This window comes from Acanthopagrus latus, chromosome 5 (genome assembly GCF_904848185.1).
Source record: "Acanthopagrus latus isolate v.2019 chromosome 5, fAcaLat1.1, whole genome shotgun sequence".
In the NCBI taxonomy this organism is placed as follows: domain Eukaryota; kingdom Metazoa; phylum Chordata; class Actinopteri; order Spariformes; family Sparidae; genus Acanthopagrus; species Acanthopagrus latus.
In genome coordinates this window covers 616723-760901 of record NC_051043.1, presented here as the reverse complement: position 1 = coordinate 760901, position 144179 = coordinate 616723, and the positions used below count along the sequence as shown (strand labels likewise).

General features: G+C 41.1%; 2 protein-coding genes and 1 long non-coding RNA gene across 8 annotated transcripts; 1 reads left to right on the top strand and 2 right to left on the bottom strand.

The window, feature by feature from the left end:
• Positions 1-12228: 12228 nt before the first annotated feature.
• Positions 12229-20491, bottom strand: LOC119019412. 5 transcript variants are annotated; one of them, XM_037097970.1, is made up of 7 exons: positions 20259-20491; positions 18866-18931; positions 18702-18750; positions 14881-15900; positions 14131-14286; positions 13584-13676; positions 12229-13195 (listed from the first exon to the last, which is right to left on the bottom strand). In XM_037097970.1, the coding sequence occupies exons 4-7, from the start codon at positions 15880-15882 to the stop codon at positions 12875-12877; spliced, it is 1572 nt and encodes a 523-aa protein (XP_036953865.1). In that variant the 5' UTR covers positions 15883-15900; positions 18702-18750; positions 18866-18931; positions 20259-20491; the 3' UTR covers positions 12229-12874. The 5 variants fall into 5 exon arrangements, with proteins under 5 accessions (XP_036953865.1, XP_036953861.1, XP_036953864.1 ...); XM_037097966.1 differs by lacking the exon at positions 20259-20491 and adding an exon at positions 19690-19962; XM_037097969.1 differs by lacking the exon at positions 18702-18750.
• A 6911-nt stretch (positions 20492-27402) lies between these two features.
• On the bottom strand, positions 27403-34414 carry LOC119019432. 2 transcript variants are annotated; one of them, XR_005075048.1, is made up of 4 exons: positions 34380-34414; positions 33411-33558; positions 29965-30113; positions 27403-29704 (listed from the first exon to the last, which is right to left on the bottom strand). It is a non-coding gene; the product is annotated as an uncharacterized LOC119019432 (long non-coding RNA). The 2 variants fall into 2 exon arrangements; XR_005075047.1 differs by having other exon boundaries at positions 27403-30113.
• Positions 34415-34468: 54 nt separating this feature from the next.
• On the top strand, positions 34469-138918 carry arid3c (AT rich interactive domain 3C (BRIGHT-like)). The gene is made up of 9 exons (XM_037097956.1): positions 34469-34545; positions 37528-37771; positions 38104-38736; positions 72908-72980; positions 92648-92831; positions 94599-94843; positions 134969-135259; positions 137007-137096; positions 138528-138918. The coding sequence occupies exons 2-9, from the start codon at positions 37646-37648 to the stop codon at positions 138698-138700; spliced, it is 1815 nt and encodes a 604-aa protein (XP_036953851.1). The 5' UTR covers positions 34469-34545; positions 37528-37645; the 3' UTR covers positions 138701-138918.
• Positions 138919-144179: the final 5261 nt, after the last annotated feature.

Genomic DNA, 144179 nt, shown 5'->3' with positions numbered 1-144179 from the left:
GTTTTCCCCTCCCCTCAGGTCAAGAGTCTGGGTGTCATCCTTGACAACACTCTATCCTTCAAATCCCACATCAATAACACCACTCGTTCTGCCTACTACCACCTACAAAATATTAACACTCCCTTACCCCCAGCACTGCCCAAAGTCTTGTCACCTCCCGTTTAGATTACTGCAACTCTCTTCTTCTCGGTCTCCCTAACAAGTCCCTCCATAAGCCCCAACTGGTTCAAAACTCTGCTGCACGAATAATCACCAAAACCCCTTCTTCCCACCACATTACCCCTATCCTACAGCAGCTTCACTGACTCCCGATCAAACAAAGAATTCAATTCAAAATCCTTCTGTACACTTTCAAAGCTATTCACAACCTCACCCCTCCTTATTTGTCTGATCTCCTTTGCATCTCCAATCCAGCATGCTCCCTCAGATCCTCCTCTTCCCTCTGCCTCACTATCCCCCCTGTACACCTCCGCACCATGGGGAGCCGAGCTTTCAGTCACTCTGCTCCCCAGCTCCGGAACTCCTTACCACCTGACATCTGTAATACCAACTCCCTCCACGTTTTCAAAACCAGACTCAAAACCCACCTGTTTAAAATTGTCTATTCACTCCACCCCTAACTGTTACACCGCCCTACCTCTATTGTTGTTCCACACTGTATGTTCCCTGATGTTTTGAAACGTTGTTTATTCTATGTTTTTCTTTCTTTGTATTTTGATGTTTGAATGTTGTTTTATTGAATGTTTTAAATTGATTTTTCTTATCATTGTTTATTCTGATGTTCCTCTGTAAAGTGTCCCTTAGTGTCCTGAAAGTCGCTTCGTAAATAAAATGTATTATTATTATTATTATTATTATTATTATTATTATTATTATTATTATTATTATTAGCTTAATAACTGCAACCACATTTACCATAACAGTTAGTAATGGTTGAAGGATTTTGGAGTTCTCGACAGCGTAGAGGTTGGCAACATTCACTCTTGTACAATATTAAATAGACAGCAAGAAGGTTCAAGATCTTTTATTTAAAACAAAGATGGAAACACACAATCCAACTAACACGTACTATATACGTGTGTGTGTGTGTGTGTGTGTGTGTGTGTGTGTGTGTGTGTGTGTGTGTGTGTGTGTGTGTGTGTGTGCCTGGTGGAACAAAGAAACAATGATATCACATGTGGATGTGATATGCTCTAGCCTCAAGGACTGTGTGTGTGTGTGTGTGTTTGTGATGTGATGCGAGGTTATAGAAGATGGTTAGTTGTATGCAGAAACCCTGAGTCTGAGGGACTAATGTCGAATTTGCCATCTAGGAAAGCAAACTACCAATAATTTGACTTGAGATCACAATAACACCAAATAGTGGAGAAACACATAAATTGAACACATCAACCAGAGTTTAAAGTCCTGTGCTTAGCCGTGCTGTGCTATGCTATCTAAGCCCAGTTCAGCATTACCAGTCTTTGAAGAGAAGGTGCTGGTGGTTGCAGGAGAAGGTTGGGACTCCAAAGTTGAACAAAACTGTTCTTGCTGTGCAAGGTTTGATGAAAGTCGGCAGAAGAGGAAACTGGTCGCTTTGCAAGGATAGCAGCTCAGTGCTAACCTGCTTGGTGTTCCTCAGATCCTCAGATTGGCAGGACCTTGTGTCGCTGCAGTGAGAAGAAGTTCTTTGGGCCTGCTGCCAATGCAGCTTGCAGCTCTCCACAGCTTGTTGGGCCCAGAAGAAGAGATCTTTTTTTTTTTTTTAATATTTATTGCAGGGCTTCTTACCTTCACAAAAATAATCAATCATTTCATTTTCTTTGCAATATTGTACCTTGCATTTCCCCGCTTTTTCTCCCTTGCTCTTATTTTCCCAAGTATATATTCACAAAGTAAATTCCAAACCATATAATAGACATATATACAGGGCCGACTGGTATTTCCCAAGTGAGGATCTCAACGAAAGGGAATTGACAATAATGAAAAAATAAAGAAAGAAAGAAAAAATAAATAAAGGAAGAAAAAAGAAAGAAAGAAAAAAAATAAAGAAAAAAAATGATAGTCATAAGTACAAGACAAAAATAATAATAGAGTAGAATAACCTAAATTAAACTAATGGGGAAATAAGGGGTGATGCATGTATGCATGTTCATGTATCTGCGAGTGTGTGTGCATGTGAGTGTTAGCGTTGGGGTGGGGACCATTTAATTAATTTCTTTAATTTGATTAAATATTACCACCGTTTTTATCAGCCTTTCTTTACAGTATAACATATTCCAAATATGTAATTATTCCCTATTTATAAAAGTTAGTTTTTCCATCTCTAAACTTTGTTCTGTTGTTAGTACCCATGTTCTTGATTTTAGTGTATTTGGTTGCTTTGGTCACCTGCTTCAAGGCAGTTACTCTCAGTATATTAAAAAAAATAAATGTCCTTTGCTCTTATCTTTCCTTTTAAATGAATACCTAACCAATGTTGTACCTGCAAAGGCTCTTTAAGCTCAAAAATGTACTTTAGTGTTTCCTTAACTCCTTCTCAGTATGTTTTTAATATGGGGCATGTAAAAAGCATATGTATATAATTCGCTTCCTGTTCTCCGCATCTTCGCCAACATCTGTTATCTAATCCAAGGAAGCATTACTTGAGTTTCTCAGGTGTGCTAAAGTATCTCATACACACTTTCCATGAAAGCTCCCTCCAGTATTTTGATTGTGTGATACTAAAATTTTCACCTAGTGTTCTTCTCCACTCTGTTAAGTTGATTTTTAGATCTTTTTCCCATTTCTCTTTTATATTACTCTCTACCTCATTATACTTCTGCAGGATCTTATACATTTTTGATAGATTTCCTTTGTTTTTACTTCTATTTTGTGTCATATATTTAATCAGTTCATGCTCTGATGTCCCCTCTTCTAAAAATCTACTCATGTAGCTTCTGACCTGCAGGTACTTAAAAGAAATGTTTCGATTCTAATTCATATTTGCTTGATATAATATCATACGAGTTAATTGTGTGATTTGTAATTAATTGTGAATATTTTGTCAGTCCTTTTTTAGCCCAACTTTCCAGACTTTTTTATCTGTTCTATTAGGAATAAAGTCTGGGTCCTCTGCCATCTCTAACTAATACACATTTGTTATCCATTTTTAAATTTTTACAGACGTGTTTCCAGTTGGCCAGTGTATTATCAATGCAGTAATTCTGCCCTGTATAGTTTCTCCATTGCGTTCTTCCGATGAAGGGCAATGTCCCAATAGATATTCCTACCATTTCTTTTTCTATATTAATCCATTTCGTTTCTGTTTCCCTTTCTGTCCATTTCATTATTGTAAGGAGTTGTGTAGCCAGAGAATAACCCTGTAAATTTGGAAGCCCTAACCCACCTTCCTCTTTTGGTTTACATAAAGTTTTGAATGTAATTCTCTGCTTTTTGTTGTTCGAGATACAATTTGATATAATTCTGTTACAATTTTTAAAGTAATTCTCTGGTACTACAATAGGCAATGTTTGGAACAGAAATAAAAATTGTGGAAGAATCATCATTTTAATAATTTCTACTACTAAGGAAACTGTGTGGGATTAATCCCCACCTACTCAAATCTTGCCCCATCTTAGTAATCAACGCACAGTGATTGTTCTCATACAGTTCCTCTAAGTGTTCACTAATATTTATCCCTAGGTAGTTTACCTTCTTATTCTCCCATTTAAAGCTATAATACTCTTTCAATGCCTGGCTGGGTTGTCTCCCTATTATTAAGGATTCACATTTACTCATATTTAGTGTGTACCCTGAGATTTTACCATATTCAGCAATTGTTTTCATTAATTCATGTATTGATTCCTCTGGGGATGTCAGGAATACAATAATATCATCGGCATAAAGTGCCAGTTTGTGAGTTTCTTTTCCAATCTGTAGTCCTTTTATTTCAATGTTCTGTCTCACAGTGGCTGCTAATATTTCAATATACATGGCAAAGATAAGGGGAGAGAGAGGGTCTCCCTGCCTAGTACCTCTCTGTATTCGAATTCTTCTTGACAGGGTGCCATTAGTTTTAATTCTTGAGGTTGGGTTACTATATATCACTTGTATCCATAAACAAAATTTGTTATCTACCCCAAAACTGTCTAGCATCTCAAACATAAAGGGCCAACTCATTAAATCAAAGGCCTTTTGAGCATCTAATGTTAATAATACCGCATCAATATTTTTATTCTGAGCATAGTTAATTAGATTTATTGTTCTCCTAATATTATCTGCCAAATACCTTCCGGGAATGAATCCACATTGATCTGCATCAATAATGTCAGTAATTATGGTCTTTAATCTGTTTGCTAATATTGCTGATATTCTTTTATAATCTGTGTTTAGCAATGATATAGGCATATATGATGAGCATTTTGTAGTGTCCTTTCCCTCTTTCGGAATTAATGTCAGAATTGAAGATTGCCATGTTTGAGCCCATTTTCCTGTTTGTAGAGCATAATTATATGCTTTCTTAGGTGATGGAGCTATTTGCATTTTTAATTTTTTATAAAATTCATTTGTGAATCCATTGTCACCTGGTGATTTTCCTCTTTTCATTTTTTTCCTGGGGTATCTTTGGTAACTGAAACTCCTTTAAAAACATTTTAATCTGAGTATTATCAATTTTACATTCATCTTTGTACAGGGTCTCATAATATTTGGCAAATTCCTCTGCTATTTCTTCTTTATCTGTAATCATTTCATCTTGTTCTGCTTTTAATTTTGTAATATAAGCTTTCTTTATTTGACTTTTAAGTTTATATGCCAGGAATTTCATCGAGTTTGGTCCTCCATCATAAGTTAGTTAGTTTTTTGTGAATCTTATTAATCTATCAATCTCTAGTACAGGCAATTTGTCTAATTCAGTCCGTTTTTCTTTTAATTTCTTCCAGTCCTCATCACTTTTTGTCTCCCTGTGTCTGTCGTTTAATCTCTAGATTGATGTTCTTTTTGTATTTTTTAGTTTAACTGTAATTGAAATTGCGGCAATTGTACAATTCTGAACCAATGATACATCTTTTTTAAACATAAAAAAACAATCTACCTATCTCTGTGCATGTTTTCCTGAGAATACTTGCCTTTTTCTCTGCTCTGTGTGTGTTAGCATTAGACGCATCTAATTTTGGGTTTAATACTAGATTAAAATCCCCCCTATCATAACAGTCCCCTTACATTTTGTAGTCATTAACTCTATCAATTCTAGCATGAAATATGGTCCTATGTCTGGTGGGTAATAAACATTAAGAAATGATATTTCCATGCTGTCTATTTTCCCAACTGATAAAACAAATCTCCCTTCTTTGTCTTTAATACAACTTTCTTTCTCAAAACCTATTTTGGACTTAATTATTGTCGCCACTCCTCTACTGGCGGAAGTATATGTGCTATAGTATACCTGGCTATTGAATTCTTTCTTTAACTTTTCATGCTCCTGTCTCCTCAAGTGTGTTTCCTGCAGGAATATTACATCTGCTTTATCTCTCTCCATCTGGAGTAATATCTTCTTCCTTTTTACTGCATTGTTCAATCCATTAACATTCAAAAAGCAAAAGAAAAGAAAATCAAAACATAATCTCTAAAAGTGTCAGTTCCGAAAAAGACATTTATTTAAACCATGTGTTCCTTCATGATTGTATTGGCGTACTTCTAGTTGCCCCTAAGTTTACAATTTACTCATGTCTGCAGTGCCAACTGTTCCTACCCCACTGTCTATGCGTTTTTCATCCTGTAGCCTACAATAATCTGTAGTATGTAGCAAGAAACATAGGAAAACAGATAGAGCAAAACAAAACAAAACGCAGAGTTACTTATCCTAGTTCAACACCCCCCCCCCCCATCTCTCTCATCCCTTTTAGCTCTTTACGTTTCTTTGGTAAATGGGATCTTGAACTTAAATTTCAAACTATAATTTCTCTCCATTTGCATCTTTAACAAATTATACTTCATTTCTGTCTTTTCAGTCTTTCACTCCTTGCTTCTATGCGAGGTGTTCAAGTCTATACTTAAATATTTATAGAAAAAAAAAACTGAAAAACGCATTGCCGTTGGAGAGATTGAGAAGAAAAGCAACAAAACATACAAACACTAACCCCCCCCCCTTACACTAGTCTCCCCCCTTCACAACAACAACAACAACAACAAAACAACAACAACAACAACAATAATAATAATAATAATAATAATAATAATAATAATAATAATAGAAGATTAAAAAAGAGGTAATTAGCCATTACTATACGTCTATATGATCCCCCCCCCGCACACTCACATGCACACCCACCCACTCATACGCCTCCCACACATGCTCCAACTCACATACATACACACGCACAGAGAGAGAGAGAGAGAGAGAGAGAGAGAGAGCGAGAGAGAGCGAGAGAGCGAGGGAGAGAGAGAGAGAGAGAGAGAAGGCCTGAACCTTGTGAACAATGAATCCAGCCCTTATTCAGAAAAGGTTCATGGGATAGGCCTTGTCTGCTCAGTCTCCATTCCTTCCTCTATTGTGTAGATACCTCTCTGCTCCAGATCCCTCCTTGCCACTTATGCATTTATGTAGGTTGCTGTAGTGCCATCCGCGTTAAATACCTTAAGTCTTGCAGGGGCCAGAATGTGTGATTTAATCTTGTGCTGTCATAGTTGCAGCTCGAAACTCATTAAACACTGCCCTGAGCGCTTTGATCTCTCCAGTTATTGATTCTTTCAAATCAGCAAACAGATGTTTGATCTCATCGGCGTCTGTCATTGTTTGCGCCTGTGCTATTTGGCTTAAGTCTCGATCTAGCTCAGCGTTGATTCCTCTCAGATCTCTCGCTCTTGTCCTCGTTGGCATCCCACAAATGTTTTCTTCATTTCATGCTTCCTTTTCGTATTACATTAGTTCAAGTATTAGGACATTCTTTGGGGCTTTTGAGGACGCAGTTTTCACACTGCTGCCATTAGTCACACGACCGTAGCCGGCAGGCTCGAGATCTTGAGGGCAGGCAGCCCTGTGGGGGGTAGGTGGAGAGGAGCCCTTGAAGATCCGAAGTTGAAGAAGTAGAGGGCGTCGAGTGAGAAAGGGAGAACGATGTATGCGCTGGGGTTTTGACTACCTGATCAGCGAGGGGTCTGTAACCCTGACCAATAGCAGCTCAAACATGAATCCTGCACCTAGGTGTGAAGAATGGGGAATTCTGGGACACTGAGTTCAGTTCAGAGTCCATTTAGAAATCAACAATGAATGACTTCATCTGTGGATCCCAACAGTTCCCATGAAGTTACCATGCCCCTTGTTGACTGGGCACGGAGCCCTGGTAGGGCTGGCCCGTCTGTTTCTGTGTAGGCCTGCTGAATGGCTTCTACAACCCATCTGGACAGTCTTGACTTTGACAGCAGTTCACCCAAGCGCTCTGTTTTAAAGCATACAAACAGCTGGTCTATCTTGGGCACCAAGTTTGTGCGATTCAAGTAAGACAGCAGTGCTCTGACAGGTCATAGGGCAGAGGCCTGGTGCCCAGTTCCGTCCCCCTCCTGAGTGGGAGGCAGTGGGCGGAGCTCAATGGTTTGGCACAGGTTGGCGTCAGAGAGTACTTTTGGGAGGAAGGCAGGGTTAGGCCGCAGGATAACTCCAGTGTTCCCTGGGAGCAGCTTACAGCACTCCTGGTGGACAGATAAGGTGAGCAGCTCCCCAACTCTCCTTGCTGAGCAGACTGCAAGAACTAGAGCAGTCTTTAGTGATAGCCACTTAAGCTCGACTGCCTCGATTGGTTCAAATGGAGCATGCTGGAGTGCTCCCAGCACTCTTTCTAAGTCCCATGGAGGCACCATTGGTGACTTCATTCGCAACGTTTGTCGCTGGGCACCCTTCAGGAGTTGTGATATGAAGGCACAGCAGCGTCCCTACAGGCTGTGCTCCCTATTCATGAAGCTTTAATCGCAGCTACCATGCCTCTGAAATGGCAGCGGATTTCCCCTGGTCCAGCTGCACTTGCAGGTACTGCAGGACATGCTGTGATGTAGAGACAAGGGGATCCACTTGATGGGATCACACCAAGAGGCGAACTTGCCCCAATGGAAGGCATATGCCACTCAGATCGAAGGAGCCCTCGCCAACACCAGTGTTTGGATGACTGGATCTGGCAAGCCTAGGGCCCTGAGCTCTGCCCTTTCAGGGTCCATGCCCACAGTTTCAGGCCCTGTGGGAAGAGGTGAAACAGGACGCCTTGTTACACCCGCAAACGTAATAACTGCCCACAAACGTAATAAACCACAAACGTAATACAAATCTGCAGCTTTGAATGTAATAATCCCGCAAATGTAATACATTTCCCACAAACGTAATAAAATTTGCCTACTGCAAACGTAATACTGAATTTCCTGCAAATGTAATAACTATTACATTTGCAGGAAATTATTACATATGTGGGAAAGTGAAAATCTGTAAATGTAATAACTTCCCACAAATGTAATATGAGACAAAATAATGATCTTTGTGGTTGTTGTTGTTGTTGTTTGTTCTTTCTTCTTTTAATGAGGGAGAAGGTGTAGATGTCATTTTGAGGATTTTAACAAGATAATTCTTTTTTTTTCTTTTTTTTGTGGAAAAATATTATTCAAAGAGTATCATTTGAATACATTAAAGGAATCTTTAATTATTAAATTATAATTTATTTTAAATGAAAAAAGATAACATAATTGTGATAATTGCAATTGTTTTAATAAAATTATTATTACTATTATTATTATTATATTTTATTATTTCTTTTGATTATTTCTTCCCCATATACACACAAAATCACACATACAATAATATACTGTAACTAAAACGCACATGTACGCCCACAAACAGAGCGGGTTTTAACAGTACAATGCAATCTTTTCTTGATTTAATTCATGAAATTCATTAATTTTTGTTGAATTGATTCTTGGTGCTTTGTAAATATTGTTGTGATATTTACACCAATGAAGCAAATTTGAATCTAATTGAATGGGAAAAATATGAATACTAAAAATCTTCTGCTTATACAGTACAAGTTGCTCACTAAATGTCTTCAACAGGCTGAAATTTTCTTGCCACATATATTCTTGTTCTTTAGATTCTTGCCTATTTTCATCATATCAAGTGTTGTGTATACAAATGAGCAATAAATATAATTCCTGATTTTTTTGAAAATCCTTTATTGCAAAGTGCAAAAAACACAGATTGAGCGAAAACAGGCTCCACTTGCTGCTGAACCAGTGAAAATAAAATAAATAAAGAAAAGTGTCCACGGGTGCAAAATCCGGTTGAGGGCAAAAAGCAAAACAAAACACTCAGTGAAGCCCCTGACATCCACTGAGACTCAAAGGGTACCTATTGTTATTAACAGTATAGACAAACCAAAACAGGTTGGGTAATAGAAGTCTCTATGGCTAGTACAACAATGTAAATAAAAGATGTATGCATATTGTAAACCAAACAAACAGAAATGTTTCTCAAAACTTCTGAAAATTAAAGCCTTGCTGACAATTAATGACTAACAAAAAACTTCCAAAAAAAAATAACAAATAATACCAAATAAGAGGATAACGTATTGGATACTTCCAATACCATTTTACTTCCAAAAGAAGTCTTTTACTTTGTACCGCCCATAAGCGAGATAGGTCAGAGTCATCCAAGCTCTCGTCCACCTGTTATTTTTGGAGAAAAGGTCTCTGATTTGTTGTGCTAACCCACTGCTCCGACCAGCTGCTCTGTATAGTCTCATAACACTGACATCTGTGTCCGCGTTATGAGACTGTCCGATGTTAAGTTGGTCAGACAATGACGGCCTGATATAAATCCAGGGAAGGTGTCTTTCTGTTAATTCCCTAAACAGTGGAGACACTCTATTAAATCTGCCAATCATGGACATGTCCAAATCCAGGGTGCATCTAATAATGACAGAGATGATTTCTCTTGGAAGTGTTGGGGAAGCATCAGGTTCTGCCTCGCTGCTGGTGGGGACTGGAGACTTTAAACTGACGGGACTGGAGAGTTGGACCTGGTGGGGACTGGAGAGTTGGACCTGGTGGGGACTGGAGACTTCGTCCTGGTGGGGACTGGAGAGTTCGATCTGGTGGGGACTGGAGAGTTCGGCATCACTGAGGTCAGCATATGGAGCTCCACCGTGACAGTGCAATCTTTCACTTTCTGCCTGTTGGATTGATTCAATGTAGTGGCTAACCGGTCCATGTAGACTAACATAATGATCCCCCTGTCCTTCTGCGATATGACCTAGAACTACAAGGGGCAAATTCTCATCATAAATGTTAGAAGGTGCTATGAGAGTTGTGGCATCTGGACCAAGAGTTGAAATTACTAGCACCTGAACATTGAACAGTTCAGAGGCTCTTTGCAGTGTGATATGGTCTCCGTATGTGCCTTGCTGACTCATGCTATGTAGGTAAGCATCCCAGTTACCTTCTACATAATTAGCAATATGGATTCCTTGTGTTGTCTGAGGATTTGAATGCAAATCCATGACAATTTCTTGCCTAAGGGCTGTAGCTGACTGAAATATCCCAAAGTTCATCAACTGGTCAGCAAGTGCCGCAAACTGGCAATCACTATCGGGCTGTGGATCCAGTTGTATGGAGAAACTGGATGACCTAAACGACTCTAACCGGTCCTCACGTGTATAAGGGATCAAGTACTTTCTTTGGATTGACTTTTGTCGTCTTCGTTCTTCATCTCTGGTGACACTGCAGATGTCTTTCACCGAGAACCACTTGAGTGTAAAATCTGTTTTCCCTGGAGGTGAGAATTTAACCTTGTACTTTGACAGTCTCAGATTCCTCTTCATAATGACTCCATTCAGAATAGTGTGTTTCTTTGTCAATCTGTGGGTCTTGCACCTAATTCTTACCAAAACCTCATCATTAACATCATAGATGGATGGAGGATTTGCGTTACATGCTCTGCGAACCATTCGCTCGTTACAATTCTTAGTTGCATTTTTTGCTCTTCTTCTCTTCTCTTTTCTCTCTTTTTCAAATAAATTCCTTTGTTTCTTTGAAGGAAGCACTGTGTCTTCATTATTCGTACAGCCCTCTACAATGTGCGGTGATGGTTGGGTGCCTTGATCCATCAGTATGTTATTGCTTTTACGGCCATAATAAACTTCGAATGGTGTCATCCAACCCAAGGGTCGTTTGGGATCTTCATTGAGGACTTGAGCATATTTAGGAAGTTGACTGACCCAGTTCACCCCTTGTCTCTTCATATGTATGAGATCATACAGTAACTTCTTTCGTAATGCCCTGTGCATTCTCTCGACTTTCCCTTGGCTTTGAGGGTGATATGGTGAGCTTTGGATTACCTTGACACGCATGGTTTGCATAAGCCGTTTTACTGCACCTTTGAATTCACATCCCTGGTCATGCTGTAAGACTTTAGGTGGTCCATGTTCCATGTAGATGTCTGCCAAACGCTGGGCGATTACACGACTGCTCTTCCCCTTTAATGGTTTCAGCCACACATACCTACTAAACACATCCTGGACAGTGAGGATATATTTGTAGATTGATCTGCCATGGGTAACTTTCCATCCTGTCATGTCAACTAGGTCAATCTGGTGTCTTGTCTGAACATGTTTGGCTGTTATTGGCTTCAGAGGTGGTTTGTTTGGGAATTTTGCTCTCAGCAACTGGCACTGTCTGGATGAATCGAATGCTTGTTGAACCGTTTTCTCACTCAATCCGGAGTACTTCTCTCTCAGTCTGATGTTTACCTTTCGCGCATTCTGCAACCGGGACATCAAATTCCCCCTTGAGTACCTTAAGTACACTCAAAAAAATAATTTGTTCAATGTATTTAATATAGTTATGTCAACAATTTCCACAAAACTGTCTTGTGTTCAAATTAATTTAATACTCCTATTACAGAGGAAATAATGCACTTATGTGAAACCAACAGGACTGTATTAAGTAATTTCAATATTATAGGGTCAAGTTCACCTTAATTGAAGGTGAAGTGTTCAGCTAACTTAGCAGGTATTCATTACACTGACCTAACTCACTAATGTAAATGTAACTCAGCGGCATTGTGTAACACTAATTGAACAACTCCTTATAGTTCCAACATAACTGACATGAATAATCAGTACTTACATAATTTTCATTGTTATCAAGCTAGTGAATAATGTTGCACTTACTAAACCTAGCTATGTCAACAATTTCCACACAATGTAGTTAAGTAAATTCAAATTTACAACACCTTAGTTCTGTGAAAAATATTTTTTATTACCAATGGAAAACTACAACCATCACAAACAAAGCAAACAAATTTAAAACCACAAACTTTGAATTTGCGTGCTCCTGCATATCAAACAACTTATTTATCAACATGTATAGCTTGTATTTCCCCATTTCTAAAATGTTTTTTAATGCTATAAAATCCTCAATTTTAATTTAAATTTGTATAAAATGCCCAATGAAAATAAAAATCTTTTACAGGACCTACAAAACCAAAACAAACTTTGAAGCTATATTTTTTAAGAAGCAGGCAGAATGAACATGGCAGAACACTCCCCTCACAATTACTGAATACTGTACAATGAAACATTAGATACTGATTTTTTAAAGATGAATCATCTACATGAATATGGTGAACACATGTCAAGTAAAAATACTTCAAAATAATATTTTCCTCTCTGCCACTTCAGCATTGTAGGGGTTAAAAAAAAAAAATCACTGCAGTGTTTTCTAAAATTAACTCTGTTAAACATTTAGTGCATCTGATCCACTCTTCAGTGTTCACAGTTAACAGTTCAACATGCAGATCCAAAAATCAGTTTTCTGCCAGATAGTTTGGGATGGGATCCGTCCTCCAAGTTTCCTCTGTGCTGCTCAGGAGCACGACACTTGTCTAAAATGTTCCTTCAAATAGTTTGTTCTTTAGCACTTGAGCCTTTGTTGAGAGTTTGTTGCCATCTAGTTCCATCACAAGTTTCTGGAGAACCTCGAATGTGTACTTCAGGTTTGTGGGATAGCTCAGATCCAGTGAGTACATGAGGCCAAACAAAACAGCGACCGCATTTGCAATGTTATCAAGGTCATGGAGCACTTCCACACCTTCAATGATTATTCCAACATCTGCCAGGCCATCTGTAGACTCTGCACCTTCCATCTTTATGGCAAAGATTCCCAGGACTGTCTGGTCCATAGCCTCCTGGTTGTCTTCAACATCCTCAAAATAGAACAAATACACCTTAAGTTACAACATATACAAATTTTATTATCTATCCATCCTCCAATTTCCTATTGTTACAGACTAGACAGTAGTTCACAAACTGCTATTAATGTGATTTCAATTAAGGGATTTTTACTATGGAAGCATGCCCCAAATCTTTCTGTCTGTTAGAATGTCAGACAATCTGATGCATTTTTCTTGTTGTCCATAAATGTCATGTTTGGATCCAAGACACTAAGGAACTGCCTGCTAAGAAGTTTTGTGTGTCTACCCCAAGCCTGCATGATATCTTATTCTTTTGTGTGATAGACTTGTCAAAAACTACTAAAATAACAATCACATTTTCAGTTTCTGGACAGTAGAAACCAAAGGCCAAAATACTTACCATGTACTGTCTTAAGAGATTTTCAGGGTCTTCATTGAGGTAAACCATTAGTGCTTTCAGTACACAGGCTCTTCTTGTTTCAACAGCTTCATTCTACAGCAGAGAACAAGGGAAGTGTGAGGGGTTATATTGTGCATTGTGCAGCAATTACCACTACAGATCATCACTGTTCAGCCAAATTGGTCTACTAATACTAAATTGGACTACTAATTTTTACAATGCATTTTTTAAAATTTACAAGCAACTTTAGATACTTTTTTGGCATGGTGGAATGTGCATTTATTTGAGATACATAAATACAATAAACAAAACATGTTTCTCTGATCGACCACAACTGTGCGTGGTGCACATGTTTTGGTTTTGGAGTGAATGGAGCTACATTATAATGTCAGCTATTTGCATCTCAGCACCACACTCTGTGGAACATGCACAGATCTGCAGGTAAGCTTCTAACTGTTTGGAGTAGGAATGCACTGATATACCAGCGGCCGGATTTGTGACCAGCTGGTTCGTCTTCATCATAAAAAATAAATAAAATAAAAAGTACCTTATCCAAGTCTGCCATGATCTTCCTTATTTTCTGCCCAGCTGCTCCTCCTTTTCTTTTGAAGATTGTCATCAGCTGTGTGGAATGATGATCCAGCTGTTGCATGAATTTTGATCTCAGTGGTACAGTGGTGATGCGAGTAAACTCAGCTTCTACCTACAGACATTTAACAAAGTATAAAAATATCAACACAATACAGGTCAAAGAAAACAATAATCAAATTACTGGACCAACAAGATGTTATTGTGACTTCCTAAGTTGAAAATTTTGTCCCATGATCAGGTATTATGTGGATCATACTAAATTAATGCAATATAGGAATACAATAAGGATATTAGTTATTTTTCCCAAAAGTTATAATTTTCACAGGTATGATTCTGTTGCTCAGTTCCAATGACCACCACATGCTTGCAGTACAACACATTTGACACAATGCTTTTCTGGACAATTACATCACATGAACAAAGACAGTTCACCTTACATTGAATAAATTCATAGTTCTAATTTTCACATTTGGGTGAAGATTAGAGCAACAAATAATCTTGAGATTTTTTTACAGACAAAAAAATGCCAAAATTGTCCAATTTCCCTCTTACTCTGAGTGTCTGTGTTGTGAGTAAACAGACATTTGAAGGCATAATTTTTATGATCAAATTGATGAAAATAATCTGTTGTTGCAGCCCTAGTGAAGATTCCTTTCAATGTCATCCCTTCACCCCCTAAAATGTAAAAAACTTAGTTATGACTGACCTCATGCTCAGAGAAAAGAGCTGGCCACCTTCTTTTGAATTCAGCAATGAAAGGCTTTTCTTCAATCACTTCATGCCGCCTGTAAGCAAATGTCTTTTCCATTTTCTCCTTAACCACCTGTTGGTTGTTGCTCTTTCTCACTTCAGACAATAGTGCCAGTCTCTCTTCTTCAAGGCTCTCTTGGGATTGTCCTGTTGGATAATCTGGACAATAGTTCACTTCTGCACTTCTAGCTTTCTTCACTTGATTAGGAGATGTGCGTGGATCACCTTGTTTACGCTTGAAGGAATTCACATTCAGCTCGGAGCATCCGATATTGCGCAGCTTTGTGCGGTAGTTTGCCATTTTATATTTCAAGCTTATTTTCCAGCCATAAAAGCCAGAAACAGAACCTTGCTCCTTTAAACATGGGTGTTTCTTCACGAGTGCTTCAGCTACTGCATCAAATTCAGCATTGCACGGATAAGCTTTATATTTGATTATCTGGGATGCCAAACTTTCAAGAATGTCTGACTTCATTCTTGGACTTGGACTGAAGAGGATGCCATTATTTTGAAAGTCAGTATTAGCACGTTGGAGTTGGAGCTCGACATCATAGACGAACTTAGGCACAGGGAAGACGTCTGGCCATGGCTCACATCTGAGGGACGATGATGATGAGCTTGAAGATGAGAGAATGTCAGTGTCCACAGATGAAATGGAAGCACTCTCATCCAAACTGGGTTCCACTGAAGACAGGCAAGGGCTAGTTAGAGACAAAGCACTTGGGAGGTAAATCACTTTGAGTGTAGCTTTGTTTTGAATGTCTGAGGTGGACTTCAGGTTTATGAACTCATCAAAGTCAATGTCCTTGTATTGCAGTCTGAAGTCTCCTGACACCTCACATTGTCTCTTTATCTCACTTTTTAGTTCCTCAACAGAATCTGGTATTCCTGAAGGCAGGCTTATTTTGGAAGAGTCATTTTCTCCAAGGACGATGCGAAGCACTGCCGATGTAGCCATACTGCTTGAAAGGTTATTCTGTAGAAAAGCAGAAAAAAATTATTAAAACCATATCCAATAGAAGTCTGAGCAGACAGCATTCATTCATCATCAGTATGACTATCATGGGGATTAAAAGCATAGGGATAGTGTAAAGAAAGTATCCCTCAGAATGATGCATAAAAGTCAGACACTTGCTTCTAAATTAGCTTACTGTTTATTATGAATGTTGATTTTATATAAAATTTGCAAAGTCGTCGTCAACATTATTTTATGATAGTGCAGTGTAGTGTCATAGGGTCATTGTAGTGTTCATTCTGGCTCAAATAACCTCCTCCTGAAGTCACAAAAAGCCTTGTTCTACTTCTGACACATTAAGAGGCACTCATGTTCCTGTGTAAAAATAGCTGTCTTTGAAGAGTTTTCTTGTGTATCATTTTAACCTGTATTCCCATAAAAACAGTCAACATCAAATAATAATCAAGAGTAATTACCAGACACGTGTATGTATCTTTTAAGGGTTACCATTCGGCAGGTTCCACACTTGTAGTCAACCAGAGGGTAGTCGTCAATCAGTTCACTTAATTCAGCCAACACAATCTCTGATGCTGACGATGCTTGTATCTCAAAAGCTCTGTAGTGCTCTCTGTACCATGATGCCAATTTTCTGCATATGAAAATCAATGTGTTTTCCAATATGCACATTTGAAGTATCTCCACAAATTCAGGCAATCCACCAACTGATCCATGCACAATAATCATTCCATTTCTATATTGTATGCCATTGCTAGAGACACTCTGTGCTAGAGTAACTGTTGTGAGATCAGGGTATTTTTGACGTAGATGAAGCGCTACATCCTCTTTCATGACATCTACTGGAATTGACGAGACATGTGTCACGTCAAAGGCTGATCTCGCATAACTCCCTGTATACATGTGATGGCCAATCATCAGCTGGTGCTTATTTGCCAAAGACAGTGTGATGTTCTTGAAACACTTTGTGTGTCTGACAACCTGTTTGAAAAAACTGTGTTTGGCCTCAAAACGCATTGTCCAAAACATTACAATGGGGCCAAACAGCTTTATCATTTCTGGGTAATGCTCCAGAAAGTGATGTTTTGGTAAGAGTCTGTGACCTGGAAATACCTCCTGATATCGCTGTCTGTGCTCTGAGATTTTATACTCTAAATATGCCACAGATTCATCACAGTGGACAGGCGCAACCACCAGCTCGACAATATCTTTTAAGTCTAGAATCACTTTCCAGACTGGCTCATCTTCAGGGATCAAATGACCAATCATAAATGGTAACAATCTTAACAAACACCAATTCTCGTGTGCGTTACCACCAATTGTTTTGCGACATGCAAAATTATGTGGCACCAAGTGAGGGCGATTTTTTTTGTCACCCCACCTGTACTGAACGTTTTTAATGTGATTATTAAGGTCAACAAGTGAAAACAACTTCTTGGAAATGAGAAGCCCCAAGCACTGTGCAAGCTCAACAGGGACTATGCCCTCAAAAAGATCATGGACAACATCAGGGGGATACCCTGATGTGACACAGAAGTGGGCAAGTCTCTCTGTGAAAATACAAGCTTTCTTCACACCAAAAAAAGTACCTGCTTTTGCCTGTGCAGTATTAACATGTAACTGTTGAAGTTCTTTGTTTCTGAGGGTAAATGCACCTGATTTTATTTCTTTGACCTGAGTTTCTTCCCGCTGAGCCGTGCAAAATCTACAAAAATATTGGCCAGAGAAACTTTCCACAAACCCAGCTATTCCATGTGCTGCAAGGTTGTCTGCTACTACACTCTGAAGTGTCCCCTTCACGAATGTACCCAGATGTGAGACAAAAACACCCTGTTGCTCTAGGGTAACAAGATCTTGGAGTAGTGGCTCAAAACTTCTGTGATAGCCAAAGATCTTTACATCATCAGATTTACATAGAAGAGCCAGGTATATTGAGGCCAAAGAGGAATGGCTGCCAGGGGGCAAATTTCCCAAAATCCAATAGACGGCACACAGTTTGTGTGTCTTCCGTGATGTACCGAGGGGGTTGCAAACTTCAAAATCATCTATGTATAAACAGATGGAGATTCTTAGTTCCTCTCCTGACAGAAATACATTATTCTTAAAGTGTTGGCCATCTTCAAAGAATCTGTAATGCTGCTGGTCACTCACTCTCTGTTGTCTTCTCTTTTTGATAACCTTGCTAAGCACATCCTTTTGATTAAGTAGCTGCTGTAAAACCTTTAGCAAAGGGACATACTGAAAACTTCTATTAGCTTTTGCATCAAGTATAAACTCAACTGGATCAACAATATTAAAATGATTTCTATAATATTGCTTCTGCTTAAATGCAGTGGCTAACGGCCCTTCCTTTTCTAAAGCTTTTGACAAAGGGTTAGATGAAGAAAGTGTGCACTTTAACTCTTTGATGAGTAATTGGTCAACCTGTAAATTACGGTTACTGAAGAAGTCAGCAAGAATGTTGTTAGCTACAGGCACCAGGGCAGAATTAACTAAATAATGCAACTCATTTAACAGCTCATCAACAGCTGAGGCTGGTACATGGAAACAATTCTCCAACTTTAATAAGACAGATGCCAATTTCTGTTCTATAACTTTTGGTACATCCTCAGGTTGTGGGATCAGTGCATCATCTTCAAGTTCAGCATCGTCAAGTGACTCATTACTATCTGTCAGACATGCACAGGTGACTTCGAAGTGCATTCCAAGTTTTAAATGTGCACGGGCAATTTGAATATGTGCATGGATAAGGGTGTTTGCGGCCAAAGTGGCCATGTTTTAACCTATAATGCTTCAATAACTGATACCTTGTTGTTTCCTCTGCAGCACACTCTTTACACTTCCACATTCATAATACTGGAAATGAAACATAACCAAAAAAAAATTACTATCCCATATACAGTATTAGATTTGAACATCTGTGGCTACTTAAAGAGTTAGTTTGGATGTATTACTTCGTAAATGTACTTACCACTACTGAAGAGCCACAAATAAATGCAGACTGTCCAGTCCTCAAGCTCAGCAATGTATGGAAGACCTGTAAAATATAAGTACAGTCTATTTAATATCAATCAGACTTGTGATAAGCAAACAGTTACAACCTGAACATAATAAGAGCAAGCACATATTTAGTTTTACAGTTGGGATAGCACTGAAACATGAAAGTGACATATCATTCAACACATAACAAACTCCGGATGTGGTAAAGAAAGCATTATTTGTTTTCTATAAAAATGGTTATTCATTAGTAATCTTATTAATATTTTCATGCATTTTCCAGGACTGTCAGGCAAATCATCCACATATAGTTATGTATTATTAATGATACAGAAGAGCCTTTTGTATTCATAAACATATACATGCAGAAATAAATGTTCCTCTAAAATATAACATATTAAATCAGTAATGTTTTCAAAACTGCAATCATCTGACAGTCCCACATGTGCTCCCTGCCTGGCTCATTCAAACAACTTATCATATCCCTGGACACAATGAGAGACAGGCAAAGAGCTAATCATTTAATAACTATGTAGTTCAGTAGAGCCATAACAGCTGTAGTGAGAACACTAGGCTAAAGAAGCAGAATGGTAACCAGCTGACCATTACAATTACGTAGCAGTGGAAAACTAATCATACTAATAGCTGCTATCATTCAGGCTAGGGCTAAACAACTGTCCAAAAGTCACTTTTCTGTCACAACATACAGCAATATCTGACTTATTTTTCAAACTCTGCTTTCCTCAAAGGCACTGCATAGTATATTTTATCACAAAATGGGGCCCATAATGTACTTACACACAAAGCTATATTCCTTTTTCAAATGCTGACTCAGCTCTGAGTGAGCAGCGCAGTCTGTCCTGACGAGCTCCCTCACTCTTGGTCGCCCACTCACTCACTCACTTCGCTAGCATAAAAAAAAAAGTTACTCAACTAGCTTACCATTAGCTGCTGGCCTGCAGCTAAAATACAAGCTAATGACACTGTTTTTAACCAAGCTGTTTCAAAAACTTTAGGTCCCCAACTTGTAAACCACCAACACAATGTTTAAGGTTGCCTTACCCTTGCTACCAGGAGCTCTGCTGCCCACACAATGAATTGTTAACCAAAAAAATGCCATTTAAACTAAACCAATGTAATGTTGCATTTAGTGAGATGATAAACTACAATTCCAGAATTAAATTGTTATTTTAATGTATGTCTGTCATCTGGCATTTTGTTAATTTGCTAGCTTGTTAGCTAGCTAGCTATCTAGCATGAGCTAACGTGTTCATACATGCTAGATTTTGGCAAGACAAGTACAGTGGCACCGGCAATATCACTCTCTAACCATTTACGAATGTTCCAACATCAAAAAATATACTTACTCAGAGTCATTTGATGAAAGCATCAGTCTGTGTCTGTTGTGGATCTTGGTCTTTATTGCTTACAAAGCAACTCAGAAGCACAATATCAGTGTTTGACTGTAGATAAGATTACAGATTATTGCCCTCTTTCAGTATATAATTAATTTGGTCTTAATCTTGTTGCTCTGCATCATTCTGTGTTTCAGAAGAATGAGTAATGTGCTCCATTGAGAAGGCAATACAGACAGTGCTACCACAGTTAGATGATGCAAAACTTGAAACTTTGGTCAGTGAGTTGGTGACCAAAGTAGGTGTTGAAGGCCCAGATGATCTGCAGTTCATTCAAGAAGATGACATCTAACACCTGCTCACACCCATTCAGTGCAGAAAGATTCTTCATTCCTTGAAAAGAGGTGAGGTGATTACAGTTGCTTTAATTAACGTATTAGTTGAGCTGCAACAATTAATAACTAAATTAATCAGCAATCATTCAATCATCATTTTGTAAAGAAAAAAAAAGTTTAAATGATCTGATTTCAGCTCATTAGATGACAGTTTTTCATCACAGATTTATGACTTAATAATGTCAGAGCATATTAAACTGTTTGTTTGTTTTTGTTTGTTTTTTTTTTTTGTCTGTTCATTTGTGACTTTAATGCCAGAGAATGTAAGTCTTTTCCATATAATCATTTACAGATTAATCAAAAGTAACAACTTGCAGAATATGGGGTTATATAGAAAATCTGGAGGACATTATTTTGTGGTATCAATCTGGTCACAACCTATTCTGTGCTTTCACTCATGTGTGTAATGCAGGTCCTGCCAATCCCCAGCAGAGCCCTTCATCGCCTGAGCCACTGCCAGTTGCCTCTTTCAGCACATGCCCCATATCACCCATATCACCCATCAGTCCCATGTCTGCATGTGTGGACAGTTTTGAGGCGCCATGGAACAAAGTGAGGCCGACTCTTAGAAGAGCAGTAGATGCTGGTGAGAGGCCAGCTCCGGATGACTGCAGACACTTGATTAGAGTCATTGTTGATGCAATGAGAGAGCATTCCTTGAACCCTACTCGCAGAGAGTGCGTGGTAGTGGCAAAAGCTATCACTCAAAAATATCCAAATAGCTTTTTAGACAAAAAAGAAGAGGGGTTGTGGGTTTGGATGTGGGTATTTCAGTGTTATAAATCATTTCAAGACCAGAGTAGAATATCAAGGCAACACTCTTTCCCGTCTGAGGAAGCCCAAACACACCCAGAGAGATGATGGTGGTGATGACCAGCGAGCAGTAGCTACATGTGTAAGAGTCGACAGTTACACATGTGTTCGTTGGCAGCCAGAGGACTATCCAGATGGGGAAATGTCAACATCATTAAAGGGAAAGAAGCTTGAGATGTTGGATATATTCAGCCGAGAGGGACTTAAGGGCACTGAGAGAGGAAGGGTAGAAGATCTAATGGCAATCATTTATGCTAAACAGCGGGAATACATCAATGCAAACCCTTCCCCAAGCATTGTGATGTGGGTAGTCACTTTTTCTCCTTGCTGATGTAAGCTCCTTAATTACTTAAATCTTTTACTTTTCAACAATCAATTGTCACATTTTTTGCAGCAGAATAATTTTTCCTGATTAGAGTGATACATTTTATGCCCCCCAAATTGTATTGCAGGTTGGCAAGCCTCCAATGGCATCTTACACTTGGGTTCAAGTAAATGCAGGTTTGCGTCTGGCAGTCCTGTCTTGCTAGGTGTTTGGAGTCTGTTTGTTAATAGTTTGACGCAATGGGTTTCAGGTCAGGTATATTTTTTTGAGGGCACCTTTGTGTTATTGGTGATTGAGTACTTTTTCATTGATATACCTCACCTCACACTATAACACACAATGCAGTTGATTTTTTTTATTTCCAAGGGGTAAAAAAATGCACAAATCATTGGAGCAACAAAAAATATGGCACATTGCCTCTTTATCAACATATTTCAAAACGCTTTTTCTTTCCTAGAGATAATATAATATCTGGTTAATTTCAAGTAACTCTTATCTTTGCTGGCATTCATAGGTGATTACCACTCCCGCTGACGCAGACTTTGTCGCTAGACGTTTCAGACGCCTTTAGTGACATTTTTCCTAAATCACGCCAAAGCCTGGGTCAAGCCACATTCAGAGTGCAGATATATGTGGCGCAAATCATTTATAGAATGTATTGCTATGACATATAATTTTTTTAATGACTCTTTACCAAGGAGAGACAATCCTGACTGCAAACAAATGGATGCTGTCGATTGAGGGGAGGGTCGTAATCCCACCTGCTGCTTGCCTGGCTGACTTCACCACTGCATTGGCAGCTCTCTTCACCTGTTACTATGTATTCAACCTGGAGAATCAGGTGGAAGCCAGCACAAAACTGGAGTTTGTTCAGAGGTATTTATTATCTTGAATAGCTTGATTGAAAGATAGATTAAAGTGTAAAAGCAAATTGACAGCTGAAAAGCTGTTCAAAATCACCTTCTTCCTTTAAAATGTTGTTGGTCTTTAGAATCTAAATAGTGTAGATTGAAGCCTCCTTAAAACGTGAATGCTTTATTAGAGAACAGAAGGGTTGTTGGGCTAAGGGCATGTATACACTATATTCCTTTTTATGTAAAAGCCTTGGGAGAAATTGAGTGAATGCAAGGCGTAGATGGTTGGGGAGTAGGATTTGCCCTGAAAAAACAAACAATTCAATCAACAGATGTTTTTTCTCCTTTAATCTGTGCTTAATTTGCATCTCTTGCATGATAACTTCTGAGGGTCGATTTTAACCATCTTGATACAAATATGATGTGGCCCATTAAGTTCATAAGGCCACGCCTTCGCAGCAATCAAACGACTAGTAGATTACATAACCCAGTTTGGGTGAAGCCGTTTAGCTTGGTTTCTCACTGATCAAATCTACTACCTCCTGGACAAGGGCGCCATAGAGGCTGTAGACCCTCTGTCACACTCCAGGGGGTTGAGAATGTGTGCATCTGGTGTAGGCAGCACATACTGTGCCACCATGCCTACAGCGTCATTTATACTGTGTCATACACTGGATATGCACATGAACATAGCTGATATACAGGTTCCCACCTGTTGCGGTAGCATGCGTGCATGAGCTTTAAATGTTATAGCATTTTTATCTCCGTCTCAGTCTACCTGTTTTGGCATATGCGTTTGTGTGACTAAAACTAATGACTAAAACTGGACAAAAATATCTTTAATTTTTCTTGACCATGACTAGACTAAAACTGGATAGCAAAGACTAAATGTGACTAATAAGCATTTTGGTCAAGAAGAGTAGGACTAAGACTAAAATCAAAACGGCTGTCAAAATTAACATTGCATAGCAGATTTCTGCAAACGGTTACCAAAGGAGAGTGGTTTATGTCCAGTTGTGATTTGTTAACCAGTTATTTGTTAATATGTTCATATTGTCCCACCCCCTTACTCCTGTACTCTTTTCATAGGTTTTTAGTCAGGAACAATCCTGCCTCCACCAAGTGCAGTACCAAGGGGCAGATGAGCTGGAAGACTGGGAGAGTGGTGAAGCAGAAGACTTCATACATGAACCTGCATATAATCTCATTCATCAGGGACTTGACTGAGTTCAGTTGGCTAACTGACTAGATGCAGGTGAGGTTCTGATAATAGCTTTTGCATTGAAAGTTCACGATGGTTTATTTAAAGATCCACCCATCCTCATCCACTTATCTGTAATTGGTTTGTGGGGGTTACCAGCTTCAGCGGGAGGCCCCAAACTTCTCTTTTCTTGGCCACATTGACCAACTCTGACTGGGGGATCCTGAGGCGTTCCCAGGCCATTGTGGAAATGTAATCCCTTCACCTAGTCCAGGGTCTTCTCCGGTGCCTGCTTGTTGTCCTGTACATCCCTCCCTCTTCAAACCCAACATCTGCCTGCAGCACCATACACACCAGCATCTCTTCAAACTAAACACCCCAGTGCCCTCATCATCATGTCGGGAGACTTCAACCACGTCACCATGGATACAGTTCTGCCGACATTCAAACAATACGTCAGCTGTCCTACCAGAGAGGAGAGGACCCTGGACCTTATGTATGCTAACATTAAGGACGCATAAACCTCCTCTTCTCTGCCCCCTCTGGCAGGTCAGATCACAACCTGGTTCACCTCAAACCCTGCTATGTGCCTCTGGTGAAGAGGAAGCCTATGACCACAAGAACTGTGAGGAGGTGGTCAGAGGAGGCTCATGAGGCACTGCAGGGCTCCTTTGAAATAACTGACTGGCCTGCACTCTGTGAGCCCCATGGGGAGGACATTGATGGGCTCACAGAGTGTATCACGGATTATGTAAACTTCTGTGTGGACTGCAATGTCCCTGCTTGGACTGTAATCTGTTACGCTAATAATAAACCTTGGATCACTAAGGACATAAAGGTCATCCTGAATGAGAAGAAGTGGGCGTTCAGAGTGCAGGGGTTACTCAAACTTAAGATCAGGGAGGCTAAAGACAATTACAAGAGAAAGCTGGAGAATAAACTCAAGCGACTCAAGATGAGGGATGTGTGGAGTGGCATGAGAACCATCACTGGGTTCCAAAAGACTGGTAATATGGGGTTGGATGGCCGTATGGACTGGGCCAATGAACTGAACCTCTTTTTTAATAGGTTTGATACTGCGGCCCTTCTCCCAAAAGACTCTGCTGCTGGCTACCCAACAACAACTGCCACTTTACCTCTCCCTACTCCTCCTTACAGACCCCTTGTCTGCCCCCCTCCACCTCAATTCACACCCACCTATTCCACCCCTCCCCCCTGCTCTGCATCATGTCCTCCACAACCTGAGGACCTCACCTCTCCCCCAACTGTCACCTCTACAGTGTTCTGCACACCTGAGCTGGTGAGAAGTCAGCTGATCAGACTTCACTCCAGCAAAGCTGCAGGTCCCGAAGGTGTTCTTCCGAGGGTGCTTAAAGTCTGTGACCCCCAGCTGTGTGGAGTACTTAGTCAAGTATTCAACCTGAACCTGCACCTCCAGTGTGCTGTGGAAGACATCCTGCCTCGTTCCTGTGCGAAAGACTCCGTGTCCTAGTGGCCCTCAGGACTACAGGCTGGTGGCTGTGACATTTCACATCATGAAGACTGTGGAGAGGCTCGTCCTGGAGCAGCTAAGGCCTATGGTCAGGCCCTTCACTGATCCACTACAGTTCACCTACCAGCCCCGCCTGGGAGTTTAGGACGGCATCATCTACCTGCTGAACAGAGTCTACACTCATCTGGACAAGTCGGTGAGCACTGTGAGAGTCATGTTCTTTGATTTCTCTAGTGCTTTCAACACCATACGTCCAGCTCTACTGGGTCAGAAGATGGCTGCCATGCAGATTGATGCCCCCATCGTGTCCTGGATTGTTGATTACCTGATGGGCAGACCACAGTACGTACGCCTATGTTGTACCCTTAAATGGAGGAAATAGTGGTGAGAGAGGAGTGAGGAGATCCACACGCAGCTCTTGCATTCACTCATCTGTATTTGTCATTTCAAGCAACACAAATTATACTCAATTATGTTTAACCAATTTTGCTTTCATCACCCTCTGAATCAGGACCACAAATACTTTTACAAACATGTATTTTTAACTTCTCTTAATATATTTAAATCATGTTCTTACTAGTACTTACTTAGTTATCACATGAGCAATGACTTATGAAATATGTTCTTAACAGTCTTGTCTCTTCAACAACAAGGTAAACATCTTATCTTACTGCACAGACATTAACACAACAGTAGCTAGCTTAAATGACGAGGCTGAGAACAATTCAGTTTGGCCACGCAGTCTCCTGGAGATAGCAAATGCACCGTCAGAGCTAGCAAGAAACTCTTCCCAACAATAAACCATCAGAAAACATAGTTAACTCATTAAACTTCACAATAACGTGGCGAAAATTGTTCCTAATATATTTTGTTTATCATGCTTCGTGTACAGAAATTACTTTAAACTGGGGAAATAGTGGTGAGAGAGGAGTGAGGAGATCCACACGCAGCTCTTGCATTCACTCATCTGAGGAAGCAGAGCGTGGTTCCCTCCATAGACATATAAAGAGTAGACGCCGCATCGAACGCTGCTGCCTGTTGGCGCTGATGAGAATTGGGGCGGCCATCTTGGGGCGGTCACCCGTTCCACTCAGTGTAATCTGTTCAGCAGGCGCGATTAGGTTCCAGCGCATTTAATCAATCGTAACTCTGATATAGAAACTGATTTTCACACGTTTTTTTTTTTGCTGTAAACGTCATACATTATAGCTATGACACAGGACACATGGGCCGGCGTATTTTATTCATTATAAATGGATTAACAGTAATAGAATATTCTGATGTATGATATATGTTATGTATGATAGGTATTTTGCAAACACTATAAACACAACAGAAATCATATAGTCTCTCTCTCTCTCTCTCTCTCTCTCTCTCTCTCTCTCTCTATATATATATATATATATATATATATATATATATATATATATATATTTACACACACACACACACACACACACACACACATATATTATAGATACGTTTATATATCAGAGAAAATGAAAAATATATAAATCATGTAGAGTATCAATATGTTCATATATATATTATATATACATTTATATATCAGAGAATATGAAAAAAATATAAATCATATATATCTATCCATATATGTAATAGATACATTTATATATCAGAGAAAATGAAAAATATATAAATCATGTAGAGTATCAATATGATTCATATATAATATATTATATATATATACATTTATATATCAGAGAAAATGAAAAATATATAAATCATGTAGAGTATCAATATGATTCATATATATAATATAATATATATATATATAGATATATAGATATATAGATATAGATATAGATAGATAGATAGATAGATAGATAGATAGATAGATAGATAGATAGATAGATTTATATATCAGAGAATATGAAAATATATATAAATCATATATAGAGTATCAATATAACTCATATCAGGTCAATGAGTGAGAAATGAGAGAGAGAGAATCATGAGTGACTAAAACAAAACCTGGATAACAAATGGGGACGGGAAGGAAGTGGAATGCCTCTTTCTTCGTTCTTCTTAGTAGCCTACATTCATTCAACTCGGAGAAGAATGACCGCCCCAAGATGGCCGCCGCATTTCTCCCTGCCCGGCAGCCGTTGCGGCGTCTACTCTTTATATGTCTATGGTTCCCTCTACCGGAGCCCTGAGGTATTACTAGCAGATAACTGCACAATAGATCAACTTTGGTTTAAGTCATTACGAACAGATCACTGCACACTCGATCCACCTGGGTTTGGATTACTCCTTGATCAATTAACTCCTTCTTCCTTCTGTCACATAACAATCCGTTACATACTCCCCCTCAAAAATAGATGTTGTCCCCAACATCCTAACCTTTGACCTTTAGTGCAAATAAAGGTTTTTTTTTTTTTTTTTTTTTTTTTAACGCACACATTATGCACACTCATAGAGCAACTCTACTGACACATTTTGTCTTACATAGTACAATATTACAGACTGGAACTCTTTTCATACATTCAGACACGTGAGTAAATACTCAGCATTGGCTGCTTCAATTCGTAAAGAATCAAGTGGGTCAATGAACTCTGTAACATCTCTTAATGGCACGTCAGGTAAGTAGCTTGCTTTCCATATCTCCTCTATAGCACAAACTTGTGAACCTGTATCCCAAAGCGCCTGGACCTTTTGTTTGCTTACGTAACACCTAATGATGCACCTTTTCCCTACTAGCTCCCTTACTGTAGGTGTTTTTTCTTGGGCACTATTTTCTTGACACTTAGCTTTCTGATATAGCTTTGTTGCCTGTTTTCTAACAGCTGAACATGCATATGGCTTACAATGTATTTTGTGTGAAGGCCAGTGAGCCTCCAGACATTCTTTTGAGCAATGCAGCGTGTTTTTGCAAATTGAACAGCATTTAAGGGTCTCTCTTATTTTCTCTTCTTCACAGCCTGCACAAAATTGGGACTTATTCATATCGCTGGTTGCTACATGCCCATTTGGAGCAACCCCTCTCAGTTTAAAGGGCTCTTCCTTGCAGGTTCTGCTGGTCTCTGCGCTTTACAGCCTGCTCTGAAATGTTCACTGCTTCCGCACCTGAAGCAGTGTTGACATTACTCCTCACCTGCTTGAGTACAAGTGAAACATCTTGGGTGGGGGCGTGGTGCTGACTAATACAGCTGTGGTGCAAACCCTTGTTGGAACTGGGCTGTTCCTCTCATCCGTCTAGGACCAAAAGCTTGCTGGTACTCTTGCACTGCTGCTGATGACTGCTGGTGATAAAATGGCATGGCGTGTGAGCCAGTCTTATAAGGTGAGGGCTGTGGGGTTGAGAACACTGGATAAGGGGCAGACACATTTTCTAGTTCTCAGCTTGGTTGGGGATACTATGGGGGTGCAGGTGTGGACTTTTGGATGGTTTCTCTTATTTGTGCCATTTCAGCTCTCAGGTCTTTCAACAACACCATATCAGAGCACATTTATTTAATCTCGGACAGCAGATCAGGGGCCAGCGTGGCTGGGCTTTGCTGGGTCATGATTTACTTTTCCACTGGAACTTCACCTGAATGGACCATTTGCACATTTGTTACTTGAGATGGAGCAGCAGGTTTCTTTTTGTCCTGTCTCTCCTTTTCATTGGCACAGGCGGTGTTCAGTCTCTCAAGCAGCAGTTCATCTGAAGTACTTATTTGTAGGCGGTAAGGCTGTAGGTCACTACTGATATTGTCACTCTGTAGGCTGGTTAGGACAGTGTGCATGCATAGACTCTGGACTAGTGCTGGATCATATTTCATGTTTGAATCGGCTTCCTGAGAGACTAATAGGATTTTCTGTCTCAAGTCCATCGCTCTAATCAGGAAACTCTGGGGGGTTTCTTTACTGTTCTGTGCTTCAGAGGTGAGTTGTTTGTATAATTCCGTGGCACCTCTCTCCTGGTAATGACATCTAAGGATCCTGCAAAGGGCAGGCAGTGTTATTTTTCCCTTCCCCTCGAGGTAACTCCTTAAGTGCAGGCCTGGTGCGATCGCGCAAATAACCGCATCGCTGATCTCTGACTCTGGGTATTCTTTGCTAAGCCCACTTTCAATTTGTCTGGCCAGACTAGAAAAGGTTAGCCTATCTTTTTGTCCTGGCTCGCCTATTTGCCCTGATATCTTAAAGTCTTTGTGCCACATATTGCAATTTGGGGGGGCTGTGGGTATACTTTTCACAGGGGTGCTGGACTTTGGAAGGGGGTTTGTGTTTGTACTTACAAGTCCATGCGAAGTATTCTCTTTCTCTTGTAGTGACAATCTCAGTGCCTCCACCTCTTTTCACAGGTTGTCTTGTTCATCAGTTTGATCAGTGTTTTCATATTCATCCAGGTAGGTTGCCACTTGAAGTTTGTCTATAATGTTTTGAATATTAAGGAGATCTGACATGCTCTCATCCTCTAACTCAGCCAACTCTTCCTGCTCAAGATGATTTATTACACATGCAATTAATTTGCTGAGTTTTACCAGTCACCTCTTCTTTTCCCAGTCCTGATATCTGAAGCACATTGCATACTTTATCAGAGAATTGCCAAAAGCAGTAAAACAGGGGGTTTAGTTGACTTTATGGCCCTTTCCTGCTCCCTAGTGGTCACTTTTGCTCACTTCAGGATACAAGTTGCCAGGTTGTCTGAAGACCGCCCGCCTCAACGGCTTTTCTGGAATCCTTTCTCTGATGCCTGGGTAATTTAGAGGGATGTTGGATGAGAGCTCAGGGATGGTCCTCCAAACAAGCATCTGAGCAGTGCCTCCAAATGTTGTACCCTTAAACGGGGGAAATAGTGGTGAGAGAGGAGTGAGGAGATCCACACGCAGCTCTTACATTCACTTATCTGTATTTGTCATTTCAAGCAACACAAATTATACTCAATTATGTTCAACCAATTTCGCTTTCATCACCTTCAGAATCAGGACCACAAATACTTTTACAAACATGTATTTTCAACTTCTCTTAATATATTTAAATCATGTTCTTACTAACTTATCACATGAGCAATGACTTATGAAATATTTTCTTAACAGTCTTGTCTCTTCAACAAAAAGGTTAACATCTTATCTTACTGCACAGACATTAGCGAGCTTAAATGACGAGGCTGAGAACAATTCAGTTTGGCCACGCAGTCTCCTGGAGCTAGCAAATGCACCGTCAGAGCTAGCAAGAAACTCTTCCCAACAATAAATCAGCAGAAAACATAGTTAACTCATTAAACTTAACAATAACTTTCATCTGAGGAAGCAGAGCGCGGTTCCCTCTACGGAGCCCCGAGGCATTACTAGCAGATAACTGCACAATAGATCAACTTTGGTTTAAGTCATTACGAACAGATCACTGCACACTCGATCCACCTTGGTTTGGATTACTTTTTGATCAATTAACTCTTTCTTCCTTCTGTCACATAACAATCCATTACACCTACAGAACTGTGTGTCTGACAGGGTGGTCAGCAACACTGGGGCCCCACAGGGGACTGTCCTCTCTCCCTTCCTCTTCACCCTATTCACCTCTGACTTCAACTATTGCACTCAGTCTTGCCACCTTCATAAGTTTTCTGATGACTCAGCAATAGTTGGCTGCATTGAGAAGGGTGATGAGAATGAACACAGGACTGTTGTGGACAACTTTGTCACTTGGAGTGAACGGAATCATCTGCAGCTCAATGTGACAAAAACAAAGGAGCTTATAGTGGATCTGAGGAGGTTGAAAACAACAGTGACCCCTGTTTCCATCCAGGGTTTCCCTGTGGACACTGTTGAGGAATATAAATATCTGGGGGTGTACTTTAATAATGAGCTGGACTGGACAAGAAATACTGAGGTGGTCTACATAAGGGCCAAAGTCGACTCTTTTTCCTCAGGAGGCTGAGATCTTTTAACAGCTGCCAGACGATGCTGAGGATGTTCTATGAGTCTGTTGTGGCCAGTGCGATCTTCTTCGCTGTCACATGCTGGGGCAGTTGGCTGAAGGTCGCAGATAACAACAGACTGAACAAACTGATCAGAAGGGCTGGTGATGTCGTGGGGGAGGAGCTGGACACTCTACCGACTGTGGCAGAGAGGAGGATGCTGTTCAAGCTTCAGTCCATCTTGGATAATGTCACACACCCTCTTGACGACACACCGGCCCAGCAGATGAGCATATTCAGTGGGAGACTCCTCTCACCCAGATGGACCACTGAGTGCCACAGGAAATCGTTCCTGCCTGTGGTCATTAAACTTCATAACGCCTCCCTAAGAGAGTCAGACACCCCTCTTTCTGTAACCTGACTCAAACATGGACAGTCGTTTCTTTTTTGTACTTCTTGCACATTATTTATTATTTTATTGTGATAGTTATAATATATATATATATATAATTCTTATTATATTTACGTTATATTTATATTTTGCTCTTAATAGATGTTGCTTGTATAATATATGTTATTTGTATATCTGGAGCTTGTAACATGAATAAAAAAATAATTTCCCCCTGTGATTATTAAAGTATTTCTGATTCTGATCATAGCGATACAGTATTTAAATTGTACAGTGAGAAACTGAATTAACAGTGATTAAGTGTTACCTACTGTTAATAGTACTGTATTGCCATATACAATACCTCAAAAAAACAGTGCTTAACTGTTTTTACTTGTACAGTAAATTAACCAGCACTGTAAATAGAGTTGAAATCACAGTATTTAATTGTTTTTTTATTTTACAGTTAAAAATACAATACTGTAAATACAACTGAAATCACACTGTTCAATTGTATTTTATTTTATATTACTGTACCTTTACTGTAAAAAGAATTCACAGTAACTTGCTGGCTAATTGTTGCCAGTAAGTTACTGTAAATTTAAGGTAATTTTGTTACAGTGCATCTGTTCAATCTCTGTGTTCGTTCACTGCTTGGGTGTTATTCTGATCTCAGGGCAGGTTATCGGTAGTTTGCTTTTCAACACGGCTAATTTGACATTAGTTGAATTATGCTTCACTCAGTTCCATGCAAAGACTCAGGGTCTTTGCATGGAACTAACCATCTTCTCTTCTCATGTCACACACACACACACACACACACACACACACACACACACACACTGAGCAAATGCTGTGAGCACTGCCATAATTTCTTTCTTCTCTCCTATCAAAGAAACAAGTGGTGATCCACCAATGTGAACCTTATCTCACCCTTGTCACCCATTTTGCAGGTTCCCTTCGATCAACCATTTTGTCTGTGGTCTGCCTTTGTCGATGCCTTGTGGTGCAGCATCCTAGCCTCCATTTTGCTTTTGTTCTTCCAGACACACATACATACTCACCTATATTTAGTACAAGTAATATGACTTTTGAGCCTTCATGCTGACTATTTAATATGGTACAAGAGTGAATGTTGCCAACATAGTCTGTCAAAGACTCCAAAATCCTACTAGCTGTTATGGTAAATTTTGTTACCTAACCCTTACCCTTGGAAGTTATTAAGTTAATTATCAATCACAGTTGCAAACTGACAGTTTTAGTACTCTTTTTGTGAGACTGATTTGGTGAATTGGGAATCTTTATCTTTTAATAATAATTCATTATTGATAGCCAAATTGCATGCATGAATCACTACAGCTTAATTTGTAATGAGGTGCAAAAACAGTGCATTTCACAGAGAACGATCCAACATGGACATTACTGATTAGACAACACCTGAAGTGGACCTCCACTGAAACCATGTTAGCCATCATTTTTATTCTACTTTTTCTAGGCAGGATGCTTGTTTGAATAAGCTTCTTTCAATTAAATAAAGTGTTTTATACTGTGAAGTGGAATAATGATGCTTAACATGTTTTTAGTTCAGTAAGGGGGCAACTGCTGTACCTCATGAGACAGCCATTGCTGACCTGACTTTTTGACCATTCATTGTTCAAGCCTACCCAGGTATTGACAGAGGCTCCAAAAAAATGTCTTTTGAGCAACATGACAGGACATTTCTTAGAATAAAAATGGTTAGATTGATGATTGAAAAGTTGATGCTCTTATAATGAGAAGCATCATTAGTAGATTAGTAGTTTGTATGAGCTGTGAAGCAACTGACTGCACCTGGCAATTTTCATCAACAGTCCCTGGAGGTTAGTCATTGACAGGATGGAGAGGTCATCTCCTCCATGGCTCAATAACCTTTCATCGGAGTCTCACTAAGAGTATGTCTCAAGAGCTGCCTCTCCTCAAATCATCGATAGTTGCCAACCTTTTGAAGAGACGAGAGACATAGATGGTCTTAGTGGATGAGGATGAAATGGGTTCAGATGAGTAACAAGCTGTTTAAAAAGTTTATTGAGACAATAAGTGCAATAGAATACACAACACTACATAGACTATATGACATTGTTTCATATGTTATTAATTCTTAAAAAAGTCAAATGAACTAATTTCTATATGTATGCCCCAGATAAATAAATCAAACAAAGACACCTTTTCACACTAATTAAAAAAAAAGAAAAGTATTAAACCTTTTGTAGCTCCAGAGGTGGCTGCATGTAATCTGATACATTTCATGATGTCACTCAGAGGGTAAATTGCATTGTAGGCAATGTAGGTTTTGAAAAGCATTCACCATACTAACATTGCACTCTTATACCACTGTTTCTCAAGTTTCCACTCATTACCAACAGTTTAAAAGCGGATGATCAAAATTGAATATGCATTATTCTACCTTTTCTTAACTTAGTGCCTACATTACCCACAATGCCATTTAGCCCCAAATGTTACTCATCACTCACAAGTTTAATACAAGATCTCCGGTTTAAATCAGCCTCTTGAGTAACAATAACACACAGTTAATCAGTCCCTCCAGAAACACGCGATTATGCGATCACATAATTCAATGCATAGTCAAAGTCCGCATATTTATGCTGGGCCGCATTCTTTCAAATACACCACACTTTCGCTGCATAAATTGCCGATTTCTGCGCAAAATATGCGGGGCTTAAATTATTTCATAATCCCCGCATTTTCGTTGCAAAAAGTCACATACATCTTAGCAGAAAGTTAAAAAAAAGTAGCGTTTACTTCACACAAGAGCAGCCATTTTCCCCTGTTGCCTTGGGAACGTTATGAAGAGACGTAATTACGTGACGTGAACATCGTCGAAAAGCTGCAAACCCCGCTATGAAGCCAAGCAAATCAGTCTTTATTTGCCAACAAAAAAAATACTAGTTTCAAAAACCTTACAGTTGTAAGTATATTAGTAGTATGTTCATTTACGTTAATAAGAGATTGCATTGTAAGCACTTATTTTAACAGAAGATGTCTGTTTTGTATAGCTACCTCTGTAAAACAGGTAGCACACATATTTTTATATTCTACTTATTCATTTTAACAGAGGTTGTAGCATATTTATTTTGTAAAGCTACAGAACTTGTTTGACTCATCAATGTTTTTTTAAGTTTGAGCCATGTGTTTAAGGTCTGAAAAAACAAGATGAGAACTTAAATATTCCCAGCACTTCCTGTGATGTAGTATGCTTGCTTATCATAGAAAGCAATACGAAATGACTCTTTACATTGAGGTAGTAGCCTAGTGAGAACAGGGTGTTGGAGGAATCACTTCTTTTTCATCAAACCACATGTTTTGCAAGTTCCCACAATTTTTGCAAGTTCCCACAATTCATCGCATAATATTGCATAAATATCCTGCATATTCCATCGCATTTTTTTAAAGAAAATGTGCCGCATAATCAAGGATTCAACATTAACCAAGGACTGGTTAATACAACAGTTATTCTGAATAACACTGTAATGAAATGGAAGTGTGTGTGTGTGTGTGTGTGTGTGTGTGTGTGTGTGTGTGTGTGTGTGTGTGTGTGTGTGTGTGTGTATGACACCTACCCTCAGTAGGCAATGTCAATGCAGGAGACTTCAGCTGTTCCAGAGAGTTGTTCTGATCAGCCACTAGATAGCATTGTTTTACAGCACACTGTGTCAGACCTCTTAACTGTATACCTATTTATACTCCAGGGCTGCTTGACATTTTCTGAAATGTCTTTTCTTTTTTTTAAAACTGTCATATCTTACACCAACTATGGGCCATTTCCATAGAGGAATATATTGGCTAATTCCTTTAGAAAGAAAAGTAATTATGCATGATCATTTTAAAATGGGATTGTTTCATCAATTATCAGGCATGCCTTGAAAAATGTTTTTTTTTCTTTTCTTTTCTTTTTTTTTTACAGTAGGTTTATGCAGTAATTGAATGTCAAAACAACAGATTTCTTCTTCATCAGCTGATTACCTACAGTCTTATAAGTAGGCTCACCTTTTTTCCTCTTTAGAACTTTGGTTGCTTATGCCAAAACTTGAAATGCCCAAGCAAACTACCTATAACCTGACTACACAGATATCACAATGACATCCACCAATGAACAAACACGCATCAACCAGAGTTAAAGACTCCTGTGCGTTACCATGCTATGCTATGCTGTGTGCTACCGAGACCCAGTCCCAAACACATCTGTATAGGGACTCAATATGCTTGTAGCAAATTGATGACATGAATAGTTAATCCTATAATTAACTAACAAACTGGATAGTCTTATGCTGTATTGAAAACCTATGACCATCTCTGATGCCTCAGTGCAGGATTAGTCTGAGACTTTTTGTAACCTCTAGAATCTGACTGTCCACCAGCGCAAAACCACTCTCTGGTATCCCAGCAGAGAATGGGACTTGAATTTAGCTGCATTAAAACGCCAGACACAACAACACCATAGTGGGCATACTAGCAGCTGCTGTGCTATTTCTCATTACATTTGACTATGAAGACATCACATAAGACCCAAACAAAAGATTTATTGAATACAACTTCTGTGGACACACACACACACACACACACACACACACACACACACACACACACACACACACACACACACACACACACACACACACACACAAGCAAGAACAGAAGCAAAAAACAAGAATCATTCATGATCCATCCATAGAAATACCAATACGAATACAAAAGGTACTGTATATGTGTATATGTGAAATGATCAAGAGTGTACATATAATAATAGCTTTCCTCTAATTTCCTTTCAGTGAGAAGAGGAAGACTACAACATTTTTCTGAGACTGAAAGATGAATGAAAACTGAATGAATGAATGAATGAAACTGAACTGAAAGACAAATATTTGGTCATGTGTACTTGAAGAATAGGGATGTATTGTAACTAAAAGCATAGCTGACAAATGCATAGGTAAACCTAGTAAATGTACAATTATACATATTAGTAGTATTCGTACATTTGTTGTAGTTACTCACAAAGTGGCTGAAATGTGTCTTTTGCAAGTCACAAACCTGTGGTAAATGGTGGCTAATTGCAGGGTTGACAGAAATGATGTTCTCACACTGATATAGTGGTACAAATGGTGTAATAGTTCTTCACTTAAAACATCATTTTGTGAAGTGAACAAATAATTTAGCTTTTAATACCATTATTGTCAAAATATACAAAAATGCAATTTATTTCCTAAATTTAGTTTTACTTTTAGAATGGTATACCTGGTTTGAACTTTACAGAGCTGAGCAGTTGGAGCCTGTATGTTTAGGATGGAGCAGTAACACTGGCTGTAGTAGGCTAATTCTGATGGAGAGCTAGCCAACAAAGGTGTCTGTGTGACCATGCTGTTTTATACAAAGACATCACCCCTACATGAAGTATCTCTGGTGCTTGATGAATTTTTGCATCAAGCACCTTGATTTATAGTAAGCATGTTCAGTCATACATTGGCAATACAGTTTCGACAAATTAATATTTTAACACACACATCACAGGAGTACAGAAATTGCAATCAACATCACTCTATTGTAAAACAATTTAAATGAAATTAATCACATTTATTTTACAAATTAAGAATGAAGTACAAATTAAGTATACTACACATAATTCAATTCGCACATAGAGTGATAAGCAAAATCATCTATAGTTATCAATCCATTATCTTAAATTTAAAAAAAAAAAGCTATGTTTTGTACGACTTGTGCAAATCACAGCAGCAAGGCACACAACAGGATTGCAAATTCCAAAAGCACAGTGACATTAACGAGAAAACACATAAAGTTGATCAAGTCAGTCCAGCGAGCAGACAGTCGTTCAGGACCCCAGTGTTCAGTCGCTGCTGCCCTGTCGCCTGTCTCAGTATTGACGTGTTTTGTGCAGGTGGAACAGGAGGGCTAATCTCCGCCTCCCAGGTCATCTTCACTACAGTTGCCACCTCTCCCCGTGAGCACAAGAAGGCTTCAGGTATTGAGCCAACTATCAAGACCTGCATGTGTGGATGGTGAATGTGGAACTCTCAGGAACAGAAAAGTCAGATCTTGGTCAGAGTATTCCAGATATTTGGTCGCATCCCACGGAGAGAAGCATGGTTGATAACAGAAGCGGCGCGCCTAAGTCTTCTTTGGTAAGTGTTCAGGCTGTAATTTACTGTTTAGGGACATGTTTTTTTTCTTTGTGTGTGTGTGTGTGTGTGTGTGTGTGTGTGTGTGTGTGTGCGCGCGCGCCTGCGCGCGCGTGTAAAAGTAGCCCGGTTGGATAGTTGAACAGTGTAAATGCAGTTTTGTTTTTAGGTTCGCAGGGATGGTTATGAGAAATATTTAACACGTTCTTTATATTCACTTAAAAGTCCGAGACCAGACTGTTTCAGTGTGTGTGTGTGTGTGTGATGAAGCTAATGATCTATATGTTTTATTCTGGGTGACAATCATAAAGCGGCCGTCTCTCGTCCCCTCGCAGCAAGGCTCATCCACCAGGAGCCTTCCGCTCCAAGCCTCGTCCCTCAACGCGTTCCCCAGCACTCAGTCACACCCGCCCGGCAGCGGCGGCATGAAGCTGGAGGTGGTCATGGAGAACCTGCAGCGGCAGCAGGCAGCGCGTCTGGCTCTGGAGGAGAAAGTGAGGCAGGCGGAGACACAGAAAGACCTTCGCTCCATGGTCGAGTCCCATATACACCAGCAAGCTCTGGCTTTCCGCCACTACCAGGAGGCGATGCGAGGTGCCCTGAACGACGAAGTTGCCAACTTGTCCGCCGGAGTGATGCTCCCACACATAGAGGTACTTAGAGCCGACGATGACAGCGACTCTAGACCGGGCGGCGACTGTAAGGAGCGGGGTGAGGAGGAAAATGACATAGACGAACATGAGGTCATAAATGAACAAGAGAAGGGCGAAGACGATGCCGGCTCGATCCACAACCAGCGGCGACAGGCATCGCTCCAGGGAGCCTGCCTGCCTCCGCACAGCGCCCCGATGCATCACATGGCAAGAGTACCAGGGGCCCTCGGACCCACCCGCCGTGCAGAGTCTCCATCGGCGCATCACCAGTCCCACCAGCACCACGAGTGGACCTATGAGGAGCAGTTCAGACAGGTAACACTGCCTCACACTCCCCTTCAGTCAAAGATCTGTCCGCGATTTCTTGTTCATACAGGCTCATCCCGTCGAACGGTGCCATTTGTTAGTTGTCATTCTATTGAAAACGAAACGTAAGTTTAATCTTTTTTCAACACCGTATCTAATAGCTGACTTAAGTATTCAGGACAGGATTGGTCAGCCGAAGTCGAAGATGGGAACTGGGTTACTCAAGACCATGTTTGAGACCTGGTTGCTTTGTTACTCTTAAGAAAGTCTTAACTTTTAAGAAATGATGACATGTTCAGATAATTGATTTCATGATCTCTGGGACTAAAAATCAATTTGTAAACACGCAAGTTGTTGCTTTTTAGGGAGGGAGGGTTGTTTTTTTTGTTTTTCCTTTAAAAGGAGACTGGAGCCTGAGCTTATCAGTATTTTTAGCAAGCCTTTTATTAAACAATTCTATAAACGATGGACCAAACATTCCTGAAAGAAATGTTATTTATCCTTGTGTTCAGTTTAGCAGGCTAACAGAACTGTACACTGGGTGACATGAAGGAACTTGAGCTGCAACAATTAGCTGATTAAGCCTCTATATAGCTAATTGTACAAATATGAATTGATACTATTTTGATCATTTGATTTTTACGTTGTCTTTTCTTATCATTTGTCAAGCAAAAATGTCATTTGCTGGTTCCAGCTTTTACAATGTAAGGACCTGCTACTGCTACTTGTCATTCAATGGCATAGATTTGTTTCCTGTCTCGTTGTCCACCTTTGCAACATTAAACATTGCACGGTTCACAGTGTTAACCTACTTGATATTGCTGTATTGCATTTTGTGAAGAATTCAAAATGAATAAAAATAAGGTTCTGTTTGCATATGCTATTGTTCTGATGTCCTTTGGGTCAGTGAGCACACAACAAATATAGCCTACTTTTGGAATTGTAGCCTAAAGCCTGACCTAAGTTAATCTATCAAAGTTGCTGTGTGAAAAGTTTAAAGTTTGTCATCTTATCATTTCCTGTTCAACTGGGATCATCATAAGTTAAAATGAGAGAAACGTCAATTTATAAGGAAATATATGTTGATAATTACTTAATTTACAAATGCTTTACAGATCTGTTGATTATAAACAACAACTCTGGAGGTGCCAGATAGTGAAGGACTCCTATGACAACCGATTACCTTCTGAAAAAGACAACCCAGTCACCAGAATAAATGTTGGCATTTTATCCTAGTGATTGGGCTGGTAAACAATTGCTAAAATTATTCTTAGCATTATTATTATTGGTAGGTTAAAAACATTTAATTACAGCATTGTTACCAGCTTGTGTATTTCCTCAGTTATAAACCAGTGTTGAGAACACATTTTGCCAGGCGGTTCAAAAGGGTTTGATGTGTGTCTATCCTTGCTACTCTGTAATGACATGGTCTCAGAACTGAGTAATCTATCAATAAATGTTTAACAAGATCATGATAAATGGATTTTGGTAAAACATTTTCCAACCAAAGTAATTGATATTAATGTTTAAGGATAATAACTGATTGCTTTCAAGTGAATCATTACAAAGGGTTCCTCATTTCAAATTTCTTTAGTGTGTATGTGTTTCATTGCACTGAGCATTTACTTAAAGCATTTCTTCTAAACAGCTCCTCTGTTTTGTTAGCAGCTAGTTAATGGCAGTAAGTCACTTGACTGATACAGATGCCTTTATATTTCCAGTTCTCAACAGACAGATCTAAACTCTCTGAGCGACTGTGGATGCACTATGTCATCTTTTATTTATGATGAATCATATACAGTTTTTCTTAAATGTGATGTGTACATTAGTGACTGCATTAGTGCTGCACATTCAAGTGCTTTAATGCATGCAATTTAACTTGGGGCTGAAACCAAGTGCCTTAATATAATAACAGTTAACGTATGGAAGATGGTGAGATGAGCCAGCCAAACCATGCTTGCCATTCAATTTGTCGTTTTGTCTATGTATCTATGAATTATTTACTGCATTTTTAGAACATTTTTGTCATGGTTATATAAATATTGTTTGTTGTCATCAGTGTTTTGCAAGTTACTGAAAATGTATTAGTTACAGTTACTAGTTACTTCTTTTAAAAGTAACTGAATTACTTTACCAATTACTGTTTATCAAAAGTAATTAGTTACTAGGGAAAGTAACTTTTATGTCTGCTTTTTAAATGTAAATATGAACAGTACTGAGCAGTCAAACACAATAAACTATTTGACACATTTTTAGTAATCAACAGGGCAACAGGCCAGTAGTATTCAAGTCCCTTTTAATACTTGAAACATGCCTCATAAGGCAAAGCTAAATAGAGATAAGAGATGAGATTCTCAACAAACGTTAAAATGGGCTAACAAGTCTCATCTCTCACCTCTGACCAGTAGCCACAACATTGCTAGCTCTCAAAGCAGTGATTGCACTTCAAGAGGAGAAGCTTCTCAATCTTTTGGTTTGAGAGCCTATTCCTTTTTGCAGAGAGAATCAGGTTCCCAATGCTAAAGAGTCTTTCCACAGGGGCACTGTTGGGGGATTAAAGGGGAAAACTAAAGCGTGAATTAAGGTGGACCCAAATGCAGATCCGAACCAGAGGTAGGATAAGGGAGAACAAAAAACAAGCTTTACTTAAACTAAAGATGAATTCAAACAAAAACCAAGAGCGACAAACAAAAATCAGTCCAAGGACCAACAACCGGAGTAGCAATAAAACAGCTAAATAAAGTGCAAACAAAAATCAAAGTTCAAATCAAACATAGGAAAAACCAGAAATCAAATTCCAAAACACATACCACTGGAAGACTGGAGACACAAGGAACACAGTAGGAACATCACACCAACAGAAGCAGATTTCAAATTAAGCTAGGAGGGTGGAGATGAGGGCTGATCACTGGGGGCTGTTGGCCTGGGAGCAGACGGAGGACCACTAGGAGGCGTTGGCCTGGGAGCCGACAAAAGTTCACTAGGAGGTGTCAGCCTGGGAGCCGATGGAGGTTCAGTGGGAGGTGTCGGCCTTGGAGCCGACGGAGGACCACTGGAAGTGTCGGCCTGGGAGCTGATGGAGGACCACTAGGAGGTGTCGGCCTGGGAGCTGATGGAGGATCTCTTGAAGGTGTCGGCCTGGGAGCTGATGGAGGATCTCTTGAAGGTGTCCGCCTGAGAGCCGACAGAGTATTGCTGGAAATTGTCTGCCTGGGAGCTGACGGAAAGACGCTGGCAGCTGTCGGCCTGGGAGCCGACAGAGAGCCACTAGGAGGTGTCGGCCTGGAAGCCGGCGGAGGAAGATCAATTCAAGGGATCGGACGTGTCCGGGAGGCCTCCTTCCTGATACTCTCATTATTATGGGAAACTGATTCAGAGCATCCATCCCTGTGGCTCCTGATATGAAATAATCAGCTACTTAATTTTAAACATAGGCATAGGCATCCTCCTCACTCTCATCAAAGCAAAATAATTAATCCTCTTTGCTAGATAGCTGGCACTGTGTTGTTGGGGTTTCCCCTGGGTGCTCAACCTGCTCTGGGACATATTTTCTGCATTCTGCTACTACACTTGCTTTTACCTGATCATTCCTCTCCTGGTCAAGCAGCCAAACGTAACTTGAACTTGGGTAGGGTCGCAGCAGTCAGTCACAACACAATACTCTTTAAGGACCTGATGTTCCCTTTCACTGATGCCGCTGAAGTTGGGAGGTTACCGCATTGTAAAATTAATTCCATCTGGTGGTGCAAGGTACAAGCAGCTTCTTAGCAATTACGTCATTGACAATCTTCTAAGCCACCTTTGACCAACATGCCTTGTTTCACAGACCTGCGCATTTTGTGATAGCATTTCTGTAGAAAGATTTTGTGTCCGGTTTTGACATTAGCCACTTATCCACATCAGTGCATGTGATGAGATTCAATGTCTGTGTTGCGCATCTGTGATGTGGGGGTAAAACCATCTCATTGACATCGACAGCACTATCCAGCACATCCTCAATGTTTATAAAAGTTGCCTCATCCTCCTTGAAATGATCTTCAGTGACTCAGGTGGCTGGTATATTTTAAATGCCTTAATGATAATAATAATAGAGCCATTGTCAGTAACAGTTGCTGTCACTTTGAAAGATAGGCCATAGCATGAGTGGATGTTGTCTATTTTGGCTGCAGTAATGTCATCCATATGTCGGCCCTTGAATCTCTGGCATGCCAGGGCTGATTTCCTACATGGCATGTTCGGATTAATCCAATGTGCAGTTAAACCTAGAAATCTTTTATTGTAAACAGTCCAGATGTCTGCTGTGGTAGAGACATGTTGTAAACCCTCAAATGTTTTTTTTAGCTTGACCTTCATTTTATTCTCTGTCTAAATATCGTGAAAACGTCTTCTTGCACGTTTGCCCGGAGCCTCCATTTGTCACTGGTATTTTGCTTATTAGTTGCCTAAAGGCAACTGACTCGAGAGTTGACAGAGGATGCATGTCATCAACAACATACCTAACAATCAATTTATTCAGCTCTGCCTGGCCTATTGGCTGAACTGCAGTCCATGTAAAATCTAGCTTTGGATGTCTGCATGGAGTGGCGCCTTCAGCATCCGTAAGACTGGGGTCTTTTGCCACTAGCTTTGTTGAAGCGTGTTGCTTCAATAGGTGCTTCATAAGATTTGAATTGCTGCTCTTTGGCATGGATAGGCTCTTTTCACCTGCACATAATTGACAACTCACCACTACATTTTTGTCTTTAATTTCACAGAGCGAAGCATAATGTCCATACTTCTAGAAGAGCAAGCTCATTCTATCTGCACTGTTGGCCATGCTGTGGTTTAATGCTAATTGATTGATTCGATTGGTATAACATTGAACCACCATAAGGTTCTTCAACATTAGATCAGAAGCAGCAAAATTAGGCCTATCTGTCTTCTTGTCTGCAAGCATTCATTTTCCCAAAATGCGAGTAACAAACTAATTTTAATTTCAGTAATAGTAATAGTGATACTTATTTAAAAAAAATATTTCGTCACATGCTCATTACCTCTAAAGCAGTGGAAATACAGTAATGTGTTACTTTGTAGTGTGTTACTTCCAACAGTGTTAGCCATTTAAGTGGATAGCTTTCTTGACATTCACCATCACAGGACATGATGGAAATGGCTTTGTTGAAGTCATTAGATCTTAGGAAAAATGGAGGAGATTCAGCAGTTGGATTAAAAATCTATACATCTACTACTGTCATCATAAAGCATTTAATTAAATTTTTTGCATTCAATTAAATGTTAATACAAGTAAATACAATACAATACAAATAAAATTAAAATACAATTAAACATGTATTTATTTACATACATACATTTCTACCTAAACCTAACCACAAGGGGGAGATCAAAGTTCCATACTCAGCTTTAAGAATAGTGTGATGTTAAAGATACTAGTGCAGTGACAGATGTGTATTCTCTTTCTATTCATTTATTTATTCTAAATACCCAGTTATAACTTAAATCAATATCAGCTCCAGTCAATCTAAAAAGATTTAGACTTGCGTTTTTGATTAAAATCTGTTAAATCTATCAAGACTGGTGTTAAAGGGAATACAGAGAAAGGCCTAAACGTTGGAGAAATGAAGGAGATCAGCCCAGATCAAGGATTAAATGATAAAAAACCAGAGGTACATCTGCTTACAGAGTTGCAGGCAGGGGTCAAAACCAGAAGGCAGCAGTCTAACACTGGCAAATAAATCCTAGAAGGAGCAGGGAAGAATCTAATGTCTGAGAGAACTGGTAAAAAGTCAAACAGGTAGGCAGGCAAAAACAGGTTCTGTAGTACAGGTATAACAAGGATAAACAGAAAAAGAAGAAGACCTGTATGAATGGGCTAAAGAGGGAATAAGATGCAGGTGAGGAGGTTATAGGGCAAAACTAAGGGTGCGGTCAAATAATTACTGCCTAAATCCTTCCCTAACCACTTTTCTTTGACATCACGTGTTCAAGGATAGATGGGTCGAAGGATTCATGCAAGACTGACACTGCTGGGCTAAGGGAATCCAACTGACTTACTCAAGGCTATGTAACTGGAGGATGTTATTGGCACATTCTTACCTTGTAGAACACACATTCATGCTATGTAAACATGACAGACTATAGATAACAGATCATAGACTTATAGAATAGATTATAGAAATACTATTTGATTAAGACTGCTGAGGGGGCTCCCTAAAACAGGGCATTAGAACTGATAAAAAGTGATGATTCATCATAAAGCCTACTGCTACTCTACACTGTGGTTATTGAGTGAAGTGTATGAATATGCTACAGATTGGAATCACTGTTAATAGTGACAGACAGACAAACAGACAGATCCGGTTCATATGCTTTTCTTCTCTATGAAACACCTGTATCCTCATTGTGCTGCATAAAATCAAGCTGAACTGGTTGTGGAGGTCACATTGCTAGCACACACTGGATCTCCAGCTTTATCTTCCTGCATTTTTCATTCCTTAGTTCTGGAGATGTTGACTGTCTTACAATGTATGATCGATAAAAATGTTTGAATTAAAGTTGTAGTCTGTAACTAGTCTATAACTTTTTTGTTATATTGTCATTATGATATGAAATTCGAATAAGATACAGGCCAGTTGTGAAAAAAATCCACTGTCTGTGGGTCCACCCAGTGGCTGTAATTTGGTTTGCAAGAATCCACCATCAAATCAACACAACCAATGAGGGCCGAGCGGAATGTCTGAGAAGTGTCATGCCACATCATGCCTGTGCATAAACTGCTGGTCGCCCCCCTCCCTCGTGCAGTGTGTACTGGGCAGTGCCCCTCCTCCGTACAGATGCAGCACATGCTCTCACCTGGTCAGGTTCAAGCTCAAGTTCAAAGTGTAAACAATGGTGGAGAGGCAGTAACCTCTGTAACCATGGTTACAAGCCTGCTCGTGGTCGTCTGTGGGGAGGGGCTTTAAAGGCAGGGTTGCAGTGCAGCAGAAAGGAAAAAGGAGGGACCTGGGAACTGTGCTCATTCAAATATTCTGGCTAAGTCCCCCTTTTTCTAAAAACTCCAGACTGCAGCTTTAACAGAGCTAGGTAGATAGATATATTCAACAGTAATCTGCCTAATGGTCATATCATTCTTAAGTTTCAACCATGCTGAATTAGATGTGGACTTTATTTGGCTTTAAAGGATAACTTCGGTTGATTTCAACATGCAGCTTTATCGCTCAAGCTACCCTTGACTTGCTAGTACTGAAGACGTGAACACTTTTGGTGCAACCCTTTCAGGGCTCCTTGAACGGAGAGTTAGCACTGACAGCTAACAGCATGGGGTCAGAACTTTACACTGTGTTTTAAGTGTCTTAAAGGTCCCATATCATAAAAAACACATTTTCTCTGGTCTCTACATATAAGCTGGTCCTCCCTGAGCCTGCCAACTCCCAGAATGAGGAAAACAAGCGATTGCTGCATGGTCCCTGCAGCCCACCCACTGGTAACACAGTGCTCCTACAGGCTGTTCAGAATCTGCTCCTTTCGTTATGTAACGAAAGGAGTCATTATCATAGGCTGACCTCCTCTGCGTGGTGATAGGAGATATCTGAGAGGCGGGTGTTCATCCCCGAGGTGAAGTTCGGTGTGTCCAGCAGTGAGACAGCAGTGTTTCACAATGTCGTTGCTCAAAGCTAGACACACAAATAGCTCTGTTGTTGGTTGTAAATATCAACATAAGTGCCCATATTCTGTCCCAGCTACAGCACAACAGAAGTGACAGTGGTTGCGTTTCATATTTGAAGACAACGTGCCGGCTACGGCTCGTGTTAGCTTGTGTGTGTGTGTGTGCTAATCGCTTCACATCGGGCTGCTTCAGTAACGACGGTCAGTACAAAGCTGGCTTTGCCTCGACACTGACACTCGTAAACGGATCAGTCCCAACCATACCGGACCCAAACAACTGCACCCGAGCCACCGAAAAGTGTCGCCGCTGTTTAATAGTATTTATAGTTGCCTATGAGTATGGTGAAGTCAGCTGGAAACTGGCTAACTAGTTAGCTCTGCTTTGGTCAGCTATGCAATGGCATTTGAAGCAAGTTTAATGTTAATGATATTACGATGGAGCTTGGTTGTCACAGTAAAAAGTCTGGAAACGTGCAGACTGGAGACAGTGATGATGCTAACAGTGTCCAAGAGTTTGGAGACTGAGTTGGAGACAAACACAGCTTTCGCTAGCTGTTAGCCATTCGCTTCATGGTGGTAAATGTAACAACACATATGAACAAACTAACATTAAACAGACACACTAACCATTCTGAAACGTCCTGCTGCTGCCACAGAGTCTGCAGAGAGCCTCTCCTTCTGGGTCCGATCTCCGCAAGCCATAGCGATATATATACATACATCCACCGCAAACATTAGCGCATGCTACTGCTAACGCAAGGGGCATCCTCTCCCTGAGAGTGACGTAGCAGGCAGGGCTCTCCAAGTAGGCGTTGACAGACGGAGCTCTATAGACTCTGTTACGAGTCTATTCGCTTTGCACTAAAAGCTAGCTTGTCTCTGCATGATCGTAGCTCGTACAGAGAAGAGAGCAGAGTGTCAGTGATGATCAAAGCAGTGCTATTTCTTGAAAATGGTTTGAGTCTGTGCAATGCCCAATTGTGACACACTGTGCACTATCCTGGGACATATTAGGCATATGATGACATATGATGTCCCACTCCTTACAGCATAGGCTTTTCTCTTCTGTGTCCATTTGGACACAACATCCACAAGAGCACCACCAGGTCACTGATGTCCTTGGCCGTGAAGCCACCACTGCCTGTTCCGCTCTCTGCGCCTCTCTATCCACTCTCTCGTTCTCTAGTGCAAGTAACTCCTCATCTGTATACTCCGGTTCAAACAAATATGGTCTACCGTCGAATTCATAAGGTTCGTCGTCGATTTCTTCCACTTCAACATCAGACAAATTCTCCATCGTGACTATTTCGGAAACAGTTTCAATCGCCACTGACGAGTCCCTTCTCTGTACGAGCTAGGATCATGCGCAGACAAGCTAGCTCTCAGAGCAAAGCAAATAGTATCATAACAGGCTATTGTAAGGCTCATGACAGGCTGTAACATGGGCATGTACGTTATGAACAGAAAAACAAAAATGCTGGAATACATTTCTGTCTCCAAAATTCAAGTTTCCGGCTCTGCCAGTGAGGGAGTAAACGCATGTTTGATGGATCGACTAGTTTGGACTACTGGAGGACAGGGATTTAAACAAACCAGTATGTAGCAGCTTCCACAACCACACCACAAACACACTACAGTGCTGTGTTGTATGGTGTCTGCTAGGGATCGACCGATATGGATTTTTCAGGGCCGATACCGATACCGATTATTGATAACCAAGCGAAACCGATAGCCGATATGTATAACCGATATTTATTTGCAGTAAAAATGAAAATTTTGGTGTCAGAATTTACAGAAACACACCTGGGATTAGAATGAATACAGTATACTGTTTGTTTACACTGAAATGTTTTTTAATTTTTTCACATAACATGAACATGAACACATAATCTTAACTAAAATGCCTATTAAAACAAAAAGTGCAGGGGCCTTCTGGCAAAACTAACTGAAATGAATGAATAAATAAATAAATAAAATAGCTCCCTGAATTTTTAAAAAAATCAACAAAATAAACTGAACTGAACTGAACTGTTCTCAAATTTGGGATTGAGTTAGTACTTCCAATCCAGTAGCACCAGACTGTGGTGCAGAAAGCAGAGCTGCTCAGCATGCTCTCCTGTTAGGCGGCTTCTCTTCTTCTCATAAAGTGCAGAGACTTCACTGAAGACTCGTTCACTTGGCACAGAAGAAGGTGGTGCACAGAGAAATTTTCTTGCTTGCAAGGCAAGAAGCTGAAGACGCCCTTGGTTGTGTTTCCACCACTGGAGAGGATCTCCACGCCTGTCTATGCCAGTTTCTCAAGGCACTAAAATTGTGATGAGTACCACAGGGTGGTAGCCATTAAAACTAGACACAGCAGATTTTATAGGTACAGGGATGATTGTGGCTGACTAAACAGTCTGCTTTGAGAGTGATATGTTCAGAATACTTTACTCATTGTCACTCTGTCAGGTCGGGGTAAATGGGAAAAGTATGGAAAGGGAAGGAAACTATGGAAGGGGAAGGTGGACCCAAATGCAGTAAACACGGGAGGCAAAGATAAGGAGAACAAAAGGCGAGCTTTAATAAGGCCGTTACAAAAAACCAAAAGCAGACAAAAACAGGGCAAAAAGGCAAAGTGACAACTGAATCAGCCAGGTAAAGTAACAACTTAAAGGGCAAGACAAAGTAGCAACAGATAACGGCTAGACAAAGTGCAAATAAAAAAAAATCAAAGTTCAACTCAAACATGGAAAACACAAAACCAAGACATACCAAACTGGAAAGGAGCATGGACTGGAACATGGACTGGAACATGGACTGGAACATGGACTGGAACATGGACTGGAACATGGACAGGAGCATGGAGAAAACAGAAAACAGCAAACAATGACCAGACAAAGAGTTAGGGGAAACACAGAGACTAAATACACAGACACTAATGACATGACGAGGAACAGGTGAGGAGAGAGGAGGAAGGAAGCCAGGTGTGATAATGAGGGGGAGGAGCACAGAGGAACAGACCAGGAGGGAACAAGACAACAGACAGAGGGAGCCAGAGGGAAGAACATAGGAGAAACTTAAAGGATCAAACATATGACACAAGACATGGAAAAACAAAAACACAACACAAGACATGATACAATGACATAAATCAAATACAAGAAACCAAAAAAACAGATACAAGAACAAACAAAAACCGGAGTCATGACACACTCATTGTCATTCTCACATCTGTTGTTGATACTAAAAGAACAGCTTTTTCAGCTGACGTTTTTGAGGAAATCCAGCCCTTTTGGAGGATTCTCATCACTGTCATCAGAACAGGGTCTTTGGATGCTTCTTTGGCTATCTTTGATAGCTGTTCATGTGTGGCAGGGCACAGATGCAAAGACCATATCCACATGAAGGGTAACATCCCCTTCTAGCTCCTTGTTGAGGTGCAGCCCTGGACTGTGTATCCGCTATGAGAAGTTATGTTCCTGGTGCATATATGAGTTAATAATTGTAACACAGCAGTCTAATCATCAAGTGCTCTACTTAAGAAAAAATGTCACAGAGGTTTTTCTTGCTGTTGCAAGTAGTGGTTTGTGGTCTGCTTCTGGGTGGGTATGAAATGCTTCACACCCAAGAGCTAAATCAAGGGACTCCTTTTTGATTATGCGTCCTGGAGAGTGACATATACACATACACAAACACATCTGGAGCCAGATTCTGATCAATTTTTAAAGAAAAGCAGCGACATCAGTGAAATGAGATGTATGCACAGAGCTCAAAGGATACTAAAAGATGACACCCACCTTAGCCACAGTCTGTTGACCCGGCTGCCAACTGGCAAAAGATACAGAAGTGCCTGCTGCCATACCACCAGACAACAGAGCAGCGTAATTTTCCAGGCTGTGAGACTCCTGAACACATCAACATAGATGTAGCAGGACTCAGCCCTTGTTTTGAAAAAAAGAAAATACATTTCTCTTGTTTCTTGTATGCAGTGCTGGTTACCATGCTCTCTCAATTCCCTGCAGAAGAACAACCCCTAAACAATCCTTTGAAGCATCTGTAGAGACCTTTGTTTTGTATTTGAAGCAGTACAACTCTAGAAGGGGTTCGTTTGCTTGATCATGTAGCAGCGCCTCCCATTCTGTTTCTTTTTTTAATGATCAAAGTTTTTTTTTTTAATTGATTTTTTTTTCACAAGAAACACACAACATACACATCATACACACACTACATAGCCATCTAGGCCATAAAAACAGAAATCCAGTAATACAATTACATCACAATGAAAAAAAAAATCATAATATAAAATAATACATCTAAGATTAGATAATATAAAATAAAATACAAAATAAAAGGAGTGTGGCTGGAATTTTGCATGATAATACTTTCATTATGGGGCACCAGTTAAAATTGAATAAAATGTAGGAGGTGGGACCAGACCTGGTAGAATTTACTCCTATCATCATTCAATCTTGCAATAAGATCTTCAAAGGAGGCTGTGTCTGTCATCAGCTTCAGCCAGTCTGTGAAATCAGGCCTTACTTGGCTTTTCCAGGCAGATTTAGCTTTATTTAGCAGGCAGATTATATCAGTAGATTTTTACCCTAATCCTAATCATCATCATCATCATCATAGTCCAGGGTCAAGGCAACTTCATCTTCAACTTCATCCTCTCTCTCTCTCTCTCTCTCTCTCTCCATGACTCTATATTTGTAGATGCCACAAGCTTTGAACTGTCATTTGAACAGTGTATGAAACAGTCCGTCATGGGACACTTTTCACCATAATCTAAATTGTATATATAGCCACACAGCCAAGGAGAAAACAACACTGGAACAGAAAATATCGCCTCCAACACACTGGTCCATCTGAATCATTTGGGGTGACTCGGACGAGTTCAGGAACAAATATGTTCGGTGTGTTCAGCTGCGTTGGAAGCTTTTGAGCCATTGGCTACTCGGTTGGTTGTGTGCTAGCTTTATGACCATTCTGATTGGCAGTGTGCTGGCGAATCAGCGCAGTGTGTGGGAGGGGCAGAATTCTGTGTGTGCTGCTGAACTCTAATGGTGTGTGCTTTGTTTTTCTATGCAATCCATTCCATCATTTCCTGTTTTCGTGTTTTGGATTACTGGCACAAGACTAGTGCCACCAGATCTTGTGCAAGCGCAGACGACCAGTTATTACCGACCACGGCCGCAACCCTGATTATGGCTTGGCAGTGAGCACGTAGTCTAGTTCAGGGGGTGACGAGAGAGTCTGTTGGCCAAGTAATTCAAGGAGGTTGTCGGTCACAGAGTTGCAGCTTTCGAAGTCCGACGTCTTCACCTTTAGTCTAGCATTGCTCTCGGCTAGTGTCGCACACCTGTCCTCCAGTGCCTGAATCCTTTGGTCTTGTTGGTCAGTGCTAGCCTCCAGCTAGTCAATCCGTTGGCTGTGCGCCGTCACCACAGCCTGTGTGCAGTCCAGTTTTGCTTCTAAAGCCGCAACAGAGTTTTGAAGTTGGAGGATATGCTAGCTCTGTGATCCTCCAGTAAGCTAGCAATATTAGCTACACAGGTGTTGTTGGATGTGGTTGAGGTTGAGGTCTCTCCCTCGATGGCCTTTTTAGTGGTCCCCGATTTTAACATCATGCCAGTTCATATTAAGTTAGTGGCGTACACTGTCTTACTGTTGGCTAGTGGAGTTGATGAAAGTGTAGAATAGTAAAGAAGAGTAAAGATGCAGGAACGCAAGATCGCCGTGCCATTCACATGCTCACCTAACCGGAAGTCCAGTTATTTTATAGTTTTATTGTTACACACACCCGTGACACGTGTCTAATGTCTTTTTAAAGTTACAAAAACACCGCCTGTACACCTCAGGCACAAGCACATACACACAAAGGATAGCACTCAGTACTCAACTGAACAAGCCTCCTGAGTCTTACCAGTTAATTTACACTGTAACAAAATGGCATAGCACATCCCTTGGCCACTGCAAAGCAAGTGCAGTATGCTCAAATGTACTAAAATATGAGACTATCGAGAAAGTCAAAGTAACTCACTCTCCACTACTGATTGTAGTCACAAAGTCTACCCAATTGCAGTCAGGACATCAAACAGACAAGATTTCAATGGAGACACATTGCTCGAGGCTGTAATCTAGCCAGTCTCTGCTATTGGAGACATTCTCCACCAGTACTGAACTTGAAGTACTAGGGGGGCTATGGAACTGCCAGTCTGCAGTCAAGAAGGCAGACACTGTTTCAACCTGTGCCTCCTTGCAGACTCTCCAGTTCCTGGCCCTTCCTGAGACCTGGATCAACCCATAAAACACTGCCACTTCAGCTGCCCTCTCATCTGCCTACTCCTTTTCACACTCCATTTACCCGTTTGCTCTGATGCCCATCCAGAAAGCACCTCCCCCAGCCCTCACCTCTGAGGGCCTTACCTGCTTCAGCCCTCTCTCCTCTGAAGATGTTCTCACACTAGTCACGTCTAACCGTGCCAGCACCCGTTCTCTGGACCCGATTCCCTCCCCCCTTCTCCAAAACATTTCATTTCATTTCATTTATTTATTTAAAGGACAATGCACATTGTGACCTTTCAGGTCCCATGGAATGGCCCCTTGTCCAGACACTGCTTTCTGGAAACTGGTGTCCCTCAAGGCTCAGTATTAGGACCGCTTCTGCTTTCACTAAACACTAGATCACTAGGCTCTGCAATCACATCGCATGGATTCTCCTTCCACTGTTATGCTGACGACACCCAACTGTTCGTCTCTTTTTCCCATCCTCCTCCAACACCCATGTTGCGACATGCATCTCAGAATGTTTGGCAGACATCTCTGCTTGGACAGCAGCGTATCACCTCAAACTCAACCTTATAAAAACTGAACTGCTCGTCTTCCTGGGGAAAGACTGCCTTCGCATAGACCTGTCAGTCACTGTCGAGGATGTCACGGTATGGCCTTCGTCAACGATGAGGAGCCTCAGCACTACAACATCACTACTGTGGCCTGATCTTGCAGATTTGCCGTCTACCACATCTGCAGGATCCAGTCTTTCTTGACAAAAGACGCAATGCAACTCCTGGTCCAAGCACTGGTCATCTCCCACCTGGACCATTGCTACCCCTCTTGGCTGGACTCCCAGCATCTGTGACTAAACCATTGCAATGTATCAGAACACTGCAGCGCACCTCATTGACAATCTTCCCAAATTCTCCCATGTGACCCCCCTCCTCTATGACCTCTACTGGCTTCCTGTTGCAGCCCGCATTTGATTCAAGGCGATGGTTCTGGTCTTCAAGAATGTCAACGGAACTGCACCTGTCTACCGCCAAACACTGGTCAGACCACATGCCCCAGTGAAGCACTTAGCGCTTCTACATCAGCTGGCCGGTAGTTACCCCCATCGCCGAGAGAAAACAAAGCCCACTCAATGAAGTTGCAGCTCTTCTCTGTTTTGGCACCTAAGTGGTGGAACGAACTCCCTACCAATGTCAGGACAGTGGAGTCACTCTCCATCTTCCACAAAAGACTCAAGACCTTCACCTCATCCCCACATGGCATGACTCCCTCCCAACCCCCTTTCCAAAAATTTAAAAAATGTGTATGTAACTTCTATGTTCATATCAAAGTACTTGTGCACTCATGCACTTAAAGAATCTTTGACAAATAGCAGTTACGATCCTCAGGTGAGAGCTTGAAAATTGTTTCTGTATTTCTTTTTACTTCATAGATGGTGATATGTTGTGGTTTCTCTCGTGACAAATGTACTCATTGTAAGTCACTTTGGACAAAAGCATCTGCTAAATGCCCTAAAGGTAAATGTAAATGTCAACTCCACACTCATGAACACAGGGACCAAAGAAATACTTGGGAATCAGGAAAAACACAGGGCACCAACAAGAGAACAGAACACCATCTATCTTAACTGATGAGCAGTATTTATATATTAAATATTAGGATAAAAATCTGTCTGATCTGCCTGCTAAATAAAGACTCTTTAGCAAATGTTTTTTCAAACAATTAGCAATTATTGACAGTTCTCACCTGAGCTCATGTTCCACTTTAAGGCCCACGATCACGCCTCATAGTAGGATAATATGGGAGGATCATACCTTTCCTGTATTGTTAAAGTCCTGAGAGTATTTCAGTGTTTGTTATTTGTGTCAGTGTTGTTTCTACATCTCACAGTGCTATAAAAAGTATACAGTTTAGGTGACTGTATGTGGACTGCGGGCCCTCGCAGTCCACATGCATCAAGGCATGCTGCCGTGGGGGCATGCCGCGTACCTAGCCCCATCAGCCAATAATTGTGCAGCATCGCTTAACTGTCCCTGTTTCGGACAGTGCAAGAAGGGGTTAAATGTCATTTCCTGTTTCCAACATGTGGCGCTTTGACCTTTGTTGAGGAAGTTGTTCCATTATAATTTGGTTGCCTTCTCCTTGTGGAAATCAATCATTTCTGTTGCTGTCAGTAGAACTTCCTGCAATCTACATGATGAACAAATAATGAGACTAAATTTTGGGTTTTGGGTATTGGTCTAATAAGATTTTTTGTGCATCTGGTCATGCTCATTTTTATACATCTAGGTGTAGCATGCCAGCAAAGTGTTTTTTGGTTATTTTGCAATAAAAAGCGCCCCCTTTAGGCCGAATCACACAGAATTTTGCACAGAGCCTGAGAGGCTTATGGGGAAGTAGGAAACCAAGTTTCATGTCATTCGGACAGACCGGTGTGGAGATATGCACAGTATTCTTTGGAATATCAAAATTCTTTTTACAAAATTTCATCAGGAGTGTCCACAGATGCTATGTGCAAATATTTGTGCACATTGTTCAGCCCATCAGGAGATGAAAACAGCTGATGTACGACATTTCGTGATTTTGCGAAAAGAAAATATAAACGAAAATGGGCTTGGCCTATATGGCCTATATTAACCGATTCAGCTCAATTCAGGTATAAATATCTTGAGGTGTAAGAGCTCCATCTAGTGGTCATGTCCCCAAATTTTGCATGGAGCCTAAAGGCAATGTGTTTAAGCACCGACCGAAGAGTCATGTCAGCTACATGCTAATGGCATTTATAGCGCCCCCTATAGGTTGGGCTCAACATGCTCTGTCAGGCAGATTCCCAGTTGTGTTTTGAACCTACCCACCAAGTTTTGTGATGATAGGACAAAGGGTGTGGGAGTTATGGCCAATTATTTCTAAGCCCCGCCCATTGCAAAAATGCATGGGTCCCTGGCGACCATTTGGTGTTGATAGAGTCAATCTTTCAAAAGTTATATCAATTTCACTGTTTTTAACGTTATGCAAATTAGCAAAAAATCTGTAATAGCGGCTTTCGTGGTGCAAGAGACTTTATTGGAAAATTTCAAGTTAATAGCACTTATGGCTTGGCGGGGAGAGTCTTTCAAAGATTACACCCTATGTTATAGCGCCCCCATCTGACGGATTGGGATCAAATTTTTGGAGCAGCATTTGGACATCATTTATACTCAACATACCAAGTTTCGTGTCTCTGGGTCCTTCCAGCTCGCCATAAATGGTTAATGACGAATAGGCCACGCCCACTTTCACATATCAACATGGCACTCAAGACCTTAGTCAATACTCACCCCTAGAACACGCATACTAAATTCAGTGAAATTCCATCCAATGGTCTTTGAGATACGCGTGTGTAGCTTTTATAGTGCCCCCTATAGGTTGAGCTCAACATGCTTTGGTAGGCATCGATCATATACCAAATTTGGTGTTGATAGTGTCAATCTTTTAAAAGTTCTATTCATTTTAGTGTTTTTCACATTATGAAAATTAGGAAAAAATCTAGGTTGGCAGAGCTTCATGGTCCAGAGGCTTTTTTGTAGAGCACATCAAGCTGGACTGGTGTGTCAAATTTCAAGTCAATCAGACTTATGGTGTTAGGGGCGTGGCCTTCCCAAAAACGCATTTTCAAGCCTTAATTACAGCACCACCATCTGGCTGACTGGGTTAAGATTTAATAAAAGTTGATGCACATCATTTCCAATCATTGTGCCAAGTTTCAAGTTTCTGGCCCATTCTAGCTCATGGGATCTATTAATCTAATAATAATCACTCCACCACCCTTACTGACCTGTAGGAGTCAGGGCAGAGGAGCACAGGGAGTGAGAGAGGAGAGACCACTACTGGAAAGGTGAGTCTAAATGATTTCACAGGATAGAGTCATTTGTGATGCAGACAGTCTTGGAATTGTATGGAACTCAGCATGAATATGAAATATTAAACATTTCAGTCAAGATGCCCCATATATGTGTGCGAAATTTTGTGCACGCACGCTACGTTCGCTCATATCCTGTGCATCTCTTGGTGGCTAAGATTCCCCTGTCCTTTAAACCTGTGACGCCCCTGCTCTGCTGCTATGACAGTAAGTGAATATTGGCATGTAAATTGGCTTGAGTTAAACTGTACCTTGGCTGGAGAGCAGAAGAGAGCAAGTAGCAGTAGTAGGCAGAGCCAAAAAGATAATCCAAGAGTTTGGTTAGATCGATTCCCATTTATTAACATGTCATCACAGCCTTATATCAGTTTGCACATAGTTTCAAATGTTGTTCATTATGACAGGGCAGAGTCCTTGCATAAATCTGCACATAAATCCGTTTGCTGCTGTTTATCATCTGAGCAGACCTGCCCCTCTCAAACCACATGAATAAATAATCCCAAATGAGTCAATATGTTCAGGCTGCGACTCTTGCCAAACATGTGAGGTTCAGTGAAGATTCTACCAAGTTCAGCCAAGTTACAGCACCTTCCTGTTTTATGGCAAATCACTTATTTTATTAGGAGTTAAAATGTAAATGTATGTAAATCAACATAAATTAGCACTAAATTAAACATGGTCAACTTCCTGTTGGGTTTAGGTCATGGTGCCAATAGGCTTTTTTTTTATAGATGTAGGTGTGATACACATGTGTACTAAATTTAATGTGTCTAGATTAAACTACCCTTAGGGGCAATACATTTAGCCCCTGAAAAACATTTCAAGAGGGTCCACATACATTTCAACAGCTATGTATTTTTGTGTAGTATTAGTGTAATTATTGGCATATTCATTGTGCTCCTAGTCCTGATGTATTCACTGGGGCAATGATCAAATCTAATTGGCTTATAAATGTGCCATTCCAGCCTGATACAGCTGATGCAAATGTTCACTCTCAGTAACGCCCAGAGTCACGTTAAATGGCCCACTTAATCAATACTGGAAGACAGAGGGATGACCTTTGGAATCAGTGGGGCACTGTGGACAATGCCCCAGAGGTAATAACGGGTCATTTAGAAGTGTATTAGCTGTCACCTTTATTAAAGGATCAATGCAGGTCAGCACTCAGAAGAAAATCATAGGGGGGTGGGTGGGGGGATTGGTAAAAGGGAGGGTACTGGAGGTAGGTGATGGTGTATATGTATGTGTTTGTGTTTCGTGTTGGGTGGGTAGTAAATGTGTAGAGTGCTGCACTTCTGATGGTCTATGGTGCTGAGAATATTGAAAGGTAAAGGAACTGCAAGCAGTTTCAAAGATGTTAACAGCACAGTTGCAAAACTGATGACAAGCCAAGTCCAGCTGCCTCATGACAGTGAAGCCTGAAAGTACTGTACTGACTTATGAACACATCTTTACGAAATACATTGTATCTTATGGCAGCTTACTTAACAATGTTTTTTTTGTAATCAGTAATTTTTATTGTTTCAACAAGGAAACGGACAAGACACACACAATAGAAAAAGGATACAATATTGCACAATTAAACAAGAAAGCAAATCTAACTGCAGACACAGACTGGATGAAAGAGAATTAACAATGCAAAATATCAGCAGTTAATACAAATATTAAAATGACAAAAAATATACATTCATATGCATATACACATATGTAACTATACTTTGGCAGATGTGTAGGTAGTTACATGGCATATATCATAATTCAAAATAATTTCCTAAAGATTTGAGCAGGTCTGTTGTTATATAGTCATATTAGGGACCTTGGATAAAGGAGATGTAATTCCCCCACTTAGCAGTGTATTTATCTACCTGATTAGTCAACCTAAAGGAAAGGTGCTCATGTGCGACCACAATACCAAGCTGAGAAAACCATATCCTGACTGGTGGCTGGGAGATCACTTTCCATTCTGTTACAGTAAGTTTTCTCCCCAACATAAGGGATGTCTGGACCCAGTCTGCCTGTGATACAGGTACAGTGGGGCAAATAAGTATTTAGTCAACCACTAATTGTGCAATTTCTCCCACTTGAAAAGATTAGAGAGGCCTGTAATTGTCAACATGGGTAAACCTCAACCATGAGAGACAGAATGTGGAAAAAAAACCCTAGAAAATCACATTGTTTGATTTTTAAAGAATTTATTTGCAAATCATGGTGGAAAATAAGTATTTGGTCAATACCAAAAGTTCATCTCAATACTTTGTTATGTACCCTTTGTTGGCAATAACGGAGGCCAAACGTTTTCTGTAACTCTTCACAAGCTTTTCACACACTGTTGCTGGTATTTTGGCCCATTCCTCCATGCAGATCTCCTCTAGAGCAGTGATGTTTTGGGGCTGTCGTTGGGCAACACGGACTTTCAACTCCCTCCACAGATTTTCTATGGGGTTGAGATCTGGAGACTGGCTAGGCCACTCCAGGACCTTGAAATGCTTCTTACGAAGCCACTCCTTTGTTGCCCTGGCTGTGTGTTTGGGATCATTGTCATGCTGAAAGACCCAGCCACGTCTCATCTTCAATGCCCTTGCTGATGGAAGGAGATTTTCACTCAAAATCTCTCGATACATGGCCCCATTCATTCTTTCCTTTACACAGATCAGTCGTCCTGGTCCCTTTGCAGAAAAACAGCCCCAAAGCATGATGTTTCCACCCCCATGCTTCACAGTGGGTATGGTGTTCTTCGGATGCAATTCAGTATTCTTTCTCCTCCAAACACGAGAACCTGTGTTTCTACCAAAAAGTTCTATTTTGGTTTCATCTGACCATAACACATTCTCCCAGTCCTCTTCTGGATCATCCAAATGCTCTCTAGCGAACCGCAGACGGGCCTGGACGTGTACTGGCTTCAGCAGGGGGACACGTGTGGCAGTGCAGGATTTGAGTCCCTGGCGGCGCATTGTGTTACTGATAGTAGCCTTTGTTACTGTGGTCCCAGCTCTCTGTAGGTCATTCACTAGGTCCCCCCGTGTGGTTCTGGGATTTTTGCTCACCGTTCTTGTTATCATTTTGACGCCACGGGGTGAGATCTTGCATGGAGCCCGAGATCGAGGGAGATTATCAGTGGTCTTATATGTCTTCCATTTTCTAATAATTGCTCCCACAGTTGATTTCTTTACACCAAGCGTTTTACCTATTGTGGATTCAGTCTTCACAGCCTGGTGCAGGTCTACAATTTTGTCTCTGGTGTCCTTCGACAGCTCTTTGGTCTTGGCCATAGTGGAGTTTGGAGTGTGACTGACTGAGGTTGTGGACAGGTGTCTTTTATACCGATAATGAGTTAAAACAGGTGCCATTAATACAGGTAACGAGTGGAGCCTCGTTAGACCTCATTAGAATAAGTTAGACCTCTTTGACAGCCAGAAATCTTGCTTCTTTGTAGCTAATTCTTTAAAAATCAAACAATGTGATTTTCAGTTTTTTTTTCCACATTCTGTCTCTCATGGTTGAGGTTTACCCATGTTGACAATTACAGGCCTCTCTAATCTTTTCAAGTAGGAGAACTTGCACAATTGGTGGTTGACTAAATACTTATTTGCCCCACTGTAAATGTTTCAAAGGGAGAGGGTCACCCAGTACAAACAAATCCGGGCAGAATGGAATTTCTAATTTGAAGATAATTATTATAATCTCATGTATAGCAGTCCAAAATTTTAGCTCTACAGGGCAAGACCACATCATGTGGAAAAGAGTGCCAACACCCACCCTGCACCTCCAGCAGTTGGGCTGTCTCTTAATTTCACCCTAAATAACCTGGAGGGGGGCCAGTATACCTTGTTTATTATTTTAAACTGTACTAGTCTAGTTTTGAGACAATTTTTTATAGTTCTTTAAAATGTTATTCCATTCCTGCTAAGTAAAAGATAGGTTAAGGTCAGTCTCCCAGACTGATTTAAGATTAAGTCCTGGATTATTAAAACATTTAAGCAGCATGGAGTAATATTTAGAAGCCTCATGACCAGTATCAAATATTTTAACTACATTAGAGAGAACATCAGAATTAGGCAGGGCTGATGAAGTGAAGCCAAAAGTTTGAGTTAAGAGGTGTCTAATTTGAAGACCAAATTGCTGCTGGTGGAGACCAAATTATTGCTTCAGTGCCGCAAATGATTTCATTATGCCTTTGTCATATAAATTCCCCTGTACCAAAATACCCCTATCTACCCACTGCATCCAAAGAAATGGTTTCTTCTCTATTTTTAATATTTGGTTAAGCCAGATGCTTGCTGATAAATTTAAAATAAGAAATAAATTTAAATTTAAGATTTAAGCTCAGTTGAAATTATTATCCAAATGGTAGGGTTAGGGTTCGCAAGTATAGGATGGGTCTGCACCATGCAATCAACCAACCTGCTGTCCACACAGCTCCCTCTGTGAAGAGCTGACCTCGACCTTTACATTTACCATGTCTGTTCATGATAATGTTTCACAGTGAGGCCTGCAACATGATGTTGGCCAGGAACAATGAGTGGGTTCTTTTCTGCTGGACTTAGATTTGCCTCACTGATGCATCCGCCCTCCCTAAGCAGACCTTGGTTGTCTAAAAAGGGGTCCAGATTTTTGATTGGACTGCCCTTAGGAATTTCCTGTTGTTTGTTAATGCACTTGATCTCTCCAGCATACACTTCCTCTTGCACTGATCAGATGACAATGTTTTTAACTTCTCAAACTCTTTCACTTTGACTCCAATTTCACAATAGTGCTATCCCTTACAAGAACTGCCTCCATTGGTGGTTTGCCTGAAGGCATGAACAACGTGCAATGAACGAGCAATGGCATGAAGCAGGGAGCTCCAGCGGAAAAACTTTCACACTAGCTGTGGTTTTAAGGGTGGAGACCTTAGGTCTGATGTCAGTGTCTGAGTTGGGTTTGACAAGGTCATAGGTGTTTTGGGTAAAGTTTTGATTGTCTTTGAGCAGGAATTTGGGGCCAGTGAACCAGTTGGTGAGCATGAGCTGATGTGCAGGAACAGATTGTGTTTCAAGCTCTGCTGAGCTCTGGCTAGTGGGCACGTAATGCCACTAATCTGCTTGTTAGGACCTCCTAATCCGAGCCACCCAATTGCCAGCATAGACATAAAAGCATCTGGCCACGTTGTAAATACATCCTAGAACGACTTTACTGTCTGTGTAGAAATGGGTGTTGTTCAGCTAAATGTCCAGCTCTCTTGAGACCAGATCAGCGATTTCAACTGCTAGCACAGCAGAACACAGTTCTAGTCTAGATACTAGATAGTTTTTTCAGGACGTGGTGTCGCTTTGCTTTCCCCATGATGAAGCCAATTTCACAGTTCCTGTCTGCATCAGTTACCTGCAAGTAAGCCACTTCTGCAGGTGGCCTTGGTTGACGCATCACAGAAAATGCATAGTTCTCTGTACAGAGCTTCTGAGGGTGAGATATTAGTTCATGTTGTTTGTGTGTATGATGATCGAGAGGTTGGACAGTGCACTCAGTGACTCCCTCCAAAGAACCCATGACTCCTCCATCCCTTGGGGCAGTGGAGCATCCCAGTTACCTTTATCTGCAGTGAGCTCTCAGAGGATGGATTTGCCGTGGATTGTGATGGGTGCTACGAAGCCTAGTGGGTCAAAGAGACTGTTTATGGTGGACACAACACCACGTCAATTGAAGGGTTTTGTCTCATCAGACACACTGAGGGTGAAGCAGTCTTTCTTGAGGTCCCAAAGGAGACCTAGGCTACGCTACATAGGCAGTGCATCTGCTTCAAGATCTAAGTCTTTGAGATCCTTTACATAATCTTGGGATGGAAAGGCTTTCAGGATCTCTTTCCTGATGGCTACAATCTTGTGCAACCTCAAGTTTGACTTGGCAATGATATCACAACTTCTGCAGAAGAGCAGCAGCACTGGACAGACTGATGTAGGCCAAATATTGCTACTACAGGAGAGGAAATGTTACCAAAAACATGGACTTTCATCCGATACTCTGTGATGTTGTTGCAGATGTTGTCGCGGAACCACAGAAAGCGGAGAAAGTTCCTGTCCTCTTCCCACATGTAGCAACAACAGAACATCTGCTCGATGTCTGCTGTGAAGGCTACCACTTCATTCCTGAACGGCATGAGGACGCCAAGGAGTGAGTTGTGGAGGTCTGGACCCTTTAGTAAGACATCATTAAGTGACAGTTGTACTATGCACTTCTATCGAACATAACTGTGATCTGTTTTGTTTTTTGGGGGGTGATAAGCCCTGAACAGAGGCAAATACCATCTCATCTCATTCTCCTTTAAAGAGGGGCAATCTCAGCATGACAGTTTTGGAAAGTCTTTTCCATGAAGGCTATAAAATGGTCTCTCATCTCTGGTTTTCTGTCAAAGTTGCGGATCAGAGACATGAGCCGATTCATAGCCTGCGGCCTGTTGTTGGGGAGCCTTTGGCGTGGTGATTTGAATGGTAATGGAGCTGTCTAATGATTGTTTGCATCCTTTGTCATTCTTTCTTCCATTATTTTCATAAAGGCACTGTCTTGAATGGAAGGGGAGACCTGATTGTCATTTTTGGTATGTTCAAACACACAACTCGATCTGTCACTTTGTTGTGGTGTGTTGTAGTAGGGGATTTGGATTCCACAGGGTCTCTCTTTTACATTGAACAGATTAGGGCAAGGCTGAAAAAGTATTGGCTGTTGGGGCCACTTATCTGTTTATGGACTTTGTGAACCCTGACCATGTCCCATCCAAGAAGCAAAAGTATGTGGGCTTTTGGGTCGAGTTCAGGGAACTGATGTGATGCTCTTTAAATGAGGATGATGTAGAGCTGCACTAGGTGTTGGTATCTCTTCCCTGTTTGTGGGGCTGTCATTACACTCAATCAGACTGGGCAGGGGGATGTGGACTGTTCCATCTAGAGACTCTACTACATAACCAGTGGCTCTCCTACCCATTGTCTCTTTAAGGCCTGCACATGTTGTCAGTGAGTAGGGAAAGTTATGACCATTTTCACTAACACTTCAAAAAACTCTGAGTGGACAAGAGAACGGTTACTTTGTTCATCATGAATTGCATACAGTCAGATCGCCTTGTCTGGGTAACTTGCTGGGTATACCTTTACAAGGCAGATTATAGAACATGACCTGTCAGCAAGGTTCTCACCACAAACTTGAATACAGACACCCTGCTCCCCCGCAGTGCTCTACATCAGGGTCACTTACTTTGTTCCAGGGAGCTGGGCCTGGGTGGAGAGCTGTGTTGTGATTCTTATTTCTGCATTCAGAACATTGCACTTTGGCCTTACAATGTTTAGCAAAATGTGTTGAAGAGGCACGACATCTAAAACAAATATTGTTCTCTTTCAGAGACGTTCTGCATTCTTCGATGGGCTTCTCACAAAAGGCTCTGCATTTCAGAAGGACATGAGGTTTTTGTGTACTGGGCACAATTTGTTATAGTCATCTGTCTTTTTTGAATTCCCATATAACTCATAGCTGGGGTTTGGAAATACCTCTGTTGTATATGCTGACACTTCTCTCTGTCTGTTCAATTTCCAAGAGGGTTTCAGGGGTCTGGGGGCAGGGTTAAGGTGAGTGGCAAAGTTAAAACTTGGGTAATTTTTAACAGTGGCCTCTTGAGTAACAAAATCTACAAAAACATGAAATGGGGGAAAGAGACCTGGTGATCATGTTCTGACAAATTCCCTGATGTTTCCATCATTGTGGCCTGAAGGCCTGGAGTTGTTGCAGGTGGGATCTCAATGTCTCTTGTTTTTTGTTGTGTCTGATCATGATTTCCATTACAGTTAACTGGAGGTAGATGGGTGGGGGTCAAGCAAGATAAGGAAGCAGCTGAAATGGGGTGCTTATACACAGGCTGTTTCGAATGCGTTTTCGTTTCTGGTGGTGGGCCACAATCTACTGGGTTGGTGTGTGAGGGATGAGAATCACAAGGGGGTTCCACTATGTTGGCTGGAGGCTTGTCAAATGATGGAGGCACTTGCATTTCAATAGTTTCATTTTCTACTAACTTGGTGTGAGCCATAACGTACCTTTCAGACCAGAGTGAACTTTCAAGAGAAGGGAGATCATCTAAAACACATCCATTGCTTCATTCATCTATTTGTGATTGAACAGCAGCCTCTAAGACTTCTACTTCTGCTGCAGCCATAGTTGGCTCTTTCTCACATTGGAGGAGTTCAATGGATGCTTCCACTTGAGCTTCCTCCAATTTTAAACTTACTTCTTTCTCAGCGAAGGTAAAACAAGTCTTTGCTACCACTAATCTTGCTCTTGCCTTGGCTGCTGCTGAACCAGTACAAGAACACAAGGCCCGAGATCTTGTTTTACATGATTTGGCAGACATCATTTTAGCCAGGTTTATTGCTGAAACAAAGGTGATACTAAAAGGAAAATAAACAAAATAATAATCTGCATAATCTATAATCTTGAATTTATGAATGTTACATTTCTTCAGATGCACAAACCATGGAATAAACAATTACACATCTTATCTGTGCACCATATCAACCAAAACTAGCGTGGCTAACAGACATAGCATGCTAGAAGGAGATTTCAGGTGAAACACGTTTCTCATAAGCATGCAACGGATAATTTGCTACTTACAACATCAGCACATGACAGTAAAAAACACATAAACATATCAATATGTACCGACAATGCAACTCAAAACAAGCTGTATGCTCGAGTGACTGATCGTCACTGAAAACTAGCAAAAAGAGCTATTCTGTTACTTTGTTCTCACTTCCTGGATAAAGTTTGATTTAACATTGACAAACCACTAACCACAAAACTAAATCAGTCAGTAGGTGGCAGTGCTGTGCTTTTAATATTCCCATTCATGTAGAACACAATAAAATAAATGAAATTGAAGACATCAAGACATCAAGAAATGTTTATAACTAACACACTAGTGCAGCAGATTAGTAAAAAAAAATGTTCACTTTGGTATACAAGCATGAAATTTGACACTAAGGGCCACTTTTTTGGAAATAGGCGTTTTTCAAGATGGCCACCATTGGTATTCAATGCTCATTATATTGTGGGGGTTGACCAACACCAAGACACTGAGAGAGAGACAGTTCACAAGCAGCGTCCATTAATTAGGAGCCCTTTTTAGATAGAAAAAGCAGCACATTTGTTCCAAGGTAAAGGCAGGAATGTGCTGGCCTGTCTTTCTAAAACGGAGCCGTAATATTCCACTTTTTCCAGAAGGCACCTCTGAACTAGACGTAAACATGTGACGTGACGTGAAGCTCGAAGTTGGGCTGTGAACATTAACAACTAAATTGTCTTCAAAATAAGAGCTTTACATTGCACCCCACTGGAGTTTAGAAATGGGTTCTTAGTGGGGGGCTTTTAATTTGAAAGTAGCGACCATTCCTAGCTTGCCAACACAACAACAACCTAACACAACCAAGCAGCTACAGAGACCGAGTTGACGCTGCATCTCCTGGATCTCTGCAGCTGTCCAGTTGCTCCTCTTAATGCCCACAGATGAAGTGATGGACTGACTGCTGTGATCAGCTGTTTCTTGGTTTTAAAACTCCCCGGCTGTGGATCGCACAACAGCGCAGGTCATTGACACCTCCGCCCCTCTCTCGCAGAGGCATATTTACACTTGGCATATTTACACCTCGTTTTTAAGTAGCAGCCCAATTTGCCGCCCTCTGCCTAAAACCGCGGATCGTGCTACCAAAAGGACGGGCAAATTGGCGGCTTGGTGCTCTGTCTAAAAATGGCTAGGGAAATTAACATAGGTTGCCTAGAAATAGAAAAGCATTCAATTAGGATCAATCAATGCCATCGACAACAGTGGAGACTATTGGAGAGTGATAGTGGAGTGTGTAGCTTACAGCCCGACAGTGTCCCATGTACAGCAAGAATGAGCCTTACAGGGCTGAGGTTCAGTCACAGTTTTTATGGCCCAGGCTGATAAGAACCCAGGTGTCCTCACTTGGTGATCAGACACAGCCGTCATCATTACGAGCTGATTGAGGAGCACTGCAGATAGGTATCGCCCCTCAATCACTCTGCCTAGTGCTAAATATGGTCTGTAGTGGTGAACCTCAATTTACCTCTGTCAGGACGCTGGTCAGGGCGGGCCCATAGTGACACTCCACAATATCAATTATTCAAACAGTGATCCAAGCATAACCAAAACCTACTTGCATTTGATACAAATACTCTCTAAAGGACACGTTAATAGAAAAAGATTTGGCCCATTGTGGACTACTGTGGCAGTGGATTATTGCTTTGAGTGGATTATTGTTAACGCTACTGGGTTAGTTGTAGTCTTCCTTTAGGACATTTACCAGAATATTTATTGTGACAATATAATTTGTACAAATTTGCCTACATTCCTGCGGTTTAGTTATGTTTTTGGTGTATTACTTTGTCAAATTAAAGTCAATTTAAAGTAAACTATACTATATATGACCATTAGTTTGGCCCAGAGAATATAGGTTAAGACGATATCATCAATTAGGCACAGTAGTCCACTTTGTAATACCCTGTGAAATATGCACAAAAATATTCCTTCAATATCACATAGTGCTCATCAGTCAGTTATCCTTGTTTATTACTCTAACAAGTACAATTTGTTGAAAACTGCTTGAAAGTGACAACTTTGAAATTGGGTGCATGCATGAAAGGGACACTGTACTGTATATTGCAAAGTTTAAAATAAAAATATTATGAATTTATGCATTAGTGCATAACATAACTCAATTATATAGTATGAATATTTGCCTAGGATCTATTTCGCTTGATCTTGATCTATTTTATTAGGGCCCGAGTAGGGAACCTTCAAGGACCTTATTGTTTGTCAAACAATTCTTTATTAGGGCCCGAGCACGGAACCTGCAGGGACCCTATTGTTTTTCAAATGATTATTATTAGGACCCGAGCAGGGAACCTGCAAGGACCCTATTGTTTTTCAAAGTATTCTTTCTTTCTTTCTTTCTTTCTTTATTTTCGGACAAAATTATTGCATTTTTCACTGCCTGAACTCACCAAGCTTGGAATATAAGTCACACCTGGCAAAAAATGTTATAATCTATTGTTGTTCTGAATTGCCACCACTAGGTGGCGCTGTTATTAAGGAAGGTGCATTTTGGCTAATAACTCTTATATACTTTGTCGCACATTCAAAAACCTTAAATTCACACATTCAGTGAATTGTGCTGAGTCTCATGGAAGGCCAAGCCCATTTCCGCCTACCGTTTTCTTTTGCTACGTCGCAAAATGTTGACAACCTACTTTTTCAAACTCCTGCCAAGCGATTTAACCGCTTTGCACGAAACTTGGCACACAGCATCTGTTGACCCTCCTAACAAAAATTTGTGAAAAGACTTGTAATAGAAAATTCAGTTTTTAAGTTATTAAATAATAACTTCCTGCAGATTTGGTTCTAAACAGGAAGTGTTGCATATTTCGATAATGGTGTGTTTAGCTGTCATGAAACTTAGGACACTACTTTGACATGAGCCCCTGAGAGGGTCTCTGCAAAATTTTAGGTGACGACCACAAGGTGGTGCCCTTAAATTTAAATATTTTATATCTCCACATTGGTTGGGCAGATTGACACAAAACTTGGTATAATCATTGCCACTCCCCTCTTGAGGATATCTGTCGAAGGACTTACCAATCCGCCACTAGGTGGCGCTCTGATGCCAGTTTAATTAGTTTAATTGTTTTTCAAAAGATTCTTTATTTTTTAGGGCCCGAGCAGAGAACCTGCAAGGACCTTACTGTTTTTCAAAGTATTCTTTCTTTCTTTCTTTATTTTCGGACAAAATTACTGCATTTTTCACTGCCTGAACTCACCAAGCTTGGAATATAAGTCACACCTGGCAAAAAATGTTACTTTTTTAGGGCTCGAGCAGGGAACCTGCAAGGGCCCTATTGTTTTTCAAAGGATTATTTATTTATTTATTAGGGCCCGAGCAGGGAACCTGCGAGGACCCTGTTGTTTTTCAAAGGATTCTTTATTAGGGCCCGAGCAGGGAACCCGAGGAGGGAACCTATTGTTTTTCAAAGGATTCTTTATTTTTGGATTAGGGCCCGAGCATGGAACCTGCGAGGACCCTGTTGTTTTTCAAAGGATTCTTTATTAGGGCCCGAGCAAGGAACCTGAGCAGGGAACCTATTGTTTTTCAAAGGATTCTTTATTTTTGTATTAGGGTCCAAGCAGGGAACCTGCGAAGACCCTATTGTTTTTCAAATGATTCTTTTTTTTTTTTCTTCTGACAAAATGATAGCATTTTTCACTGCCTGGACATACCCCAAAACTCACCAAACTTGGAATATAAGTCACACCTGGCGAAAAATTTTATAATCTATTGTCGTCCTGAATTTCCACCACTAGGTGGCCCTGTTATTATTCCGCCGCCGTTTTTTTTTTTTCGCTACGTTGCAAAATGTCGAAAACCTACTTTTTCGAACTCGTCCCAGGCAATTTAACCGATTTGCACAAAACTTGGCACACAGTATCTATGGACCCTCCTGACAAAAAGTTATTAAAAGAATTTTGATAGGCCAAACAATACTCAAGTAATTAAATAACAACTTCCTGCAGATTTCCTTCCAAACAGGAAGTGTTGGATATCTCCACAATGGTGTGTCCCAATGACATGAAACTTGAGATGATAATTTGACATGAGTTCCTGAGGATGTGTCCAAAAGTTTAGGCGATGACCATAAGGTGGCGCTCTTTAAATTCAAATAGTTTATAGCTCCACATCGGTTGGGCGGATTGACACGAAACTTGATATTATCATTGCCACTGCCCTCTTGAGGATATCTGACAAAGTACCTATCAATCGGCCACTAGGTGGCGCTCTGGTGCCAGTTTAATTTTATATTTGGCCCTGTGCCCACACCTTAACACTTATGGAAATGAAATTCATAGGGGTGATATAGACTAGCCCCTGCAACTTACACACCAAAAATGACCAGCAGGTGGTGCTATTTTCCACGTGAAAGCGTTTTTGGCCTATAACTCACACATATTGTGTCAGACATTGTTAAACCTTATATCTGCATGTTCCCTCAATTCAGCTGAAGTATTTGCTGTAGGCCACGCCCACTTTCATGCTAACTTTTTGTTTGCAAAATTGCGACAAATGCAAAACCTACTTTTTCGAACTCCTCCTAGGCAATTTGACCAATTTGCACTAAATTTTGCGTGAAGCATCTATGGACCCTCCTGACAAAAAGTTATCAAAAGAATTTTGATAGTTCATAAAATGGCCGAAATTTAAAACAACAAATTACTGCATATTGTGTTGAAAGCAGACAATCTTGCACATCTAAACAAAATACTGTCTGATTATCACGTAAATGGTCAGAATTGTGTTCCATGGATGGATGAGGCTTTGTGTAAAATTTGGTGCAAATCGGCCAATAGGTGGCGATCTGGTTGCAGTCTAATTAGTTGGGATGGAAAGTGAATGGGAAAATCTTAAAATCCTCTTCAAAACTCATCGACTTTCAACCTCTTCTTGTGCTCCATACTTTGAGCTACAGATACCATTCCACCTTTTAAAGAGTCAGAAGACCTTAAACTGTTAGACATGTATTCAGTTTTTAAAAATCTTTTACGGTTTCCAAATCATCACAGTTGGAAGAACTGGAGAAAAAATTCTCTTCAGCTTGATTTGGATCCCACATCTTTTACTTCACATAGACGCTATATACATAGAAATGTAGGACATCTTGTTGGCTTTCAGTTGATGGTCCTATTTCAGATGTAGGACTTAACTTTTGGCTGTAGAAGTCCTAGAGCAACAAGCACTCCAGCAGCTCCCCCATAAACTGCAATGTTAATTTTGAGCCTAGGTTTCTGGAGGAGAGCAGACAGGACTTGTTTTGTCTCTCGCTCTGCCACCGTCATTTTTCACTCTCCAGAAATAAAAAATGACCTCACAGATTTCTGCAGTGTCTCCTGTGACTCAATATATAAATATTTTGGTGATAACCATGACATTTTTTTCGAAACTGTTCACCTTTTAAAGCTCTTTCAGCCCTCTTACTTTTTAGCTTTCATCATGAAACACACCCCATTACTTAATCAGTTCTTCTCCACTCTGGCTGGATTCTCTCCCAAGAGAACCAGTGTGCTTGATTGAGTGGTGGCACACAGACTCCCAAGAGCAAGCACAGTAAGATGGAACTTCCATCTCTGTGCCGTGAACACTGTGTTTGAGCACGAATGTGACATCATCCAGTGTCTTGAATTCGTCAGGGGAGTTTTAGCCTACCACTCTGCGGGAAGCTTGAGGGTTGTGTGGCTACTGGATGATGATACTTTGAGCTTCTTCCTTAAACTATTTCATTGCATTATGCCTCGTGTGAACATTTTCTTCAGCCAGCTCGAGAAGTGGACCATCATCTCAGTCTTTGTCCAGGGAATCATGCAGCAGTACACACACTTTTTCGGATTTCAGCATACATTATTTAATATTAGCGGGAGCAGGCCACCAAATTATAAAGGAACAGCTTCTTCATCGCAAGGTGTTGTGTGTAGAAGCCCTGATGGCAGCATGCCCCAAGGTGTGTGGACTGCGAGGGCCCGTTCAATGCTCCTTGCAGCTTTAATCTTATAATTGGCCCTGTGCCCACATCATAACACTTATGGAAATGAAATTCATAGATATAGAATGACCCCTATAATTCACACACCAAAAATGACCACCAGGTGGCGCTATTTTCAATGCACAAGCATTTTTGGCCCATTACTCCCACATAATACATAGCACATTGTTAAACCTTATGTTCCCTGAATTCAGCTGAATTGTGTCATGTAGGCCATGCCCACTTTTGCAGTAATTTTCCATTCAAAAGATCGTGAAAAATGAAAAACACACTTTTGCAAACACCTCCTAGGCAATATGAGAAATTTGCACCAAACTTTGCATGAAGCATCTGTGAACCCTCCTGGCCAAAAGAATTTTGATAGACATAAAATATAAAACAACAAATTCCTGCTCATTATGTTCAAAACAGACAGTCTTTCGTATTTTCACCAAATACATTCCAATTACCACAACACTTTTGCCAATTGTGTTTCATGGCCTGCTGAGGGTTTGTGCAAATTTTAGTGTGAATGGTAAGTAAATGTGAAAATCTTCAAATCCTCTTCAAGAGTCATTGGCTTTCAACCTCTTCTTTTACACTATCGTTTGAGCTACTGACACACCATTCCACCTTTTTAAAGTCTGGGTAAAGCAAATTCAGCCATTTTCTTCTAAACACATTAAAAAGGTCATAAATGTATTTCCTTAAAACACGTAAAAAGCATCCAACCATTTAGATTTTGGAGCTAGGCTCTCAAACTGTGTTTCACCATTTCTATGTTCAGGATTTAATGGGCAGGTCACAAAATCATGCAAATAATGGCCACGTTATGTAACGCAGAGTAATGACGCTGTTAGCTTATTTAAGTTTCCTATGGATGACAGTGTAAGGAAACAGTGGATTGATTTTGTCAAAAGGAGCTACTGTGGAGAGTTAAAAATCACCACCAACACCTGTCTCTGCAGTGTCCACTTTACCCCTGATAGTTACAGCGACTGTCACTGGGTAAAGTCTGGATATCTGACGAGTTTGGCGCTTGTCAGTGGGACGGAACCGACCCTCTCCGTCCCGCCGACAGCGCATGCTCTCATCTCCGCCAGCATTGTGTGCCCACCTGCGACCGTCCCACTGACAACAGGTGCTGTCATCTCTGCACTGACCTGAACCGGACCCCGACCGGACCCCGACATTTCCCATCAATATCCTCGGCTGGCACTTGATCAAGCATTTGTGTGTGTGTGTTTTTTTGAAATAACTCAAAATAATGACCGTACTTCCAGCTACAAAAGGCGCATCTCTCTCCTCCCTCCATGTTGTTTGTGCCGCTGCAAAAATAATAGTAACGCATAGTGATTTGAATAAGTAACTTTAATGTGATTAGTGGTTTGGAAATATTACTGTGTTGGATTACTCCTCACTGAAAAAAGTGGTCAGATTAGAGTAACGCGTTACCGGCATCTGTATCTGCCCTTCAAGCTTAAACATGAAGATAAACCAGTACAAACTTGGGATTCAGTCTTCAATCCTAATAAACCCTTCAGTCTTGAACCCTAATAAACCAGAGGGCTCTAGTCCTTTGGGCTTTGGCACGACAGCAATTTGGTTACATAGAGATTGTTTATTTGTCCTTGACTGTGTTAGCCACGATTCTTAACCTCATTTTCAGGGAACTTACCTATCACTAATCAAGCATGGTCTTGTTTTTCTAAAAAACGTCTGATATATTATTAATCTATTTTGTTTTTTCGTTTTCAGTTGTATGAATTGGATGGTGATGAAAAGCGCAAACAGTTTCTTGATGACCTCTTCAGTTTCATGCAGAAACGGGGTAAGTGAATTCTTAAGTACAATAACACACTTCTTCCCTAGCATAACCTTTTTTCTACACCCAATAGCCCTTATGTATTTATCAGTCATAAAGGTGAATGCAGTTGCATTCATCCTCTAGTTATTCAAATCTTAATTGGTTGTAAATGATGGAAGGATGATGGAATGTCTTTGCTGACACAGCAATCACACTGTTGTTCTTCTGGCCTTTAATTGGTGTGAAGGCTTTCATACTATTTGCATCTCTGGCAGTGAATTTACAACTAATACTAAATATGGGTATTTATAAACACTGCATGCAGATGTATGCTACTGGGAGCAGTGTTGGTTGTAAAGTCTGACAGCAGCAGGAAGGAAGGACCTGCGATACCTCTCCTTCATACACTTGGGATGTATCAGTCTGTTGCTGAAGGAGCTGCCCAGTGCTGTGAGAGTGACCTGCAGGGAGTGTGACTCCTGCACCAGCAGTGATGACAGCTTGTCCATCATCCTGCTCTCTCCCACCACCTTGCACTGGGTTAAGAGGGCATCCCAGGATGGAGCTGCCATTCTTGATCTTGTTTATCAAGTCTCCTCATGCCTGCTACTGAGATGCTGCTGCTCCAGCAGACTACTCCATAGAAAATGCTTGATGCCACCACAGAGTCTTAGAAAGAAGTCAGGAGTGCCCCCTGCACTCCAAAGGACATGAGCTTCCACAGCAGATCGAGGCTGCTCTGACCTTACGTATATATTCAGTCCAGTCCAGTTTATTGTTCATGTGAACTCCCAGGTACTTGTAAGATGTCGCCTTCTCAATGTCTGTTCCCTGGGTGTTCACCTGTATGCACGGTTGTTTGTGCCTGTGGAAATCCACCACCAGCTCTTTGGTCTTCTCAGCGTTGAGCTGGAGGTGGTTCCGCTGGCACCAGTCACCAAAGCCCTTAATAAGTTCTCTGTAGGCTTTGTCGTCCCCGCCCTGATGAGGCTGGTGATAGCACAGTCGTCAATGAACTTTTGTAGATGGCTGTGGTGTGATGGGTGGGAGAAGCCTGCAGTGGACAGGGTGGACAGGAAAGGGGCCAGGACTTTTCTCTGTGGGGGGCTTGTACCCTGTTCTGCAGATATTGTGTCCAACATGTAGTCCAGAGTCCTCACATACTGTGGCCAGTTGGCGAGGTAATCGAGGACCCAGGACTTTGAGGTATTGATCCAACCCTGTAAGCTTCAGCTTGTCCCTCAAAATTGCAGGCTGTATGGTGTTGAAAGCACTGGAGAAATAAGAGAACATGATCCTCACAGTGCTTCTAGGCTTCTCCAGATGAGACAATGATCTGTCCAGGAGGAAGATGATGGCGTTGTCCACGCCAATGTCAGGTTGATAGGCGAACTGGAGTGGGTCCATAAAAAAAGGGGGGGCTGCAAGTGATGGTGATTAAAGACTTATGAAAGGTTGTCAAAATATTCATCATTGGTATAACGTTATACCATAAACAAAGTTTATAAGTCTTTGAGAAAAGTATAGAGAAAAGTCTTGATAGAGACATGTCTTGAACCTCCTTGTAGATTTTCAGATGTCAGACTTGGCAGAGAAAAAGGATTCAGATGCAGATTGGCAATGGTAATGAAAGGTTTTATTTTCTGATCAATATCTCTTCAGACAGAATGACAAAACAACCGGCTATGAAAATCTAAATGTCTCACAGGCTATAAAAATTAACTACTCTTTCTATGCAACACAATCTATAAATGAAAACACTCCAAATGGAGGAAAAAGAAACGCTATCAAATTACCTGACTGAAACAAAGAAAAGGCTGACCAAAAAACTATTAACACAAAATCACTCTTCTTCAGAGGAATACAGAAAACAAAACTTGACAATACTTAACTTGGAGAAAGACAAGACCATGGACAAGGCTGGATGTACTCGACAGGACGAACAAAATACTCTGGCAACGAGGACAGGGGAAGACAAAGACTATACACATGAGGGGAGGGAGCACAGGTGGAAACAATAAGGGATTAGGGAAGACGCCAAACAGGTGACACAAGAGGAATCACACGTGACCTGAAATGAGAGGAGAGTTACCTTTCAAAATAAAACATGAAATTCCCAAGACAAAAAACCCAAGACAGGACATCCCTCACCATGGTGTGACATCAGAGTGGGAGAGAGAGAGAGAATTTTGATCACTTAATCTGTCTGATACACAGACAGACAAGCCGTAGATGCGGAAAGCAGGGGAAAGTACATTCTGGAATATCGTGAAAATCAGGGAATACAGCTGGATGCTGCAAAAATTGAGGTCAACCCGGCCAAGAGACAAATGTCAAAACTCTGCCTAATTAAAAAGCCTTTGGGGAAAGTTTGCAGGGAGGCATTATAGAACTCAGACCACCTTGGTGAGAAAAAGTGAAGAATTTTTTTACTTTGTGTTCTCAGGAAAGTACCAGGTTGATTATTTCTCCTTTCTCAGCAAGCAAATTGCTGTGGTGTAGTGGAAATACAGCAACGGCTGTGTGGTGCTTCCCGGTAGTGCAAATAATATCGCCGCTTTTACCACCGCTTATGCACGCTTGAAAATGTATGTCTACCTAGAGAGGCTGCAAGAGAGAGTTCTTTGCACAGACACCGACAGTTTAATCTATACGGTGAGAGAGGGAGAGGCTCCTCCTCTTGAGATGGGATCCTATTTAGCTGAGTTGACGGATGAGTTGGGGGGAGACATCATTCATGAATTTGCCTCCGCCGGTCCAAAGCGTTACACCTACCAAACTCATCAGGGTAAAAAAAAAATGGTGCTGCATGCTAAGGGAATTACTTAAACTCACGAGTGTTGCGAGAGGGTCAACTTTGACCCTCATCAAAAAAATCATTTGTGACAAAAGGGGATTCTTTTTAAAAAACTCTTGATTTGAAAAAAAGTTTAGAGTACTGTACGAATAAAGGCGTCTCTTGCCTGATGGCACAACTTTGTCAGGACTCTTGTTTTTGTTTGTTCTTGTGTCTGGTTTTTGGTTTCTTGTTTATGATTTACATCCTTGTACCTTGTCTTGTGTTGTGTTTTTTCCATGTCTTGTGTGTCTTGTGTTTGAATTTCCATGCCCTCATGTGTCCTTTAAGTTTCTCCTATGTTTTCCACTCTGGCTCCCTCTGTCTGTTGTTGTCTGTCTCCTGGTCTGTTCCTCTGTGCTCCTCCCCCTCATTATCGCACCTGGCTTCCTTCCTCCTCTCTCCTCACCTGTGCCTCGTCATGTCATTAGTGTCTGTGTATTTAGTCTCTGTGTTTCCCCTCACTCTTTGTCTGGTCATTGTATTCTGTTTGCTGTATTCTGTCTTATGTTCTCTGTCTGCTCCTTGCTCCTGATCCTTGCTCCTGATTCTTGCTCATGATCCTGTTTGGTAGGTTTTGGATTTATTTTGTATTTTGTTCTGTTTGATTTTGTACTTTGACATTGATTTGAACTTTGTATTTTTTTGCTTTGCTACTTTGACTTGTTCTTAGTTGCTACTTTGTTTTTCCATCCCCGTTCTTCCGCTTTTGATTTTTGTATTCAGCTTTAATAAAGCTCGCCATTTGTTTATCCCCATCTTTGCCTCCCGTGTCTACTGCGTTTGGGTCCACCTTTTCCCTTTTTCCCCAACCTGACAGAATGATCAGACCAAGTAAAATGGACCCAGCAGTAAAAGGCCTGGAGATAATCCGGTGGTATCAGGACTTTGTATCTAATCCTGAAAGCAGGGCTCGTCAGATAGCCGCGAGCAAACTTTTTTTTCAAGCTCATGACTCAGCCCATGCCACAGTTCCTGCCTCAGCCCATGCTACAGCTCCAGCCTCAGCCCATGCCACAGCCGAAGTGTCTCCGTTCTGGGGAACCCGGCTTGCTTACAAAGTGCCCCCACCGAGAAAGCGACGAGCCCGTCCACGTCCTGGCTCCCTTAAGTCAGGCTCAGGGGCCTCAGCCTATGCCTCAGCTCCAGCCACAGCCGAGGTCCCAGCCCAGGCCACAGCCACAGCCACAGCCACAGCCGAGCTCCCAGCCCAGGCTGCAGCCACAGCCACAGCCACAGCCGAGCTCCCAGCCCAGGCCTCAGCCGCAGTCTCAGCCATAGCCACAGCCGAGCTCCCAGCCCAGGCTGCAGCCACAGCCGAGCTCCCAGCCCAGGCCGCAGCCACAGCCGAGCTTCCAGCCCAGGCCGCAGCTTCAGCCACAGCCGAGCTTCCAGCCCAGGCCGCGGCCTCAGCCACAGCCGAGCTCCCAGTCCAGGCCTCAGTCTCAACCCCGTCGACACCTGCCAGTGGCCCCCAGTCGGCGTTCCGGTCGACATCTGCCAGTGGCCCCCAGTCGGCGTTCCGGTCGACACCTGCCAGTGGCCCCCAGTCGGCGGTCCGGTCGACACCTGCCAGTGGTCTTCAGTCGGCGGTCCAGATGAGGCCTGTACCTGCACCTCGGTCGGAGGACCGGCCGAGGCCCACGCCAAGTCTTGTTCTTGCACCTCGGTCGGAGGACCGGCCGAGGCCTGTACCTGCACCTAGGTCGGAGGACCGGCCGAGGCCTGTACCTGCACCTTGGACGGAGGACCGGCCGAGGCCTGTACCTGCACCTCGGTCGGAGGACCGGCCAAGTCCCACGCCACGTCTTGTTCCTGCACCTCGGTCGGAGGACCGGCCGAGGCCTGTTCCTGCACCTCGGTCGGAAGACCGGCCGAGGCCAGTTCCTGCACCTCGGTCGGAGGACCGGCCGAGGCCCACGCCAGGTCCAGCGCCTGTTCCTGCACCTCGGTCGGAGGACCGGCCGAGGCCTGTACCTGCACCTTGGACGGAGGACCGGCCGAGGCCTGTACCTGCACCTCGGTCGGAGGACCGGCCGAGGCCCACGCCACGTCTTGTTCCTGCACCTGTACCTGTTCCTGTACCTGCACCTCGGTCGGAGGACCGGCCGAGTCCCACGCCAAGTCCAGTGCCTGCACCTCGGTCGGAGGCCCGGCCGAGTCCCACGCCAAGCCCTGTGCCTGCTCCTCGGTCAGAGGCCCGGCCGAGTCCCACGCCAAGCCCAGTGCCTGCTCCTCGGTCGGAGGTCCGGCCGAGTCTCACGCCAAATCCAGTGTCTGGTCCTCAGTCGGAGACCCAGCCGAGTCCAGTGCCTGCTCCTCGGTCAGGGGTCCGGCCGAGGTCGTTTGTTGCCAGAGACCCTTCATCGGCTCTCAGACCACCAGCTCCCGGCAAAACCCCGTCGGTGGTCTGGCCAAGAACCTTGAGGGTTTCCCAGCCAGTGGTCTGGTCGCCAGTGGGTCTCCGTCCACGCCTTCGCCACCGGTTGCCAGTGGGTCTCAGTCCACGCGTTCGCCACCGGCCTCCAGTTGGTCTCAGCCCGCACCCTCGCCTTCGCCTTCGTTACCAGCCTCCAGGGGGTTCTAGCCCGCACCCACGCCTTCGCCTTCATCTTTGTCGCCGCCCTCCGGCGAGTTCCAGGCCACGCCTTCGTCGCCGCCCTCCGACGAGTTCCAGGCCGCGCCTACGCCTTCGTCGCCGCCCTCCGGCGAGCTCCAAGCCGCGCCTACACCTTCGTCGCCGCCCTCCGGCGAGCTCCAGGCCGCGGCTACGCCTTCGTCACCGCCCTCCGGCGAGTTCCAGGCCGCGCCTACGCCTTCGTCGCCACCCTCCGGCGAGTTCCAGGCCGCACCTACGCCTTCGTCGCCGGCCTCCGGCGAGTCTGAGGCCGCGCCTACGCCTTGGTCACCGGTTTCCAGCAGGTTCCAGCCTGCGCCTCAGTCCACGTCCCTGGTCCCCAGTGGGCCCCAGTCCTCGCCTATACCTCCTTGTTTACTTGGACCTTGGCCCTCCCCCTGACCCCCTCCACCCTCCTGGCTTTGACTCTGACCCTCCTCCAGACCCCCTCCACCCTCCCGGCTTTGATTCTGGCCCTCCTCCAGACCCCCTCCACCCTCCCGGCTTCACTTGGACTTTAAACTCAGATATTGAGGGACATCTGGGAGCTGTCCTTTAAGTTTCTCCTATGTTTTCCACTCTGGCTCCCTCTGTCTGTTGTCTTGTTCCCTCCTGGTCTGTTCCTCTGTGCTCCTCCCCCTCATTATCGCACCTGGCTTCCTTCCTCCTCTCTCCTCCTGCGTTTGGGTCCACCTTTTCCCTTTTTCCCCAACCTGACAAACTTTACCTTTCAGGTATTGAAAAAAAAAAATGGAAAAAGTAGACTTTGATCCTAGACTTTATACACCTTTTTAATGTCTGATTGTAGGGCCTAGTGGATATGGAAACACTGTTTTTGTAAAATCTATATTGGAAAATTGTGACCATGTAATGAATTCTGTACCCGACAACATTATATGGATTTATACATCTTTTCAACTCATGTATGCTGAACTGCAAAAGATTAATAAAAAAATAAAATTTGTTGAAGGCCTGCCTGATTCTTTTGAAGATGAAAACTTGTTTCCGTCTGATCAAACTCATTTAGTCATTCTGGACGATGTTATTTTTCAGGCCTCCAATCATCCTGAAGTTTCACACAGTATAGACATCATAGAAATATGAGCGTTATGATACTGACCCAGAATGTTTTTTTACCAGGGTAAATTTTCACGCACCATTAACCTGAATTTCAATTGTATGATTCTGTTTAAGAACCCACGGGACAGATTACAGATTAATGTATTAGCTCAGCAAATGTTCCCCACCCAAAAAGGCTTTTTCTTGTAAAGTTTCGCGGATGCTACTTTGGATGCTCACGAGTATTTATTGTTCGATCTGACGCCTTTCTGTCCAGAACAATACAGACTGAGATCGGGTGTGCTTCCGCTGCAGTGGCCCATTGTGTACCTGCCAAAAACATAATTTGAAAAAAAAATATTAAAAGCTCTGTACCATGCCACACCTCAGAAACGTCGAGACATTCATCGAGACAAAGTTATGGCTCCCCAGACTTTATCCAGACTCTGTGTGAAATTTAATTCAATAAATTTAAAAAACAAAAGAAAATTAAAGCTGCAAGCAGCATTGGACGGGCCCTCGCAGTCCACACACCTCGGGGCATGCTGCTGTCAGGGCTTCCACATGCAACGCCTTGAAGAAGCTACACCAAATAATTCAGCTGAATGGAGGGAACATGTAGATATAAGGTTTAACAATGTCTGACACAATATTTGTGAATTACGGGCCCAAAACACTGTCATATGGAAAATAGCGCCACCTGCTGGTCATTTTTTGGTGTGTAAGTTGCAGGGGCTAGTCTATACCACCCCTATGAATTTCATTTCCATAAGTGTTAAGGTGTGGGCACAGGGCCAAATATAAAATTAAACTGGCACCAGAGCGCCACCTAGTGGCTGATTGATAGGTACTTTGTCAGATATGCTCAAGAGGGCAGTGGCAATGATTATGCCAAGTTTGGTGACAATCTGCCCAACCGATGGGGAGATATAAACTTTTTGAATTTAAAGAGCGCCACCTTGTGGTCATCGACTAAACTTTTGGACACTTCCTCAGGAACTCATGTCAAATTATTATCTCAAGTTTCATGTCATTTGGACACACCATTGTGGAGATATCCAACACCTAACCCTGTTTGGAAGGAAATCTGCAGGAAGTTGTTATTTAATAACTTGAGTATTGTTTGGCCTATCAACATTCTTTTAATAACTTTTTGTCAGGAGGGTCCACAGATTTTGTGTGCCAAGTTTCATGCAAATCGGTTAAATTGCCTGGGACGAGTTCGAAAAAGTGAAGAAAAAAAAAAGGAGTCGGAAATGAGCGTGGCCTATACCACAAGACTCATTGTGGTATACAAGACAATTCACTGAACGCGTGGATATAAGGTTTATGAATGTGCGACAAAGTATATGGGAGTTATTAGCCAAAACGCACTTTCCTTAATTAGAGCGCCACCTAGTGGCGGAAATTCAGGACGACAATATATTATAACATTTTTCGCTTGGTGGGACTTATATTCCAAGTTTGGTGAGTTTTGGGGTATGTCCAGGCAGTGAAAAATGCAATCATTTCGTCCGAAGAAAAAAATAAAATTAAAGCTGCGAGCAGCTTTGGACGGGCCCTCGCAGTCCACGCACTTCGGGGCATGCTGCCATCAGGGCTTCCGCATGCAACGCCTTGAAGAAGCTGTTTCTGTAGAATTTGGTGGCCTGCTCCCGCTGGTATTAAGTAATGTACGCTGAAGTCAGAAAAAGTGCGTGTACTGCTGCACGATTCCCCAGACAAAGACTGAGTTGACGGTCCTCTTCTGGGGCTGGCTGACGAAAATGTCCACATGAGGCATAATGCAATGAAATCGTTTCAGGAAGAAGCTGAAAGTATCATTGTCCAGTAGCTGAAGAGAATTTTTTCTCCAGTTCTTCCAGCTGCTCTACACTCTAGCGATAATGTCCCGCCCTCTAGCTCACACAATACACACCCATTATAGATCACAAGACGGCCTAAAAATCCTCAAAACCAAAACTGTGATGGTTTGAAAACCGTGAAAGAGTTTTAAAGACTGAATACATGCCCAACAGTTCAAGGTCTTCTAACTCTTTAAAAGGTGGAATGGTATCTGTTGCTCAAAGCATGAAGCACAACAAGAGGTTGAAAGGTGATGAGTTTTGAAGAGGATTTTAAGATTTTCCCATTTACTTTCCATTCAAACTAGTTAGACTGCGACCACATTGTCACCTATTGGTCGATTTGCATGAAATTTTACACAAAGCCTCATCAGTCCATGCAACACAATTATGAACATTTACGTGATAATCAGACAGTATTTTGTTACGATGTACACGATCATGTGCTTTCAACACAATATGCAGGAATTTGTTGTTTTAAATTTCAGTCGTTTTATGGACTATCAAAATTCCTTTGATAACTTTTTGTCAGGAGGGTCCACAGATGCTTCATGCAAAGTTTAGTGCAAATTGGTCAAATTGCCTAGGAGGAGTTCGAAAAAGTAGGTTTTGCATGTGTCGCGATGTTGCGAATGGAAAGCTAACTCGAAAGTGGGCGTGGCCTACACCAAATAATTCAGCTGAGTTAAGGGAACATGTAGATATAAGGTTTAACAATGTGTAACACATTATGTGTGAGTTATGGACCAAAAACGCTTTCACATGGAAAATAGCGCCACCTGCTGGTCATTTTTGGTGTGTAAGTTGCAGGGGCTAGTCTATACCACGCCTATGAATTTCATTTCCATAAGTGTTATGGTGTTGGCACAGGGCCAAATATAAAATTAAACTGGCACCAGAGCACCACCTAGTGGCCGATTGATAGGTACTTTGTCAGATATGCTCAAGTGGGCAGTGGCAATGAGTATACCAAGATTGGTGTCAAGCCGCCCAACCAATGTGGAGATATAAACTATTTGAATTTAAAGAGCGCCACCTTGTGGTCATCGCCTAAACTTTTGCACACATCCTTAGGAACTCATGTCAAAGGATTATCTCAAGTTTCATGTCATTTGGACACACCATTGTGGAGATATCCAACACTTCCTGTTTGGAAGGAAATCTGCGGGAAGTTGTTATTTAATAACTTGAGTATTGTTTGGCCTATCAAAAGTCTTTTAAAAAAAATTTGTCAGGAGGGTCCACAGATGCTGTGTGCCAAGTTTCGTGCAAATCAGTTAAATTGCCTGGGACGAGTTCGAAAAAGTAGGTTTTCGACACGAGACTCGGCACAGTGCACTGAACGCGTAGATACAAGGTTTTTGAATGTGTGATAAAGTATATGGGAGTTATTAGCCAAAACGCCCTTTCCTTAATAACAGCGCCACCTAGTGGTGGAAATTCAGGACGACAATAGATTATAAAATTTTTCGCCAGGTGTGACTTATATTCCAAGTTTGGTGAAAAATGCAATCATTTCGTCTGAAGAAAAAATAAAAATAAAAATAATAAATAAATAAAGAATCCTTTCAAAAACAATAGGGTCCTTGCAGGTTCCCTGCTCGGGCCCTGTGATGTTATGAGTTACTAACATTAAGAACTATAGTTCCCATAATTCTTAGTTAGGCATGCGTACTGGATGTATAGAGTCAGTCAGTGTTTGAATGATGTCTGAACATGCCGCAGCAAACAACGTGCAATAAAGTACAAGTTTATTGAACACACCTCATCTGTTCATCAGCTAGAATAGGACAGATATGACAGGCCCTAATAAAGAATCCTTTCAAAAACCTTAATTATCAAACTGCTGGATGATAGAAGGTCTGAACTGAAATACAAACAACAGACTCTGATGAAACAGTTGGGGGATTTTCTTTTACCCCTACTCTCTACAGTCATGCCGTTTATAGGAGATCTTATCAGGGGATTGGTCAGAAGAGGTTGAGGATGAGGATAAAGATAGACGAACTTGGATTGAATCCTTGTGAAAGAGTCAAAAAATATGATGTCCTGCTGCAGAGATATCTTAACCTGGTTTAGCAGGGGCAAAAGGAGGAGAAAAGGGTGATGGTGACTTTACACAAGGATCCGAGGGGTGACAAGCACTCCAGCAGCTCCCACATAAGCCGTAATGTTAATTTTGAGCAGCATGCCCCGAGGTGCGTGGACTGCGAGGGCCCGTTCAACACTGCTTGCAGCTTTAATTAGGGCCCGAGCAGGGAACCTGCGAGAACCTTAGGAGATGACCACAACGTGGCGCTCTTTAAATTAAAATAGTTTATATCTCCACAACGGTTGGGCAGATTGACACGAACCTTAGTATGATCATTGCCACTGCCCTCTTGAGGATATCTGTCAAAGGACTTACCAATCCGCCACAAGGTGGCGCTCTGATGCCAGTTTAAATTTATATTTGTTATATTTGTCAAAAAGTTATCAAAAGAATTTTGATAATCAATAAAACGCCCGAAATGTAAAACAACAAATTCCTGCATATTGTATTGAAAGCAGACAATCTAGCACATCTTAACAAAATACTGTCTGATTATCACGTAAATGTTCATAATTGTGTTCCATGGACTGATGAGGCTTTGTGTAAAATTTGGTGCAAATCGGCCAATAGGTGGCGATCTGGTCGCAGTCTGATTAGTTTGAATGGAAAGTAAATGGGAACCTTTTAAAGAGTCAGAAGACCTTGAACTGTCGGGCATGTGTTCAACTATTTCATTGCATCATGCCCCGTGTGGACATTTTCTTCAGCCAGCTCAAGAAGAGGACCATCAACTCAGTCTTTGTCCGGGGAATCATGCAGAAGTACATGCACATTTTCTGACTTCAGCATACGTTATTTAATATTAGCAGGAGCAGGCCACCAAATTATAAAGGACCAGCTTCTTCATCACAAGGCGTTGCGTGTAGAAACCCTGACAGCAACATGCCCCAAGGTGCGTGGACTGCGAGGGCCCGTTCAACGCTGCTTGCAGCTTTAATTAGGGCCCGAGCAGGGAACCTGCGAGAACCCTATTGTTTTTGAAAGGATTCTTTATTTTTTTTCTTTATTTTTTTTCTTTGGACAAAATGATTGCATTTTTCACTGCCTGAACATACCCCAAAACTCACCAAACTTGGAATATAAGTCCCACCTTGCGAAAAATTTTATAATCTTTTTTCGTCCTGAATTTCCACCACTAGGTGGCGCTGTTATTAAGGAAAGTGCGTTTTGGCTAATAACTCCCATATACTTCGTCGCACATTCAAAAACCATATATCCACGCGTTCAGTGAATTGTGTTGTGTCTCTTGGTATAGACCATGCCCATTTCTGCCTACCTTTTTTTTTCGGAAATTCATGAAATGTTGAAAACTTACTTTTTCAAACTCCTCCCAGGCGATTTCACCAATTTGCATGAAACTTGGCACACACTATCTGTGGACAGTCCTGACAAAAATTATTAAAGAATTTTGACAGGCAAAACAATAGTCAAGTTATTAAATAACAACTTCTTGCAGACTTGATTCAAAACAGGCAGTGTTGCGAATCTCCACATTGGTGTGGTCGGATGACATGAAACTCAAGTTCCTACTTCCCCATATGTCCCTAAGGCCCTGTGCAAAACTTTAGGCGATGACCACAAGGTGGCGCTCTTTAAATTGAAGTAATTCATATCTCCACATCAGTTTATCAGATTAACGCGAATTTCAGTACATTTATTGTCAGTGCCCTCCTGAGGACAGCTGACGAAGTGTTTACTGATCCGCCAGTAGGTGGCGCTTTGGTGGCCACGCCCACTTTTGCGCTAACTTTCCATTTGCAAAATCGCAACAAATGAAAAACATACTTTTTCAAACTCCTCCTAAGCAATTTGAGCTATTTGCACCAAACTTTGCGTGAAGCATCTGTGGACCCTCCTGATAAAAAGTTACCAAAAGAATTTTGATAGTCCATAAATCGTGCAAAATATAAAACAACAAATTCCTGCATATTGTGTTGAAAGCAGACAATCTTGCACATCTTTACAAAATACTGGCTCATTATCATGTAAATGTTCATAATTGTGTTCCATGGACTGATGAGGCTTTGTGTAAAATATGGTAGGTGGCGATCTGGTCGCAGTCTAATTAGTTTGAATGGAAAGTAAGTGGGAAAATCTTAAAATCCTCTTCAAAACTCATCAAATTTCAACCTCACCCTGTGCTTCAAACTTTGAGCTACAGACATCATTCTACCTTTTAAAGAGACCTTGGACTATTGGGAAAGTGTTCAGCTTTTTAAAATATTTTACAGTTTTGAAATCATCACAGTTTTAGTTTTAAGGATTTTTAGGCCATCTTCTGATGTTATAATGGGTATGTATTGAGTGAGCTACAGTGCGTGACATCATCACTAGACTGGAGAGCAGCTGGAAGAACTGGACAAAAAAATACATTCAGCTTGATTTGCATCCCACATCTTTTACTTCACATAGACAATATATACATAGAAATGTAGCACATCTTGCCGGCTTTCAGGTGATGGTCTTACTTCAGATGTAGGACTTACTGTTAAATTTGAGGCTAAATCTCTGGAGGAGAGCAGACAATACCTGTTTTGTCTCCCGCTCTGCCGTCCTAATTTTTCACTCTACAGAAATAAAAAATGACATCACAGAGTTCAGCAATGTCTCCTGTTACTCAATATATGAATTTTGGCAATAACCACTACATTTTTTTTCAAAAATGGCAGGATTTTGGGAGGCATTTTCCCATTAATTCTTATGGGGACATTTTCTACTATGTGCTACTGCTCCAGCTTATGTGCAGCCACAGAACCTGTAAGAAAGCTCTATAGGTCAAGGTCCAACAGCATCCTCTACTGGTACAAAGACAACTAGCAGTGAACAAGTCAGGATATGCTCAGTCACATTAAAAGGCAGCAGACCAGTCAGTGAGCAGACCTTGTGAAGCTGCATGGACTCTGTGTGTTTCTCTAACGATGTGTGCATTCTTGAGGAAATGGATGTGGTTTCTGCTAGTAGTTACGGACAATTTGATCTCTCTTGCAGTTTGTGTTATCTTACATGGAAATATGTTGTGAGTTTTCTACAAATTCTTGACCATTCAGCCTTGCTAACGGATACGTATACTCTCTCCCCATGCAATAAAAAGTACAAAAACATACACAAAGCTCAAACTATTTTATTAAAGAAAACACATAGATCACAGATAGATCCAGATTACGGTCAACTTTTGCTTGTGGCACACATTTTGTTCCACCCAGTGCCACCAAGTCAGATATTTTTGCTTGCTTGCTTGGGCTTTTTTCTGGTTCCAGGGTTCGCTTTCATCCTACCACGATTGCAGGCTCTTTGATGGAGCTCTGCTTTGAATGAAGTTCCGTAGTGAGTCACTTGAAAGACACTTAGCTTAGACTACTAACCAGTAGCCATAAAGACAAAGTTAAACACCGGAGTTACCATACAAGCTAACAAGCTAGATTTACCAGCAAGCTACGTAGCTCAACATTGTACAGCGATATGCGCTATTGCAAGTATTACTTTAACTGTTGCCACCTTAGCCTTGTAGTTAAAAAACAGAATGAAACATATATCAAGCAGGGGTCCTTATTTGTCCAGAAAACCAGCCAACTCTGCGTCGCCTCAAATCCCACAGCTCCCTCCCCCCCTGAGATGACGCTCTGATATTTATCCCAGTTTTCTTCTCATGGTCCAATTTTTTGTTTTTACACTGCTGTTCTTCGTCAGCCTTCTTATTTCCTCTCTTTGACATAGGTAATGGTGGGACATTTTTCTGCTCTGTTGCCTCTCTGCCTTTGTTTACAGTTTGATCTTGAGCTTGAACCCCTCTGACCACGTGAGTGCAGGCACGGCATAGGGGGGCTACCAGCAGTGTATGCATGAGCATAATTGACACCTCTCAGACACTTCCCTTAGCTCTGATTGGTTGTCTTGATTTGGAACAACAGCAAATCACTGCCACTGGGTGGAGCCACAGACAGTGGATTTTTTCACAGTTAATCTGTATTTTATTCTACTGTCAGATCATAATGACAATTTTAGCAAATATAACTAAAGTAGTACAGACTACAACTTTAACACTCATTAAGCTAATAGCAAATTTGTTATAAACAAGTCTAGAATAAATCTGTCCTCATGTAGCCTAGATTGTGATTAGTTACTGGCCAATGGCAGCAACCAACCAAAACCATTTCTTATCCCTTATCAGACCAATTTTCATATGACAAGCTTGCTTTTCTTGTTGATATCTGTCACAGTAATTACAGATATTTTACTGTAATCTTTATCCTGAATGGCTGTATGGGAGCTTGCATATATGTACTTGCTAAAGTAATCATACCCAGCAAACAGGTGCCCAGTGGAGATATCTTCAACATCTAAACATGTAGACCCAACCAGTTGTCAGCTATCAAGCATTTTATTTTTTAAAACTCATGAACTAGTGGGAGTAGAATACAGATATTTGAAAACTGGGTTCCAGGGATGAAGCTGAGTTGACAGATATAGGCATTTTTTTTGCCTTAGTTGGCAGATATATCATCCAATCTTCACCAAATGTGTACATACCGTATTTAGATGACACTGAACAAAACTTGTGTTCATTTTTGTGAAATCCCCCAGCATTTGTCTGTAATTGATAAGAATGTTTTAGGCCATGGCCTGATGTACTTGACAGGCCATTACTCTTCAATGCTTAATCTGACTGAAACAAAATTGGTTTTGAATGCTTCCAGCATATTATGTGAATATATAATGCTTCTAGCATTCACAATATATGTACTTCTAGGCATGGAATTCTTAATCAGTGTGAATGCTGACTCAGCATGCCCAGTTGAGCTGAACATTTTGAAGTTTGACTGAAGTTAAGACATAGAAAAATGTATAAGGAGCTAATGTTAAAATATAATGAAAGAACATGAGCAACATGAACATGAACAAGAGCAATTGTGTGAATGCTGAATCAGCATTCCACTATTGCTCTTTTGGAATTGGTTGTGAATACTTGCGGCAATCACAACATACTGTTACAATTGAACTAGGACTTGACCCCAAATGCACAACTCATGAGACAAAGTGAAAAATTAAACAAATCTTTATTTAGAAAAGTACAACAGAAAATCACTCACAATGAGGGGAAAAAACACTACAACAGCTAATAAACAATCCCCACTCTAATGAGGGAAAAATCTGCAAACAAAAGCAAGGGCTAGACAAAGTATCAAAGAAAATACAAAACCTGACAAGACAGGGGCATGGAACAAAGGCTTGAGAATTCTTGGCGAAATGAAGGCTCGGAGCTGGCACGCAAGACAAGACGAACTGGCAGAGACAAAGGGAGACGCAGACCAGATATAGACATGGTAATGGGGAACAAGTGGATACAATCAGGGTGGGGAAGATGATCAGACTGGTGGGAGAGACACAAGGGGAAGTGGCACGTTACCTGAAACGAGAGGAGAGAACAAGTATCAAAACAAAACAGGGAACCATGAGACAACATATACACAAGACTACTAAGCACAACCAGCTTTCTTGGCCATGACGCATATTGCATCGTATTTTTTCAAAGGTTAACTACTGTCACGTTTTTCAACATATTACATATATTCGAACTTAGAAAAGTCCAGCTCAATTGGGAATGGGACACTCTGACTTATTTTGTAAGCAATAGTACCCATACCTTTGACAGGCACACTAACCAATTACTGAATTAAGTCACTTTAAACTGAGAAGAAAAAGAAGGCAACACAGCCACTTTTACTAACTGTTTTACTAGCCAGATTTTTGATAAAGCACACACACAATGTAATCAACAGGCTCTCATAGTTTCTACCATAACATCATCAAAGTGACAGCAGTTACTGTCTTTCAGGAAGAAGCATGATAATGGGAGGTTTGCCTCCACTAATATGTCTACAAAATAAACATATTCAGTCAGTAACCACAAACAGCTTGACTGAGACAGATGATGCAGCCTAACACAAAGTGGCACACACATACAAATATTGTCAAATATGCATGCATATGCATGGACCTATGCCCAGCCTCATACATACACACACAGAAACACAGCCAAAGAATGGACGCTTAAAAGGATATTCCGGCGTAAATTTAATCCATGGTCTACCACACCATGACAGTGAGTGAGACCCCCCCTCGAGAGATCAAGTTTTCTGACAGCTACCCACCTTACTGGGTGTCATGGTGTGTTAGACTATGGATTAAATTTACGCCGGAATATCCCTTTAAACACACACCCATATCCCCAAACACACACCAGATCAGAGACCCCACCACACACACACTGTATACTCATTTTGTATACCGTATTTGTTTATTACTTTACCAACATTTTATCCCAAATTGAACTCTTATCATCTCATTGTGGTTAGCTGTAGCCTGGGAAGTGGAGCAGGTTGGCCAGTATTTGGAGGGACACTGGGCTGCATGTTACCCAAGCTGCACGCTTAGGTATCCTTGCACAAGATACCCCAAATTGTTCATGATGAGCTGGTGGCACCTCGCATGGCAGCCTATGCCAACAGTGGATGAATGTCTGTGTGAATGGGTGAATGTGACAAGTTTTGAAAAGCGCTTTAAGTGGTCAGTACACTGGAAAAAGCGCCACAGAAATGCAAGTCTATTTATCCATTCATGCCTAAAGCAAGCAACTCTATTTGAATATTAATGTTGTCTGTCTTTGATACATAATGAAAATAATCACCCATTCAACAACTTCTGATTTACAAATCCGAGCTAATAAATTTGGTAAGCTCTCAGCCAGTGATAAATTTTGAATCCTTCTGAATTCTGCTGATGTTGGCAATCGGAGTGCATTCCTTCCTCCTCCTTGTCCTTGCCTTCATTTAGGGAGATGAATTGAAGTAGATAAACAATTGGTTATCCCGGTGATGCCGCATTAATCGTTCATTTCATGGGTTAAAAGAGCAAGTCAATGAGAGGAGAAATTCTCATCCAATTATTGGCTTGGAGGTGCAAAGTGAATGTATCAGCGATGAAGCCAAGCATAAAGATGATTACTACACTAGTAGTGATGCAGATTGTTCTAATTCCAAACTCCTTTTCTCTTAGCAGCTGAGAACTGAGGAAGATTGTTAGACTACCTTGTCTGCCAGTGCTCATTGTCATAATGATACATATGGCCTGATGAGATAGTTTGTGCTGACAAAGGGCCTCCATCCTTAGTCCTTTATTCTTTATATCTCTTTCAGGGATCAAGACAGACAAATACATCACCCATAGTATTGAAAGCAAATAAATCTTGTTTTAAGAGGCTTGTCTCTCCTCAGATTCTTTTAGACAAAGGCTGACGCTTTTATTTATTACCACAGTCCTTGTTTGGTTGGCTATTGTGTCTTCACCAAAATAGTTTTATAGATCAGCAAAGGCAGACAGTATAATGAGTGGTAATAAAAATGAAGCTGCTGGTGGTGGTGGTGGTGGTAGGTAGGGGGCTGAGGATTTCGAGTCCTGGCTTTCTTTTTTATCACACTATTTCAGTTAATGACTCAGAAGTCATTAACTGCAGTTCATTCATGCCCTGTAAAAGACTGCACACCATTTTTTTTACATTCAGATTTTTTATAAAAATGAAGGCTCTATTTTTCTCAGTTTTACAAGTAAACACTATTAATATGTGTTTAATTACAATTTGTGTCTGCAGGTTTTAATAAAAGTGTGACTAATTTAGAAATTAGGGTTATCTTAGAGGGTTGGGGTCAAATTCCCACAGAAAGACGTAAAATATTTTTAAGCAGTGTGTCAAAGGGGATGTACTGAATCCCTCTCCTTACTAAAACTATTGTGAATCTGCCAATCCTAATGGCTTGTGGTAGGGGACTTTTCTTAAACTTTGTTGATTTTGAGACAGCAGAGATGTTTGCAGCATGGCAGCTACTTGAGTCGTCTAAGACTCCATTGTGGTGAGAATTGTTTTATGATTTTGTGTGCTCAGGTCCTATGCTGCTTTATTAATAGGTCTAGGAGAGGAGTGAATATTGCACTGATAGTGCACTCAGCTAATTGCTTCACTCTGTAGGGTTCTGTGGTCCTGAACATTGCTTGTCATACTTCAACTGTTTGATGCAATAAAGGTGCGTCATTGCCTTCAACAGTAGGTCTGTATCCACAGCCTAGCACAGATTGACCAGTTTTGAAATTTTTTAAACTCCCAACAGTTCTTAATTGAGTTTTGTAAAAAAAAAAAAAAAAAAAAAAAAATCAGCAATGAGATGGTAGGACAGTTAAGGATTTAGGCCTTGTTGCAGCTACGGTTTATATTATGAATCTTTGAGGTTGCAATGACAGTGTCTAGTGAAAAAATCCGCCCAGGGTCTGCTCAGTCAACTGGACTGTTTTAATCACCAGATGTAGAATCTTTCTGCCCTGGACTGTGTACCAACACGCCACTTTGTGATGTTTCCAGTTGTGTCAATGCTTTCTTTTGCTCCTCTGTAAAAAAGTGTTGAGAATTGGGCTCTGGAATTTATCATTCTTAAGTTTCCGTAAGTACACCCTTTTATTCGCCTGTCTTGTACTTTCTTTTCCAAAGTCTGGCGTTAAAGCACTGCAGCTTCACACTTAAAACTGGTATTGTCCTTAAACATCAGTCTTTTCTCTAGATAGTTTTTGATTTGTTCACATGCCAGCAATACAAAATCGACTCATAATTACTGTTCTTAGCTGAAGTAGTTTTACTACCTCAAATGATGCTTAAACAAAGCCACACCCCACATGCACCCATCCCTGCATGTCCCCTCAATTTGCTAATGAGGGGACATGTTGGCAATCATTAAGATGACCTCCAATTTTTCACAGGTTGTATTTGAGACATTTTAAACAAGTCAGGACTAATTAGCTAATTAGCTAATTAGCTGCATCCTCGAATGAGGCAACTTTTTATTTGATTTCATGCCTGATGTGTTTATTTTGTGAACACTACATTTAAATAAGCTTTTAACTTTCATCTCTTACATAATTGAAATAGAGTAAAGTGTTGTTTTACTGCATATATATGCATATTTGTATGTCAATTCTTCAAAGTTTACCAAGACATTATTTCCTCATTTCATAGAATACATTAAGCAGTTTCTGGACAATGCCAAGATGAAACTTTTTCCAAAGGTTATGTTTCCAGGTGTCAACAGAGCTGTCAGACATTTGACAAGCTTGAGATAAATTGGCCTCATAAGAAGGTGCCTATTGATGCAAAGAACCAAAGTTAATGGAATTGATTGCGGATACTGTGTTTGCTTTCTGCAGGGACTCCGGTGAATCGGATTCCTATCATGGCCAAGCAGGTGCTGGATCTCTACATGCTCTACAAGCTCGTCACTGAAAAAGGCGGCTTAGTGGAAGTCATCAATAAGAAAATATGGCGTGAGATCACCAAAGGCCTTAACCTCCCTACCTCCATTACAAGTGCAGCTTTTACTCTCCGAACACAGTAAGAGTTGATAACCCTGATTATTGATGACCTGTTCTCACATTCCTCTCCTAACACCATGCTAGCCACACATTACAGATGTTACAGAAGTAACGCAATGAATGAAACCCAGACATGACCTTTTTTTTTTTTAAACTTAAGCAAGTATTTGTCAAACCAAGTACACTAGTTGCCTAACCTTAACCAAATAGTTTTCTTGTCAAAATGTCTGTCAAATACAACTCACTTTCTCAACTCAAGTCACTTTCAGTACTTACATTTATTTGTTATCCTTCTTACTAGTGCAGCCTCTGCTACTGCTATACGCTACTTCAACTGTTAGTGAAGAAAAAGCGTCAGGAAGACCTAATATTTTACGTCTCTTTGTGGATTAAGAGGTTTTGGATACTTCTTTGATTTAAACTTCTTTCCCCCCCAGAAGTAATTTACTTAGCGACACATTGTTGCTTTATAAAATTAAGGATTATTCATGTCTGCTTGGAGATGCAAGTCAACTATTCTTTTGGCTCTGTGGCTTTATGAGTACCGTAACTCTTTAATATAAGGTGAAATGTTAAGAAGTGGAAACACATAAAAACAACAAACAGACTACAGAGGTAATAGAACAGCTCTAACTAAACTGATTTTTTTTTAAAATCACCTTTACACATGCATTATGTAAATGTATGAATAAAATGTTTCAAGTGGCACTGACCAGGATTTAAGTCCAAAAGGAGTATCGTTACTACATTGTATTGACAACATTACTATACATATTACACTACACATGACATTCTCCCTTGCACTTTCTATACATTAGCTTGCTGAATGTCTACAACCTGTTTAGCTTACTGTCTGTGTTCAATATCTGATAATATCAACCATGGTGCAAGTTGACCTGAATTTTTTTACCTGCCACAGCTAACATTCATCCTGTATTTGAAAGGTGCCAATTTCACGTGTGTATCTAAGAACTATATTTTGCATACCTAGAATCTGTTCTGACTGTGGACACCACAGATATTCAGAAATACATAGTTAAACATACCTGTATTCTTTCTGGTGCTTAGTGTCCTTTTAGACAGCTGTGTGGCCACAGTCTTTTTCTCAACAAAGCTGATATCCAACTTCTCTGGTGACCTGCATCATGTCACGCTGGCACTCTGTATCTCTTGTGCTTGGAAGGGACAATTTTGTAACAGATAACAGTTGAAATGACTTGTCTGCAGAGTCAAACATACTGATGCACATGAGCAAAAGATTGTATACTATAAACAATACCCATATAAACAATAAACTTTTCCAATTCGGGATATAAAACAACAGAGGAGTAGAATTGAATTGAAACATGTATAGTGAATGCATAAAATAAGATTACAGTTAAGTTATGTGTATGTTAATGTATGTGTCCTTGTCGTTGGTAATAAACTATCAACTACTATATGAATTAATACCTTAATTAACATGAACACCACTAGTAAATTTGAAAAATCAGTTAATGATTACTGGATACGTATGTTAACCATTGATTGATACTAATTAATTTTCAAATTGTGCTCAACGCCTGAAACCGAGACAGATGGAACTGGAAATTAGACTTTTTTTCAGGTAAACACATTCCAATTATTTAATAGTAAAAGTATGTTATTTGAATAATTATGATTTTATTAAAGGACTGTTTCTTCTTCCATGCAAAAATTGATTGATTGATAATTGATTGACAACATCTTATAAAGTAACAGTGACTAAAAGCAAAGTAAATCATTAAATTCTTCTTCTTCTGTGTAGGTATATGAAGTACCTCTACCCATATGAATGTGAAAGACAGGGATTCAGCTCTCCCGGTGAGCTTCAAGCAGCTATCGACAGCAACCGACGAGAAGGCCGTCGGCAGAATTACGGTTCCGCCATCTTCGATTACTCTCCTGTGAGCACACCTGCCCTCCTGTCCTCACCAAAGATACAGATGTCCCACCGATCTGTGGTCACTCACAATAGTGGCCATATCCCCCAGACACCTGTCATCAAGAAAGGTAACATATGAAAATACAACATACCATATTAAGACAAGAAAAACTTAAAGGATTTTTGTAGTAAGTAAGTAATAAAAATGCCACAAAGTCTGAAATATAGTTTACCTTAACTGTAGAGAACTGTAGAGAAGCCACAAGAGTATTAACAGTTTTAATAATCAAGATAGGAATATTAATAACAATAATCACCAGTCACCATCCACGGGAACCTGCAAGACGAGACAGAACAGAGACTCTGACTAAGTCAGTAACATGAGACGTAAATGTGTACAAATAGAGAGAAAGCGAGAGGAGCATAGAAAATAGTAACAGCAACATAGCTTAGAACCTAGGAAGGCCTTTAATATAAGCTTTATCTAAAAAGAAAGTTTGAAGTCCACTCTTTAATATAGAAAGGGTGTCTGCCTCCTGGTCCAACACTGGAAGATAGGTCGAAGAAATCAGCCCTTGAAATTTGCACTGCACTACAGCAGATTCAAGTCATTCAAGTCTACTTCTCTAAATTTGTATATATATGTATGTATATGTATGTATATATATATATATATATATATCTATATATATATATATATATATATATATATATATATATATACAAAGCCCACATTGTTTGCTTGTGTTGAAGAACTACCATCAAGTATCATTCAAGTCCTGTTGGGTAGTAAGAACAAAGAACACAAATGCCAGGTTCAAACAATAGGTAAACAAAAGGCATGCAAAGGCAGGGGGGTCTGCTCTTTGGGGGGGTGAACAGCAGGTGGTAGGGAGATATGGGCAAACCAGGTCTGGTCCAGAATCCATCAGTATGTGAAGCAGCAGGAGTCAGGAGAGGTAGATGTTCCCAGAGGCCTGTGGCCCACCAGAAGGGAGACTGACTGAAAAGAGATGAGGAGGAGGAGGAGGAGGAGGAGGAGGAGAGAGAGAGTGTAGAGAGTGACACCGTTTACAGCTTGTGGGAACAGAAAACGTCTGGAGCCCTGAATCCTGAGAGCGTAATGCATGATGTGGAATACATAGTGTAATAAGATCTGACTTGTATGACATGGGAAGGCCATGTACAGTTTTGTATGTCATCAGCATCACCTTAAAATCTGATCTTATATGAACTGGACTTCAGTTGCTAGCTTCTTCAGTGAGTCGGTCTCCGTCTCAATGAGTTACCAATAGTTTTAGAATTTACATTGTCCTGCTGACGAGAAACAATCTGCTTATTATGATTAACATTTCTCTAACATTTGTTTTTGTTCAGGCATATTTTATATATATCATAGAAATTTCGCAGGTGATAGAAAGCGATCTTGGTAATTTTTTTGATGTGCTGATAAAAAGAGAGGGTAGAATCAAAAGGAACACCTAGGTTATTGACATTTGGACTTTGAGAAATAACATAGTTGTCAAGAATTACCATCACCTGATCAAAGTCGTGTCTCTGTCGAGAGGGACCAACATCCCCGCTCGACAGGACCATGAATTTTCTGAATTTTCTATACTGCATACAAGTAGGTCTATAATTTCGTGATTTAATTTCGTGATTAATCATCTGCTTTTATGGGCACATACAGCTGAGTGTCATCCACATAGCAGTGGAAATGTATCCCATTATTCCATAACTCCGAATAATTTGGCCAAGAGGTGAAATATTTATAGAGAAGAGCAGGGGCGGGCAAGAACAGAGCCCTGGGGAACTCCATATTTCACATTAAAAATAAATATAGATGTAGAATTATTGCAAGAAATGTATTGTGTTCTTTCAGATAGGTAAGACTTCAACCACATGAGAGCCAGGCCACATATGCAAAATTGACTTTCAAGTTGGTCTGACAATATGCCATGATCTATGGTATCAAATGCTGCGCTGAGATCCAGTAACAGGTAGAGTTTGAGGCCAAGGTAAGTAGTAAATAAGTCTCTGAAAGCTGATTGTTACTGGGACACAACACTTTGCAAGACTTAAGAAAAGAAGGGAAGGTTGGATACTGGTCTGTAATTATTTAGAGATCTTGAGCCAAGATGTGGTTTATCTTTTCCAACAAACCCAGCAACGATACCAAATGTTTAATGCCTCGAAATATGTGCTGGGACCCTGTTTCTAATGATGATGAAGTGTGGCTTTTTGATGGCGGTTTATACTTAGACCCATTTACTGCAATGCATTGTTGTTGTGCGGTTGTTTCTGAGGATGTTAAAACTACACAAGCTGGCGGTCCGCAAACTTGATCTCTCGAGGGGGGTCCTACTCGGTGTCAAGGTGTGTTGGAACATTGATTAAATTTACACCGGAATATCCCTTTAAGAGCATGCGAAGTAGTTAAGTACACTATCATGCCAGGAAGTAGATTTTGTCTGGGAGTAGGTCTTCTTGTCTTGGTGGAGACACATACCACAGCATCAAGTAGAGACGCAATTACTGAGTTAACTTTGTTAGTGAATTTCTCCACAGGACCCCAGGAAATTTTTCACAATTTTTCATGGTGGGCTGAGATGATGGGAAATAAAAATATTTGTGTCACCACTACAAGGACAGCTTCAACTGTAATAAGAAAGTGATCCAGTGCGCAGATAGTCGAGTGGTTAAAAGCACGTGCCACATACCTGGTTGGAATCCCAGCCTAAGGACCTTTGCTGCATGTCACACCCCCTCTCTCTCCCATGTCCTGTCCATCAGCTGTCAAATAAAGGTGTTTATGACTGAAAAAAAATATTTTTAAAAAAAGAAAAGAAAGTGGTCCATCACAACAGAGGAGACAGAAGTGAATTTTAGGGCTGACACATCTAATCTATCGGAGAGGATTACGTCCAGAGTGTTACCACTGGAATGAGTAGGTTCATGAACAAGCTGAATTAAGCCAGAAATATCAAGATGCATGAAAAGGTTTACTTAGTGTCAGAAGACTTATTTAAGTGGATATTGAAATCCCCAATAATTAGGATCTTCTCTCAACGACTCACAAGATCTCCAAGGAATTCACTGAATTTATTTAGAAATTGTGAGTAAGGAGGTCTGTAGAGTACCACCAGGTGAAAGCCTGTTCCCTGGACAAGGCCGTTACTATTTGATGAAGATTTTTAGTTAAAGTTTTAAAACCAGAGCCTTGAGTTATGTAAATTCAGTTATGAAAATAGAAATATAAGTAGTTGGATGAGGTTACCTACTGGGAAGCACAGTAGTTTTTGACTGCAAAATTATTAGCAATGTAAATCCCTTTTCGCCAATGTAAATCCCTTTTCACCAATGTTGTTTGCATCACAAGAAATCATTCAGTAAACACCAAGAAATAAGGAGCATCATTTTTGGTGTCTCATTTAAGCACGCGTCAACTATATGCTTAGACTCTATAGCTCAACTGGGTACGAACTAGAGTTGTTCTGATTTCGATACCAGCCTCCGATACTGCAGTAAATGCTGGCATCGGTATCGGCGAGTACTGGGGTCCAGGCACCGATACCACATAATTTAATATTTGTTAAATACTGCACCATTTCAAGATTTAAATGCCTTTATTTTAGTACATAATGGCTGCACTTTACGTTTTTTTAAAAGAATCATTTAAGTTGCTGTTGGAATACTTTTTTTATACTGTTCTATTTAAATGCCTTTTTTATTTTACAGTATTGTGGCTGCACTTATTATTCCTAGATTTATACTAATCTATGTAAAAACAAATTTAAAAATAAATGGCTTCCATTTGCTGCATTCATCCATGTTTTACAAAGGGTTTAACCTGAGTCAGGCCTTACCACAATAATAATCATATCACAGTCATGCAGGCGTACTATGATATTTTTTATTACACTTGTGATAAAGCACAAGTATCAGAACCCCTCAGGAGGGAAAAAATGGTATTGGAACATCTCTAGTTTGTACTAGAGATGAGACCATTGTTGTACGCGGTGGTGCTTGCATTCAAAGCCTTACGGACAGACCAATCAACCCGTGGTTTCTGATTGGGAAAAACTTTCACAGTTACCATGGGACATATGTCATCTATCAGTATGAAAATGAAGCACGTCACCACTTCCATAAACATGTCGACGTCATCAGAGCTCGACCGAAACACATCCCAGTCAGTGTCACTCAGCATATCCTGAAGTGCAGCCTCTGATTGGGCAGACCAGCATCTGACCTCTGCCATTGCTGAAGCAACTTGCCGGTGCTTCTGTCTGTATACCGGCATGAGGACGATAGCTGCATGTTTGGCCTTCCCAAAAGCCAGGAGAGATGATGCCTTATAACTGTACTTAAATGGTGTGTAGCAGTGGTCCAAAGTGTCCCCTCCCCTGATTGGACATGAGATGAGGTTTGCCTTGTTAAAATCCCTAGCGACAATGAGTGCAGTGTCCGGGTATTTGGAGATGTGTTTGGTGACATGAAGAATGGAAAGAACAGTGTCTGTATCCGTATGTGGTGGATTATAAACTCCGATAGTGAGAACCAAAGAGAACTCCCGGGGCAGGTAGAAAGGGTGATAGAGGAGCGTTAGATGTTCCAGATCAGGTGAGCAGGAAGTTGTCACACCAGTCTTTGTTGGTCATGAAACCCACGCATCCACCTTTAGATTTAACCAATTCCTCCATTCTGTCCATCCCAAAGAGTATCAGCTGGCTGAGCGGGGTCGTCTGGCACCATCAGGGGAGAACCACGTCTCAGTGAGGCAGTATATGTTGCAGTCCTGTATGTCCCTCTGGAAACAAATCCGTGCCCTCATGTCATCAAGCTTGTTGTCCAGAGATTGAACGTTAGCTAGCAGACACTAGTCTGTTTCATACTCTGGCCTGTTTATAAAGTTACATGTAACTATTTCCACTGTTATGCAGGCAATGCCTGGTCTCCCTCTGCTCCTCTCAGCTCAAAGAAAAGCTGCACTGCCTGCTCCACATTCAGTAGTCACCTCATTGTAACGACACACAAAATAAAAAAAATGACTACACTACATGCTAAACATGCTACACTACACACCAAACACAATACAATACCCTCTACACAACACACTATAAACTCCAAACATACTAAATGCCACAAATCTCTCAACTCTCAAAACTCACAACTTTCCCGGTTTCCTGTTTGTCAGTGTTACAACCCCCTAAAAGCAGCTCGTCCTCAGAAGGCCCAACATAGGATAGGATCTGTGCTCTCCCCTCTAACCTAAATCCACATAAGCCTAAACCTCAAAAAGAAAGCCATGAAAAGAGGACAACCGGACTCACCAACCAAACCAAGAAATAACAAAGGCAAAGCTGAAACATAACAGTATGGGGAGGGGAGTATGTAACAGTCAGCAACCAAATCACGTGCATAATTTTGTGATTGGTTGATGTGATGCATTTTTCCATCAATGGGAAATGGGTTGATGTGATGATTTTGCAAAATTGGTACATATAGTTGTGTGTTGGTCACATAAAAGTGAAAATCCATAAAGAACTTGTGTGTGATACTGAGGGACAGCATATAAATAGAAAATAACAGTGGACCCTGCAGAGACCCCCGTGGAATACCATAGAATAATCCGAAATCATGTTGTTGTGGACTACAGTGTGTCCCATTTGTCAAATACGAGTTGAAGTGGGACCAAGCTAAGCCTTTAACACCAATTAGGTTCTCAAGCCAATAGAGGAGGATATTGTGGTTAATGGTGTCAAAAGCTCCATCAAGGTCCAGAAGTGAAAGCAAAGTCAATGGTTTGAGTCAATGGAAGGTAGAAGATCAGTGGTCACTTTCATAAGTGCAGTTGCGGTGGAGTGGAATGATGTAAATCCGGATTGAAAGGGTTCATGGAGGTTTTAACAGGGTAGATAATTGGTATGGTATGCATACTGATAGGGTTGTAGGGTTGGTATGCAACTGTTCTCGCAAGGATTTTGGAAAGGAAATGAAGGTTGGAGATGGGTATGTAATTTTTGAGGATTTCTGGGTCAAGGTTAGGTTTTTTTGAGTAGAGGTTTAATAATAGCTGATTATTAGGAGGACACCACACCAACAATCGCCGCTGCTTTGTCAGCCATTGTCCCATATGAGAAGAAACCAAAGCGAGACAAAGATATAACCAGTGCAGTTACTCACTGTACCACTTAAGATATGATGCCTATAAGTACAGTTAAAAACAGGGATTCAAGAAGCTAATGATGGTCACGGATGCCAAGCACATGCTGCCAAACATAAGTCCCTCAGCTGTGTGTAGAGTGGAGGGTAAAGCTGGAGCAGCAGCTTGGAGATGACATGTGGGCTGGTCGCATGTCCAAACCAGATCAGGTCTTAATGAATAGGAGGCTAATGAAGCTGAATTGAACTACCTGCAAGCACAAGAATGTGCAATATTCACAGAGTACAGTAGCATAATCATCCTCAACACTGAACATTTTCTTTAATCAATGTTCAATGTCATCTAGTATCTGACAATAGCTGATTGTATTTTATAAACCATAATCAACCTTCAGATTTGTTTTGGGTTCTGTCCTAAGGAGAATACTTTTAAAACTGTAAATTCAACATTATTGTTGTTAAATTATATCATGATAATTATCTACATCAATTGATATAAAAGACATGTTCAGCTGTATAGACTTCCGATGAAAGGATATCACCCAAGAGGCTATCAATTTCAAGGAGTTCCAATCTCAGGCTGGACTGCTCAGCTTCCACTGAGATAGGTGGCAGAGAAGGCATGCTGGGGGAAGAAGACAGAAGTGCCAGTACACAGAGTCAGGAGTAGCAGACGTTGTTGTTGTTGTCTGGCCATGAGCAATCCAAGAAGGAGCACACGGTGTAATAATGTAAATGGAAAAGCTGGAGAGGAAGGTTGTAGAAGTCTAGGTACTGTTGCTAGCTCCTGGTAATGCTGTTAGCCTGGTTACAGTTCTTTCTCAGACAGTCACAGGCTTCTCATAATATCCTCATTAGTTTAGTTTGAAGTTCCACAGGAACAACAAATTCCACAAGGAGTACAATAGTTTTATGAGAGATGTAATTGAAAAGGGATACACCACCAGGGTACCTGAGGAGAAGGTAAACACCAGCAGCAAAAGAGTATGTTTTTTTTCCTATCATGGACTATACCACCCCAAAAAGAAGAAATGAAGAGTTTATGACTGCATAGCACTGATCAGGCTGTATCACTTAACTATCAGCTTCTTCAAGGCCCCAACTTCACAAACACACTTGCTGGAGTTTTGGTTCAAAAAAGAAACAGTTGGGATGATTGAAGACACCAATTCTGAGAGCTCCTGGAGGGTATTCAGATTTATTGCGGTTCCTGTGATGGCCAGAAGGGGACTTGAAGTTGAACTGCACCTCATTTGCATTGAGAACTACAGCCAAAGATAGACTACATAGGCTGGACAGGACTACACCTGGAGCAGTTGAGACAGTACACTACTTATAAGTTGATGACTGCCTGACCTCTGTGTCCTCAGACAAACATGCTGTTGCTTTTGCTAAAGACTTGAAGAAATCATGCCTCATTAGAGGTTTCCAACTTGACCAACTGGACAAACAATTCAAGAGTATTACTAATGCCAATCTCAGAGGAAGACAGAGTCACAGAGATAAAAGATCTCAACCTTCTCAATGACTACCTATAGAGAGGGCATTAGGTGTCTAGTGGTGCACCGACACCTTTAAGCTGAAAATTGAAGTTCAGGAAAAAACATGTACAAGAAGCAGAATCCAATTTTAAGCTTTTCTTTTGACCCTCTGACATTCCTGGTACCGTTCCCGCTTGGCAAGCTCTTTGATTGAAATGTACACTCAAAGTCTGCTCAATATTTCTGCAGAGCTGTCTCACCATCGTTTAAACATCAGCAACAAGTTTCAGATTATTTCATTTTTAGTCTTCAGCCTATTACTGTTTGGGTGGGAGGGATACATTTTTTATAGGTGAAGTTTGTGTTCTATTTCTTTTTTGTGTTTTCCTTGATCTGAATTAGTATAGCTTATTAGTGAATGTTATCAGCAAAGCTGTAACCTGTACAAAAATATAGCAGTATAATAACTGAAAGGAAAAGAAAGAAAGTCTTGTCCTTCTTGAAATAAGAGAAATAAGCTAGTCGATTATTACAGGAGTCATTTAACAAGCTTGCAGAATTTGAAATTATGCTTCATATTATAGCAAAGGGAGGGGCGTTCCTATGGTAATTCATAAGGACCTCCCTCTAAATTGAGCATTATGAATCTGTTTTTGGCAAGCATTTTTTCTTGTTCTATGAGTCTCTGTTGAACAGGTTGAGAATGATATATTGGCTTCTTTCAAACATCAAACCGTCCACCTGTCTTTTTAGGTATGTGCATACTATATTCATTTAAACATATATGTACACCTGAAAATGCAATAGATGTATATTATCTGATTTAGATGTCTGTTCCATGGCCCAAAGAGAACTAAAATGTTCATCCAGGAGAACTATGAATGAATATACAGATCTATACCATTCTGTTCAATAAAAAAGAAAACTTCGTATTGGGTCTGAAGAAGAACAAGGACACAGAGGATCCAGCATCCTACAGGTCAACAGGCATTTAAAACACAGGCACTGACGCAGACATTTTAGCTGAACACAGATGTGATTGCCTGTTTTGGGCAAAACAGACAATCATATTCAAATACTATTGGGTGTCTTATAGTTTGTCAAGAAAAAAGTGGATCATTGCTTTTGTGGGGACATTGGGTGCAGGAAATTCATTTGATCATTTTGAGTGGGAGCATTTTTCGATTTGACTGGGTCAAATTGGTATATCCTGTGATGATTGTGGACAATGGTGGTGTTTTTTTCCTGTGCTTTGTGCTTGTGTATTGTTTTGTCTGTCTGTGTGGTGTCTTGCAGAGGCTGGGCATGTCTTACTCGGTTAGCTGGAGCTCCTGCCTCTCACACACCTGCAGTCCATCTAAGCATCAGAACTCTGGTATTCTCTATATTAGTTTCTAGATAATTTCCATTCATAACCATGGTATTTATGACTGAAGAACTCATGCTACTAATTTTTTGCTCTTGTGATACTATGATACTATTGCATCTTGTGACTCATTTTTTAAGTCTCCTCATCATTCCCTGAGCCTGTGCAACTGCCACATCCACAGCCACTATGTCACCCAGCCTCCTGACCTCCGCCACCTCAGCCTGACCTCCCATTACCATGAGTCCTAGTCCATCAGCTGTTCCACATGCCTGAGCCTTTCTCTACAACTTATTCACCTGGTACCTGCTACATTCTCTTATACATTTCCCCTGTATTGGTGTCCGCTTTTCGGTCCAAAATACAAACACCCACAAATTTTGGCAGAACAGTCCGGCCAACATGGACCCAGCAGACTCAGACACCCTTCATCAAGCCCTCGGTGCACAAGGAGTCCTTGTTGTAAAATACAAATAAATGCTTCATGAGGTCATGGGCTTCCTGCATAGCTCTAACTTCAATCTACTCAACACCCAAATAAAGCCCTCAACCAAACTGGTTATACTCCCTGCTGCCTTACCTGCACCTGTGAGTAAATGTCGACTGATTCCTCCTGCTAGCTTCACCCTCCCCCTTTCCCCAACAATCTAACGCCGTCCCTGATCATTGTTCCAGGCCCTGCTATGAGCTCTAGAGCTCCTTGTTTGTCTCCTGCTGAACGTCAGCAGTTACTAAATAGACTCTACTGTGGTCAATCTGGATACTACCTCCCGTCATGCCCCTCAGTATGAATTGACACACTGGTGCCGCTTTACACTGGTGAATTGGCATGCCCTTTCTGCAGAGATAATGCAGAGTCTCTGTGTGAAAAGGGCTGTTGATTGGGCCACAGCCACCATCTCCAGCTGGAGTGATTTTTGCCATTTGCATTGCCTTCAATCAGCCATCCCTGCTAGCAATCCCTGTAATTTTACCCCTCCAGCACAACCTGATTTATCTCTAGTGCCTCCAGCATATTATTACCTGGCCAGGATTTTTAGTAAAGAGCTAACTTTGTCGTTACGACCCCATAGGCTCTATGACTGCACCATAAACCTCATCCCTGGTGCTCCACTCACAATCAGCAGACTGTCCCACCCTTAGAGAGAAACTATGGAAAAACATATTAATGACTCTCTAACTGCTGGTTTAATCCAACCTTCATTCCCCCCTCTTGGGGCTGAGTTCTGTTTTGTGGACGAGAAGGACAAGACACCACACCCTTGCATCGATCACCGTGGACTAATTGGCATATCTGTCAACAACAAGTACCCTCTGCCTCTGATCAATCCCTCGTTTGAATCCCTTTGTCTTGCTAAAATCTCCACCAAAATGGACCTCCACAATGTCTACCAGCTTGTCTGCATAAGAGGAGGGGAAATTGGAAGGAGGCCTTCAACATCCCACTTGGTCACTTTGAGTACATTGTTCTGCAGTCTCTAGAAACTTCTGGAGAACAAATTGCTTGTGAAACCTGAAAAATTTGAGTTCCCAGCTTAAGCGGTCAACTTGCTGAGTTATGCAATCGTGCAGGGTCGGCTCAAACAAGCTCCCTCAAAGATCCAGACAATGGCCGAGTGGACAGTTCCAACTTCCTATAAGCAACTACAATGCTTCCTGGGATTTGCAAGCGTTTACAAAAAGCTCCCAATGCAACCCCAACTCTCAAAACCACAAGAACCTTATCCCTCTACTAAATCCACAGCAAGCCCACTGATCCCTTTTCCTCAGCTTTAACTTCACCTTCTCCTATCGGCAAGGAACCTGCATTGTAAAACCTGATGCCCTCTCTTGCCTATACTCCCCTGATTCTGTTTCTGCCAACCCCAAAATCATCCTGCCCCTTCCTTGCATTGTCAGTGCAGTCTCTCGGGAGATAGAGACTATAGTTGGAGAGGCTCTCTGCACTCACAACTGGACCAAGGTACTGGTCCGGTTAAATTCCTGTTTGTCCTTAACCAGGACCTGGAGGCAGCCCTCTGGTGAATTCCTGCCCGACATCCCTCCTCCTGGAGTTCCCATCTCCCCTGGACTGAGTATGCACAACTCTCTCACCAGCTTGGCCAAAGGCATAACATAAACCTTAATGACTTTGTCTTGATATGCCTTGGGATAGACTTTAACGAGGCAGATCTTAGAACAAGATCTAGGTTCTAATGCTGATGGCTTTCAGCCCCCTCTTTTCTCTTCTCAGGAGGTGGACATGGCTGTCCCGTTCATCTCCACCATTGTCAGGAGATTTGGCGGATCACTTATGCAGCTTGTACTTGCTCAATCTGTAACCAGATGACCCTCCTCGATCTCCCACTCCTCATTATGAGCCAGGTCAGAGGGTGTGGCTCCCCTGCTGTGATCTACCCCTCTGAGTAGACTCAACTAAGCTTGTTCCTGGTTTCATTATGAAATTGAGAAAATGATTAACCCCTCATGATCCTAGCATTCTTGCAAGTTCATCCATCTTTCCACATTTCATTGCTGAAGCCAGTGTCATCCAGTGACCACAGCTCCAGCTCCACAGCTACACTGCCGCCCAGCTCCACAACCTGCCTGAGCCTTTCTCTAGAACCCATTCACCTGAGCTATCTGAGAAATTGCTTTAAATCTCTCCCCTGTCTTGGTGTCCACTTTTGTGTCCAAAATACAAATGCCTACAAATTGTAACATATTCTGCACCACAAGTATCAGTTTCTATTAACAATAAGTAAAGCAACAAGGATGCCATTTATCATCTTTATTATTTTCATTCGCAACTGCATTAGATCCAGCACCTCACTAACTGGTATCCAGCCAAAGAAAAAAAAAATGTATTTGCATGCAGATGATATCCTCCTTTTAATGATTTATCAACATATATTCCTTTTAAGTTGTTTCCTAATGGGGTCAAGTATGTGTGTTTCTTGTAATTTCCATGATATGGTAAAAAATAATTTAGACCAAATGGTGAATTATATTAGAAATGATTGTCAAAGATGGAGCCATTTGTCTATATCATGTTTGAACATTTTGATATTATAAAGATGAATGTTTTACCACAGATATTACATCCAATGCAGATATTACCCAATGATGTTCCACTTAAGTTTTTTAAATGATGTGTATGATGCGTAACTTTGAGTGGAAGAGTAAATGCTGCAGACTTAAATTGGAGAAACTGTAGTAACCAGTGCATGAAGAAGGATTAGCTTTGCCAACCACAATGTATTGTCACTGGGCTTCACAAATTAAATATGTCATGAAATGGATTAAGAATTACCCTAAATGTGCATTTCTGGATGGACGCAATCTCATTACAGGAAATGAAAGATAATTTTATAGTTAGAAATACTCTCAAAACATAGAATTAACTATGTAGGCTTTTTTTCTGATGTGGTTTTCTATGGTGGCCCAGAGGTGGCAATACAAAAGCCACAACACAAATACAAAAGTCACAGCACAAATACAAAAGCAAACCACAACACAAATACAAAAGCCACAACACAAATACAAAAGTCACAACACAAATACAAAACCCACAACGGAAGTGACTCAAAACGGCAGTTGCTGTCATTTTTGGACCCATGTGCTGGCTGTCTCTGGGCGATACAGAGTCCAACTTTGTCGCTGACCTTTTTCCAGGCTCTCTCCTGTTTTGTCCAAGTCTCTGTTTATCTGTTTCTGTCCCGGAGCTCCCGAGATCTGGTCTCTGTATGCGTATGGAGTGTGGTAGTATAGTTCGGAGCTAACAAGCTTCGGGGCACCGAGCACGGAGCATTAGCCCCAGTTAGCACAACAATAGAACAGCAGGCTTTTCTCGCTTGTTGTGTCGTTCCGAGCCGAGGCTGCAGCGCTGACAGTAGCGCTCCGGTCTGCTCCCCGAGCTCTGTACCACCATACCGCTGTACACGCATACAGAGACCGGACAATAAAGGAGAGTGCTTGGAGAAAATTAGAGAGGAATTTGGACTACTTATGAAAATATGTGTCTGTTACTTGATTACAGTGATCAGTGAGAGACTTGGACAAAACAAGAGAGAGCCTGGAAAAAAGTCATCGACGAAGTTGGACTCTGTATTGCCCAGAGACAGCTGGCACATGGGTCCAAAAATGACAGCAACAATCTGCCGCATTGTCAACATCCGTTGCTGTTCATTTCTGTTTTGGGTCTTTTCTGTGGTCACTTCCGTTGTTGTTCACTTCTGTTGTGGATTTTGTATTTGTGTTGTGGCTTTTGTATTTGTGTTGTGACTTTTGTATTTGTGTTGTGGCTTTTGTATTTGTGTTGTAGCGTTTGTATTTGGCCTGACACCTCTGGGCCACCGTAGTTTTCAAAGTATTGAAGAATGCTGGTATTTCTAAAAATACAAATCTCTCTTCAGCTGGGACTCTCAAACCCCCAAGAGTACCCATCTGCAGTCAAGATGGCCGACAAGGGCGCCGTCATATATCCAATCCAAGTTAGTTAATCACAGAGGTCAAACCAAAATAAAAGCCACCAAATATCAAATCCATACCGCAAGTCTGAAGTGCAAGTTAGTTAATCACCTAAATAAAAACTTAAAAACAAGTACCTTTACACCATAGACTGTATGGTTTACCCATAACATAATTGTAAGCATTTTGTGCAGTTACCTGTTTATTGTAACAGTATAATTGATCAGTTATTTGTCTCGCCACGACTTTACTCACAAGTTAGTTAGAAGCCTGTAATAATCACTAAGTTATAATGTTAACATTTCATGGATTTATCTTCAATATCAACGTTATGAATACAAATGTGAATATTATGTTTGTGTGATGGTGGTTGTAGGGGGCTTCACTCACACACACACACACACACACACACACACACACACGCATACACAATAGGACTGAAGAAAAACTAAGATTAAATAAACTGAATTCTCAATTAGACAATGAATAAAATGGTCAAAACAAATGTCATACTTACTATCACATTAGTATATGGTAAATACGATTTTTTATTAATTAATGTTTCATCAATTTACAATTAATTTTGATTGTAAATATTAATATTAAGGCTATCAAACGTGAATACAATGTTTCTGTGTGTGTGTGTATGTGAGAGGCTGCTCACACATATCATTCACTCTAGAACTGAAAAATCATAAGGCCAACACTGTAAATCATTGGTGATAATACAGTGTAAGGGCTATATTGCCCAGATATTATACAGGATCTTGTTTGTAGGAAGCTGTCATGCTTTCCCTGTCTTTCCTGTATATGGCCGAGCCTGGCCACCAGAGTATGCCTTCATTCAACACAGTACAGACGACACACATTGTTTGCTCAAAAGCATAGTAGAGAAGCTTAGCTAAAAACATCAGTCCTGCTGGTTGTCTCCTCACCTACCGGGGATCTTCATGTATGAAGGGGCATCATGAGCAACACAGTGGCCCAAGACAAGTGTGACGAATCGCTCACTGCTCTACAACTCCCTGAACTGATAAGCAGCCAAACAATCCGCCATTCAGTCAATAACTCAGCCCTGAGTTTCGCGTTCACTTACTGAGGAACGGTGCGCAATCATTCGCGGGAGGCGCAATGCTGCTCTGAGTGGTATACATGCACTAGAATTATTACACGGTGAAAGTGTCGTCTGTGTTTCTGTTCTGAAGACCTAAACACATCTATAATGATAATTGAAGGAAGTGCAGTATATGGGGAGGTTTTAAGTTACTTTACTCTGTCAGACAAATGGTGAAAATAATTACTCTGAATGTCAATGGGATTCTTAAACCAACTAACAGGATCAAAATCTTAACTAAACTTCAGAGAGAGAAAATAGATATAGCCTTCCTACAGGAGACACATCTTACAGAAACAGAACACAACATACTTAAAAGGAAAGGGTTTAAGCATGTATTCTCATCCTCGAATAGATCAAAACACAACAGAGGTGTGGCCATTTTGATTTCAAGGAATATTGTTTATGAACATCTAACACAAATAACAAACAAGGAAGGTACAGTTATTTTGATTATGGGCAAGATTGATTGTGTTTTAACAACTCCGTATAACGCATATGCACCACCAGGGTCAGGGTGAGAATTCTATCAAGGAATATGTTACAAAATAATGATGGAATCAGAGGGAATAACAATTTGTGGAGTAGACTTCAATCTAACTTTAAACCCAAAAATGGACTCCTCTGGTACAAGAATTCACAAACCCAAAAATATTGCTAAAAAAACACGCACCTTAATGGCAGAATTAGATATAGTTGATGTATGGAGAGAAAATAACTTGAACACTAAGGATTACACTTACTTCTCCTCGCCACACTCGACATACTCATGAATCGACTATTTCCTGATGTTTAAGAAGGACAGAAAGTGGGTTGAAAAATGTCACATAGGATGTATGGATATATCAGACCACTGCCTGGTTTATATGTCAGTGAACATAGGAACTAGATTTAATGAAACACTTTGGAAACTGAACTCCAGTATTTTAGATAAGGACACAGCAGAACTTTTAACAAATGAAATAGAGGAATATTTAAAATTTAATGATAATGGAGAGGTGTCACCGACTGTGCTTTGGGACACATGCAAGGTAGTAATGAGAGGCAAATTAATCGCTATATCAAAATAATGCAATAATGTCAGTGATAACAGCAGAAAAAGTCAATAATGCCATAAGAAGACTAAAAACAAATAAATCCCCAGGTCCTGATGGATATACAGCACAATGGTATAAACTCTGAGAGATGTATTGACACCTATCTTAGTGAAAACATTCAATTGGGTTTTGCAGACAAAAGAGAGTCCAATTTCCTGGAGAGAAGCGATGATATTGGTTATTCCAAAACCAGGAAAGGATAAATCAGAATGCACCAATTACAGGCCAATTAGTGTATTAAACCTAGATTACAAATTGTTCACTTCTATCCTTGCTAAAAGATTTGACAAGATTCTGCCACAGATCATACATTTGGATCAAACAGGGTTCATTCAAAGCAGACAACCCCAAGACAATATAAGACGTACACTACAGATTATTAGACATATCACCCAAAACAATCTCCAGGCTATGATAGTGAGCTTAGATGCTGAAAAAGCCTTCGATTCTGTGAGATGGTCCTTCCTATTCAAGGTAATGGCAAAAGTTGGCTTTAATGAGACAATAATACAAATAATAGAAACACTATATAAAAACCCATCAGCACAGCTGAAGATTAATGGAGAACTTTCAGAATCATTTATACTTGAACAATCAACAAGACGAGGATGCCCACCTCTTCTCTTTGTTATTTTTATTGAGCCTGTAGCTCAAGGAATAAGACAAAATGAAGCAATTGAGGGGATAAAAATGGTTGATGATCAGAAACTGGCATTATTTGCAGATGTCGTATTAGTATATCTAAGTAATCCAACACGATCCTTGCCAGCATTAATGACATGTTTAAATGAATATGGCTCTTTCTCAGGTTCTAAATTAAATGTTCAAAAAACACAGATTCTTAGTTTTGGATACAATCCTCCAGCTGATGTTTGTCAGGAATATCAGCTAAACTGGAATGAAAAATCTATAAAATATCTAGGAATTCATGTCCCTAAAGATCTGTCAAGAATAGCAGAAATCAATTGTAAATCCCTTATTAAGGAAATTAAGGAAGATATTCATAGGTGGAGCTTGATACCACATTTAAGTCTCAGCGCACATATTGAATCTATCAAGATAAACGTCCTGCCAAGGGTTTTATACCTTTTTCAGTCATTACCCTTAGAAACACCAGAAAAACAATTTCAAAAATGGGACAGATTCATTTCTAGATATATATATGGGCTGGAAAAAAACCCAGGATATGATATAAGATACTCTAGCTATCAAAAGAAAAAGGAGGACTAGCTCCTCCTAATCTAAAAGATTATTACAAAACAGCCAAACTTAGGCCTTTAATAGGCTGGTGTACTCCTAGTTACAAGGCCAGATAGAAAAATATTGAACAAGCAATGGGAAAAGCATTTCCGGTCACTGTGTTGATTGGAGATCCATTGCTACTCAAACACCTTACTGATCAAGATCACTAATTCATTAAAGCTCTTGAGTGAAGTATTAAAACAGTTGAATTTAAAAAAGACATTTGAAATCTTGAAATGGTTTGCTTATGACCCACAATTTATACCTAGCCAATACGACCATAGATTCAAGGAATGGACCTCCTTAGGACTTACAACATACTATTCACTAATAAGTAAAGGTACAGTTAGAAGTTTCTAAGATCTCGAGGATAAATTTGGTCTTCAGAGCCAGGACCTCTATAGATACCTACAAATAAGAGATTATATCAGAAAAAATTTATAAGAAATTATGAACCTGAAAACGATATTCTACAGGTATTTGTAAAAGCTTATAAAGATGAACCTTATAAGAAGATAATTTCAAAACTATACACAAGTCTTTAATCTCTTAACAGATAAAATACGTTTGGTGTAAAATCAAGATGGGAAACTGAAGGGAACATCATAATCCCACAAGAGAACTGGAAAGAAATTTTTTAACAAAAATGGAAAACAACAAATTCTCCATTTTGGAGAGAATATTCATGGAAAAATGTCATCCGCTACTTCTGCACTCCATATCAAAAGAGATCATACTCCAATCAGACAGAATGTTGGAGATGTTGTGGAAGCAAAGAGGCAAATCACTATCATATATTCTGGTGTTGCCCTGGTGTGATCCCAATTTGGTTGCATATACATCAAATTCTAGACTGTGTTTCTAAAAAAATAACTTTTTTGTTTTAATTTGCTATATTTGGTGAATCTAGAGAAACTGGAGTGGAGGAACAAAGATAAATATTTGTTGAGAATATTACTGGTGGCTTGTAAGAAATCGATAACAAAGAAATGGTTAAAGAGGGAGGCATCAAATGTAGATGAATGGATTGATATTGTGTACAGCATCTGTGTAATGGAAAGAATTACCTTTAATCTAAGAACACAAAAAGAGGTATTTATTGAGAATTGGCAAAAATGGATTACATATGTCTCTACCATTAGTCCAGACTTCAGGTAATCTCAGACTGGACCATCAGAATACTTTTGTGTATTTATTTTTGTCTTTGCCTTTCTTTTTTACACTTTCATGACTTGAGGTGTCCACCAGTCCCGTTATGTACACTACTCTCCCCTTGAAGCTGTTGAACTATATATATATATATATATATATATATATATATATATATATATATATATATATATATATACACACACACACACACACACACACACACACACACATAGTATAAAAAAGTTTCTTCTTTGGAAGAAAATCCACTTAAAACAGTTCAACAACAGACGGAGGAGACAGAGCAGTCTGTGAGAGGAGCAGGGAGCAGGAAGGTGGAGGCTAGAGGAGGACGGAGGGCTTCTGTCCTCAGTGGGAGGGATCTCCTTCCATTCACTCAATGCATTTAGGATTTTTTCATGTTGATCTATGATTAGCTAAGACACGTAAAATGACACGCTAAGGGAGGACGTCTTCCCTTACCAATCAGCAACCAGAATACAAGATTGACAGCAGGTTGGTCCGATAACAGTTCCCAAATTTCATTCTCACATTTATACAACTTTAAACAAAAAATACCTCTATGTATTTTACAGCTTTCACTGCCAGCCATGCTTGGACAAGACATATGGAGTTTTCAGCGATATTGGAATCGGTTTCAAAGGAAATATAAGCAAATTTCTGAAAGGAAAAAAAACTGTTCGGAGAAATCAGAGAGAAGCAGTCAGAAAGATAATACATAGTTTTCATTTCGTTCGTCCTGCTGGAGGACATGATGTTAGCGGCACAACCGGGACACAATACAGAGCAGCAACACAGTTGTTTTGGGCGATTGTGACAAGTGATGAGTGTGAGGTCCTGTGCTGTCCTGAAAAATGTTTTGACTTCATCATGTCTTCATACAGTAGTATCTTTTGGGTTTTTTGGCTTTCATTTGGGTTTCATTTAATTGAATTTAAGTTGTAAATATAAAAAAATAGCAAAGATGACCAACAAAATGAGAAATTACGTGAATAACATACTAACCAGCTAGCAGTGAAAACACCAACCCTCCCCCTGTCCTCTGAGCTCCCAGCCCAGGCAGAGTCAGCTACGAGGGCTGTAGGTAATGGGGCTAGCTAGCTAACAGCAGCTACTGCTAGAAGCAGCAACAGTCACTCTTCGGACAGTTAGCTACCATCCTGCTTTCTTTCGCTGGTTTGATCTGACTAACATGAAAGGTGGGATGTACTCGTAAGGACCGAGGCAGGCGTAGTCGAACTGCTGCTGGACCAATGTTTCTGGTGATGGGGAATGGACCTACAAATCGTGGAGCCAGTTTCTTGGGTGATCCCTTAAGATTTAAGTCCTTGGCCGAGAGCCACACTCTCTGTCCTGGTCGATAATCTGGTGCTGGTCGTCTTTTCCGATCGGCGTATCTCTTTACTCGATCTCCTTGACGGATGAGGATCTGTCTGGCTGCTGCCCAGACTCGACGACAGCGCTGAACCATGGCATAGGCGGAGGGTACCGACGCCTCCCTTTCATTGTCTGGAAACAGGGGTGGTTGGTAACCGAAAGCACAGTGAAAAGGTGATATACCAGTAGCAGATGTTGGTAATGAATTATGCGCATACTCTACCCAGACCAGGTGCTTGCTCCATGTCGAGGGATTCTGGTTGACCACGCATCGGAGGCCGGTTTCCAGTTGTTGATTTAGGCGTTCGGTCTGGCCGTTAGCTTCTGGGTGGTATCCTGACGTCAGACTGGCTGTGGCCCCAATTAGACTGCAAAATTCCTTCCAAAACTTGGATATGAACTGAGGCCCCCGGTCCGAAACAATGTCTTTAGGAAATCCGTGGATTCGGAACACTTGAGTCATCATGACTTCTGCGGCTTCTTTAGCTGATGGTAGTTTTGGTAATGCAATAAAACGTACCATTTTCGAGAAGCGATCAACCACTGTGAGAACTGTGGTATTTCCTTGCGAAACCGGGAGCCCAGTGACAAAGTCCACGGAGATATCCGACCATGGTCTGGATGGGATGGGAAGTGGTTGTAGGAGTCCTGTGCGAGCCTTGGATGATGTTTTGTTGCGGGCACAGACCGAACACGCCTCTATGTACTCCCGGACCTCCGACTCCATCGCCGGCCACCAGAATCTCCGAGAGATGACATACATAGTACGTTTGACTCCCGGATGGCATGAAAGCAGCGAGGTGTGAGCCCAATGAATCACCTGTGGTCGTAGCTCAGCGGGTACATACAGACGATTGTCGGGACAACCACGAGGTGACGGGACTCCACCGTTAGCTTGCTTTACCTCATTTTCTATGGGCCAAGTCACCGCTCCAACCACACAGTTCAGTGGAAGGATCGTTTCGGCTTGCTTGGTCTTAGGCTCGGGATCAAACAGTCTGGACAGCACGTCAGGTTTTACATTCCGGGATCCCGGCCTGTAAGACAAGGTAAAAGAGAAACGGTTAAAGAAAACACTCCTCCAAGGCTAGCTTGACAGCTAGCAATTCTCGGTTGCCAACGTCGTAGTTTCTTTCGGCTGGTGACAACCGTCGTGACAGGAAGGCGCAAGGATGCATCTTACCATCCTTATCTGATCTCTGAGAGAGAATGGCTCCTACCCCTTCGTTCGACGCATCCACCTCCACCACGAACTGTCTTTGAGGATCCGGTAAGGTGAGGATTGGGGCTGTTGTGAAGCGATGCTTGAGTTCTTGAAAGGCCCTTTCAGCCTCGGGATTCCAGATGAAGGGAACCTGCGTGGAGGTAAGAGCATGGAGAGGAGCAGCTGTCGCGCTAAAGCCTCTGACAAATCGCCTGTAAAAGTTTGCAAATCCTAGGAATTGCTGAACCTTCTTGCGACTGTCGGGGGTTGGCCATTCGGCTACAGCGCTAACTTTAGCCGGATCCATCTGAACTCTTCCAGGGGCTACAATGAAGCCCAGGAATGAGACAGTCTCGGCATGAAACACACTCTTTTCAGCTTTTACATACAGTTTGTGTTCCAGAAGACGGTTGAGAACTTGGGTGACGTGAGCTTGATGTGTGGTTATGTCCGAGGAGTAAATCAAGATGTCGTCCAAATAGACGTAAACGAATTGGTCCAAGAAGTCTCTGAGAACGTCATTAATCATGGCCTGGAACACAGCAGGTGCATTGGTGAGACCGAATGGCATAACACAATATTCATAATGTCCATTGGGAGTGTTAAACCCGGTCTTCCATTCGTCCCCCTCTCGGATCCTGACCAGGTGATATGCGTTGCGAAGGTCAAGTTTGGTAAACACCTTCGCCTGCTGAAGCTGGTCGAAGACCGATGTCATCAGAGGAAGAGGGTATCTGTTTTTAATGGTAATGTCATTCAATGGACTATAATCAATGCATGGGCGTAATGATCCGTCTTTCTTACCCACAAAGAAAAAACCCGCTCCCGCGGGTGATGAAGATGGCCGAATGAGTCCTGCTTGTAGAGAAGCAGAGATGTAATCGTTCATTGCCTTCTTCTCGGGTCCAGAGATGGAATATAGTCGCCCCTTGGGAATGGTAGAGCCGGGGATCAGGTCGATGGCGCAGTCGTACGGACGGCGAGGAGGGAGAGACAAGGCTTTAGTTTTGTTATATACCTCTTTTATATGGTGGTAGCAGCTCGGGACTGAGGTCAGGTCCGGGTATTCGGGGTCTGTGACAGGGTTAGTTGAGAAGAGATTTATTTCGGTAACAGGTTCATTCAAGCAACGGTTAGTGCATTCCTCCCCCCATTCTCTAATCTGACCGCTTTTCCAGTCGACGTGAGGATTATGTAGAAAGAGCCATGGTTGTCCCAGAATCAACAAGTGGGAGGTGGAGTGGAACAAATGAAACTGGATACTTTCGTGGTGATGACCAATTACCATTTCTATTGGTTTGGTAATGTGTGTGATCATGAAAATGTCTGCTCCATTGAGGGAGCGCGCTCGAATGGGCCTAGCTAGATGCTCACAATCAATGTGTAATTTCTGGGCCAAGTTCCAATCCATGAGACTCTCGTCTGCTCCTGAATCTATCAGAGCTTTCATGTTCCACTCATTGTTTAACTTAACTTGGGTAAGTATACGCACAGTCGACTTAGCAATCTGATTAGAACTCACCACCGGTATCTTCTTAGCTGGACAGGAGCTGACGAGGTGACTGATCTCTCCACAATAAAAACACCTTCCTTCTTGGTGTCTTTTCTGGCGTTCATCAGGAGATAATCGAGCCCGTCCTAACTGCATGGGCTCTTCGTCAGCATGCGTCTGGACGTTCTCTGGGGCGATTCGGTGCGTTGTCGGCCATTTTGATTCTTGTGGAGTCGCCGATCGCTCTCTGTCGCCCCGTCTCCCTTCGCGGTGTTTCCTGAGCTGTGTGCGTCGATTATCTGTGCGTATGGCAAGAGCTATGAGAGCATCCAGGCTTGAGGGAAGATCGAGTGGCACCAATAAATCCTGGATATCTGTTGAGAGACCTTTTAAGAAAGTGTCATAGAGGGCGGCGTTGTTCCATCCGCTCTCCGCAGCCAGTGTCCGGAATTGAATGGCATAGTCACACACAGAGTCTCTACCTTGCCTTAAGGTACTTAGCTCCTGGGCCTTTTCTCTGTCGGAACTCACCGGGTCAAATGTTTTAGTTAAAGCCGTTTGAAATCCTGTGATTGTTTCACATACCGTGGAGTTGCGGCTCCATTCGGCCAAAGCCCAAGCTTTGGCTCGTCCGGTCAGGTGAGATATCATAAACGCCACCTTTGCTCGTTCTGTGGGGAAAGCTTGTGGCGTAAACTCAAAATGAATTGAGCAGTCGATCACAAATGTTCGGCAAAGACCTGGCTCACCGGCATATTTCGTGGGGGGCGCCAGCTTACAGGAAGCTCCTCCGGAAGTCGCTGGTGGTTCCGGGGTGACTGGAGAAGGTGGAGCTGGCGTGGTCGGGTTTTGTCGACAGAGTTGTCCGATAAGCTCTTGTAGCTGGGAGGAGAGATGTCCCATGTTGGCCGCCATGGCAGTCTGGAACTCCTCCTGACGGTTCAAGCGAGCTTCCTGGGTCCGCAGCGTTTCGGAGAGTCGTTCTGCCTCCGCTGAGTCCATTGCTGGCCAAAGTATACTGTCAGACTCGGGCAGAAAAGAGAACTCAGATGCGGAAATGGCAGCAGTAGTGTCAAGTTTTATTATTCTGAATTTGTAACTCTCCAGCAAGAATGACAATTAAAACTCTATGAAACTCTGCGAGACAAACAAGACAAACAACATGAAACACAGAAAAACTGAAAACGCTCCCGCAGGAGGAAAACCTACACTGTTCTTGAATATATACATAGATATCAAAATTACAAAATAAAAACTCTCCGAAGAGAAAGCTCAGAGGCTATGAAAATTAACTACTCTTTCTTAATAAAGTTATCAACAAAAATTCACTCGTGACGAGGAAAACAAAAGGCTGTAAAACTTCAAACTTCAACTCAAAATCCTGACCAGAAAATACAAATCAAAATCACTCTTCTCGAGGATACAAAATTCAGTAGAAATAAAACATGAACAATACTTAACCAACTATGAATCAAACTCTCAACAAGGCGTGGAACAAGGCTGTGATCAATGGCTTCGGTAGACGACATAAAGACGAAATACTTTGGCACAGAGACAGGGGAAGAAGCAGACTTTATACACATGAGGAAGGGGTTCACAGGTGGAAACAATCAGGGATTAGGGATGACGTCAGACCATGGACACAGGAGGAAGGGTAAGTGACCTGAAACGAAAGGAGAGTTATTTTCAAAATAAAACAGGAAGTTCACAAGACAGATACCAAGACGAGACAACCTCACCACGATGTGACAATATTATATTATATTATATTATATTATATTATATTATATTATATATATTATTTACAGAATGCATGTAACCACAATGCATGTAATCCAATGTAAATGTGATCCTACATGCTCATCATGTTGTGCTAGCTATCTTATGTGTTCATGCTCTAAATATTGGCTGTCAATCCAAAGTGAGATTAAGAAAATATCTGGGATTGATTACCATTAAATCCACAATATTTTCTACTGGTATCATACATAAAAAAAAAAATGAACACACAATTTTACAAAAATGGTTAGATGAAGAGCCCCCAGACATTATGGTGTGGTATGTAAAACTTATGTCTATATTTTCATATGTGCTAAGAGATACTCTCCAGATTTTTTAAGGAATTGATCCTCAAGAGCAATATGCCTGAAAAAATAATGGTAAGAGTTTTTGTTATCAAGTAAATATCTGAAGTATGTATAAGACTATAATTTGTCAACCATTGCTAGTATTATTCATGATGTTTTGTTTTGTTGGTTTATTTTCATGTGATTGTGTCCTTATTTTGAGGCTTTCCTTGTAGCTTGTCATAATTGTAAGAAAATGAGAGAAAAAAGAAAATATATATGAAATACAATGTGCGTACCAGATAATATTGGTGTATGAGTATTGGCGCATGATTTCCGTCTTGAAAGGGCAGTCTGAATGGGGCTTTTGTTACTGGTGATTCAACTGGGTCAATTTTTAAGCAGTGGTAAGTTATTTTTTTATTTGTTTACTTTTTTTTTTTTTTTTTTTTTTTTTTGGAAAGAGAGGGGGAGAGGTAGGGCCCAGCCACTCCGCCCCATCCGCCCCCACTGAGTCTCCACCATGCCCCAAGAGAACCAGGCAGGAGCCCACGCTCACCTCCACCTTCAACCAATCCAGTCCGGCCCCACCCTCCACCTTTATTTTGTTATAATGTCATTTTCATGATTATTGTTAAAAAAAAAATGGAAGAGATATGATATATATGACATGGTAATAACAGCAATGATAGTAATGACAGTGATAACAATCATAATCATAATATTCAGTCATGATTCTATTAATAATAATAATATTAATAAGCACAATCAGCAAAATGAGCATAATAATAGTAACAATTAACAAACATATTCATGGTAATAATGAAAATAGTGATAATATAGTAATAATAATAATTAGAATAAGGTGTGTGTGTGTGTGTGTGTGTGTGTGTGCGTACGTACGTGCGTGCGTGCGTGCATGTGTGTGGGTGGATGGGTGGGTGTGTGTGTGTGTGTGTGTGTGTGTGTGTGTGTGTGTGTGCATTTGTTAAACTGTCATGTTTTGAGGTGTCAGGAATGTGTGCGGCACTGGTGCTGGTGCAGGCCAACATCGAGGAGTGGAATGGGGACCATCTTTCTGTAAAAGCTGTTATTTTGTTGTTATTGCAAGCAGTGATTTTTTTCCATAGAGATGTGTTCCAAGAGAAGATTAATCCAGTGATTGATGTTTATTGTATTTTTTGATTTCAATATAGGAGAACTGTTTTCTTTGAGACAGTTAGAGAGATGAGCAAGCTGTTAGTATGGTGATTGTTTAAGTGTCTCCTAGCAGGCAAAGCTGTGGGGATGAAGGGATTCTGCAGTCCAGTATGGTGGAGAGGTTTTTTGTGACAGAGTTCCAGATATAGTGAAGTGGTTGGCAAGCCCAGAGTGCATGAAAGTAATTATCTGTTGTTCCTGTTTGCATTGTGAGCAAATGTCTGTGGTTACTAGTCCCATTTTGTGCATTTCATATTGTGTGATATGTGTTCGGTGGATGGTTTTGTATTGGATTAACTGAAGGTTTGTATTGGATGTCATTGCAAATATACAGTATTTGTATTCATATCTATCCAAAATTCTGATGAGGGAGAGATGTTCAAATCGGCGTTCCAGTGGGCTATTGGGAGCGTTATTGAATTATTTGAAGCTAATGTTAGTATGTTGAATTTGGAGGTTAATTAATTGAAATTTCTAAATAGAATTATGTTGTCAGTCATCTCAGAGGGTTCAAGTCGGTTGTCATTTATGTTAATTTTTGATTTGAGCATGGATTTAAGTTGTGAGTTATTTAAAAATGGATGTCCATCAATCCTGTGGTTCTGTATGAGGTCCTTGAAATCTATAAACAGATTATTGTTAAAAAGATGGCAGAGATGTCCATCCCATCCATCCATTTTCATCCGCTTATCCGGGGCCGGGTCGCGGGGACAACTGCCTGAGCAGGGACACCCAGACCTCCCTCTTCCGGGAGGATCCCAAGGCGCTCCCTGGCCAGCTGGGCGACATAGTCACTCCAGCGTGTCCTGGGTCTTCCTCGGGGTCTCCACTTGGCGGAACATGCCAGGAACACCTCCCGAGGCAGGCATCCCGGGGGCGTCCGAAACAGATGCCCGAGCCACCTCAGCTGGCTCCTCTCGACATGCACTAGCATGTCCTGGCAGAGATGTGTGATACCTTTTTGTGCCCATGTGTGAAAATCAGGGTTGGCGTGTATTTACATGGTGCTGGAGTGGAATTAAAAATCTTGATGACTTTCCACCAGGCTGACAGAGTTGTGGAGATTACTGTTTTTGAAGCAGGGATGTCATTTGATGGCTGTATTTAGGAAAGGTAGATCTGAGAGTGTGATGTTTTGGCAATAGTGCCGGGGCACTAATACCATGAGGTTTTGTGGTTTTTCCAGTAGAAAATAGTAGTGATAGAGTTGATAGATTTGAACCAATTGTCTGTCGGTATGATGGGTAGCATTGAGAAAAAGTAATTGATGTGGGGGAGTATTTTCATTTTGACTGTGGCAGTTCATCCTAATAGAGATAGTGGTAGATTCACCCAGCACTGGAGATCATTAGGGTTCTAATTATAATTATTAAGGCTTGAAGTTAAGGTTTATTAAGGCTTGAAAATGTTAAGGCTTGAAAATGTTTTTGGGAAGGCCACGCCCCTCACACCGTAAGTCTGACTGACTGAAATTTGACACACAAGTGAAGATCTATGTGCTCTACAAAAAAGCCTCTTGGACCATGAAGCTCCGCCTACTTAGATGTTTTGCTAATTTGCATAATGTGAAAAACAGTAAAATTAATAGAACTTTTGAAAGATTGACTCTATCAACACCAAATTTGGTATATGGCTTTCCGCAATGGGAGGGGCTTAGAAATTAAATGATCGGCCATAACTCCCACATCCTTTGCCCTGTCATCACAAAAGTTGGTGCATAAGTTCACAACAGGACTGGAAATCACCCAATCAAAGCATGTCGGGCTCAACCTATAGGGGCGCTATAAATTCTACACATTTGTATCTCAAAGACCATTGGACGGAATTTCACCAACTTTGGTATGCATGGTTTAGACGCAGGTATTAATTAATATCTTGAGTGCCATGTGGCGTGGCCTATTCATCATTAACCCTCATCTTTTGCATTTTATTAATTCATGGCGAGCCGGAAGGACCCAGAGACACAAAACTTAGTATGCTGAGTATAAATGATGTCCAAATGCTGCTCCAAAAATTTGATTCCAATCAGATGGGGGCGCTATAACAAAGGGTGTAATATTCAAAAGGCTCTACCCGCCAAGCCATAAGTGCTATTGACTTTAAATTTTTCATACATGTCCTCCTGATAGTCCTTTACAAAGAAGCCTCTGCACCATGAAAGCTGCTATTACAGATTTTTTTGCTAATTTGCATAATTATCTCCACATTTCTCCCAAAATTATCATGATCGTGGAACTGTGATTACTTAAACATTATAATACCTATTGAAACTTTATCAAATTTTAACAATTGATGTGTATTTCAAATCATGTTTTAATGTCTAAATAAAGTCTCTATGTGAAAGTATCGCACAAACGCCATTAGCATGTAGCTTAAAACGTAACTTGGAGAAATCTGGGTCTTATCATGGCTATGTGTTGCACAGATCTTTGAGGAACATGACGGCCGATGTCATCAACTGCGGGGGATGAGGGCCAGGGTGGTCGGTTTGGGGTGAAAGAGGTTAGAACCCGCAGATTGCCTCTAGCAGTTATATTTTATAGCTGAAATTATTGCTTTCTCTTTTTTACGTTGTAGTTGGCTAGTTAAATATTTGCTTGGTCTATTGCTATTTTCGAAGTTGTCCTATTTGGTTGTTGTCTCAAAATTTATTTTTGTTTGCTTATAATTTCATCTAACTGAAATTTAGTATTATGTAGCTCCTTTTTTATTTTTTTTGTTGGGGTTGTTTGAATAGTTATTTCATTTCTTGTTCCAGATGTTTTTCTAGTTCCTGTTCCTTTTTCGATTTGTTGAGTATGATATTATTTGTCCTCTAATTTCTGCCTTACTGGTTTCCCATAGTAATGAAGATGAAATTTCCGGGGAGTCGTTCATGCCATGAAGGATGCCCACTCTCTCTATACAAGAGTAGTGAAATCAAAGTCTTTGAGTAATGAGGTGTTAAAGCACCAACGGAAAGAGTATTTTACAGCTGATTCAGTTTTTATGGACAGGGGTCACCAATTATGAATAAATGTATGATGGTCTTGGATACCTTACATTTGTATTACTGTATTGTATTACTGATTAGAAAGAAGTCTAGACGAGAGAATGATTGATGTAGTGGAGAAAAATAGGTGTATTATCTGATGATGGGTTGCTCAATCACCTTAATTATAACTGAGCAGTTAAAGCCTCCATTCCATACATCTCCCTCAGCTTCTGTTTCCACTGCGCCACTGTAGGTGGCCGTGGCTTCCTCCATTTTATTGTCACTATTTTATTTGCAGTCATAAAAAGTCTGTGTAACAGGTGCTTTTGTTGTATGTATCGTCAGGAGTCAATTCGAAAAGAAACTGACTAGCGCCGAACAATAAATTAATCTCCAGAACTGTATCGATCTCACTCTTTATCTCCTTCCAAAAAGGAAGCAGCTTTGGGCAGTCCCAAAATATGTGTGAGTGGTCGCCAACCATCCCACATTCTCTCCATAAGCATAATGCAGCTGGCTCATCTACAAATTTGGAAACCACCGAAGGTCTTCATCTTCCAGTCAAACTCCATCCATCCATTTTCTTCCGCTTATCCGGGGCCAAGTCGCGGGGGCAGCTGCCTGAGTAGGGACATCCAGACTTCCTTCACCCCGGACACTTCTCCTAGCTCCTCCGGGAGGATCCCAAGGCGTTCCCAGGCCAGCCGAGTGACATAGTCACTCCAGCATGTCCTGGGTCTTCCTCGGGGTCTCCTCCCAGTGGGGCGTGCCAGGAACACCTCCCGAGGAAGGCATCCAGGGGGCATCCGATATAGGTGCCCGAGCCACCTCAGTTGGCTCCTCTTGATGTGGAGGAGCAGCGGCTCTACTCCGAGCTCCTCCTGGGTGACAGAGCTCCTCACCCTATCTCTAAGGGAGCGCCCTCCCTGCGGAGGAAACTCATTTCGGCCACTTGTATCCGGGATCTTATTCTTTCGGTCATGGCCCAAAGTTCATGACCATAGGTGAGGGTAGGAACGTAGATTGACTGGTTTTGGCTCAGCTCTCTATAGTCAAACTCCTTTCACAAATTACTATTAATACCCTTATGACATCCAGAGCATATCGTTTCCCACTCTCCATCCTCAATTATAACATTAATCTCAAGCTCCCATTTGACAGGCTTGGACAGAAAATAGGACTCAGATGCAGAATGATCAAAAGTACAATCAAATTTTATTAATCTGATTTTGATACTCTCCAGGACGAATGAAAACAAACGACTATGAAAAATTCTGAAGACAAACAAGACGAACACCAGGCACCATCCTACTTTCTTTTACCGGCTTGACCTGGCTGATGTGAAATGTGGGATGTACACGTAGGGACCGAGGCAGACGTAGACGAACCGCTGCAGGTCCAATCTTCCTGATGACTGGGAATGGACCTACGAAACGAGGAGCCAGTTTCTTAGATGTCACCTTGAGGTTGAGATCCTTTGCTGATAGCCAAACTTTTTGTCCGGGCTGGTAGTCAGGAGCTGGACGCCTTCGCCGATCTGCATTTTTCTTCATCCGATCTCCCTGCCGGATGAGAACCTGTCTGGCAGCTGCCCAGATGCGTTGACATCGTCGAATCATGGTGAGGGGACCGAGACTTCCTTCTCATTGTCTGGAAATAGAGGTGGTGAATAACCAAAAGCACAATGAAAAGGAGAGAGACCAGTAGCCAAAGTGGGTAATGAATTATGTGCGTACTCAACCCAGACCAGATGTTTGCTCCATGTTGAGGGATTCTGGTGTACCACGCATCGGAGGCCGGTTTCCAACTGTTGGTTTAGGCGTTCGGTCTGGCCGTTTGCTTCTGGATGATATCCCGATGTCAGACTGGCTGTGGCTCCAATTAGGTTGCAGAATTCCTTCCAGAATTTGGATATGAACTGGGGCCCCCGGTCCGAAACAATGTCTTTTGGGAAACCATGAATTCGGAAAACTTGCGTCATCATGACTTCTGCCGTTTCTTTGGCTGACGGTAGTTTAGGTAGTGCAATAAAACGTACCATCTTGGTGAAACAATCCACCACTGTGAGGACCGTAGTGTTTCCCTGAGAGACCGGGAGCCCCGTGACAAAGTCCAGCGAGATGTCAGACCATGGTCGGGATGGGATGGGCAGTGGTTGTAATAGTCCAGTTCGAGCTTTGGATGAAGACTTGTTGCGAGCACAGACCGAACACGCCTCTATGTACTCCCGGACCTCCGACTCCATTGCTGGCCACCAGAATCTCCGGGAAATGACGCACATGGTTCGTTTTACCCCCAGATGGCATGAAAGGAGCGAGGTGTGAGCCCAATGAATCACCTGTGGCCGTAGCTCAGCGGGTACATACAGACGATTGTCGGGACAGCCACGAGGCGATGGAGCTCCACCATTAGCTTGCTTTACCTCATTTTCTATAGGCCAAGTCACCGCTCCTACCACACAGTTTAGTGGCAGGATAGGTTCGGTTTGCTTGGTCTTAGGCTCGGGATCAAAGAGTCTGGATAGCACATCAGGTTTCACGTTCCGGGATCCCGGCCTGTAAGACAAGGTAAAAGAGAAACGGTTAAAGAACAGCGCCCATCTGGCCTGGCGAGAGTTTAATCTTTTGGCCTTTCTAATGAATTCCAAATTTTTGTGGTCTGTCCAGACAATGAAAGGTATCTCAGCACCCTCTAGCCAATGTCGCCATTCCTCCAACGCTATCTTTACTGCCAACAGTTCTCGACTGCCAACGTCGTAGTTCCGTTCTGCTGCGGATAGTCGTCGGGACAGGAAGGCACATGGATGCATCTTACCATCTTTCTCGGATCTCTGTGACAGTACTGCTCCTACTCCATCATTAGATGCATCTACCTCCACCACGAATTGTCTCAGGGGGTCCGGTAAGGTGAGGATGGGTGTGGTGGTGAAGCGGTGTTTCAGTTCCTGGAACGCCTTTTCAGCAGCAGCGTTCCAACTGAACGGGACCTGGGTGGAGGTAAGAGCATGGAGAGGAGCAGCTGTTGCACTGAAACCTCTGACAAACCGCCTGTAAAAGTTAGCAAAACCGAGAAATTGCTGCACTTTTTTGCGGCTGTCTGGGGTGGGCCATTCGGCTACAGCGCTAACTTTAGCCGGATCCATCTGAACTCTTCCAGGGGCTACAATGAAGCCCAGGAACGAGACAGTCTCGGCATGAAATACACTTTTTTCAGCTTTGACATACAGATCATGTTGGAGCAATCTTTCAAGAACTTGGTTTACATGACCCTGATGCGTGGCAAGATCAGGTGAGTAAATCAGAATATCGTCCAAATACACGTAGACGAACTGGTCCAGGAACTCTCTGAGTACGTCATTTATCATAGCCTGAAAAACAGCAGGTGCGTTAGTGAATCCGAAAGGCATGACGCAGTATTCGTAGTGCCCACTGGGGGTGTTGAAGCCTGTCTTCCACTCATCTCCTTCCCGGATTCTGACCAGGTGATAGGCGTTGCGAAGATCTAGCTTGGTAAATACTTTTGCCTGTTGCAACTGGTCAAAGACAGATGTCATCAACGGAAGTGGATAACGATTCTTTATAGTTATGTCATTCAATGGGCTATAGTCAATACATGGGTGGAGCAAACCATCCTTCTTACCCACAAAAAAGAACCCAGCTCCTGCTGGTGATGAGGAGGGACGAATGAGTCCAGCTTTCAGAGAAGCAGTTCATTCATAGCTTTTATCTCGGGTCCGGATATGGAATAAAGTCACCCCTTCGGAATGGTAGAGCCCGGAATCAGTTCAATGGCACAGTCGTATGGACAGTGAGGAGGCAGCGACAATGCTTTGGCTTTATTAAAAACTTCCTTGAGATGGTGGTAACAACTTGGGATGGCGGTCAGGTCCGGATATTCTGGGTCTGAGACAGGGTTAGTAGAGAACAAATTTATTTCGGCGACTGGTTCAGAAATACAATGTTCGGTGCATTCTTCCCCCCACCCTCTGATCTGGCCACTCTTCCAGTCTATGTGGGGATTATGGCGAAAAAGCCAAGGCTGTCCCAGAATCAGAGAATGAGATGTGGAGGTAAATAAATGAAATTGGATCTCCTCATGATGGTTGCCAATTGACATTCTAACCGGGTTGCTTATGTGAGTGATGACAAATATATCGGTCCCATTGAGCGAGCGTGCACGAATGGGTCTGGCTAGAGGCTCACTGTCGATGTGTAACTTCTTGGCTAAGTTAGCATCCATTAAGCTTTCATCCGCTCCTGAGTCAATCAGTACCTCCATGTCAATGTGTGAATTAATGGTAACTGGTGTGAGCACACGAACAGCAGACTTAGCAACCTGGTTAGAACTCACCCCCTGGGTCCGTTTGACTGGGCATAAGTTGACGAGATGACCAGTTTCTCCGCAATAATAGCATCTACCCTCCTGTCGTCTTTTCAGCCGTTCCTCCGAGGATAAACGAGAACCATGGGTTCTTCTTCGGATCGTAGAGAGAATTTTTCCGGAGGCACTCGATGCGGCGTCGGCCATCTTGATTCCTTTGGAGTGGTTTGGGGTTCCCTGTCGCTTCGTTTACCTTCACGGTGCCTTCGGAGTTGCGTGCGACGGTTGTCCGTGCGAATGGCGAGTGCGATGAGTGAATCCAGATCGGTGGGTAAATCCAAGGGAACCAGCAGATCTTGAATCTCCGCCGATAACCCCTTTAGGAAGGTATCGTAAAGAGCAGCATCGTTCCATCCACTCTCAGCAGCCAAGGTGCGAAAATGAATGGCATAATCACAAACCGAGTCTTTACCTTGCTTTAGGGTGCTGAGTTCTTGCGCCTTCTCCCTGCTAGAACTCACGGGGTCGAAGGTTTTAGTCAGCGCCGTCTGGAATCCGTCTATGGTCTCGCATACTGTGGAATTTCGACTCCATTCGGCCGAAGCCCAAGCTTTGGCTCTCCCGGTTAGGTGCGAGATCATGAACACCACCTTGGCTTGGTCAGTCAAAAAGGCTTGTGGCGTTAATTCAAAATGGATTGAACAGTCTATTAAAAAGGATTGACAAAGTCCAGGCTCACCGGCGTACTTAGTGGGAGAAGCTAGTTTGCAAGGAGCTCCTCCGGATGCCACTTGTACTTCCGGGGTGGCTGGAGAAGGCGGGGTCAGAGTGGCGGAGCTTTGGCGACAGAACTGTCCCAGCATTTCCTGGATCTGGGAGGATTTTGATACTCTCCAGGACAAATGAAAACAAACGACTATGAAAAATTCTGAAGACAAACAAGACGAACAACATAGAACATGGAATAACAAAAAACGCTCCCGCAGGAGGAACCTACTCTATTCTAGGAAATAATCTTTGATATAAAATATTACAAAACAAAACTCTCCGAAGAGGAAACAATAGGCTATGAAAAATAACTGCTCTTGTTTTATCAAAGTTAATCAACACAAAATCACTCACGACGAGGAGAAACAAAAAGCTATAAAAATTCCAACTCAAAGCACAAAATACCTGACCAGAAAATTACAAAGAAAATTCACTCTCCTTGAGAGGCAAAATGCAGATAAATAAAACAAGAAATATACTTATCACGACAAGGTTCAAGACTGTGGTTAAAGGCTTTAGTATGCGACATGAAAGACGAAATACTTAGGCGATGCAGACAGGGGAAGACAAAGACTTTATACACATGAGGGAGGGGAACACAGGTGGAAACAATCAGGAATCAGGGATGACGTCAGACCGGTGACACAGGAGGAAGGGCAAGTGACCTGAAACGAGAGGAGAGTTACTTACTTAATAAAACATGAAATTCACGAGACAGATCCCAAGACAAGACAACCTCACCGCGATGTGACACCATTTATTTTTTAAATAAAAAGTGTTATCTGATGTATCTAATAACAAATTTCTGTATATGTGGGAGACATGTTTTTGTTTGGTACTTGATGTTTAATTCTATTAATAAAGTACATTTCTGTGTGTGATGGAGCATCTTTGATTGTATTCCAATCTGTATGACTCGTGATATAATGCCTAATCTGAAAATATCAAAACATATCACTTCGGGGTAAAAAGAATTTGTCTTGGAGATATGAGAATGGCTGTTCTGTTGTCACAGAACAACTGGTCAATAAGTTTTAAGCCCCTGCCCGCCCACCTTTTAAAAGCAACATCTATTGATGAGGGGAGGAAATCCGGGTGTCCAGCGATCTACATCGCCCGTGAAAGGGCAGACGTTCCTCTAATTCTCTTTTGGACAGTCGACCATACTTTTAAGGTGTGCTTCACCCATACATTTTTGATTACCATTTTCTTTTGGGACTGTTTGCTCAAAAACTCTAGGGCGGACAGAGGTATAGCTGGCAGCGAATTCTGTTCTATGTTTACCTCCTGTCTCTGTGTCATTATTAATCCAGGCTACCACTGCTGTAAGTTGCGCTGCCCAAAAATAGTATTTTATATTGGGGAGGCTGAGTCCACCCCTGTTCTTCTGAAGAGTGAGTGTTTTAAGGTGAGTGAGTGAGTGTCTCTCCCAGTTGGATCCTGACTGGGAGAGACTGAAACAAGAACAAGAGTCTGGGAAGCAGATTCATTTTAACAGTCTCTACTCTACCCAAAAGAGATAGTGGTAGAACATCCCATCTCGCCAGCTCATCCCTAAATGCTTCAAATGATTTTTTATAGTTCACCACGTATAGTTGTGTTACTTGGGGAGTTAGTGTGATCCCTAAATACCTGAAACCCTGTTTGGATCTGCGAAAGGACACTATATCATCCAGCTGGCAAGGCCATGCCCCCGACATCATCATCGCCTCTGATTTACTCTGATTAACTCTATAACCAGAAACTAGACCATATTCATTAAGATTTTGCAGAAGAGCTGGGATTGAGTAGACAGGGTTTTCAATAAATAATTATATGTTGTCAGTGTATAGAGCTATTTTATGTTGATGTCCACCCTCATCTCTTAACCCTCATATAAGAGGGTTACTTCGAATCAATTCCGGGAGGGGCTCAATGCTGAGAGCAAACAGGACTGGTGAAAATGCATCCCCCTGTCTCGTCCCCCATCCCACATCAAAGAACTCAGAACACTGACCATTAACTCTGACTCTAGATCACAGGTTCATATAAAACACTCCAATCCAACTCAAAAAAGTATTATTAAAGCCCATACGGGCCAGCATTTGCTCCAAGAATGTCCACTTCAGCCTGTCAAATGCTCTCTCAGCATCCAGGCTGAGAAGCAGTGATGGAGTCTTTCCATCAGAAGCAATAGATTGTAGCAATAGATGTAGATCTTTGAGAGGTAATTCTATTTGTGTCAGGGTGTTTAATTTTAGGTACAACACAGTTCGATTGAGCCTTCCTTAACTGAAATGCCAGAGACCTACTTACTTCAAAACCCATTTCATAATATTTCCTTTTCACAAACCTGAGCATTCCCTCTGCTTTATATGTGAGTAGATCCTCAAATTTGTGTCTCTCCTGTTTTAACAATTCCAGTATATTCCCCCTTCTTGATATTTTATGTTCTCTTTAGCACCGTCCCATAAAATAGACGGAGTAACATTTCTGCTATCATTTATAACCATATATTCTTTTATCCTGTCACGTTTCTGTTGGATTAGGGGGTCATTCAATATTGAGACATTAAGTCTCCAATATCTGAATGGTTTTTCCTGACCTAAATTTATTTTCATCTTAATGGGGCCATGATCAGACAAGGTTATAGGTTCTATCTTGCATTCTGTCACTCTGTGTGCATCAGCCTTTGAAACAAGAAACATATCTAATCTGGAGTAACTCCCGTGAACCTGTGACCCATATGTGTAATCTCTGTCTCTGGGATGATGATAACGCCATACATCCATAAAGCCCAATCCATCCATCATTCCCCGAACAGTAACTGATTTTCTAGATCGAGGTCCCTTCTCAGCAGGTAATCGGTCCATACTCTGATTAAGTACACAATTATAGTCTCCCCCAACCACTATGATTGCCTCCCTTTTGTACGCCAATTTGGATGCTATTTTCTTAAAAAAATTTGGACAGTCCTCATTTGGTGCATACTGGTTCATGAATGTAAACCTATTGTCCCCAATCATATCTATCACCATGATATATCTGCCATCGTTGTCTTCCAATACCTTTTCGTTGTTAAAATAGACATTACTTCAGAATAGAATAGCAACCCCTCGTTTTCTCCCTCGATATGCACTATATATTTGTTCCACCCAATCCCTCTTTAATTTAAGGTGTTCTACCTCAGACAGGTGTGTCTCTCGTAACATTGCAATAGAGCAGTGTAGAGCTTTAAGTTGATTGAGTATTTTCATTCTTTTAATCGGGCTTCCCAGACCCTTTATGTCATAGCTAACCAAAGTCAAGCCATTCATATGACACTACTTTTAATCCTTGCTATCATAATGCCTTACATTCAGTTTATAAGTCCCAAATGCACTGTCACCGTTTGTAAAAGTCTTCTCAGTTGTCAAGGAAGTAACACACAAAATAACATGTACAGTTTCCAACCAAGAACATCAGAAAACACACACATCAACCTGGCTTCCAAGTCCTCAACTGGCCTATCTCCAAGGATGACCAGTCCCTGTGTGGAACTGGGCAGAGGGTTGCGGAGTCCCTCCGGGATAATGTCACATTGTGCAGCAGTCCCACTCCACCAGGTAAACTGCTGCGGCCTTATGATGGCTAAGTGTAAATAACTCATATCGAGTCAATTGCAGCTGATGCCACCACCCAAAACGACTAGATTATATGCAATTATTACATTCCAGCTTGGCAGAATATACAAAGAAACAGGTATATATGAAAAATAGTAATATGGACTTGAAACAAATCTTCAAAAATACATGCCCCAACAACATCACTGTAATGGGAGGGTAAGGGCCGCATTAAACTTAAGTCCATCAAACAGAAGATTATTCACAGCTTTACAAAGCTGTTTTAAAATAAGAGGAAAAATAAAATCCTTACTTCCCGCATCACATGCCCAGACATTTCAGGGGAAGAAAAACCTGCAGTCTTTCTCCGTAAACATGCCAACTCTCCGTCCACCTCGTTTGGTGTCCCGTCTCTCCCACCTGTGCCTGACCAGCTCCTGCTCCACTTTATCCTGCTCGTGAACTCGGACCTGGATCTTTAGGTCTCTTAGTACCGGCGCTGTGTCCATCACCGTTTGAAAAGTTTTTTCCTCAGAGTCCACTGTCATCCTCAGCCGTACCGGGTACATGCACTTCACTTAAATATTTTTGTCCTTCAAACTGCTTAACAACGTATCTGACCTGAGCGCATTTCCTCTGCAACTCATGTGAGTGGTCATTATCGAAGTAGATCTGCCTCTCATCCATCTTGACTGTGTGCTGTTTCCAGGCTTGCCGCAGGATCTGTCTCTTCACCACGTAGTCCACAAACCTAATCACGATGGAGCGGGGGGTTCATTGTCTTTCGGCTTCGGCATAGGAACTGCGCTCACTCAATTCTGATGTCATCTTCAGTAAGCGGCAAATCAGTCTCAACACCTTCAACAGTAGTTTTTTAATGAAGGCCACGATGTCACTTCCCTCACTTGCTTCAGGGACCTGGTACAGCCTTAAGTTTTGCCTTCTCACTCGGTTCTGAAGATCCTCACACCGTTCCACAAGTTCCGCCTCACGTTGTAGTAGGAAGCCGATGGCTTTCCCCTGAGCCGCGGTGGTCTCCTCCAAAGTTGTTATACACTCTTCAGCATCATCGACCCTTTTCTCAAGCTACATTAGTTGCGTACTCAAACCTCCAACTGATGTTTCAAGTCTTGTGAATGATTCCTTGGTTTGGCCTTTAAATTCCTTTACATCCATCCTCATCTGCAAAATATCCTCCCATATTCCTCGGTTGGATTGGACAATAGATTGCTGCATCTCATCCATGTTTTTAGCCGTAGCTTCAGCACCTTTGCTAGTGCTAGCTACGTCAGGCTTAGCAGGCTTGTTAGCATCCATTGTTTCTAACGACTTTTCCTCCGCTTCTTTGTTTCTAAGTTGATATCTGGAGAGTCTATTTGTCATTTGTCTCTGCGGTGTCGTTGAACATGTTTTTGCAGAGTTTTAGTTGAAATGTCTTCTCAGCAGAGCTCAAACTTTGCATCCTACACGAACATGGCGCTGCCGGAAGTCATCATGTATTGTTTTAATTGTTCAGTAGAGTGCCAGGATCGTAAATTGCCTGCGGTGCTTGGTTGGCCAATTGTAGGGTTAATTACTGTATTGAAATCGCCACCGATTATGATATCTGTAGATTCTTGTAATGTGAAGAAAAATGTGGTGAAGAAGGATGGATTGTCGGAACTGGGACCATACATGCTGAATTGTAAAATTTTCGTTGTAGATGGATGCAGTGATTATGATGTATGACAGATGGGTTTCTTGTAGTAAACATATATCTGCCTTTAGTTTGATAAGATGGTTTAAGAATCCTATCCTTTTGGGCCAGGCACGGAGCAGTGATAAGTTAATGTTGCTTAAAATGAATTGATGTCTTCTTGGCTTGGGTCTTTTCTGGTGTGTATACATTGGCATAAAAATCTCTGAAATTTGTAATTATTTCTTCTGGTGAGTGTGTGGCTCCCACCACATTACCTCTACCTCCGCTGTTCTCAGAAGCTGCAGCACAGAGGTAGCAGGTTTGGGAACGAAAGGGTGGCCACTGGTGAGTGTTGGTGGGTGGAAAGAAAAGGCACGTGTGTTCTGACATTTAGGGATAGAAAAATAGGTCTATCTAGCCATCATAACTACTCACTGTGTCTATTTATAAATGAGGAAGTATAATGGTTCTGAATGGAGGATGCTCACATGCACCAACATGCACACATGGCCACACAGGCTATCCAAAACAAAAACCAGAGAAGTTCAATACCAACTCACACAGTGGAAGTGTGACATCATTCTCTACTCAGGATGTCTGCACATCATTACATCTTCACATAGCACATAGTTTTTCCAGAATATCTAGTGACACTGAATTTTATGAACAATATTTAAATTATTTTGTTGAAAATTTATGTGAACAATGCCAACAACAAACATTTGTCATATTGTCTGTTGAAATTTCTGTGAGATTCATCCTTTTTTCTCACACAAATGACAATACTATTTTGTGAAATTGTAGCATGCCTTTGCAGTTGATCTGCAAGGCTGAATCATTTAATAAAATCAATAATTTGGATAAACAAATTCAATTAAAATCTTCCACTTCATATTTCATGTTGTCCCAGCATGATTGACTGATTCATCTTTCATCATGACAGCCTGTGTTGATCATTATAGGACCCAGGGTGTACTACAATTAGTACTACAAGTACTAATTTTCATGAAACTGCCCATATTCTTAACATACATAGTTAATTTTTCATGTGAAATATTCTCAGATGTGAAGTTATTGATTAAATAAATACAAAAACTGTAAATAAAACTCCAGAGTGGTGAGCTGAAGAGAGTCAAGGCATCCTATGGCAGCTCCCCCCACATACTTTCAATTCTTGCACATGAAGTATACATCCGAGTATTTCACTCATACAGAAAATCTGTATACTATGCAGTTGAACCAAGCTACATACTCAACTTGACGTCAAAGTTAGAATAAATAGTATGTTAGTAGAATTTTTTTTTTTTACAGACCCCAGGAAATTCATTCTTCCTGACACATTGAAAAACAGCAATGTTCCGTCACCACCAGCTACCTACATTATCAGACTAATTTAAGGACAGATGAGAGAAACTGTTTCATACATTTACATGACATAAGACATGTATAAGCATAAATATTTGTGTTTAGAGATGAGGAAGACATTCTTAATCGCAATTTTCTATCCAGAGGAGCCCATGATGGCAAGCTGCCTGCCCAGCCACATCGCTCTCCCTATGTCAGCTGCTGGCTATCGCACAGTAGCCATGGTTGCCCCAGATATAGCAGCTCAGTCGGCAGAAGTTGCTCAGGCGACAGCCCTTGAGCAGCTCAGAGAGCAGCTAGAGAGTGGTGAACCACCAGAGAAGAAGATGATGACGGTGGCAGAGGAGCAGCAAAGGATCATGAAGCACACCCTGCAGCATAACCTGATGGCAATGGCCACCCAACTGCCCCTCAACATTAAACTCAACAACAGAGGTGAGACTCTCTCAGGTTTGAGTTAACATAGAGTCTGTGTTCTCTGGAGCCTTATCATATGTAATACTTCAATATTATTTTCCACCCCAAGCCCTCTGAAATGAAATGGATAAAGTCTGTAAAATGTTTTTATCGAAGTTATTCCCAAATCACTAAATGCATTTCTGATTGCAGAGTATGACAATACTACATAATTGTAGAGTATGAACTCCGCTGGTTGTTAAAATCTCCAAATTCTCAAAAACAATACAGAACATGATCTTTGTGTTCTCAATGGTAATTATTGATTGGGCATTAGATCTCCTGAAAAGAGCCAAACCATCATTCAGTGTATTCTATTAACAAGTATTGTGTGTGTATCAAAGCCTGATATATGTTATTTCTCCATGCCATAGAACTCTATTATTGTCCAAAACGCATCAATGAGCCACACTGTTGCACTGGATGCCATGAATACCATGAATAAACATATCTGCCATATTTAAATTTTGGGAAACCATTCTGCTGTCCCAAATACTGTCTTGTTTACGTAATGTATAATCAGCTGCTGAAAATAGTCTTCATTAAATAAGTAATGTTTAAGAGTGACGGCTGTTTTTGTAAATTACTGAACCCCCTTTTTTTAAATGAAACTATATGTTTTTGAGGCTTTTATTATTATTATTATTAATAATGTCTCCAGTTAGAAACCAGTGGGTTTGGTGCTGAGTGCTGCAGGTGGGCAGACAGTGTTGAGAGATGGACTAACACATTATTGGTTTTGGTCTTGTTCTAAGTTATCTTTAACTCTCAGTTTAGTTCAAAGTTACTTTGACAGATGAATGTGCATTTAATATAACAGAGCATTTCTTGAAAAACTCAATGTGTGTCGTCGCACACAATTCAACAGTGTCACTCAGCAGAGACAGCTAATGACCCTGCCAGAGAGGCTGTCTGAGACGCAGCTGTGAAGCCCATGAACCACTAATGTGAACATAGTTCAACATATAGCATATAATTTGAAACTCAGTTTCATGTTATGAAGAAGTTATCTTGACCACAGGCTGAAATCACCTTGTCATGAATAAAAATGCCTTTATTTTTGCTTTTTTGCTTCAGCCAGCACAGCTCATGACATGCCATGAGTCACATATAACTTAATGATAGAGGCTAAAGGAAGAATAAGGAGCCTATCTGCTCAAGTGTGATATTTCTGTCCGAAACTCTCCCTCTTGTATATTAGTAATAATACTCGGTTTTGCTCTTGATGTATGATGGAAAAACAAGTAATAATCTTTCTCAGATTAATTCCAACGCTGGTCGTCTGGCTCTGTCCCTCACACATAAACACTATTATTTAAAGATTACATCCAAACACTATTATTTGTCTCAACCTTGATGCACTTAGACAGATATGTTTGTGTTTACAGAGATGATTTGATATTACTGCAGCTCACTGAGATCACTGAGTGTTTTTTATTGGTGCTTTTTCTTAAGAGCTTACTGTTATTTTAGAGCCAGTCACATTTATTCAGCCAGGTTTCAAACTGTGTGCTGTATGCTTCATCTTATTGACCTGTACAAATGGCTGTAACATCTTTTGACAGTATTTCTCCCCAGAACTCTTTAATAAAGCTCTCCTTATCCTGTCACTCACTGAATCATCACCAATACTCCATCCAGGCACTCCTCTGGCTTCTTCTGTTCCCTTTCTAAATGCTCATATTGAGTTTTTCTCTCTCTCGTTCTCTGCCTCCTCTCTTGACAGATGATAGACAAGAGACCGCATTGAACCTGTCTACCAACGGCATTAGCAGCATCAACATGTCAATAGAAATAAATGGAGTTGTCTACACAGGTAAATAGAGGGGGCGTTTGCTGATGTAATTGCAGGCAGGAAATTCAATAAGTTATAGCAGCACCCTGGTGCTTAGTCCTCTACGCAATTTGATGTCTTTGCTATAAAATCTATCATAATAAAGTGGCAGTCCAATAGAGTTAAAAAAGTTAAATATCTCAAAATTGGGCCTGTGGGTTTGAGGTCGATGGGGTTCATTGTCTTATGTGCATGTCTAGGGTGTCTGGTGGTTTGTATGTAAAGGAAGGGAGCTTGTGTCTTGTGGTAATTACTGCCTCTCTGCTTTAACATAGGCCACTCATGTCAGTGTATAGGCCTGGTGGTCATCACACCATATCTGAGCGCCTTCCCTGAATGATAAGCAGCTTGATAGCTGACTTGATTCCGCTCATCCTTTCAACACTGACTGTGAAAATAGGGTACAGAGCCACCATAACGCCACTCATAGGTTAAAGACTCAAAATGAAGGTGAATGTAGCTTGAAAATAAAGCTCTGCATCCTTTGTTTTGTTAGCACTCACAAGAGACTCTTCTTTCAGTTATCCTCCAGTCTTTTCTTTTTACCATATCTATTCTTCCCCAATTCTGTGCTCTTCTCAACTCCTAGTGTATTCCTCCTGAATATGACTGTTGACTGTTGTCGGCTGTAGCTTAGTGGGGGTGACTGTAGCTCAGTGGGTGATTAGAAGGTCACAAGTTCGAATGCCGGCTCCCCTGGGTGGAACTGAGTTACATGTCGAAGTATCCTTGAGCAAGATACTGAACCCCAAAGTTGCTCCTGATGTGCAGATGCCATCAGTAAGGGTCCTGCGATGAGCTGCCAACTCATCCAGGGTCTACCCTGGCCTATGCCCATTGTGTGAAACTGGATTTGGCCCCAGTAAGCCCCGCAGCCCCCTTAGGGGGAAACGTCCCGCAACCCTCATGGATAAGCGGAAAGAAAATGAGACGAGAGAGACTGTTGTTTTATTATCTTTTTGTTTTTATTATCATCATGACCAGATATAGACATAGATATAGACATTTAAACCATAATGAAAGTTATGATGAATGTGAATCTAGCTAATCTCAAACTGGAATATGGAATGGAATGTGTGTGCAAGTGATCATTCTAACAATCAAAAAATATCCAAGCATATATAGTGGCTGGATATGCATATTATAGAAGAGTGTAGTATTGGTTTCTCTCCGAGGAGCCTTCTACTTTGAATATGTGAAGGTAGTATGTCCAACTGACAGTGTACTACACTGTGTTTAATGAGGGAAATAATGTTTACCTGGAAGGTATTATGGATAATGTTGGGCAGTTGTATGATTTGTAGTAAACAATGAATTACATTTTTTAAAAAAGCCCTTGCATGGTCCTTTAAGAGCTGATGCCAGGACCATGTGGAATTTGAAGCTGACTTACACTTGATGTTTGTTCCTCAGGTGTCCTGTTTGCTCGGCAGTCAGCCATAGCAGTGATGACAGGACAGCGTGGGAGCAGAAGCAAATGTCAGAATCAGGAAACAACAAGTCCCAAACAGCCCCGGCCCTCCTGCTCCTCGTCCTCTTCCTCGTCTTCTTCCTCACTCCTGGGGCACCGAAACTCCTCTCCCTGATTTCCCTGTCTCCCTTCACCTCGTTACATCCTCTTCTTACCTAATCGGGGAGGAGATCCATTTTCTTCTCAAAGCCACAAAGCAGTTGGAGAAATGATCATCAGATAAACTTCAGTTTAATGTGGCTTTCTCTATCAGAATACTTGTAAGTCTAACAACGCTTTGGAAAGCAGCAAACTTGTAAAACAACAAACCAAACTAAATACTTAAACAAGAGATCTGCCTGCCCCTCTTATTGCCTCTCCCCCTGCTCTGAATTACCAGTGTCTTTCCAGGACATTTACCAATGCATGTTAACATTGTCCTAATCATCAGAGACATATGGAACAATTCAAAAGCATGGCTGCCCACCAACTTAAGGTGCCACCTGGATAAAAGACCTCCTATTGTGCACTACTTCAATCAAATAACATAAGATGGCTCAGAAACTCAGAAACTCTCAGAAACTGCTTACAGCTGATACCAAAGAAGAAAAATGTTGGTTTAACATGTACTGTACAGCATGTACAATGGCCTTTAATGACAATGATAAACCCTGAAGATTATAGTTGGAATACAAACAGAAAAAGCACATCGGACGTAGAAGACTTATGACAAAATCTCTTAAACTAAATAAGGTAGTGTGTTGGAGCCGGTGGTTTGTGGCAACAGGGTGCTACTGTAAGTTTGACAGCCTATGACATATAGCCAACAACAAGACCAAAGACAGTTATGTACATTAAAGGTCAAGGGTAAATATAGTTTACTGACACATATCTTAAGCTCTACTTTCTTATCTTAAACATAGTCAGGTCACCCAACAAGAAATCAGCAGCTGATTTTTAACTTCTTATCTAGCTAAGTAGTCAGCAGGCCATTAGTCAGTAAGTTTAAAGTTAACATATGATTATATTCAATAGTAACAGTGTGTCTGAATTCCGTAGTACCAATGCTCTACAAATGCAAGTTAGCAGGGTCACATTAACCTGTCAGGGTGTCTTGGAGCAGTCCCAATCCTCTTCACATATGTAACCTAAGCTCTTGGACACTGCTGTAACATTGTGTATTTTATTCTGGGATGTATTGCACACTCAAAATAACTAATGAACTAAAGGTGAGTTTATAATATGTATTTGGGGCATAGTTATAATATTATTAGCTATTGACATAGTCAGCAAATTCTCTTAATGACAAAAAATTGTGATCAGCACAGTAGCTAAATTACAAAAAGCTATCATTAGCTTAACAATACTGAACAGACATAATTACTATGCAGTCTGTTCAATATTGTTAAGACAGCCCCATTGTATATGTAAATATGCAAAGAGTTTTTGACAGCCCAGCATAAGGACTTCTGGAGTATTATATGGCTTGGAAGCATTTTCCTATGGAAGGCTACTAACATTATTTGTTTTTCTTTTTTCCTCAGCTTTCTTTTGCTGTGATCCCAAAACAAGTATCATTTGATTTTAACGTGAAATAGGCCTGATTACAATAACATCCATTAATAATGGAATATATTATTATTATTATTATTATTATTATTATTATTATTATTATTATTATTATTATTATTATGTTGTTATTATTATTATTTTGTTGTTATTATTATTATTATTATTATTATTATTGTTGTTATTATTATACAAGCAAGTTAGCAACCTTGTTAATATAGCTCAAAAATTATATTTCATGAGAAGAAAAGTACAAAATCATGTTCTCTCTGCCTTCCAGAGTATACAGAAACAGTCACAGATTTAATTGATGTGATGAGAAGAATTTTTCTGCAACACACATTAAATAAAGAGAAATTAAGACTAGAAATTATTGGTGGCGTTTGTGAGCATAATAAGACAAAAGCACAAAGCTGATGTTATGTCATCTCAAATGGCATCGAATTCTGGGAAAAATGGCTGTGACGACTAGAGCACCTTGGCATTCATTTAGCAGGAGTAAATAGGGTAAGTGACTGCAGGACAAGTAGTCTGTATGAAAACTGACACAATAGTTCATATTGTGAATAGATTGTAGATTTTTTTTTTCAAAGTAGTGCATTTTTATCTAACATTAGAGCCTTTTTTCCTCTGTAATCATAATGATAAAAGATTATAAAATAATTTCTTTATTGTGATGGAAAATGAATATCAATTTGAAAAAAAAAAACATTTGAGCATTTGCTATTTATAATGTTTAATATTCTATCCTGCAAATATTGCATTTGTCTCCATTTCATTTGTAAACCCTTCTTGAATGCAGATAGTAGTAAACTATGAATACAAATATATCTCATACGTTTTAGTTATTTTTATTGTACAGCCAATGTTTACTTTAACTGCTCACTGGATTTTGTTGTACCAAAGGAAATATTTTCTCGACACACATCTACCTCATTTGTGCCAACAATCATAATTTGATTACAATCTTAATTGCCAGTGCATTCATGCTATTTCATATGCATACATTTGAGCAAAGACAAGACAAACCAAGACAAAAACAATAAATTATTCTAGAGAATTACATTGCAACAAAGGACATTCTTATGACATTCTTTAGGGATAACCAATTTTGTACTTTATTGCTACCATACAGCTGAGCTGTATTGTGCCATAATTTATATATAAGTGGAAGAGAGTGCAATAGCTAAAAAGTCTAAACTTAAGCAGCACTGGAGCTTTTGCTAAATGATGTCACTAGAGTCAAGGTCGGGGGATCCACTCAAGTCCAAAGAACTGCCTTGTTGTGTGCTTTTTGGAGTGTCAGTATTACTCACTGTGCATGATTTTTTTCATGCAGATTGCACATAGTTTTTTATTTAATATGCTATGGCTAGTTCAGTTCCATGGTGAAAGTGTTGATTTCCATGCTGATCACGACAGTCTAGATTATGATGTAGAACTTGTACAAACAAAATCATCAGGCAGAGGAAATCCTCATCCAAAAGTTTTTGAAGGTGGTTTTTAATAATTCTTGTGTTTACTTGAAATGTGATCTTAAGTAAACAGATAACTCTTTAGGTAATTCAAGAAAATAATAACTTCCCCAAACTTAACTTTAGATCCTTGAGCTCTGAAGCAGTTTCGTCAGCCCAATATTAATGGACTTGAATGCTTTTTCTCAAAACAGTTCAATCAGACAGATCTCACTTACTGAATCTGAACATGTCCACCCTCAAGAGAGTTGTAAAATGGGAGCTGTTATGTTAGACAAGAAACAGCCAATATTAGTGCTTCAACTTATGTTGGTAGCTAACTGATTCTAAAACTAAAAGCTACATTTTGTGGTCATCTTATTTTAAAAATGTGTAAACCAAGCATTTCTTATTCTTCAGATCCATCTGCTGTATCTATCTGTTTACAAAAAAGTTAATATCATTCAAAGTGACAGCCAAAAAAAAAAAAAACCTAGAATATCATGAAATTGTCCAGGAGTTTCTATGTTGTGGAGCACTGAGGAGATCATTAAAAGACAACCAACCATATAAATACTTCTAGAACTAGCCATTTCTCACATTGTCTGGGGTCTAGTCACCATTTAGTCACCATGATGAATTATATTCAAAAATAGCCACAATCCAGGACCATCATAGTATGTGCCATGGAAGTAGATCAGGAAAACTGACATTACAGTCACTCAGGAGCTCTGAACATTGAAAACACAAGGTCACTGGGTGGTAGGCAATCTCAAGACTATTAAACTGGAAAAGACTATGTCAAGCAGGTGTAGTAACAAAAACAAGTGCATTAGTAAGTACAAAGAAAAAGACAAAAAAAACATCTTTATTTATTTGCAAGGGTAAGTCATGTTTTGTATTTGTTCGCTCTTTACTTCTTTGCTTGTACCTTAAACATTTTCAAGAAGATTGCCTGACACCTTTTGAGTTTGTATTGTCAACATGTCCCCCCTTACAAATCTATGACATGGCAATCTGGATTATGGTGCACAATGATGCCCCTGGATTCACTTGGGTGAAGTTTCACAGTCAACAGAAAAATTCTGGAGTTTTTCAACAAACCAGAAATGCATCATTCTCCTAAAAAACACTCAAGAAATTGCAATTTTAACTTTAATTACATTTATTTTATCCACAGCTCCACCAAATTCTGTAAGGTAAAAATATTAATGAACATATATTACAATAATGCAATGACTTTGAATTTAGCCAACAAAAAGAATAACTTAAGATGAAGAAGAAATATTTATACATGTAGCATGATATTAAATGTAAGTTCAATTTATTAAATCTTTAGGTTTTAATCTTATTTATGTATATCCAATTGGTTTTAAATGATTGTAGATTGTCAATAGGTTCCACATTAATGAATTCCATTTGGAACATGATTTTGTTATCTACTTTATTTGCTAATGCAGCAATTGACAATTTGGTGCCCTTGGTCCAAAAAAAAAACACAATACAGCAGCATTTTTGACAGTGTATTACATGTGATTGGATGTAATTGGATTGTGATTTGTTACAGTTACTTAAATGTGAAACTTTTCTGCTTACTTTAGCCCGCTTGACGGTAAACTTAATACCTTCAGGGTATGGACCGCTGGCAAAAAGAGACACTTTAGTTTTTTCCTTGTAATTACATGTTATTTCATAACTTAAATTAAAGTATTAAATTAACCATACTGATCCATGTAGCAAGCTATGTTATGTTAGCTCACATGTGCAAGACCAACCTGCTTGCACTACACAAGTATGCCCCAAATAAAGAGGTATCACAAGTACAAAATATGGACGTGCTCAGTATGGAAATGCGTCAAGAACAGCCGTGGGTGAAAAGAAATTTCTTCCTTCCTTTTCAAACTCAAAAAGTAATGACCAACAGCACCTTATTGGCCAAAATTAATGTAAGATTTTAATAAAAATGTGCATGTGCAGTCTGAAGCAGATGTTCTTCTTCTCTGTTGCAGTTTTGTGACAGCTGGTGTTTTTAAGTCCCAATCGAGTTGTGTAGAAGAATGCTACAATGCTGTTTTGCTGTGAGGCTCAATAAATGTTTTGTAGACAGCAAAACTTAACCTGATATTCCATCCACATGGGGTAGACGATGACTGAATTTTCATTTTTGGGTGACTTTTATATGACAGCACAGAGTTACTGGCACAATTCTCACCAAAGACTTTTCCGTGCTTTACATAACAAACAGCAGCACAGACCAGCAAATTCAAAGCAACATCTCTGCATGCAGAAACAAAAAAATGCATTGACTTGTGTTAACATTGTAACATGATGTTTACTTTGTATTTTAGCCCTGCTGTGCTCGTAGTTTTAGACATCAGTCACTTTATTATCTATGTCTGAAGCTTTAGATGTTTGTTTTATCTATTTTACAATCCAGTGTATTATTGGAATGCTGGATGTGGTGCTCAGGGTTAAGATATAAAAAGGGGAAAGAAATTTTCCTGTTTTGCCATTTGACTTGTTATATATTAGAAATAAAATCATGTTCTTATCATCAATGAAACACTTTCTTCTGGCATTTTGTTTTTGTCA

What these genes read in the sequence shown, in the direction of transcription:
- LOC119019412 (XM_037097970.1), bottom strand. Translation starts at nt 15,882, where the DNA reads ATGGCTACATCGGCAGTGCTTCGCATCGTCCTTGGAGAAAATGACTCT. An exon ending in CTCTTTTCTCTGAGCATGAG is followed by an intron (nt 14,287 to 14,880) that starts GTCAGTCATAAC and finishes AAATGTCTGTAG; the next exon opens with GTAGAAGCTGAGTTTACTCG. An exon ending in TCATGGCAGACTTGGATAAG is followed by an intron (nt 13,677 to 14,130) that starts GTACTTTTTATT and finishes TCTCTGCTGTAG; the next exon opens with AATGAAGCTGTTGAAACAAG.
- arid3c (XM_037097956.1), top strand. Translation starts at nt 37,646, where the DNA reads ATGGTGAATGTGGAACTCTCAGGAACAGAAAAGTCAGATCTTGGTCAG. An exon ending in ATGAGGAGCAGTTCAGACAG is followed by an intron (nt 38,737 to 72,907) that starts GTAACACTGCCT and finishes TTTCGTTTTCAG; the next exon opens with TTGTATGAATTGGATGGTGA. An exon ending in CAGTTTCATGCAGAAACGGG is followed by an intron (nt 72,981 to 92,647) that starts GTAAGTGAATTC and finishes TGCTTTCTGCAG; the next exon opens with GGACTCCGGTGAATCGGATT.